The sequence below is a fragment of the Callorhinchus milii genome, unplaced genomic scaffold (genome assembly GCF_018977255.1).
Source record: "Callorhinchus milii isolate IMCB2004 unplaced genomic scaffold, IMCB_Cmil_1.0 Scaffold5, whole genome shotgun sequence".
Classification (NCBI taxonomy): Eukaryota; Metazoa; Chordata; class Chondrichthyes; order Chimaeriformes; family Callorhinchidae; genus Callorhinchus; species Callorhinchus milii.
Window position 1 is genome coordinate 37994851 of NW_024704746.1, and position 129961 is coordinate 38124811.

At 40.6% G+C, this 129961-nt stretch overlaps 1 protein-coding gene across 1 annotated transcript; it reads right to left on the minus strand.

The window, feature by feature from the left end:
- Positions 1–18155: 18155 nt before the first annotated feature.
- Positions 18156–115239, minus strand: LOC103185349 (transmembrane O-mannosyltransferase targeting cadherins 2). The gene is given in 13 exon segments (XM_042335612.1): positions 18156–19730; positions 26421–26484; positions 35000–35114; positions 36256–36337; positions 40839–40960; positions 42218–42296; positions 46029–46213; positions 47674–47759; positions 53060–53174; positions 53330–53822; positions 53825–54157; positions 81715–82285; positions 115082–115239. Coding segments are annotated over 13 exon segments (2523 nt in total). The 5' UTR covers positions 115165–115239; the 3' UTR covers positions 18156–19535.
- Between the last annotated feature and the right edge of the window lie 14722 nt (positions 115240–129961).

Sequence of the window (129961 nt, forward strand, 5' to 3'; positions counted from 1 at the left end):
CACACCAGTGCAGTGATGGGGGTAGATGTTGCATTGTCAGAGGTGCCATCCTACAGATGAGACGTTAAACCGAGGTCCCATCTGCATGTTTGGGTGGACATTAGAGATCCCATGGCACTATTCGAAAAGAGAAGGGAGTTTGTTCTGATGTCCTGGCCAATAAATCCCCTAAGTACGATTGGTCACTCATTTCATGGCTGTTTGTGAGACACTGCTGTGCCCAAGTGGCTGCCGCATTTGCCCACAAAATATAGTCAATCCACTTCATATATCCTGTGAAGTGCTTTGAGACTTCTCAACAATGTGATAAGGCACTATATCAAATGCAAGGATTATTATTTTTTTCCCCAAAGTCTGTCTTCCCCAGAATATGCTCATTATCTCCAACTAATTACTTCTTCTTTGTTATGAATCTGTTTTTCAAATTCCAGACTTTTCAAAGTATCTGTTCCTCTGCCTTTATAAAGTGGCCAAGGTTTACAATTAGAAATGAGGCCTCCTGTCTATAAGTGTGAAGGTAGGATGGTGTGTATCTGCTTTTTGACATGGTTCAAAAGTTTGGCTGCATTTGTTGGTCAGAACAACTAGGAGAAACTTATTTTTCCTCTTGAATATTATAGTGCCACAGAAACGTTATCACCCACCTGAATAGGTGGAAGAGACTTTGGCATCATGTTTCATCTGGCCATCACTTCCAGGAATGCAACATGACCCCAGCATTGCACTGGGGCGTCATCTTAGACTATATGAGTTCAAAGTCCCAATGTGGGGCTTGAACCCACAATCTTCTGAAATGGAGGCAAAAGTACTACTGACTGAGCCCAGGCTGACACTTGACTGATCTACTTGAATTTGTAGTGTTTTTATTTCACTACCGTTATCTTAGCAGCAAGGAGTATTTGGATTGATGCAGGGATGAAGCATGAATTCCTCTCTCATACTCAGTTTTGGCCACACATATTCTGAAAGAAGTGCTGGCCTCCAATTGCTCTGCATCAGACATCTTTTATTGATGGGGAGAACTGCTACCTATCACTGTATGAAGAACATAGTCAAATCTTGCTGAAACTCACCACAGATTCTAAAATGTTCAATTTAGAAAAAAAAAGTCAAATACAATAAATCATTTTAATTTGAAATACATACAGATGCCAGGTCTAGACTCATTAATAATGATAACAAGCAGGACCTTATGGGAGCAAAATCCAAACTGAAATCCAGTCAGTATTGTTGTTTAATTGTATGTTTCTGGCAGATATGTAAATCAACTCTTGGTCCAATGCACGAACAGCAAGTCTGATGAGAGCAAATTTTTTCTCAAGGTAAAAGTGTCTATTGGCACAGATTTTTATTCCAGCCAGTTGTTGCTGTGATGTGGAATTCCTGCTAAGAGTGCATATCATTGGTATCACAACATTGTTTTGTTCATCTGTGAGCTCTCCCAAAATTATGAGAAATGGATGGTATATTTTTACTGTATATTGTGTGGCATTGTTAGCGTCACCTTTCTAATAAGTTGTATTAAATATTATGTTACATGTTACATATTGGACACATCACATGAGTTAATATTGTAATCTGTGAAATTGATCTTTTAAGCAGTCTTCACATCATCCAACTGCTCTGGAGATGGAATAAACATTGGGACTGACTGGTTGGGCTGAATGGCCTGTTTCTATGCTATACGTTCTTTATAAACTTTTGTAAATCTTTGCAACTCTATTGCTTGATACATAGCTCATTGAGAATATCTCAAGATGAAATACAGATAAGCATCTTTTTCTTCACATAAACCATCGTAAAATTGTAGATTTGATGGATAAAATTGATTGTTGACCCAGGTATGTATTTCACAAAAGGAGCAGATTTTTAAGATAAATGTTTGTTACCATGAAATGGGCAAACCTACATTTATGGTATCCTCACTTGAGAACATTGAGCAGTGACTTAACTTAACCTGAAACAAACAGACTGGATACCATCAAAGAAGCATAATTCCAGTCAGTGCAGAGACAATCCCACACCAGCCAGAATTATGGTTAGTAGAATAGGCACAAAGTTCATATCTTTTCCACACATATCCTGATCTAGGATTGACCACTATTTTAAATTATACACTAATATAACATAATGTGAGATGGCAGCATGGCAATCCCTGAACATAATCTGTTTTCTTGCTGTTTTACATGACATAGGTCTGCCCACAATATGGGGATGTAAAGTCTTGCTGTTGCCAACCTCAATATCCATCACCGTTCTTCATCAATTTAATGGAACCTTTTTAAATCAACGAGTGTGCCCCAGATGTTAGCCTGACCATGATGTGGGAAATTGGCAAGACATTTCTATGTGGGCATATAATTGCTTCCTCTTCTGCCAAGAGAAAGGCAGCAATTTTCAAACACAGAAAAACTGAGATAAGTGCAACTCCACTGGAGACCAAGATTTAAATCACAGTCAAAGGTCTATGCAAATTCGCTCCTCCGATGGTTCAATTGGCAGATGTTCTACGTGGTGTAGCAATTAGCCACTTAGATCCAGATGGTCTTGTATTTAACTTTGGTTATCTTATCAGATCTGAATGATGCTGGAATTGCAGTAACTAGTCTGAGTCTTAGTAACTAGTCCTGGATTATGGAAAAAGGAAATCAGGCAATGTTCCTATTTCCAGGTTACAATCCAGTAACAACCTGCTGAAAGTGTTAGTTTGGACATTAGGCCAGGACAAAATCAGGCTCCATTGTGTTTTACTATTATATCTCAGTCTGACTCAGTCACCCCTCCTTTGGGTCAGAAGGCTGTGGGTTTAAGTCCCACGTTGGAAAAAAGATACCATCTGCTTGTTCAGGTAGACATGCAAATTGTAAAAGCATGATCATACAGAGTTCAGCACAGAAATAGCTGTCATCTAACAACAAACTGCATTAAAAATACAATCTGCCCTCCAGGACAAGATGTAACAGAAATACTATTTGTAGATGAGCTTCTTCTTGGTGGAGTTTTCTATTTCTGAGCTCCTCTGGAGGATTAAAACTAAGAAAGCATATACCCTAATAGTTCCCTTGATTTCTATGAAAAAAAGTCCCTCGTGTTACCCAAAACATGGTCCTTCTATACAATTAAATTTGAAGACACTTTCAAACACACTAAAGAATGCAGTAATCAGCATGACACATACAATAGAGAAAGGACCTATTTTAATTGCTCAAGAATTCTGATCTGGAGATTATGCCTATGATATTGACCAGATGGACAGGGTCAGACGTTCATACTACTTCATCTACATCAAACATTTTCACAGAGAAATAGTAGTCAATGGGTAGTTTTCATCGACCATTCAACATCACATTTAAAGGCAGTCAATCTGAAAGGGACTCTTGTGCACTCCCTCAGTGACAAGGTGACATTTAACCAGGTAAATTGGTGACTCCCTTACTTACCTCCTTGCAGTATTTCCTAGGATGAACGCAATGAAAGTTGATATAATAATAAAATAATAATACATAATAATATAATAATAAGCAACCTTTATTTATGGGAAACTGCAAATAACTGAAAACATTCAGCTAGACCAAACTACAATAATAAATGAACTAGATTAAAATGAAGTGTCTAAATATCTTCGAATAGATTAAAATGATGGAATACATCATAAAGGAATGAAATTGAAAATTGTTTCTGAATATATAAGAAAAGTACACTTGGTACTTAAAACAGAGTTAAATGCCAGAAATAAAATATTTACTATTAATGCAATTGTAATAACAATAATAACGTGTAGCTTTGGAATGATCAATTGGATGACCATATGGAACGAGGCAGTATTATTGATCTGGCTGACCCATCACTGAAAACCATTTAGAAATTACCGCTACAGAGTGGTTTGAATTATAATAACATAATAAAATGATTAATAATAATCCTTGCATTTGATATAGTGCCTTCTCGTTGTTGTCAAGATGTTTCAATGTGTTTCACAGGATATACTATAAAATGGATTGAATGTGTATTTTGTAGGTGAAATGTGGCAGCCAGTTTGCACACAGCAATGTCCCACTAATAGCCATGGAATGAGCGACCAATTTTATTTGGGGGATTTGTTGGCCAGGACACCGGGATAAATTACCTTCTCTTTTCGAATAGTGCCATGGGATCTTTAAGGTCCACCTGATCAGGCAGATGGGATCTTGGTTTAACATCAATCCATCGGACGCCTAGACTGTGTGATTCCAAGTCAGGATATGCGGATTGAACCCACAACCTTCTGACTCTGAGGCAAGCGTGCTACCACTGAGCCAGCCTGAGACATCTCTCTCAACTGGATAATCTTATCAAAATATTATGAGCTACCAACCTTCCAAATTCCTTTATTTTCCCTTAAATGGAAACTCATCGCTCCAAATTCAAATTTAGCACCATCTATGCTTTAAACATCAGGTGAGGGAAATTCCATGGGTATCGAATTATTCTATTAATGTAGCATTTCACAGTATACAGAATTTAGCAAATTTTTAAATGCAGCCTTAATCTTTAAGCTGGTTTTCTTTCGAGTTTTTTTAACATCCACAGAAAAATGGCTTCAATGTTAAGACTGAATTCAACAATTTGCCAATTTCTGATCACTCTGAAATGGTACATGTATAACAGCAAATCAAGACCCAGGTACAATTTCTCCATACTGTTTTCTTGTTCTAATTCATTTATGATCTTAAGAAATGCACGTTTAAAGCATATATTTTTAAGTTTCCTCAGAATAGCTAATGAGAGAATATGAGTAGCCTTTTGTCACCAGTATTTCTTTTTACATTGTCTGGTTTCCTTTTCCTTTTATTGCAGCAGAGTAACTGCATTCGCAACCCCTGCGAGCAACCCATCTATCAGTCCTCAGTACAAAAACTTGCTTCTATGAAGTCCTGACAATTAAAACGACCTCCTATGTTGACATTTATAGCTTCCTGATGCGTTCTAAGCAAACCAACGACATAAAGGAGCTAATGACCTCATCAAAATATAAAATGCCCATTCAGAGTAAGTGAAAAACATTCACTTTGAAACTTCTGGTTTGGTGTCTTGAGTTTCTCTTTCATAAAAATTCTTCCAGGTTGAAGTGAAACAACAGAATGTCCCGAGAGAGAATCCTAAAGCCTAGATCTAAGAATGTCAGAGGGTTACTTACCCCATGTTTCAGCACCTCTATAGCCATTAACACTTTAGCTTCAAAATGCAAGCAAACAAATGGCTAGCCACAGCATGTACTTGTCTTTCTTTTCTTAACTACCATTGGTCAGCAACAGGCATCAAACACAATTAATTCTCTGAAGTGGTCGATGTAAGAAATGTCTGATGCCACGCTTCAATACTTTTATAAATTGTGTGCAGTAAAAAACTTATTACTCAGTGTTACCCACATCCTGATTTCCCTCCTGGTCAATTGAATACTAGCTTTTACATTTTAGAGCACCAAAAGTCTAACCACATGTGAGATAAAATCTCAATAAGATTTAACCATTAAAGAAGTGGTTTTCTAGTAGATGCAATTGATTTTGTTTTCCCGATCTCGAATTTCACAATGTTGCTCTAAGTATTCAGAGTAAGTGAAAAAGTCGATTGGTGGACGTCTTTTCCGCGGGTAATAATCCCTTAAAAGAAAATTGGTCAAGCAATCCACGACTGTTTGTGGTACACTGCTGTGTGCAATTGGCTGCATTGTTTCACCAACAAAATATGCAGTCAATTCACTTGACAGTATATTCTGTGAAGCACTTTGAGACATCTCGAAGACGTGATAAGGCACTATATCAAATGCAAGGATTATAAGTAGCTTCTTTATGTCAGTATAAATAACACCCAGTTGCTTGGAGTTCACTTAAGATATATTCCTGGAATTATAAATGGTAAATCTGAAATGCAGGATGAAAGAAAGAGCTTGCCTCTTTATATTCTCAAGTATAGTGACCAGTTGTAGACAAACATGGCAGCTATTTTCACATCAACGAGTGACTGAACATTTTTAACTGAGGATTTTATAAAGTGTAATGACTATATATCTGCCAGGAAAGTGGCAGCCAATTTGTATACAGCAATGTTTCACAAGCAGCCATGAAGTGAATGAAATTTTTTATCTGGGCTTTGTAGATGACAATCTTACACTGTTTACTGGGAGAATTCAGATTTCATGTTGCTGGTAATAGAAAATACAAAATAGAAAATAAGTCTGGGTAACAATGGACACACGACAGTATAGCCTAACTCACACATGTAAGACATGGAGATTTCTTAAATATGCACTCTCATCATTGGGTGTGCACTCTATCTGGTAATAAATTGGTTCTTATGATCTCTGTTAATGGCTGCTACAAGATGAATGGAAATGTTGTCGACAAATTATTCGATTTCTATGCTTGTGATTACAGATTAGAGAAGGGTCTTTCTATTTTCTCTAAATTGTCTGGAGCTAGCCCAAAAAGGCTTAAATATTAATTCCAATTGAAACTTTGCTCCTAATCCCAAGGGGCTCACTTTACATCAAATGTAGAACTATGGTCAATGACTGTTTGCGTTGTCTGGCAGTGAGGAGGCTTTGAGCATGGTGATGTACTCAATCATATGGATCAGACTTGGCTGTGCTCCAGTGTATTGTAAACAGTGCTGCACGTACCATCTGACATGCCATCTGTTCTGTGGAGAAACGTTCTCATCACTCGTATAAAGGTGGCTTTAGTTAGCTGTACTATGCTGTCACCATCACATCTCCAAAGTTCATAACCCTTCAATTGTGACATAAAACAATATTGAACATATGTGAAATTTAAACATCATTCTGTTTCCTCTGTTAAGCACTACAGTCGAAGTGATGGGTGTTTGGGAATAGGGTTTGTTTGAATGGATATGATTCTGTACCATACAAAAACCTCAGTATTTTTTTTCTTGCTCCCCACACCCTCCCTCCTCCCCTGAAGTTGCTAAGTGGGGGTATGGTTCCTTAGCCATCACTTGTCCTTCATTGCTTTGCTCAAGTTGCTATTCTTCATGTAGAGCCTGGATTACAGGTGCTGGGTGCTGCATGCCTCGGTGTGATCTGGTCTCCATCCATCATCCACACATTTATTTTCCATCAAGGCAATTAAATCGTTATCATGAGACAGGGACCCTGGTTGAATATTCTCTTTCATAGCTCAGGAAAGCTCCGACTAACTGGAATGTCCAATAGCCATACTTAAAAGCAGGGATAGCTAACTTGCAGCCTGTAGGCCGTATGCAGGCCACATTACGCACATGTAGAATAGTCACCATAGGCCGCAAGTTAGCAATCCCTGCTTAAAAGCGTCCAAACCAGATTGAGAGTTCCACACGTACATTCTTATTTGTCTGGTATGCAGTGGGAACTATCTCCCTAGAGGGACGCATCCTGTTTAACTAATCCCAAAAAGTTTTCGTTCAGATGGCAAGACTAAGACTTTGGGAATTGCACACTATGCATTGGAGTACTACTGGAATTTACGAGCTAAAACCACACAACTTATCAATGAAAACACTGGCAAGCTTCCTGCTGTTTGTCAAACTAAGACCACCGCACCTGTCAAAGTTGTAGAGTTAACGCAGCTCCGTAATGGCACTAAATAATATTCCAGTTTTAAAAAGGCGTAATCCACATTCACAGCCAGTGCAGATCAATTTGTAGCATATCATGTGGCCTAACCTGTGGTTCTTTGCGTGAGTCTTTCCTAGCTTAGTGTTGGTACAGCATTCAATTTATTTTTCCTTTGGATAGGTGGGAGGGAATGGCTGAAGTTACAGGCAGTCAGTGAAGCAAGGAATGAAAAGCTATACTTCTCTTGGAAAAGGAAGAAAGAAAAGGTCAAAAATGGACTAGTAAATCAAAGTAAGATAACACCAGATCCTGGGGTAAAAATGCATTTCCAATAGTGGGGAGCCCAAAGGGGAAGACAATAATTCTTGTATTTGGTATAGAGTGTTTCATATCCGGAGGACATCTCAAAGTGTCTCATAGGATTTATTGAAGTGTAGTGACTGTGTATTTGTAGGCAAATGCAGCAGCCCAATTTTGCACACCAATATAATGTTCTACAAACAGCCATGAAGTGAATATCAATTTTATTTGGGGGATTGTTGGCTAGGACACCAAGAGGAACTCCCTTCCTTTGGATGGTGTGCCATAGGGGAAAAAAGGACTATAAAGAGCCTCATATTACTTAAGAGTTAACTAGGCAGATTTGTGATACTTTCGCTCTCTCTCCCCATCCCTCTTATTGCACATGTGTATGATGGTTCCTCTCAACCAAAACTGAACTGTGGCCCAATGTGGATTGCTGCTTTTTGAATGAATACTCTGTGCATGTTCAGCAGGGCACACATGCGTGCAAGCACACTCCATGGGGTGATAAAGTAGCAGCCACTCTGACCTTGCACTGGTGCCCACGTAGTTCAAACATAATCTGATCATAAGCAGTACTGGCTCCGATTGCCCCTTCTTCAAAGAGTTGTACTCCAGCCACAGAAAAGACTTGTGCTATTTTTACTGAAGAATTCACCGGTCTTATTGAAAGATTGTTAACAGCCTAAGCCTCACAAACCGACAACTTCCCACAATGGGCTACATTGAGGCAATTAAGGAAGATGTTCTTGCCAATTTTACAAACTGCCCCAAGTGCCTTAGGGGTTGAGACATCCATAAGGATGGGGATGAAAACTTGTATCAGGTATAACATGGGACTAGCTGAATGTTAGTTGCTGATTTATCACTTGCCTTAATCTCTCCTCTCCAATTCATGTACCACATTTAACACAAACTGTAATTTTGACTTGTATTTGCAGTTTGTCAATAACTATATTTAGCGTTGTAGCCTTATAGACAATATTTTGCCGAGTTGTTTTTTGCATTATTTGACATGTCTCCCCACACATAGATGTCTGACAGAAGTCATAAAGCACAGGCCATAAATTGAAACTGGAATGTCCACATGGGTTTTTTGAAAAACATTTGATCGTAGTTTGGGATAAGACAGTTTTGATAAGTTGATGGTCATTGTAAAAGCCATGTTATATTGCATATATGGGTTTGTAGAGTGATGCTTTATTTCCACTTGTTTATTTACCTGTCTAGACAATTTTAATAGTCCAGGCATAATACTTAATAGTAAATAGCTCTTGAGGCCTGAAAGTATTGCTCCTCCAAATGGACTCATCCTTACTTCATCCTCACCTCCACTCCACTCTGATTGGAGCCTAGCTTACTCCATCCTCTTCAATCACATCCTCTTCACCTCTGGACAAAATCCTCTTTCACCTCAGGTCCCTGATGTCCAATACCTGTCATCCCTGATCCAATTTCTCAATGCAATTCATTAATACCAAGTGACCTTCCTTAACCTGTATCTCAGACTCCACTCATTGTGGCCTTTGACATGTTTAAAGGGTATTCGGTGTTAACCTCATACAGTAACATTCACTGCATTACTAATGGTGTTCAGGAAGTTGTTCACACTTCATTTTCCATGCCTTTCTGACATGGTAATAAACAAGGGCTCCACAGAAAAGCAAAGCTATTGAATAGCATTAACCCTTTCACAACCACAACAACCACCTGAGATCAAACCAGCCTATTTCGAGACAGAATGAACTAATATCTCTAATCATGCGCCAGCATTGGCAGCTGTTTAAATGAAAGCATTGACACCAGTGTGATCGTCCATCAACAAAAATACACCAAAAGTAGATGCAGCTTAAATGGAAATTTCGCACAAATAAAATCTTAAAATAATTATTAGGCAATAATAATTAGAAAATTTTTATTATTATTAAAATGAAGGCCGCATTGAAAAAAATTCCAAATTCTGGTGCCTTTAAAATGCTACTGAAATAGAATAAATCTAGAGCAAGGCAGAATTACATGAAAAGCCATTATTGTAAGTACCCAGTAGGTAAAATAATATAAGCAAAAGGCATAGTGGTGCAAATAGCATCATGTACTCTTGACAGATTCCAATTGTTGACCTAGTTTTTGTGTTCTGCTTCCTGACTGTAAATATCCATTAAGCTAATAGCTGGTTGAGTTAAAATAGTTTAATTTGCTGGGCCTGGTCACACCTGGTGTCTATAAAGGGAACCAGGAGTGAGGCAGCCCGAGACTAGCCAGAGTTAAAGAGGAGGCGAAGAGGTTAAGATTAAAGAGACTGAAATGTCTGTCCTGAGTTTGGGGAGTTTCTTTAGAGACTCAGTGAACATTACGCTAATATGACTTGACTATTTTTCAGTAAACCGTCAAGACCATGGACCCCATCAAACACATGTTTTCACTCACATTTTAAGAGTCTTTGATTGTTTTGTATCAAAGCTGCTGCCGTGAAATCAAGAGAATTGCAGGGAGGGGGAAAAGGGGGGAAACAAAAGTTGGAGCTTTGTGTTGGTAAATGAAGAACACCCATCACACTAATCGTAGAGATTTCAGCACAGAAGGAAGCCATTTACCTATTGTGCCTACAATAGGGTAGAAAGTAGAAGCCTCTCCGTGTTTGCAATTTCTAGGCGGCAATGCTCAATTATTTCAGCAACTTCTACTGATTAAATAGCCAGTGAGTGGGAGGTACAATAGCCAGTCTCACACTTAACTTTCCCAGGATAAGATTTGGGGGGGGAGAGAAAAGTGAGAGCATTGTAAATAGAGCAGCAGGGAAGGGAGTAAGAGAAAGCAACCCTATATAGCAAGGCAGCCCAGATCTTCATGGCAAAACATTTCCTTCTGTGGAAAATGTTTATGTCAAAAGAGCCAATAAAACCAAGGGAATTAGCTGTTCTTTCAGTCTCAAAGATCTGCTGTTCTAAAACAGTGTGTTTCGATGGTGGATGTAGAAAGAAGAGTTAATAAAATAATTACCAGGGATTTAGTAATTTGTGTACAATAAACTAAACTCCAGACATTTGCCTTTTAAACTTTTTACCGTGTGCTGCCCGTTTATTTTAGCGATTTTTAAATTGTTACATAGATATTTTGAAAGCTATGGAGAGCATTCAGTACTCAAAACGTTAACGGCAAGTGCATTCCCCAAAGGAAGCCAGTTAAGATATTCTAAAGATTCAGAAATGTGGAAAAATAAACAGCGCAGAGCTCTTAAAGCATAAAATACAATACTCTGTTTGTCTTGGTAAATGCTTCTTAATTAATTTTAGCATGAAATTGCTGAAAATAAAGTTAAACATCCGATGAGAGCCGAACATGGATTTCAAAGTGAGTTTGAATTTGGGAGGGAGAGGGGGGATGGGGAAAATCCTTTTGCCATTTAGTCTGGATTGGCTGTCGTCCAAAATGAGAGGGTGATGAGTTCTCCATTGATTGCAATTTTTTCTCTCCTCTTTCACAGTAATTACATCTTGGCCGCATTAGTAATCGTAGTATGCATTCTGAGAACATTGTTTCACTTAGTATTTTATGTTATACCTACCCTACACATGATCAAGAAATAGGTAGACCCCACCTCTGCAACTCTGGAACTTGACAATGATAGATTGAAAATCTGGATCAGAAAATCCACCTGGATCTAAGCTTACTTACCAGAATTACTTACTCTTATAGAGGTGTTTAAGACTTTGATAGGATTCGATAGAGTCGATTTCATAGTCTGTTTCCATTTGTTGGTGAGCTCAAAATGCATGGGCATAAGTATAAGTATCCAGTTTTAGCTCTAAAGGGGAGCTTAGGAGGAACTTCTTCACAGAGAGCAGGGAGAGAATATAGAATCCACTATTGGAACTGTGGTTGAAGCAAAAACATCAATGGATTTAAGAGAACTGAACCTTAAGCTTTGCTCCTAATGAAACAGATTTGCATATTCAATGAAACAGAATAGTACAATTATTATTACCATATTAATAATCCTTGCAATTGATAATGCAAACCATCCCGAACATGGTCCTTATGAATCACTTGTGTGGGTGTGTCTTATTTCTGTCTCTTTTTGTGTGTCAGCTTGGCTCAGTGGTAGCACTCTCACCTCTGAGTCAGAAGGTTGTGGGTTCAAGCCCTACGTGAGGACTTGGAATCACATGGTCTAAGCTGACACTCCAATGCAGTGCTGGTTGTGTCTTGTATTGTTGGAGGTGCCCACCTTCAGATGAAACGTTAGACTGAGGTCCTGTCTGCTTGTTCAGGTGGACATTAAAGATCCAATGGCACTATTTGAAAAGAGAAGGGAGTTTCTACCAGAGTCACTATATCAAATGCAACAATTATTATTATAAAGCCCCTATCACATCTGGAAGATGTGTGAAACCACTGCACAGGAATTATAGCGCTGTATCCTACCTGCATACATTTGCATGTGAACCCATTAGCCAATTTGAATACAGTAGTGTCCCGCAAGCAGTGATTGCCAGTAAGGGTATTTTTAATTTCAATTTATGCATCTGTTGCCAAGAGGTTGCAGTGTTTAAGGAAATGACAAATTGTCCTGTAGAAATAACTGATGATTTTTCCTGATTTTTCACACGTGGGAAAATCTAAAGTTCTAGTTCACATGTTCAACCACTTGCAGAAACATACACAAGTGTTGCAGAATGGACTCGGACGCACATAATGTTCTACCATGAGCATCCACCCATAACGTACACAGGATATTCCAACGGTGACCCGATGGTGAGTTCAAGGTCTTCTTTCATTCATGTGAAACAAGCGTCAGGGATCAGTCACATCAAAGTCTTTCACACTGAAAAATGATCTCTATCACTCACTCCCAGTAGCCAAACATCCTCTAACTCCCCCCTGCCAAGAGTGTGGCAAAATAATCAAGCTGGTGTAACGATAGGAACTCTTTTGGAATGGCTTTGTGTATCGGTGTTAAAATTAGCCAGGCTAAGGTGGAAAATGCCTAGAACTGCTCCCTATGGAAGCATATGGTCAAATTTTCAAAAGATGTGCTGATATTCTGGTGGGAGAGGCCACTAGGCTTATAGTCCAAGATGACGCATGTATACATTTGCACTGAAAAGCTTTTTGCTGGACAAGGAGATGTGAGTTAGTTAATCAGTTAGTTAAAGTCGTGCATCATACACCTGCAAGTATCCAGGTGTACACACCACAGTCAAAATTACCTAGAGAACAACATTTGATTTGAAATTCTCATTTTATGACATTCTTTTGTATGAAAGGCATTTTTAAAAGAAGTGCAAGTTGTATTTGTTCTTAAAACCAATCGTTTTAATACAGTGTTACGATGGTGAATTTAACTGTGAAATTAAATTCGGGCAGGGGACTCCTGATGAGCACATGACATATACCACAGCGCTGTTTAATGTAACTGGAGAAAAAGTGGCCTCACCAACCGGGAATCGGAGTATCTTGGAGAATGGCAAAACTTGCCCACGATCACAACACAATGTGCCAGAGAGAGACTTTTATAGGTCAGCAGATTCTCTTCTTGCTGGAAATTAATCTTAACAGGTAACTTTGAAATATAGAAAGATTTTGTTCTCAACATCCATACACAGGGAGTTTCCAGAGGCATTACTTGATCACTTAATATTCTAATTAATTATTTCCTTCCCCCAAATACCTATCACCCCCACTTCAAGCCGCCGCTCTGCCATCCAAGGAACTGACCAATTTTTGCTCTGGGTGATGATTTAAGTTGTTTTTTTTAAAAAAAACCTGTTTCTGCTTGTTTGGTTATAACGAAGTAGAATTATTCAAAACATTAGAGCGTTTCTGCTGGATAGCCACGAGTCTGAAAATAAGAGGATCCCCTTGGATTAAGATACTGCTAGCATGGGACCAATTGAAAATTCTCTCTCTTTCTCTTGGAGCCTATGAACATTTCAACTGCGCCTCAGTCTGGCTCCAATGGTTTCAACCAGTTCACCAGGAACCAGTATAATTAACACCACACATATAAATCAAGTTCAAAATAGGGCTCATAATGGGCTGGACCTCATGCATATATACATATTTGTTCAAAGAGACATCGACAACTATTAGCTAACTTTTTGCCTGAGCAGAAAAATATTCCAATAACATTTGTTCTGCTAACCAAACAAACCCCAGCATTGATGGTTTAAAAAGTTTTGGAAGATAGACCAATGGAGAAATAAAGAAGTGCTGAATCCATAAATTCCAAAGTCTATACTGTTCGATCAGCATTATCCCACAGGGAGTGAAAGGCCATAAATCCACAACACCTGATGGTATCTTATGGTGACAGGACTTCCTGGCACCAGCTCTATGGCAGGAAACAGGAGAATTGCTGGTGTCCAAAGTACACTAATCAACTTACTAAATAAACATAATGTGTTCTCCAGTCGCCTTTTCCTATTTCATTGCTTATATATTTAACAGCAAGACTCTGCGACATTCAATGTAAATTACTGCAGGATAGCAGAAACTGTTAGTTAATGAAATATGCGACATGTGGTTAGAGAGCTTATGCTGTCATGTTTATTGATGAAAAAAAACAAAAATAATGCCGTTGCACTACACGGTTTGGGTTGATTTGATGCACTTCCTGTGTTGAATGGACACAGCCCACATTGCTATAATTCCAGGGTCTGGAGCTGCAAATCCTATTCAGGGGAAGTTGTCTCACTTTGATTCACTTTGTGTCGTCTGTTAAACAACTCTGGTCTGTCGTCTGCCAATGTAAAGCCAACAAATGAAACTCACAAATTAATGTTGAAAGATCACGAGCTATTCCCAAAAAGATTAATTAAGTTATTTCAAAGTTATCAGAGATCCAGCGGTACTCCAGCTCTTTAATAATAAAAACTGAATTGGCATCATCTCGCAGCACTTTATTATAAGCACTGCATTGAATTGATACCAGCAGGCAGTAGAATGGCCTATTATTTGATCTTGTCATGGAATCGCCATCTTGAACATGTTCAATGGTCCGAATTTCAAACCTGAGGAACCATGTGTTACATGTGTTATTTGTGTTAATGTAAAATGTATGCAGCGATCCCAGCACTTACTTACATAACGACACAACCATAAACAACAAAAATAGCCCAAGAAGACAGAAAAAGCAATGAGCAAGAATTTTGGACATTATCCAAACAGAAGAAAAAAACACACCAGTTTTTGCTATACTGCTCCACATGAATGAAAATAATATAAAATTCTTGATCCCACAGTCCAGGGTACAAAGCAGTAGAAGAACTTTAAAATGAACCTTCTAAAATAAACCAAGCACTGTGCTGAACCCTTTTGAAATGATCTTGACCCATTCATGTCCAGTTAATAAAATAAGGGAAGTTCAGGAGATTAATTATAATATAATAATAATTGGTGTAAAATGGTTAATCAAGCTTCAGTTCAGCTTTGCTGTTTCATCAAGTGATGATAGGTGAAACCACAATCTCCATGAATTGGGTCATAAAAGGCGTAAAAGGAAATAACCTAGAGAAAGTAGAGATGAGGAGGCATCAAGGAAGCCGTGTACTAAACAATAGTAATAATACGATAATAATCCTTGCATTTGATATAGCGCCTTATCATGTCTTTGAGACGTCTCAAAGTGCTTCACAGAATATACTGTAAAGTGAATTGACTGTATATTTTGTGGGCAAAATGTGGAAGCCCATTGTGCACAGCAGTATCCCACAAACAGTCATGGATTGAGTAACCAATTTTTAAAAAGGGATTTATACCCCCGGTAAAGCAATCCACCAATCAACTAACATCCGGGTGCCTATTTACTCCTAGGTAAACAGAGAAAACACTGGGAGTGGAAAACTCAGTGACAACACTTAAAGTGGTAGGAAATACAACTGAGAATTAATCCTTCCAGTTCTCAGTTTCTTTAGGATTTACAAATTGTGTGTTTTTTCAGTTATTGAATGGGGTTAAAAAGACATTTTATAGTAATAATATGATCTGTGTCTTATCGTATTGTCAAACCCATAAAATATACAGAGGGCTTGATCACGCGATATGGTGCAATATCGGATGCAAGGATTATTATTATTATTGTGCATCATAGGATTTACTGTAAAGGGTAATCACCGTGTATTCATAGGTGAACTATTTTGCTGCCAATTTTGCACACATCAATGTCCTACAAATGATGAAGTGAATGTTCAGTTTTATTTGGGGAATTGTTGGCAAGGATTGCTGATAGATAGCATTGCAGAAAACCCTATAAAATGGAATGGGAGTTAGACTTGTTACAATACACTCTCATTTACATTTATATAGCACCCAGAAGGCCATCCCTAAGCGTTTAAAAATTTCATGCGTCATTTTCAGGAAGTCACAGAACTTAGCAATGTGAATGTAGACATTGTGCTTTTTCAGAAATGCAGATGATGATCCCAGGTGAGAATTTTTTTTATTATTTCTGTTAGGGTCATTATGGTGCAAGGCACATGTGAAGAAATGTGCATGAACAAGGGGTTCAAAAACATTGGAGACAAGTGAAGTGGTGGAAACTGGCTTTACACCATTACTGAATCAACTGTAATGAGATATGTCATTTAATAATAATAGTAATCTTAATAATAATCTTTGCTTTGATATATGAAAATATATCAAAACTTGTCATTTTATTTGAGTCACATTAGGCTTCATTCCTTTCTCTCCCACCCTTGCTCCCATAACAAAATTATTTCCCTTCTGTAGAGGAAAGACAGATTGAACTTGTCATCTCTGTTTGTTACAAACTGGAAACAACTACATAAGAAAATGCATATAATGTTGTCGTGGAGTCCTGTAGCTCAGTGGTTAGAGCACTCGCTTTGCAAGTGAGAGACCTGAGTTCAATTCCAAGCAGGGCGAAACCTTGGGCAAGTTTCCTTACTCCACACGCCTAATAATAATCCCTCCAAAAAAACAAAACAATAATAAATTGGTCATTTTCAATCCATGACTGTTTGTGGGACATTGCTGTGCGCAATTGGCTGCCGCGTTCGCCCACAAATATACAGTCAATTCACTTTACAGTGTGTCTGTGAAGCGCTTTGGGACGTCCTCCCGACGTGAAAAGCGCTATATCAAATGCAAGGATTATTATTATTATTATTATTACAAGATAAATGCATTATATATTTAGGTCACCCAGTCGCGATGAAATCAGTTAAATTTGACCATGTTTATGCAGCAGCATGTGATCCATTAGTAGGATTTACTATGAATCCTAGATGAATTGGCAATAACAGTATCCTTAATTCATTAGGGAATTTTACACACGTTAGTTAATTAATATTACCATTGAACCACTTTGTAGTGTTGGTTTAGCAGATGGGAAGACATCTGTGGACCATCACTTATAGAAGTGAAATTCCTTTAAAAATAAAAATTGCTTTAAAAAATTTCCCAAAGTATCCACAGATGACGACTTTTGGTGTACTTTTCAGCAGATGTATATTGTATATTGTATATTATCTGGTGGATATTTTTTCTAGCATTGCTTTCCTTGCCTTAGTCTACAGTGCTGGAGTATACCTATGCTGAATATAATAGTGAGGTTAGAATTCTGGCCACATGGACAGCAGTGAGTCCACTCAACCTAACCCCACCTCCCTTGTTCCGACAAGCACTTTGGGATGTCCTCTCAATGTGAAAGTTATTATACCAAATGCAAGGATTATTATTTTATTCTTCTCATGATTTATGACTAACAAAGTGTTGAGTGACAGAGACCTGAGGCTCAGTCACTGAAATGTTTCTTTTATTAAAGCACCTTGTTTTTACAGAGCATCCTGCACCTAGATAGCTTCTCGGGAGCGCTATACAGTGGAGGGGTTGAATGCTGAGCAAGGGAGAAGGTGGGAGGGGGAGGTGACCATAGGAGCCAGAGGGAGATCAGCCATGCATTTAGCGTCAGCAAATGCATGTATTATATGTGTTCTTTTCTGCTTTCTAAAAGTATTAAGTTTGATGCTTCTGCTGACACAAAACTGGTCTTGCATGAATGCAGTTTATTACTGGCCCAGAACTTGTCTGAATGCCATCCATCCTAACAGCGAAGCCCTGCTTACAAGAGCATGCTTGCTGAAAGATGTGCTCTAATGGCTGTACAGCTTCAATTTATTCACGCCGCCTCTTCTATAAAGCGCTGAATCTTATTTCACAGCTGTAATTCCGAGACCCAGTTCTGTGCATTCTGCATCGAGGCTTTAATGAGAAAGCACCACACGTGCAGGAGCCTGTGTAATGACTGCTTTTTTTATTTTTAAAATGTATTTATTGGGGAAAGCCTGTGAATTACTATTATCACAGTCATCTTTACAAAAGGAAACAAATCTACAAATTTGGATAATTTATACAAATACAACAATTTCAAAAATAAAATTTTTAATTTAGTAAACACGCTTAGTGCTCTTTAGCACCGTCTAGAACACGCTGTATGAAATCCCTGAGCAGCAACACACATGTAATACTTATCAGCATTATTCAGAAGCCAAAAGGATTGGCCAGGCATAGGGAAAGTAGGGGAGCACCTGCTTATTCTTCCCTTATTCTACCACCTCCCCTCCCCCCACTAGCCAATGCTTAACTTTCCCTCTTCCTCTCGGACCGACCCACAAATGAATCATTGCTACAACACAATGGCAACAAAGACAGAGCATTAGTCATTTCTGCCACATTCACGCAAAGAAGAAGAAAAAATTCCCTGCTGTTTGATTTGTGCGAGTGAAGTACAAATGTGAAACAATGTCTTTATGTAGCGACTTAACCATCGCACAAAAAAAATTGATACAGAGCCGGAATGTATTCGACCACTCACTCGTGAGATCTATTGCATTGTAAACAAACCAACAACAATAAAAAGCATTAGACCAAACGTAGCTAGTAAATTCATTTTCTCCCCCTCCCCTCCTAAAAATGCTAACAAAGATCCGTTTTGTTAAACTTTCAAAAAATGGTAGTTCTGCTGTTGCTATATAAGGAGGTGCAATATTTCATTCTTATTCCTTTTCAATGGCAGAGACGTACATTTTCCTCAGTCAGAGAACATCACCGACACCTTCTAGACCATAAAAATCACACAAGATGTTTTGCACTACTACATATGATATTCCAGGACCATACAGAGCACTGTCTAGCACTAAAGGAACCCGTGTGGATGTGGGACATTCTTAACAAACAAATACTTGACCTTGAGCCTCAAACCGTAACTCAACATTGCCTTCCTATATGAGCTTCATATCCTGACAGGTACGTGGTCCCAATTCACAAAGTTGTTGCTAATTTGCTAAAACCTAGTGTTCTGCAACTTGTCTGCAATTTGTCTGCAAACAGTAATTTGCAGCAGCATAGCTCAGACGCTTGCAGTTGACGGTTAGGCCTTTCAGCAGATAAGGAAAGCTGTGGCCATGTGTGTTAGAGAGCTTTGAGGCTTAAGTGCTCGAAATTTAAAAAATAAACTTGTCTATGTGTTTGTCTTCAGCCAACAAGCATCAATTATTCATTAATCTGCTTAAGTGCTCTGATGGCCCGCTGGCTCAGCAAGCCCAAGGGAAGACTGGCTCTGTCTGAAGCTAGGCCTTTTCTGATTCCTTGTAGTTTAACACCATAAGCCCCGTCTGGCTTACGTTTTTCCGTTTCTGTTCTTTTGCACGCTCAAGCCTTGCTTCTCCATGATGTTCCACAGTTTGCGGAGGTTGGACTGGGTAATGCTGTCGTCGGGCTTGAGCTGGAGAGCTCGGAGATAATTTGCCTCAGCCTGGTGCAGCTTCCCATTCAGATGAAGGATGGCTCCCAGGTTCATCAGAGCTGCGGGATACTGTCAAGATCAAGAGTAAAGGGTGAGTGTGAAACCAGAGGCAGCCACTGAACCCTGACTGCAGGCAAGAGGCACAAATCAAACTGCTTCTCTTATAAATCAATCCCTCACACAGTCAAAGCCCCAAAGTTGTTATTCACCCAAAGCAAACATTGAATCTGATCCAGAAAAACATCTTCAAGGTTTTTTTTTAATATTGCTGATGTGTTAAAGGTCAGTATTGTTACACACAGAAATCATCTGTGAAGATGACTCATTGTTTTCCACTGAACTTTCCCAAACATAATCATTTCCGACCTTTAATTTATAACAATATTTTTGTGTGTTCTTCAGAAGGTTAATCCCAGAGGGGATGAGTCAACAACTCCATCAAATGTCTAACCTTGATTATTTTTAATAAGCACCAGTCCCCAATAAACATGCGCTCACACATTGCCAGTAATCATACCTGCGTGTTCGTCCCTCGCCCCCTCGCTCCACCATCAGTGGTCGTGCTTTCAGCCACTATGCCCCAAAGCTCTTGCCCCCTTCCTCCCCACTTTGAAATCCCACCTAAAGACCTTCCTTTTTGATCGTGCTTACGGTCACCTCCCCCTTCCTCTCCCCCTGGCTCAGGGTCAGACTCCACTACTGTCAAGCGATCCAGTATGCTACCCTGCATGCAGGGCACTATATTGTTGTTGTATACAACTGATGATGCCTCTGGCCGGACCATCTTTTTTTGTTTTGGGAGTTGGAAATACGTTTTAACTTTTTTAAAAAAGTTTTGATCTTGTTGGTGAAGGGCCTCCCGTGGCCTTTGGTGATCACTTCTCAGCTTTTCAAATGCATTATTTTTGGAGCTCTCAAATCAACTTTCACTCTTCTTCCCAATAAGACTGTCACATACAGCTTTTATGCATCCTCTGTGAGTAATGAAAAACATCAAAAAGACACATATGGGGGGGTGGGGGGAGGGTAAGAAGCAGTGAGTTTAAATGGGATTTTTGAATGAAGACTAAGTAGAGATTCTTTCAAGGGACCTGAAACTCCCAACACAACAACAAGCTGTTTCTTAAATGAGTCCAGTATCCTGGCCTGAACCACACTTCCTGGGTAACCTGTTCCAGTCATTAATTATCCTCCAGGAAACTAACTACTTCCTGATGTCTGTCCTGAAACTCATTTGTGTAAAACTGAACCTATGTCCCTCTTATTCTGATGCTCTGGTATACCTGCTGATATTGTTTTGGGTTACTTTCTCAATCCAATTTAAAATCTTATTTACCTGTATAAGGTCCACTCTGAGATGTGTTCTTTCAACTAACTTGACCAATTGTCTGTCATTTTCAGTCAATCCTCTAACACTGGAGTTCATCCATGCCTCCATGTAGGCATGGAGTTACATGCCTACAGATGTTGTCCCAATGTCGCTATATAAAGGCAAATTGTTGTTACTGATACCCAGTGACATCAGTTTGTGAAGGAGTCTCTCGTGTAGCAACTTGTCCAACATCTTTTGCAATTGTGCTGTGTGAGCACCAGTCCAAAAGTAGATTAGCATCAAAGCAGAATGTAAGGAGGCCTGTGCTTCCAGTTATTTGAAGGATTCCCTACTGCAGAGTCGGACTGCTTATCAATAAACCATCGCGTTTTAGACCCCTTGGTGCCAGAAATGACTTGTATAAGATTCCTCCTTGCATATAATCCCCAAAGCCTTTATTGTGCCACTCAATTTATTTCTTTGTAAAGCATCTCCTACCCCCCATCGCATTTGCTTTGGGATATGAACAATTTCATTATGCCTGTGTGCTTTGTGGGTCACATAATTAATGGGCACTGTGATGGTTAATGAATGTGCGATGGTGAGCTTTCCTGAACATATTGTCTTTTATTGAATACAGCTGATGAAATGTTTTCACTGCATAAATAAAGACAGTCATTAGTGCTGGAGTTCAATAATGCACCACTTCTAGACTGCTGTAAAAAATTACACCACCTACAGCTTCACTGGTCAAGTGATCAAAGGCCTTCCTTCATTTCCTGCAGTAGATGGAAGGCTTTATATCAATGAGCTAAACAGTGGGCCAAGGGAACCTTGTCTGGATTACAGACTGTCAACTTTACAAAACTTCGAATTCCCAGTGAAGTGAATTAATCATCTGTCAAACAACAATGCTCAAATGCAATAATCACAGGGCCTAATAAGCACATTCCAAATCCATGTATTGCCAAACCATTGGCAATTTAATAACAGTTTTTGTATGTGTTGAGAAACTGACAGAAGCAGGAGGGTCATAAGGGATGTGGGGGGAGATAAAGGCCTGAGTTCCATGCCAATGCTCAATAGAAGTTATTATAATCCAGTTCTGTCAAATCATACCTTGGGTTAAAATACCGAGATTTATTAAGGGGCGTCATGATTGATTTTTGGAGACAGAGATATGAGAGTGGCTGGCTGGATGAGCTGATTTTCTTTGAATTGATGCCATTGAGCAACCAAAACTATTATAAGAGTATTAAGTTGCATTCAGTGTAAATGTGGGGACTGTAAAATCCCTGCCAGCTGCTCGTTGGCAGCCACATGTTGTTCAGTTTTGGCCAACCTTGGTTCTGGGTGGTCAAATTGCTTAAATCCCTCATAGGAAGGATTTTAATCACAGGGTTTGAATTTCCCTTCATGGCACATGGCACGTTCCACTGACAATCCCAGGCCCTCTCAAAACAAGACGCGCCAAAAGCCAATATAGTTGTTGCTCTGACAGACACAGAACGCCATGTCTGGCATTGCTGCTGCTACAAACTATATATCATTGGACAAATTTGAATGCCATTATTCTGATTGCAGCCAGCAAAGCTCTGCTGGCCACAGAGATTTACAAACTATGGTCATAGGTCTTTTCTAATTACCTGGAGGTGTAACTCTAATCCAGTATCTTGAGATTGTTTGCTTGCAGGGAATGACATTAGAGGAAAACATTTTACAGTATTAAAAAACAATCTAGTTCCCACATCGTTCTAATGAGAAAGACATGAAGTTTGACAAATGCTGAAAAGCACAAGTAACCTGGCTTCCTATTAAGAATGCACACTATGCAGGTTGTGGCATTGAAGGGACTGAGGGCATGTATTTCTTAAGTACAGAGTTCGGCACAGCCACCGAAATGAAAGTAACAAGCGTTTAACTTTTGTTTAATAAGTTTCAGACAGAAAACTTCAAAGTGCTCCCTTTTAGGGGCAGACAAGCGAGCAATGCAAGCAGATGTAGAGTGCACAGCTGTTCAGAATCATGTGAGCTGTGCGAGGCCAAGTAAACGAGTGTTCGGAGAGAACCAGTTACATGAAAGGCCACAGAGGAAAGGCAATGAAGTGCTTCCTGTATCGCTTTTCTCGGTTCCAGGAAAGAGAGACGCATTAGCTGCCCAGTGATATTGAGGGCTTGTTGTCAGTGTGGTGCTGTCATTTCACTGCACCAATTACAGACCGGTAATGCCAAGCTCTGGGATTTCTGTATAATTCATTGAAAATTCATTCACCACAGTATAACTTCAGCTACTGCCCAGTGCAGCCAGTTTGTTATATTTTAAAAGGCACTCACACAAGCTGACAAACTATTATATATTTAAGAGCACAACAACAACAACTTATATTTATGTAGCATCCTTCATGTGGGGTAGCACAGGAAGTGTGGAATGAGAAAAGGCTTGTCAGCCCTTCATGCTTGCTTCTTTCAGGCACCATATTTTCACCCCAAAGCCATCCCTGCTAGGCAAGATTTGCATATGAGACAGAATGCAGAAAATCCTGGGCAAAGTTCTTTATTGAAATTTCCTTCTCCCCCCGTAAGACTCAAAATATTTCTCCATCCCTGTTCCCTCCATAACTATTTCCTAGCATGAATCCTTTGATTCTTATTATATTGTATTTAATTAATTTGCCCACAACGTATACAGTCAATTCACTTTACAGTATATTCTGTGAAGCGCTTTGAGACGTCTCGAAGACGCGATAAGGCTCTATATCAAATGCAACAAAATAATAGCACTTTGGGATGTCCTCCTGACATGAAAGGCACGCTATAAATTTAATTTTGTTGTTGTTGTAAAGGATTTCTGTCACCTCTAACTGGTATCAGCAAGAGGAGGGTGATGTGATGAGCTCCTGACCAGGAGATCTGAATCCTATCCAGTTCTGATCCTCATTTCTTTTTGATCTCCAGTAAAAGACCAATTCTAGCCAGATGATTTGGGGAGGAATGTGCGCTCGTTCCATCCCTGTGTGGGTGAGAACACCACTGACACTTGGATAATAAAACTTGGGAGATATCCAAATAAGGGGCATTTATATCAACCAAACTAGCAATGGCAGAGAGGCACTGGGCTTCTGGACCAAAACTAGAGGGTAAGGAAAAGAAAGATATCTGATTTGAGAATCATAATGATTTGACTGATTGAATAATAAATATGTTGTAATATAACCAATTTGTACAGCATTCCCTCCAAATTCTCATGACATTCTTGCTTTTTAGCAAGAGAAGGGGTTAAATGTAAAAAAAAATAGAAGATAAATTCAAGCCATCTTAATCTGTATCACTGGCCACAAAACAAGTATAAATGGAATGCAGAGCAGCAGGAGCTACCCGCTGGGTTTATTTCTAGTTAATTCACTGGAAATTGGAAACTGGAATCTTGTATTGGTTTGCGTTTGGATGTTGAATTCCCCAGTCAGCATTAAAGAGCTCGCAGAGAATTGGATCTAATCAGTCTTAGGGGCTCCATAACCAGGCTTTGTGGCACTTCTGATCATTAACAAGGAGCGATTCAGCGGCTTGCGTGTTTGTGGTGCTTGATTAATTGTTCCAAGATTTATTTTTTGTTTGTTCTCTGTAGTTATTTTCTTTTTGCAATAATAGACACTTTAATCGAAACCAGATTACAAAATTTCTATTTGTTTTTATTTTTTGTGTTGATTTTAATTCAGTCAAATGGTGACGTGTAAAGACACTTCTTTTCACGTGAAATTTTGATCTCGAAATTACATACCTCTCTATAATACAATGAATTTTGTGCAGTTTTTATGACTCACATCAGAACAGATTCTTTGTAGAGTATTCTCTTATTTTAATTCACCTCTAGTAGATTGTGCCTAATGCTGTGTTAATAATAACACTTGATTTAATACAGCACATTTCAGGTCAGTAACAGATCTATCTCATAGCAGTTCACAGGATTCCTTGCAATTGCTGTATTTTTTATTGTAGGCAAACTCGGCAGCTAATTTGCGCACAGCAGTGACCCACAAACAGCCATGAAGTAAATGATCCATTTTATTAGGGGGATCATTGGCCAGGACACTGGGAGTAACTTACTTCTCTTTCTGAATAATGAAATGCGATCGTTAACGTCCATCTGAACAGCAGGTGGGGCCTCGGTTTAATGTCTCATCTGAAGGACAGCACATCTAGCACTGAAGTGTCAGCCAAGACCGTGAGCTCAAAGCCCCAAAGTGTGGCTTGAACCCATAATGTTTTGACACAGAAGTGCGAGTGTTACCAACTGAGCTAGGTTGACACCTATCCTGAACAACAAGTTCACATTGTGCGATTAGATCGGAAGGGTTGGGTCCATAGAAATACTGCTGGAGCCCTGTTGCTGAGTAGTCGAGGTGCTATTGGAACCACCTGCTGGTTGTGGGTAAAAGCAGTGGTGTGAATCAATAATGGCTCTGCTCTACTTTCCAATGTTCAATCAAAGTACTTTCAAGGGACCATTTTAATATTAAGAACGAGTCAAGGGTCCAGCATTTTAACGATATTTAAACCCAGTGTCCCACTTCGGAAATCGGGTCATAGATTTCTTTTAACAGCCCCTGACCGATGCGATGAGGAGCGGAAAGTATAAATCAGCCTTTCAGCTACGAATTGTTCAGCTGCTGGAAGTAATCTCATTCCTAGCAGTATAAATAAGGCATAAAAGGGAGCTGAGTTTGCAAAGGTTAAATGCCTCCTGGTGTATGAAATGACTTTTATCCAGGACCAAATCATGAAGAATGAATTGACTGAATAGTACAGGACCATTCACTTCACTTAAGTGCATAACTACAAAATGCATCTTTACCAAGTTTTTTCCCTTGTCATTTCTACTACAACGTGTTAAATGAACGATAACAAAACTCTTTTGCTTTAAAGTGCATTAAATTGAAACCTTTAACCACAAATTTCACTATCACAAACACTCCATGAGTTGTTTAACTATTGATCCACCCTGTGTAAATATTGCCTCTTTGAGCTGCAGTTGCCATTAGTGCAGGACATTTTCCAAGTGCTACTTTGGGTTCCATGTCAAATGGGGAAAGAAATTCTACCTGGTTCTAGATTTCCTCTGTTAAAGTTAAATTTTTGAGCATCCAGAATAGGTGAATTGAATCTTTACTTTAAACTAATTTTCCCACAGTTCTCAAAAGAAGACACAGAAAACCGGGCTCAAAATTGAGACTGCGTTTTAAGTATTTTCTAAATTCTGGACACAAGGAAATGCTAAGAAAAGAGAATAAATCTAGGCCAGGGTATATATGCTAACTCCCCGCAGATTTGTACCCTACTGAATTTGTGGGGAACTGTGAAAAGGAAACTTTCAGTGGTGGAATATGATTGTATTTAATTGTACACTGTTGCAAAGCACTCCTGCTTTTACGGTGGTAACTGCTACTTACATTAGGTCGCAGTCCTGCTGCCAATCCATAATGTTTCTCAGCTGCTTCATTCAGGCCAGCTTGTCTGATGAACAAAAACACAAAATGCACCATTCACATGAAATGAAATCTGACTTCTGACACGCTTCTTCAAAATGGTTCATATTTCAGAGAGAGAGAGAGAGAGAGAGAAAAGAAAAGGCCGGCTCTGCCAGAGATTGGCGGCTGCGAAGAGGCAATGTGGCAAACACAGTACACAGCATAAGCAGCGGAACATATCCAGCGCTCACACTGTTACCCGCAAGCATGGGATGTTTCCCAAGGTATCAGGCAATCAATGGAGCGATTTCAATCTGTCAAATTGTACAAGTTAGAAACTGTCCATAGAGCTCGGATATGTTTTTGTGTAACAAAACACATTGATAGTGACTGCTGGACTGTATGACAGCTTTGCTAAGCAGTACGCCACTTCTGCCAGTTTTAGTGTTTGATTCGCTGCAGCAGTTCCTGTTTAAAGAGGCAATGTTTTCATGAAAAAGCATTTGGTAGACCTTTCAGTGTTTGGCAAGGGAGATGAACCAGAAGACAAAATTCCTTAGCTCAGGACCTATTGTCATTTGGTCGCTAAAACTTTTCATGATGTCATTATTATTATTATTATTATGGGGAAGGAGGCTATTTTTTTTGATCGGTCATTGAGGAAAGCGGATTCAATAGACACAGTGATGCATTTCAGTACTGTTCACATCATTTTGCGCTGTGAACTGCCGTTGTAAAGGGCTTTGAAAAGTTATCCTATGTGAAGGATGTTGATGTTTTTAATAAATGCAGAGCTTGCATAACACTTTTCAATGATGATAATAATCCTTGCATTTGATATAGCGCTTTTCACATCTTCTAGACGTCTCAAAGAGCTTCGCAGAATATACTGTAAAGTGAATTGACTGTATATTTGCAAAACGCGGCAGTCAATTGTGCACAGCAGTGTCCCACAAACAGTCGTGGATTGAAGTGACCAATTTATTATTTTTTTCTTGAAGGATTATTATCACTAAGGAAACTTGCCCAAGGTTTCGCCCTGCTGGGAATCAAACCTAGGTCTCTTACTTGCAGGGCGAGTGCTCTAAGCACTGAGCTACAGGATTCCACAATGGAGCCTCTTTAAATTTAGCATTTTTACAATACAATTTGCATTTATATAGTGCTTAGCGCAGTTGGTGTTCTGCACTATACCAGTCTTCCAAGGATCCGAAGACAAATCAGCACTGTACTTTGCATGTTGTAATTGTGGATTATGCTGTGCCAACACATTTATATACAGCAGTGAGCAATAGCCAAATATCCCATTTAAATAATGTCTCAAGTTGGACATTGCATCCAGAGCATTTGCTGTTACATATTCTTATCTGTTAATAATAATCCTTACATCTGACATAGAACCTTTCATGAAAGTGCATTGCAGAATATACTGTAAAGTGTAGTGATTGTGTCGATGAAGGTGGCAGCCATGCGCGCTCAGTAATGTCCCACCACAGTAAAGTGAACGATGAAAGATGACACTTCTGACAATCAACACATATACAGCACTGCACTGGAGTGTCAGCTGAGGCTATGTGAATTGAAAGTCCTGACATGGGGCTTGAACGCACAATCTTCTGACACAAGAGGCGTGAGTAGTACCAACAGAGGCAGGCTGATGCATGGGGACATTGTGCTATAAGCACACACTCTGGATAAAGTATTCTACCTATGGATTGTTTATACAGGAAGCCTGGCCCCTAACTTAGCATACATACCAGAAGGAGGAAGTCAGGACACATGGAGAAAAAAAATACAGCTTTACCAGCTGGCTTTCTCCATATCCCAGCATCACGTTATTGAGAACACGTAGCAGAGAATTGTGCTGTCAGTTAACCACTGTAAAAACAAGGCTGCGTTCTCTGTCAAATGAGAAGTGTTAATATTTGCAAGTTAACCTGATTCCAGAGACACGATATACTGGTAACTGCACTGTTCTGAGACACTGATGTTCTGCATACCCTGTACTTGCAGTTCCAATCCCTGCAAGGAAATCGAGTCCATTTGGAATTGCAGATGTGCTGGTTTGTTTAACTCTCATTGTTTCCTTCAATTAGCCCTTTCTCAATGAAAGAATATGTGAATTACCACAACCACTAACTGCACGCAAAAGTGGAATGACTGTACAGCACAAGTACGGCATGAGTGCATGTTGTGGAGTCATTCACAGAGAACCATAATTTTATTAGCTCAGTGAAACCTGTGACTGGATTCCTTACTTCAAAAGACACATTTATATACAGCAGAATTTCGTGGGGGAAGTGAGGGTCAAGGGTTTGGAGGATAGATGAAATTTCAATGGTTGTTAAAGGCAGCAACCTTTGCCAGTAAACAGATAATGGAGGAAATACAACATTGATTATTTTATCGGCCAGAAGAAAGTAGTCTGTTTGATATTTTAATATCCAATCATACGTTCACTGTAGATTTTCTATTTAGGGCGCAAAAGTATTTAAGAATGGGATGCAACAACAACAACAAAAACTTGCATTTATATAGTGCCCTTCATGTACGTTAACATATTGGAATGCATCCTATACAGAGTAATTGTGGGTGCAATTGGCTGCCGCATTTCGCCACAAATATATAGTCAATTCACTTTACAGTATATTCTGTGAAGCACTTTGAGACGTCTAGAAGACGTGAAAAGCCCTATATCAAATGCAAGGGTTATTATTTATTAGTATAATATTCCTTGCATTTAATATATCTCCTTATCATGTTGTTGGGACATCTCAAAGCACTTCACAGAAAATACTATAAAGTGAATTGACTGTATGTTTTGTGGGTGATTGTAGCCTCGTTCCATACATTTCTATTACTCTCTTCCCATAGAATTAGCGAACACCAATTTCACTACAATGTGGTCAATCAGCACTCTGAAAGATTCCTCATAATCAAATAAACATGCTTGTGCATGTGCTTAGTCCTGAATACAAGAGATTTAGATGACCTGGAAGATTATTTCTAAATACTTAAAAAGGTGAAAGTATTGGAAGTTTTAGTGTGATTTTTTTCGTTTGGTTGCTATGCATGGGGTTCGTAAATCTGAAGGTCATGCAATTTTCCAACAAATACATTTTTTCGAGAAGCAAAAGAGAGGCTGCAAAGAAGCCATGAAGCCTCCAGGCTTTGTTCTGCTAAAATTCAATGTTGGAAACTAGTTTTGCATCTCCCATTTCAGATCAGTTCTGCTTTCCAATTTCCCTGCCACAATTCCAATCCTACACCAACTGTACCTTTTGCAGTGTAATGGCACTGTAAGCCACACTCTATATTGCTTTTGTTAGAGCCCTAATCTACACTTGTTACAGTGTTCACATTATATTTTATTCCTAAAGTTTATTTTCAATTACTGACATTTTCAAAGTTCACAGTCACCATTTCCTTAACATTTTTTGTTCATTTCTGCAAATAATTACTTCTAGTCAATCCCCCTCATATGTTAGTGTGTTGTTCCCTCGCCAAGGAGGGCAGATGCATTTAATTTTGTGATCCCTGAGAGTGAACTAGCAATAACTAAATTTTCTATTACAAGACAGTATCAGTGGATCTTCGTGATCTTGTCTACCAGCCCTCTCTTTGTGGTGTGCTCCTCTACTTATTGAGCAGCACAAGAAATGATGATAGTCCTAAGTGCAGACAGCATGGAACCTTCTAACTATGGGTTTGGCCACTGATCCCAGAATTCAGAAGCCTTTACCTTTCATGCTAACATGACAAATCACACTGCTGACTCGAAACTCAACCACCGCCATTACTGCCATTCACATAACAGCAGGGAGAGTGGGAGGTTTTGAGCTTAAACTGCTATTGTATCAAAGGCCTGGTTCGGTGCCACATGAGATTCCAGTGACAGAGACGTGTAATTTGTATCACTCCATGTGACTCGACAGGCAAGATGGTCAATGCCTTTTAAGTGAATAGCCTATTCGACTTAATAATAATCCTTGCACTACATGACGTCGTCGAGACATCTCAAAACACTTCACAGAATATGCTGTAAAGTGGAGTCCCTAAATTTGCAAGCTCAAACAATAATAATAATCCTTGCATTTGATCTAGCGCTTTTCACAACTTCTAGACATCTCAAAGGGCAGAATAGACTCTAAAGTGAATTGACTGTATATTTGTAGGCGAATGCGGCAGCCAATTTGTACACAGCAATGTCCCACAAACAGCCGTGAACTAAATGACCAATTTTATTTAGGGGATTGTTGGCCAGGACACCAGGAGAAATTCCCTTTTTTTCGAATAGTGCCATGGGATCCTTAACATCCACTGAACAGGCAGAAAGGACCTTGCTATAATGTCTCATCCGAAGCACGGCACCTCTAACTATGCAGCACATCCCCAGCACTGCATTGGAGTGTCAGCTTAGACTATGTGAGTTCAAGTCCCAGACCCCACATCAAGCCATTTTACCATTTGTTAAATGCACAAACTCAGTGAATGTTGCTCAGATTCTTTTTGAGTACACCAAATCATTCTCATCTTCTAATCTTCGCTCTTTCCTCTCCTCTTACTCCCTCCATGAACCCCTCCAATTGGGTTTCCGTGCTGCCCACAGCACAGAAACTGCTCCGGTCAAGGTCACAAATGACATCCTGACCATGTGTGACCAGGGCTCTCTCTGCTTCCTAGTCTTCCTCGACCTCTCTGCCGCCTTTGACACCGTGGACCACTCAATCCTCCTCCACTGAGGCTCTCCTAATTGGTTCGCGCCAGTGTCTCCGCAGCTCAGGCGCAGGCAGCATCAGCCTCCACGGCTGCACACTCAACCTCACTAAACCAGTCAGAAACCTGGGTATCCTGTTTGACCTTGAACTGTCCTTTCTCCCCCACATCCGCGCCATGACCGGCACTGCCTACCACCACCTCCGCAACATTGCCAGACTCCGCCACTGCCTCACCCCTCAGGCTGCCGAAACCCTTACCGACGCATTTGTCACATCAAAGCTGGATTACGGGAACTCCCTCCTCATCGGCCTTTCCCAACTGTTCCCTTCACAAGCTGCAGATCATCCAAAGCTCTGCAGCTCGTGTACTCTCAGGCACCAGGCTCCATGAACCCATCACTCCCACCCTCGCCCGACTCCATTGGCTCCCCATCCCCCAGAGGATCGAGTTCAAGATCCTCGTCCTCACCTGTAAGGCCATCCATGGCTTTGCCCCCTCCTACCTCTCTGACCTGCTGATTCCCTACCAACCTGCCCACTCCCTCCATTCATCGGGCTCCGGTCGGCTCCATGTCTCCCGCCCTACCCACCGTACCATCGGTGGCCGGGCTTTCAGCCTCTCTGCCCCCAACTCTGGAACTCCATCCCATGGTCCCTTCGCCTCTCTTCGTCCCTTGCCTCCTTCAAGGCCGGTCTGAAAACCCTTCTGTTCGACCGTGCCTTTGGTCTCCCTCCCACCTCTCTGCCTTCCCTCACCCCTACACCACCCCTCCCCCAAGCTTGGGCCCCGATACCTGACTGTTCAGCGCTTTAGGTCGTCTTCCCGACGTGAAAGGCGCTCTATAAATGTAATTTTTTTTGTTGTTGTAATGCTTCTTATCTAGCAGAAATTCAACAATGGGTTAATACAACTCTTTCTAGACTTGCCAGAAGCGAGAGTGCTACCACTGAGCCAGGTTGACTTGAACTTGAACGAGTTCCTTAGGAATTCACAGTAAAATATTAGGGGGAGAAATTCCGCTGTGATAACCTTGATTCATTTTAAATGGTTAGATTTTGGTAGCCTATAAAATTACTGGAAGCCATGCAGGTTTTGCAGAAGCTGATCATGTGCAGTAGAATAGCCCTTTTATGAAAAGTGCTATTCATTACCAAGGAGTGACTTGTAAATGGCGGAGGTTGGAAGTAACTCGGGATTTTGGAAGTGAACTTGATTAGATTGAGCTTGTAAATATCCCTCTTAAAATGCAGAATGGCCACTTTCTCTGGTCGAATCACAAATGAACCAAATTGATTCCTTCAGTCACTTTTTTCTCTTGTCGATCCTTTGTGTGGTGGACATTTACTTAAGGTTTCAACTTAATGTTTTTTTTTCCATTGCCTGGATAGCAGTTCCCTGAAATGTGCAATACTCTACTGATTGTGAAATGCTTAAGCTCACTCAATGTTGCTCAGATAATTTTTGAGTAAAGCAAACCATTCTTATCTTCATAATGCTTCTTATCTAGTTACAGAAATCCCATGTAGTGTAATGCAATAGTCAGTCCACTGGACTCTACCAGGCTAAACAATGGCAATTTTCATACCCTAGTTGCAATTTATCTTTAGTTGGATCTGCATCTAAATGCACATGTGTGGTTGCTTAAAAATGTTTAAAACATGTCTGCACTGGTTTGTTACTGACGAGAAATGGGTAATTATTTGAATTTATTTCTGAATGCTTTGATGGGGTGAAATTTAACCTTTTTAGGGTGATTTCTGGTTGGGACAATTATAATTTCAAAGCAAAATCCAAGGTTGTCAAATGTTGTTTAATTGCTGGTGGATATATACAAATTAGTGAGGGTAGGCAAGAGGGAGTAAGTTGTGTAGAGTTATTGAGGGCATGAAAATTAAACTGAATAGTGTTGAGCTATTGACGCTATGAGAGGATGGCATGTTTTGGAGGGTATGAGTGGGTGAGAGAGAGAGAGAGAGAGAGAAAGAGTGAGGACAAGAGTTTAGAGTTATTGAGGTTATGAGAAAGAGAGAAGGGGAGTGTAGAATTATTGTTTTTTTTTATTTGTGACAATTAGATGGACTGCAGTAGTCTTTTGCAGTGCTGTAGATTGCTGTGTTCCCATGTTCCTAATTAAACTTGGCATTCAAACTGACTTTCACTGATTTACTCAAGATAATATAACTAATTAATTGGACAACTTGGTTTTAACTAAAATGTCCTTCCTGTTTCATCAAGCTCCAGACTCAGGAATCAATGCAGACATCTGGCCCCAAATTAAATAATTGACCTAATTCATTATTAGTCTAACTGCTGAGATAACCATATTTACTGAGTAATATCTGGCTCCACAATATGAGAATCGGCAACACATCATTAATGGGGGAGGGGAAATATTCGCTGCTCCACAAACCAACTTCTTGTGAAACCCAATGGCCGTTGAGAGAAACGCTTTGGTCATTTCCAAGTGAACTTCAGAAACAGCAGATTGAAAGCAGAGTGTGTGGTGTATCACTTTATTACCAAGTACTTCATGGCCCAGAAAAGCACTCACTGCAGCATCAGAGCTCATAAGATCATTTGGATCAAGTTGTTTTTTTAAAAAAAATTACAATTACTCTGAATTAAATTGGACGCACAAGGGCATAAGATTACTCTATGGCGCTGCAGAATTCTAATGTAGCTTTTTTAACAGGCTGTAAAGGTTGTCACATAGAAATCAATTTAGTGGCCCATTCGATACTTAGCTCATCCAATGTGCCAGAGGACGTTCTTAACGGCCAAACCCTGAAGCTGGGCTCATGACCCTGGACTTCTAACAGCTGATCGTGGGTCTCAACTGCAGATAGTTGAATTTCGTAATCATAAAATCCTCCAAAAGCCATTAACCCCATATAATGCAATGTAGTGTTTGGGAAGTGCTGCATTGTCAGAAGTGCCATCCTTCAGATGAGAAGTTAAACTGAGGTTCCATCTGCTTTACAGGAAATCCTGTGAAGCACTTTGACATGTGCTCCTGATGTGAAGGGCATTAAATCAAACGCAATTATTATTATTATTATTATTATCTTTCTACTCGGATGCTAAAGACCTCAATCTATAAGGCGGAAGTCCACTGTCAGGGGCCAAGCTTCCCAAACATCCCACTGGGCATGTCACGTGGGAATCTGCCTCTGACACATTTCACTGGGATAAATATCACCTGAACCATCATATTATAATAATAATTTATATATTTGGTATTGGTATTGTGCCTTTCATGGCAACAGGACATTCCAAGCGCTTCACAGCATATACTGTATTCATATACTGTACTTTGTGGATGAATGACTCCATTACTCAACTTACTTAACCTTGTCTAATTGTGCATTCAATAAGGCTGGAGGTGTCGTAGAGTCCTGTAGCTCAGTGTTTAGAGCACTCGCCTCGCAAGCAAGAGACCTGGGTTTGATTCCCGGCAGGATGAAATGTTGGGCAAGTTTCCTTATTACACAAGCCTCTGTTTACCTAGCAGTAAGGAGGTACCCAGTTGTTAGTCAAGTGGTGGATCACTTTTCTGGGGGTAATAATTCCTTCAAACAAAAAAAATAAAAAATCGGTCACTTCAATCCACAATTGTTTGTGGGACACTGTTGTGTGCAATTGTCTGCCACATTTCGCCCACAAATATACAGTCAATTCACTTTACAGTATATTCTATGAAGCTCTTTGAGACGTGTCGAAGACGTGATAAAACGTTATATAAATGCAAGGATTATTATTATTATTATGAGAGAAACCACTCCATGAAACGGCCGAGCTTAAAATGGATTTCATGATACAGTGCACTGTGATAGAGCACTGACCTCAGCATGTGGGCAGCATTGAAAACAACATCAAACTCTGTGCTCTCCAGCTGAGCGGCCTTCTCCGCCATCTGAGCAGCTTCAAGCAGCCGGGAGTCTTCCAGCAAAAACTGGCCTGTGAATAGAGACAGAAGAACAGAGTAAGTTCCACTCAGAATCTCCAATAACTTCTGCAAATTGTCAATAACTCAACACCAGTCATTAATTCCAATCCGGGGTGTTAAACCTGTGGATTGTGTATACTACGTTAGCATTACATGATATGATGCGGGTTTCTTTGTTAATTTGTATTTGTGTGTTATTTGCTAGGGCTCTCATCTCTGAGTCAGAACGTTGTGAGTTCAAGCCCCACATTGAGACTTTAAGCTCACAGTCTATGCCAACACTCTCATGCAGAGCTGCGGAGCGTGGCATTGTTGAAGGTGTCTTTCTTAGGATGAAATGTTAACTGAGGTCTCATCTGCCTATTCAGGTGGCCTGCTTGCTAGATTATGGGCTGACTAAGGTTATTGTATATTGCAATGGCAGATCTAAAGGACAAGTTGCCTGGAGCAACTAGCTTGCATTAATCTTGACATTCTCACATATTCCTTAATTTTTCAGTTCTAATGAAGAATTTCTGAACAAACGTTTTTTAGTGGCCTTAGAGGTGCTTTAATTTGTTATTTTTGCTATTAAGACATAAGTTTCCCTTTAGCTAAGAAGATCTGAGCTATGCACATTTTCATGTTCATTACCAATGAATTCATATTGTTAGATGATAGGAAGTGTGAAGCGGGGCTAGTACCATCAGTTCTACGCCACTTCCACTTCTCCTGCTGGGAACTAATGCTACATCTTCAGCAACATTGCCAAAATACCGTCAGTGACTCTTTCAAAATAAGAACTGAATAACTACAGATGGAAATAGTTTCTCAGCAACTGGGACATTGAAAACGTCATCTATTGAAAGTAAAAGGCCAAGATTGAATAATGGTGGTACATGCATAGACAGATGGTCTGGAATTGTGCAGACGAGTGATCTGCAGCCAGACATGCAGGGTCTGGGAGAAATGCTACAGAACATTCCCTCAGGAGATTAAATAAGAGGAGCGGGAATTATCCATGATAGGTAAATTATAAGTTATCCTCGAAAAGAACACTCTTGATGGGCAGTCCCTGCTCTCATATCATCTTCAGATCTGCTCTTTCTGAAAGGCAGCAAGTTGTGCAGTCTACTAAAGATGGAACGAAAATCAGGTGAAAAGTGAACTCACCATAATGCATGTAGCAGTTGCCTTTCGCAGGATCCAACTGGATGGACCGAACAAAATACTTCTCTGCCTCTTCCTTACGATCCTTCAAAATCAGCAAAAAGAGGAAATCATGAGAAACTAAACTGTACACATCTCGGTGTGTAGTGACTGGATGGCTTTCTCTCCCTCCCTATGTTCGACAAACACACACAATGGGGTCCAATATGTGAGAATTTCTAATGATATGGCTTGATAGGAAACCGGAAAGAAGTACTGTATCTCATGCCGACTTGGGGGGGGTTGCGTGATCTCCAATACCAAAGTAGATTGCATTGAAGAAGAGTTACTGTGGATCAGTATGATGTGTGGGATATACGTCTAGATACTGGATGTCCCCACTCTGGTTCCTTAAGTGCTGATTTCTAACGGGTGTCTTTTGTCCAGAAAGAAATTCCTGTAATAAGAAATTCCATTCGAAACTGTTGCATATTAGACCCTGTTGTCAGCACACAGCAATCTTGCGTTTAAAGACATTTATAAAGAATCCACGTTATCCATGTCTTAAGAGAATTTTCCCGTCATCAATGTATTTGAAATGAAATCCTGCAGGAGTGTTTCAATGTGTGTTTAAAGCTACAGTAACATTTGCCAGCTGGTGGAACACAACCTCAGGCCCTTGCCTCCCCGTGATTGACAGCTGCTCCTTGTTATTTTGTTGAATGCTTGTCGAGCCAGGTCACTTTAACCATTAAATCTGAAGCATCTCCTTGGCTCAGGGATTTTTTTATATAAAAAAATCAATGCTCACTCAGCAGTGCAACATGTTGTAGCACCAACACACTCTCACATAAAAAGTGGTTCATTCTGTGTTCTCACCTATTGTTTCCCACAAAGCAGCTCCCAGGTTCACCTAGCTTATTAACAGGAAATGTTCTCCAAAGGAAGAGAGTTAAACATGGAGGTGAACCCACCTCACTACTGTCATTTGAGGAAATCTTAGGGGAAAAAATTCTAATTCAAAGAATATATACATATATTGAAGTCAGATAAAACTTGGAGTTGTTTCTTAACTCATTCCTTGGGCTAATAAACACAAGGTTTGGGTTAATAAACAAATTATACCCCTATCATATTTCATAACATTCTTAAAGAGACATTGGTCATGGTATCTGAACTAAAATCGTAAAGCTCCAAGGAGACGGCCCTGTCTTTGGTCCCGTCCCCAATCTATTGGCTGATATTAATATAGAGCTATCAATATCAGATAGAGCAAGAGACAGATGGGAAAGGCATGTGCAATATTTCCTATGAAAGGATTGCAATGTCTGTAAATCTCTATAGTACTTTTAAGAAAGCCATGAATTTTGAGATCATTCATTATTACAAGGTATATGGTTTGTTACATGGGTATTTATGCAATATATCTCGATATTTGTTGAATGTTGCACTTAAGTGAGCTCCACTGTATCATGTTGATTTACCATACACGCAGTATTGTTTATTTTACAAAGCAAGAACTATAAATAGAGTAAACTATACATTAGACATAAAATCATAAATCAGGACTGGACGGCATACCACCTACTGGAAAGAATAAGCACATTCTGCTTACTTGCTAGAGTAAAAGTATTGGTCGTGCAAAGGAGAAGCTAAAATGAAAGAACAAAGCAACTCTATATCAGTAACTTGTGTTCCATTCATCGTTTTGGAAAAATTAAGGCGAAAGGCCAATGATCTTAGTGCTATACCATCAAGGCTGCAACAAGTAGAAACAAAGATGAATGAAGAAGTGGTTATGAGACTAAATTCCAGGGTCTTCCTTAATGTTTAATAGCTTCTACAACCCAAATCACAGTGCACTAACACTTCAGTGTAGGACTTTAACAACAGTGGTCATTAAGTTATCCAGAGATGTCAATTTCAGGTTAAATTTTGGCTTAGACCTTATAGATCCTGGCCAACAAATTCCCAAATACAGTTGGTCACTCACTCCAATGGCTATTTGTGGGACATTGCTGTGCGCAACTGGCTGCTGCGTTGCGTCCACAAAATACAGTTATTCCACTTTACCGTATATCCTGTGAAGCACTTTGAGACATCACAACAATGTGATAAGGCGCTATATCAAATGCAAGGATTATTATTATTCAATAGGAATTAAAACAAGGTTTCACTCATGTACAACAACGTTTGGTGCTATATTAGTAGAGTTCAAACTGAAGTGCTTACTTAGATAATTGAACATCTTAACATCAATCAAAGCATGTATCTTTATGTTATTATTATATATCAGAGTATTAAAAGAACATGTGGTTTGTGAAGTATGCATGGTTTATACAGGAAACCGTGATTGAAGTTCAGTGTGACACAGTGCCAAACCAGAATAATAAACTGTGCAATGAGGTCATATTTCTGATTTGCCAGTTAAGTTCCAAAGTTGTTATTACTCACAGATACAGTGCAAGTTTATTAATACTCTGTTAACTGCAGTTCCAACAAATACATAGGATTTCCTTTTAAATATGTACTACTGTAGTTCAGTGATATGAGTGCCAATTTGTTCCTGATGAGATTATTTTCAAGTTACAATCCCACTTGTTTAAACAGGCTTACATCGAACGGTCACAAAGCTTTTTGTGGCTCCCGATTGATAGCTATATGTTGCAGCAGACTGTGACCAGAGCCTGCCTGCCACATATAGAACATGTGTTGCAGCTCTTCCCAAGGCCTTGTGGAAATCAAGCACAACTACCCGATATGTAACAGGGATATGGTCACTTGTTTCGCCCATACTGTCTGTCTCATTGGAAAAAGATTGAATGCTTCTGGAAAGTCAATGGAAATGCTCTGAATAAGTCTAACCTGAGAAACAGGAAGTCCATGCATGAGAAACACCAGCCATTTTTGTTAGAAAACTGCAGATGATTCTATTTAACCAGTAAAGCAAAGGCTTATCAATCCAATTCACCAGTACATTGAAGGAAGCTATCTAGCACGTCATTTCTATATACGCAGGCTCCATAACACAAGTACCAGACCAGTGGTGGGTGAATGTTTCCAGGTAAATAGTGATATCCCACACTCACTGTGGCTATCTTATGGAGCATTTTATTCATCAAACCTTTAATTTAAGTGGCAGGGTATGTTGTTTCCAGTGCTTGGGGAGTCCATAACCAGGGCACACAAATATATAAGATAGTGACTAGGGAATCAAAAAGAGAGGAACTACTTCATGCACCGGATAGTGAGATTGTGGAACTCACTGCTGAAGTGGGTAGCTGAATCAAATAGTATAGATGCATTCATGAGGAAGCTAGATATTAACATGAGGGAGAGGAGAATTGAAGGGTACAGGAGGGGGTAAAGGGTGTGGACTCATGTGGAGTATAAACACCAGCATGGACTGTTTCCATGCCAAACATTCTTTGTAAATCTCTTTTGTAAACAGCAACTCACACATCAATAGTTACTTCCTTCTAAATGCCATGGGAGACTTTATTCCCAAAATTTGAGGGACATTTTAGGTTGCTGAGTCTGAAAGAATTAAGAGGGTAATCCTCCACCGTCCTGTGAGAAACAACCAATTACAAGTCCTGAAAAAAAATCTGACTATTTTACACCCAGCCAGACCTGAGATTTATTTGTATATTTGGTTGCCAGTGATATATGTCAAGTACAAGTTTATCATTACTCCTGACGTGAAATGGGCTATATAAATGCAATATGCTGTTGTTGTTTGATATTGCTAATTTGCTTCCTTCCCATCACACATGAGATCCACACAGTGAAGTATATCAATCGGCGCACTATCAGGAGAGGGGAAACAAAACAATAAAATACACTGTTTGTACAACACACATATAGCTGCTGCACTGGTGCCAGTATAAATATTGCATTAAATTTGAACTCTTAATACTGATGAACACAAAGCGTATCTTACATCGAACACCGATTTAAGTGGTCTGTCAGTGTCGGAATTCATGTTGTGTCAGTAACCCAGTTCCCAAGTCAGTGACATCCACTAAAACTGACCTATCCATAGCATTTCCTTGCAGAGTCACACTCTGGCACCCTACATAGTGCTAACAGCACACACCATGACATTACACCTATTGGGCAGCAAGGCAACGAGAATACATTTCAGTCTCCCTTTGTGTGGTTTCCAGTCTGGAAGTGATCGACCTTCTCACATATGAAATTTCTAAATATGATTTATTTAGAAAACTACATTTATTGAAAAGTATTGGGGGTGGGTGGGAGCTTTGCTGCATCTTCAGTAGAAAAGTATTGAACATTGGCAAAATTTGCAAATGCTGAACGAGTCTTAGCTTAAACACAGTTAATAACATTACAAACCGAGATCTGAAGACTCATGGGGTGAAATTCCTCTTGCTGCTAAGTGTAGCGCATTTTACGATGTGTGCTTATGTGAGAAAGCCCTATTATAGGCAGACATCATCAAAGTCACTAACCTTAACAGCAAGAGAAATTTATCACCTTCAGTTTCAAGTACTTTTTTCCTGGATGGTCAAACTCACAAGGGATGTGCTATAAAGTCCTGGGTTGCATGAAGACCACAATAAGTGCAACTGAGGTCAACTCACAGTGAGTGCCAAAAGCTTTCCATATGTCAGATGGGCAGGGATGTGGTCAGGCTTCGAGCGGAGGGACTCCAGGTAGCAGTGCTCAGCCTCTGCCAATTTGTTTAGTCGCATGTAGGCTTCACCTGTGGCCAGAGAGAGAAAGAGAGAGGGGGAGGGTAGGGTGAAAGGTCAGCAAGACACACATCTGCAATGATACTTTCTCATGATGTGAGCTTACCGAAGAAAATCTCTTGAACATGTTCGGCTCCTGTGGTTAGTTCTAATACGACAGGTTAATAAGTGGTTAGATTCCACAGAGCCTAGGAGCCCAGCGTACAGTACTTTGATGTCTAGTTTCTGAGCAATGAACTCCTGAAACAGAACCTTACTCCCTGAAAATAGGAATGAAGTGAGTGTCAGTGAGCTGACTACTCAGAAGAGCTTTATAACCAAACTGTAATGTATTACAACAGGTGGGAGGAAAATATCAACAGGAACTGAACCCTTCTAACAAAGGAACCATGAAGAACCATGCAGTCCTGACTCTGCTTGTGGAAGAACTACAACTGGGCAGTGTGGCAGGGAGTGGGAAGGGGGTACTTCATTGATGCCTGCTACTAAAATACACATTACAATTTGTAGTCATAATTTGCAATCACAGGTTTTTTTCAGGCAGACAGTTGCCTGAAGAATACTTACCAACCTTATTGGAATATTTTATGATCTGTCTATAAGTAGTGGCCATCCGCTCTAAGACGATTAACAAAACACTGCTGCTCTTGACATCTTTCCTTTCACGACCCACTTTAAATACACTAAACAGCTCGAGATAAATCATGGTTTGCCGTAGATCCTCCCCAAACCCACACGCACCCCCCCCCCCCCCCCACCCCCAAGGCAGAGGTTTCACAGTCGTGTAGCAAATAGTAATCTAACTGAGCTCTATTTCGTATCAATGAACTCCCAATGAGCTTTGACTCAGCTGTAACAAAGCTATCCTGTGGACTGTTGCTCAAACCATCTGTACTGTCCAGTGTCACATGCCAGAGAAATTAACAAGCACTTTTTTAATGTGGTATTTTTGACTAATGCAACTGGAATTGTTTCTCATGCTTAACAAGCAGCATATGTTGTGTTCCATATGACTATTTTTAATGTTACCTTATTTATGTAGTGGCATTTGGTTTTGATTGCGAAAAACAGCAGTTTAAGGCTTACTTGAGGCTTTCGGCTGGAGCCAGTTCTGCAAGGCGGGGTATCAGTGCACAAGTATAGTTAATTCAGAATCGCTATATGGTATTTGATTAGACTGAAGACATTATTAAAGACCTATGGCATAGAGCCTTTGCTTATGAAAGACAGATACACATGTTTAAAACTCTGTGTGATAGTATACTCACCCATCATGTTGTATAAGCTTTGTGGTGCAAACTGCTTTGGCATCTTCTGTATTGCCTCCTTATAAGCAACTAGTGCGTCCTGCAGTGAAAGAGAAGAGGAACAACGCAAGTTCTAACATTCAAAGGCTGCTAGTTTTATTTTGGTGTGAGTATGAATATTTTTCATTTCCCCCTCCCTCTGCCTGATTCTCGCTCTCAAACTTCCAACACCTGCTACTTTCAACTTCAGTGGGGAATTACCTGACTTCCACTCGCTGCCCCCCTGTGAGACATGGTGGAGATCAGGCAATGCAGCAGTGTGAGAGTTCACAAGCAGGGACCCATCACTCCATAGTGCCACCCACTGGTGATCCAACACACGGTACCAATTCTGCCACTCAACACTGAAAAATTGTTTTGAATTCGAGTGTCTTACAATCAAGATGCATAAGAGAACAGTGCAACACTCTCACCACCCTCAACCTTCGCCTCCTCCAACCCCCCCCCCCACCCCCCACACACACATATACACACACCAGCTAACAACTTAACACGTCATGCAAAGAATAAGGTCATGCAAATTCCTTTTTTAAAACAAAACTTTCATGTTAACTTGAGTGGAATTAAAAACCTTCAACATCTCAAAACTCTCATGTTTATTTTGAATCTTGTATTTGTTGTTGTATGGATCTTGTTGGAATACTCCTACATTTGCCTCGCTGCAATGGCAAAACTATGCTTTCAAATTATTTCTTGCTTGAGTAAACTCCAAAAGAGACTAGCAAAACACCACTGAACAGATCCTGTCAGCACATCCTCTATCTGTCTGGATCTCTGCCCCTTCACCATCCGTTATTCTCCACTGGAATTATTTATCGAGTGAAAGGGAATGTAACACATTCAATGCTATCCCTAGAACCACGTATTGATCAGTGGTTTAAACATATTTATAAATGATAATTCAGACAAGCCTGAAAGCTTGTTTACGATAGTCCTTCCCAAAGAAGGGAGCCTGACACCAACCAACACAGCACAGGAAAGAGGGTTCTGCTTGATCTTTAACCCTTCAAATTCTTAGTTCTGTGGTGCTCCTGCCATCTTTTGTTTAAGATTTATGAGACCAGATTCCCGAAGTTCTTCATGGCATTGCTTCAAGACCATTGTCTTAAAGCTTAAGAATGTGCAGAATTTTGCAAACATTTCAAAATTGGAAAAACTCCATAAGGAATGATGGACCTCTGGTGCTAAGTACTTTTCAAGACGGAGAGAAAACCTATTGTGTCCTAGAATTTGAAAGATCCCATTCCCAGTACGGCTATAGTTCTGGGAGAGGGGGAGTGTGTTCATTTATTTGCAGAGTTTAACAGCTGAGTTAACCCATGCTCAATCATGCTGCTTATCATGCTTTTAGTTGAAACTGCACTGAGTATTCGTGAAGCAATCTGATTATGTTCGTGACATGTCACAAGAAATCCCAGGCCAATTTGTATGGTGTTTTGTCACTATTAGAAATAGTTTACATTATTTAAAAAAGGGCTGATTGCTTATGGGACTATTTACTAACTTGGTTCTGTTGAGCAAACTAAAAATCATGTCATTATTAAAATAATTCCACATTTTATTTCTGAATTTCATGAATAATTGTCCGTGCTTTCTTCTTTCATCCAGTTTGCGCCTCGATCATAATAATAATCTTTGCATTTGGAATAGCACCTTATCAAGCCGGAAGGACGTCTTAAAGTGCTTCACAGGATTTACTGTTAAATTGAGTGACTGCGTATTTGTAGGCAACCATGGCAGCACAATTGCACACAGCAATGTCCCACAAACAGCCATGAAGTGAACAAGCAATTTTTATTTGGGGGATTGTTGGCTAGGACACAAGGAGAACATGGGAACAGGCGCAGGCCATTCAGCCCTTCGAGCCTGTTCCGCCACTTAATTAGATCATGGCTGATCTGTTCCTCAGCTAATCCTTTCAATTCAAATTTCCTACTTTCTCCCCATATCCCTTAATACCCTGACCTACCAAAAATCTATCAATCTCACTCTTGAAGGTGTGGACGGATCCAGTCCATTCTCTTATCGAACAGCGCCATTTAATGTCCGAGGGCATCTCCAACAAATCAATACTCCATTGGAGTGTCAGCTTAGACTATATGAATTCCAAGTCCCGACTTGAACCCATAACCTTCTAACTCAGAGGTGAGAGTGCTACCACTGAGCCAGGCTGAGACATAATTTACCATGGTTGAAAATGTTCAGCTTGTCTCCGTTTACATCCTCACCCCCACTCACTCTCAGTACCATTAATCTTGCTTCAAAGACAAAACATTTTCACAAATTCTGTTGTGAAACCTGAAACATTTTTTTTAAACTTCCAGAATCAAATGCATTCAGTCAAAATTGTTTCTATGTTGGCAGCCCTTCAGTAGTTCTATTGCTGGGACTGTGACCCAAAAAAAAAAGGATGGTAAGATTATCATTTTAGGTCAACCTGTATCATCTTCCACAGAATCAATGGGACAGGAGGGGGAGCTCACTAAGTCACTTCAAGAATTTTGTGGATCCGCTGCCTCTGATCAATCAGCAGATCCCCTCCTGACCTTGTTCCCTGGACAGCCCCACTATCCAGTGCCAGTATTCATAGCTTCACTTTTTATAATCTTTATCTTTACTCAGACTCACAACCATGAAGTGTAAAAATAATGATGATCCTTGCATTTGATATAGCGCCTTATCACCTCCTTCAAAACTTGTCAAAGTGCTTCACAGAATACACAGTAAAGTGAATTGACTATGTTTTGTGGGCAAAACGCGGCAGCCAGTTGCAGACAGCAGCATCCCACGAACAGTCGTGGATTGAGTGACCAATTTTTTTTAAGGAATTATTGCCCCCATAAAAGAGATCCGCCAATCGACAAACAACCGGATTCCTACTTACTGCTAGGTAAACAGAGGCTGTGGATTAAGGAAACTTGCCCAACATTTTGCCTGGCCGGGAATCGAATCGCTCTCGTTTGCGAGGCGAGTGCTCCAACCACGGAGCTACAGGACTCCACTTCATTTCCCAAAGGTAAAACTACACCAGGATGGATTTATTCATATTTTGGTGCACGATAGTTATTGAAAATAGAACTTAGCACCAGGGACCCATGAGTCCTTAGTGGAGACTTCCCTGTTTAAAATATTCCCATTTTAAATTTTGAAGAAACTTCTCAATCTCACTCTACCAGTTGAAATTGTTCTTCCTGAAATGACAGTCCAAGTGCAAGTGACTTTATTCCAGCAGGGTCTACCCCACAAAATAATCCAGCATGTGAGAATGGCCAGAGACTCAGCCACTCTGCCATTTACACTCAGCACATCCATTGTGACTGCTTGCTAATTGCTTATGTAACGCTACACCTCCTTCTGTTTAGAGCTTGAGACCTAAGTACCCATATAAAGCAGGCCTTGTTTTCTGGAACAACCAGTCAACGTTCTCTCAGTGCCTCCAGGCCTATGTCTTGCTAATAAACTATTAGCATTCATACCCATATTAAACCCACATCTAAAAAAAATGGCATTTGTTTTTCTCCCCCAGTGAAAGTGACATGCGTTCTAACTGAATTTTACTTGAATCCATTGGAGATTCGAGTGTATCAGATCATGGAAGAACTGGAGTTGTGACGATTATTTTCAAACTGTGAATATAACTCCGGCAGGAACAGAGAATAAACCCCTCAGGGCACAGAAGGTAACAGTGAAACATGCCGATGAGCAGCTTGCCTGACTTCTGACGTACTCCTTGTCGCAGTTGATTTCAATTTTCTATTCTGCTCCTACCTACCTCATGTTGTCCTTGTTCATGCAGGAGTTTGCCCAAGTTGTATAAGCAGCTTGTTACAGAACTCCTGTGAGTATGAGGGTCTTTTAGGTTTTCATCGGAGATGTCAGCGCATATGACAAAGGTTTTCTTGGCTTCTTCCAACCTGCCCTGGTTCATTAGGATAATCCCAGTGTTCAAGTAGGCAGCTGTGGGGGAAAAGAGCGAATAAGCAGCTGTCAGAAATGCTAATTAAACACGAGGGATTCACCAGCTACGTGTGCGAGGAGTGTAGCTGACGTTTTGGCTCTGAACCACTGGGTTGGAATGTCTACTGCTGAATATTGGCAGAGGGGCGTTGTGAATTATTCTTACAGTAGCATATGTAAAACGCAAAACAACGTGGTTCTGTGGTTGAAACATTAGTAGTTTGAAGTTAAAGACTGAAATTAAATAGCACTGAAACATAATAGGTTTAAGGTATGGCACACTTGTAAGCAGTTGCAAACATGCTGCACAATAACCATATCTGAGACAAGTAAATTACCCTCTCTTTCTGCCACAATGCCATTTGGTAAATTAANTTTTTCTCCCTTTTACTTTTCTCTCCTCTCCTGAGGGTAACTGATTATTTTCTCCCTTCTACTGGAGTAAGCTCTTCGAGACACCACCCTACATGAAGGGAGCTAATATGAATGCAGGTTGTTGTGCTTTTGCTGTCTATGGTACCCTCAGGTATCTCTATACAGAGACCAATATTTTTGTGCATGGACACGAGGTGCAATAGTGAATGTTAGCAGGTTGATCGATGATCTTAGTGGGCACTGATCCTGAGTTAAATGCACTGGCGCCTTCCAGCAGGGGTCTCTGGATAGCAAAGAAAACCCTGGCTAATTTTTCCCCTCCCTCAACCTGGGTTACCAGGCCAATTGTAGTACCTCATCTCAACTCCTACCTTGGCTGAGATTAGCCCTAACTCAGCACAAGGCTTCTACCCAATAGTCCCATCAGTAAAGCTCTCTGTTTCTTTATTGGTTAGCTCCCTCACTCCTACACTAGAAACTTGCCTATCTGCTCCCTGGACTGACCCCTTCTTTTCGTATTTTCTATCCGGAAAAAGCCCGGTCCGCCTAGACCAGGATCCCACCCCACAAGAAACAGCTGAGCCAAACTGCGCGGCCCCAGTGCTTTGATATGGTGGTGCACACCATCACCATTCACCAGCTGCAATTGAAACCTGACAACAAGCGCTGTCATACAGGCAGCTTCCTGAATAACCTCTTGTTATTCTGAACAAAGGTACTTGTACCAGCACCGAGGACTGCAAACGGGAACATACGGCAGAATTTTCCAAGCAGTATATTTTACAGATTAAACACAAATATAACACAAATCAGAACAGGTTTCAGCAAAAAGATATTCTCAGTTTCTTGAGTAGAAACTGGGGTGAAGTCAGTACTATTACTGCAAACGCACATAGCCATAAATTTCTTTGGTGACACTTTAATTGGTTAATTGTAATGTCTGTTGGGCAACTTACATTTGGTTTGTGTTAAATAAATATCCCCAAAACCTCGATAGCATAGGCAACAAGAAAAATACAACTCATTAGCTGTTTGGAAGCACAAAGGTTTGCTGATGTTTTCAGCAGAGTTCAGTGATTACTCACATGCCAGGGTAGGCCTGCAACCAATTGCCAATTTATAGTAGTGCAGGGCCTCTGAGAACCGCTCATTTTCCTGAAGAAGCAGACCTCTGAAACAAAAGTGTGAAATCTTTATTGGAAACCAAGTCATTACTAATAATCTTTACAGTTGATATGGCACCTTTCACGTCAAATATACCGTAAAGTGTAACGACGGTGTATTTCATACACAAATAATAATAATAATAATCCTTGCATTTGATATAGCGCTTTTCACGTCGGGAGGACGTCCCAAAGCCCTTCACAGAATATACTGTAAAGTGAATTGACTGTATATTTGTGGGCGAACGCGGCAGCCAATTGCATACAGCAATGTCCCACAAACAGTCGTAGATTGAAAATGACCAATTTATTATTGTTTTTGGTTTTTGGAGGGATTATTATTAGGCGTGTGGAGTAAGGAAACTTGCCCAAGGTTTCGCCTCTGCCTGGAATTGAACTCAGGTCTCTCGCTTGCAAAGCGAGTGCTCTAACCACTGAGCTACAGGACTCCTGTATGCAGGAAGTCAGTTTATACACAGCAATGTTCCACAAACAGAATGACCAAGGTTTAGCATCTCATGTAAAAGATGGCACTGCCAACCATGAAGGACATCCCCAGAATTGCACAAGAATGCTCAACTATTTGAGTTCCAAGTCCCAACTTGGGGCATGAACCCACAACCTTCTGACTCAGAGGCGAGAATGCTAACACTGAGCATTCTCAGTGACATGATGTCAGGCTGTGACATATCACTGAGGTAAGAGACAACAAAAAGAAAGAACTTGCATTTTTGTAGCACTTAATGATGTTGAAATGCCTCAATGCACTTCAGAAAAATTACTGTACTGTTGAGTGTAGCGACTGTTTTGAAGGCAAACAAGTTATTTTGCTTAGTGAAAAGTCTCATAAAAAAGCAGAGAGTTGAATGTCCAATCTATCTGGAGGATTGTTGGCTAAGGCACATACAGAAAACTCCCTTCTCTATTCAAATATTGAAGTCCAGCAGGTTCCTCAGTTTAACTTCTCATTCAAAGAATATCACTCTGACAATCCAGTGCTTTCCCCAGTTTTGCATTATAGAATCAGCCTAGGATTGAAAAGACCAACTTATAACCTAGAGTACAACTCACAAAGCCAAACTGTCACTGAAATAATAATAATAATCCTTGCATTTGATATAGTGTCTTATCCCGTCATTGAGACATCTCGAAGCACTTCACAGAATACAACATCAACAAAATTACATTTGTAAGGTGCCTTTCACGTCGGGAGGACGTCCCAAGGCTATACTGTATAGTGAATCAAAAGTGTATATTTTGTGGACGAAACTAAAGGCACTTGAGGAAAGCATGTTCATGTTTTTATGTACAGTGCTCAAGTGCAGGATCCGGGATAATTACTGGTTACAAACCCTATGAAGTGCAACATTCATAGATGATCTATTTTCAGCTTTGGAACTTCACATCTGCCAAAACCTTCACAATGTGATGCTTTATCAGAGTTAAAGCAGCATCTCCAAAAATACTTGTGCTGTGTGCCTCATGCAACTTCCCTGTGTGCTACTTTACTCATTGTCTCACACCTCCAGGACATTTGGTTTTGCATTGTCTTTGTTATCAGTGCTCAATCGTTTATTGTTTCAATGACCTGGCTGGTCCAATATTATTCCTTCCCCCATTCTGTTTTAACTCTCACAATAATTTGTTTTCTCCTGTTGTAAGGTCAAATATTGTTTCACCCACAAAGTATATAATATAAAATTTATACAGCACCTTTTAAATTTAAAAATAAAATGTGTCAAAGCCCTTTAACAAAAATAGAAATGATTAGAATTGAATGTTATTAATGCAAATGCAGCTGCTTCTCTGTGGAGGAATGTCCCACAGAAAATAACAATAATTACAAAATAATAATAATCCTTATGTTTGACCTGGCATCTAATAATTCTTTAAAAAGATAATAAATTGGTCACTTCAATCCACGACTGTTTGTGGGACACTGCTGTGCGCAATTGGCTGATGCGTTTCGCCCACAAAATTTATAGTCAATTCACTTTACAGTATATTCTGTGAAGCGTTTTGAGACGTCCCGAAGACACGATAAGGTGTTATATCAAATGCAAGAATGATTATTATTATTGTAATGTCTCAAAGCACTTCACAGTAAATACTGTTCAGTACAGGAACTGTGTACTTGTAGGCGAACACGGCAGCAAATTTGCACACACCAATGTCCCACAAGCAGTCAGGAGATGAATGACCAATATAACTGCAGGAAGGTTGGCCAGAAATATCGGGAGAAACTCCCTGGTCATTTTTTTAAACACCAATCCAAAAGTTTCCTATCGATTTTTGGTGCAACTTACTGGTCCTGCTGCAAGAGCTTTAGTTGGTTGAGATTTATTGATCACCTGATTTAAAAAGGTTAAGTCAGGTTGTTAGTTTAAAAAATATAGTTCAAGTGATTACTGCAGTAAGACTAACAAACAGTCTTCCTTGATGTACTATCTGAAAGCCATTACCCCAGACAGTAATGCATCAAGTTCGTGCAGACTGCCGCAGTGACTTGCTGGTGAACCGATTCTACAATTATTCTGTTGATTTAATACCATCAATTAATTGGCATGGCTCTCATGGGCTTTGCTCGGAAATTGAATTAATAGCAGATTCACGCTGCATAGAGATCTATACTATAAGAGGCTAAGTGTGGTAATATTGATATATGACGTTGTGTGCTGAGATTCCAAGCTTATCGCCTTGCCAGTCATTTGGTAATAAAGCTCAGGGATGTGCTCATGTGAGTGTGTGCAGTATTCAGCCCTGCACTCTGCATCTTTCATAGCTCTGCTTTATATTTTCCCACAGAACTTTCATGAGTTTTTCTGCATCTAACCACAAGCAAAGTTGCAAACACCTCGAGCACTTGACAACATTGCTAGGATTCTGCATTTGATATAGTGCCTTGTCATGTTATGAAAGTGACTGTACTTTACAGGTGAACATGACAATCAAGTTGCACTCTGTAATGTCCTACAAACAGCCATGAAGTGAATGGGCAATGGGGGATTATTAGCCATAATACAGGGAAAAAACTGGACGTTAAACAGAGACAGGACCTCTGTTTAATGTCTCATCTAAAAGATGGCGTCTCTGACATTGAGACGCTGCCCCAGCACTGCACTGGAGACGAGGGGGCTCTGAGGTCAAAGTTCTGATCTGGGGCTTGAACTCACAACCATGTGACTCAGAGGCAAGAGTACTATCCCTTTGTTTTTTGTTCTCTGTCCCCATCTGTTTAATCAGCCGGTGAATTTGAGGAGCCATGTAATTTAATCCCTTGATATTCCAGCTCGTTTAAGAACAAGTATGTTTAAATTTAAGCAAAAGTTACGGTTTTCTTCTGTATTCAATCATTTTTTTTAAAATCAAAGTTAAGACTCCCCGAAAATAATTGTGACCGAGATTCCTTCTGCTCGGGAATTGCAATGCAGTGAACGTTTGAATAGCATTTTCTGCATTTTGCTGTACTGTTGATCTAATCAATGGAAACTGTAGAAAATGTCAGAACATCTCAAAGCGCTTTGCTTAAGAGTTTTTTGCAAAGAGTACTGACTACGTGTTTGTAGATGCATGTGGAAGTCAATTTATGCACAGCAATGTTCCACAAGCAGCTGTGAAGTGAATGACCATTTTTAACTGAGAGATTATTGGTCACAATGTCAGGAGAACTCCCGTCTTTTTGAATAGTGCCCAGAGATCTTTAACATCCACCTGAACAGGCAGACAAGACTTTGGTTTAATGTCTCATTTGAAGGACAATAACTCGGTCTCACTCTTCCAACAATGCATTAAACTACCATGTCCAATACTCATTTTAGTGCTTTGTGGACAATCTTCTGATGATGGGTCAGTCTAGACTATGGATGCCTCAATGCACCTTGTTTAGGGGAACAGAATTGTTCTTCTGCCATCAATTGGCTGGTATAATGTAACATGAAAAGGAGGTCGAGAGAAACCAGGTTTATATTTCTGATCCTCCATTTGGAACACTTTAGTTCCACAAGATATTCTGTCCAACACACTGGCCCACAATTGATAGAATAAACACAATGAAGCTTTGAGGCTCAGAACACACAGGCTTCTGCTCAGAACTTACAGGCATCTGCTTGGGAAGCCGAGAGGTTGCTTATGGTACTGATTTAGAACCATGATCTTTTTTCTTTGAGCAGATTTAAGGTCTGGACCTTGTGTCTCTTTACTATGAACTACAACCTTCCTGCAGCTAATACATCATTACAAAAGTCAGGATGTGAGTATTTGTTACGCAGGAAGAGGTGAAAGGGGAAATGAAGTTTGGCTTGAAACGTCCAGACATGCTGTAGTTTCCGATAGAATGTAAGAAGTTGAACTATTCTATGTATTTTTAGCATATACAATACAATTTATGTTTATATAGCACCTTTCTCAGTGTGAGCGTATAGTGTCTCAAAGTGGCTCACACAAATGACTGGGCACCTACGCCAGGAAACAGGGTGGTGGGAGGGGGCGAGAGGACCTTGGAGAAGGTGTAGAGGGAAGGGGGTAAAAATAACTGAAAGCGCAATCAAAGACGCAAGTGTTAAGGTGGACTTTAAAAGCAGAGGGGAAAGGGCGATGTGAAGGGACTACAAAACGGAATTCTAGACAGAATGGTGGAAAGCTCGCTCACTGATGGTGCAGCAGATCGGGCGGGGAATCAGGTCAGTGTTTACAGTGTTTGAATCAAAAAAAATGTGCAGAGAGGAGGAGAAGAAGGAGGAAGATTGTTCGACTCTGGTTGATACCCATGAGTGACCACAAGCGAACTGAGCCCTTGCAGTCTCTGTTGAACTCTCGTGAACAGGAGCCCACAACAAAACAGCCGGTGACATTTAGTGAGTGAAGAATGGAGGTGCCCTGCTGTTGGTATAATGTGCTGCTACTGCTGCTGCTGCATGACTACTCTGCTGAACCTGAAACAATGCCTACCTAACCCAGGAGGGCGGGTTGAATGCATAATAGGAGCTGCCACTCAGGAAAAGATGAAAGAACCTGCTGAATATTTATTCCATATTGACATTTGGGGGATTTTAATCGAGGAAGAAAAGGGAAGGTATTGATGGTCAATGTGGGTAAACTTTTTCTTTCCCTCCACTAAGGGATGTTATAAAAGAAGTTGTGCTGTCTGAGTGGGACAGGGAACAGGATTCATTAAAACACTGCTACAGCTATTCATTGTAGCAGCAAACAATATCTGTGTCACACAAATAGATCAATAGAGCCATTCATTGCACGTTTTATAATTGACCTGGTTAGGAATAAGGCCAGCAGTTGAGTCATGCATACTTACAAATTATAAAGCATATCAGCCATGTTGCTACGATAGTACAAGGCGTTTCTATAGGCCTTTTCAGCTTCCAAAACCTTGCCTTGGCTTTTCAGAACATTCCCGAGGTTACCCCACGCTGCCAGGAAGAGAAAGCAGTTGTTCAATTTGGTGCTAGAATCCAATTAAACATGACACATCATCTTAACATCAAGCTCCTTTTTATTTTTTTCTCCTCCTCATCTCCTCCTCCAACCCCCTGCCCCCGCTTTCAATGAGATTAAAATGATTTACCTTTAGCCGGATTCACTTTTATCCCTGACCTATACAACATTTCCTCGTCATGCCAGTCTCTGTTCCTCACTATGGTTCTCAGTCCATATAAGACAACTAAAGCAGCAGCTGCAGATAAAACCAGGTTCTTAAAGGCTTTTTTCTTCATTCGGACAGAGAGGGCCCTTAAACTCACTGTTACCAGCAAACAGAAGCCCATGCTTGGAATGTACAGGATACGCTCTGCTATCACAAAACCCACGTAGAAAAAGAGGTTGGTGGCGGGCAGGAATGGCACTATTAACAGCGTTAATGAGAAAATGGCAGTGTTCTCTGTTAAAGGAAGTGGTGGTCCCTGAATTGATTCATTCATTATAAGGTTGTCTGTTCTCGGTCTAAAATAAAACCCGTGTTCAGAGTTCCCATACTCCAGAGCTGAGTGGCAGCTGTGCCCATTTGTATTCTGTTTGTCGTTGAGCGCTGCTTTCCCATTGCAAGCTTGGTCTTTTGGAGCACCTTCAGGCTCGTAGAGATGAGAAGCAGGAGTCCCACAATGAACAATAAAGTGTGAAGGTTCCTCCAGTCACCGACACTGCTGATTAGTGGCACGGCATCCATGGACCAATCGAAGCTCAGAGTGTCTGGGCACAGCAGCAACCAGACATTCAGTGCTGGCAAATAGTGAAAGGTGAAGGTGCGCGTCAGCAGGCTGTCTGCGTCCGCTGCTGGGTTGTCAGATTTCGAGAAGCTTGGTGGCTTGTTGCCCATCCAGTATAAGCGGAGCCCCAGTAAGGTGGCACCCCAGGCTGCCAACAACCCCACCCTTAGCAAAAGCGAAGTAACCTGCCTCTGAAAAACACAGAAAACAGAAGAATTAGGGGGGAAAGCAATGAATTAATGAATGGGTCTCAAGCAATAATGGCTTTTTATATTTAGTACAAACTTCCCAAGTAGCATGAAAATATCAAAAGGACACTTGAAATGGGAAAAACGACTGAATTTTGTAGACTAGAATCCTATATAGGCAACAGCTAATAACCACAAATTATACACTGAAAACAGTCTATGAAAAAAATAGGAAGAACTAGGCAACATATACATTCCTAACTCCTGTTATGAATGAAATGTTCAATTATGGGAACAGGCTTCAAAGCCCAAGGTGAACAGCAGAACCTCCACATTGAATAAAAGTTTAATGTAGTTAAAAGGAAAACTTCTTGCGTTAAATTTTTCAATGCATAGGCAAGAGAAATTGGAAAGTTACAGCTATAAAACGATGCTTTATGGTAACACTCACTGCAGTGCACAGGCCACTCTGAACTACCTATGTTGGTAAAGCGGGGCAGGGGGGTGGGCACTACAATATGTAATCCTGAGACCTCTGTCTGATCTTTGCCTCTCATAGCTTAAATATTTAATTGCTATGGGTATCTAATGTCCTGCACTATATTGTGGGGCATACATTTTACCTGAGTTTTGATATACTCTACTTTCCTAGCATTTCAGAGTTTTCAGAATGTGGGAAATTCTTAAATGCTGCCTTAATTTTCAAGCCAGTTTTCTGTATGTTCTTTTAAGCATTACTGGAAATCAGGTTAAGTTATTCAACAATTTGCCAAATTCTGGACGCTCTGAATTACTACAAAAATAAAGTCAATTGAGACCCAGGTGAAATTTCAACCCCCATAAGACTTGGTAGAATTGAAAACAATTGTTTATATTTTATTGTAAAAGTCTCCTTAGGCTGATAGTGCAACGTTGCTTCCACACATCCAGAATATTGTTTTTCCTTTTTAATCCGGGTTGAAATCCCTCACCAGAAAATTGCAACAATTGCCTTTCTGATCAGGAGACCAAGTCTCCAGGTGAATGCTACCCCGTGGTGCAGCCTGTGTGGTGAAGCAAAGTGGCACGGATCCTACATCTGGATATGCAGTAGTTCTGTCCACACAATTTACTGACTGGTTGTTTTCAGTTCCAGCAAATTGTTATTCTTAAGAGAATTTAATTTAACCTTGTGACCAAAAACAAATTACAGCTGGCCAAAGATGCTGTGTAAATCCTACTGGGATCATTTTCTTACTGTACCAAACCTCGCTTCGCTGCATCTTAACTTTCTTGGAAGGATATTTTATAGACCTCAGTAAATTATACGTAGGTAATGTAACTCCATTAATTTATTTTATTACTTGGAATTATGCACTTGCAATTGAGTGTCTAAAATACCGTGCTCACTTACACTTAATGTTGCTTCAGCCCCATTGCAAGACCTAAAATTGCCCCCATTGCGCAGCCTTTATAAACCTAACAATTGCTGCCCTCTTTCAAAATCTTTGCTGGTTAATAAAAAAATGTCATTTTGTCTTCCTGTTGTGAATGAATTCAGGAAGTAACTTGTTGGTAACTTTCTCACTTAACACTTTCTGAAAGTGCAGTTGCTGCCTCTCATCCATTATTGCAGGTGAAAAGCATCAATTGTTGCACAAAGGACGTGTGCAAACTTCAGATGGGGGGGGAAGTCACTGATCTGAATGTGGATCAGCTGAGCAGGCTGTGCCCAAACCAAGCTTTGGCCAATTTTATCTTAGGTAAATTGAATTCCTTTGCAAACGGTGCATTTCAGGCAACATAAATCTGGAGCTGAGCCAAGTTTATGCTTTTCCACTGATTTCTGACAGGATGCAAATTATTCCTTCATTGGACCACACTTGACAATCTTCGTGTGCACAGGTTGAATTGGACCAAATAAAAAACTTTTCATTTAAAGATTATGTGCATTTTTTTCAGTGTTTTTATTCCCTTTTTTTCCTTTATCCATTTTTTCTACTGCCCTCATTCCTTCCAATGGGCTCAGGTGTTCTCCAGTTGCTCAACAAAGTGGCCGTATTTATAAGCCTAGCCAGGGAGTGTTGAGTGCTAGTTGACTGGTTTGGAAGGAGGGGAGGCACATGAATTGCAGTCATCAACCATCAGATTTGTGCATATCTCTACCAGGTGTCACTTGGTAGCTCAATCTCAATCTGCAGTGGGAACCCTGGATTTCCTCCTTGACTGACCTGAGATACTAGAGCCGATTGAAGCATCCCTGGTGCTTTCCAGCTGCGATAAGCTGTCTCACCACAGACTGGGACCTTTCTGATCTGCATGGCTTATATAATCATAATAATAATCCTTGCTTTGACTAGTTTCTTACTGGATAAACTCACTTGAGTTAGGAGGACAAAGCTTATTTTGAAATATTTAATTGTTCCAAACAAAAAATGCAAATAAAGTTGCCAAATTTCTATCAAAGTAGAATCCTTATCAGCCAGGTGTCTTGACACACGTGGAAACCCATCACCGAGTTTAAGTGTAACCAGAACCAAATTGAGTTACATGCATCCCACCTATACATTGAAATTACTGAGATGTTTATTGGAATGGAATGTGCACATTCTGCTTACCTAATTCTGGAAAGTATTAGATGCAGGTTAGCAAGAGCCAAGGATTGGGGACCCCAGAGTGTGCATTGGGGTACTGCTAGACTCTAACTAACTAAATTGCACAGCTTGCCTCTGAGATCATTGACTGGCAAGCTTTCCTGCTGCTTGTCCAGCTTGGACTACCCTACCCATTAAGGCTTTGGCTTGCATGTTAACGAAGATGAGTGGGCAGAGTCCCTGCGCCCAGTGACTGGTCTACCCTTCATCTGCAGTGTCCTGGAGTACTATGGACCCGCCTGACTCAGGAACTGGACTATCATGACTGCCACAGAGAGCTGGCTGGATTCTGACAATCCGTTGCCAAATACGTCACCACTCAGCTGATGTACAGGAAGGTTCAGCTCCAAAGAGATCCACTTAACCTCCATCTCCCAAGGAAGATAGTTACTAGTTAGTCATTTGACATCCGACAAGCGCGGGTTTGAGCCCTCACTAGGTGGACGTTAGGTGCCAGCCAGGAACTCCCTACGAGCTTCCTGGTAGGCAACACATGCTGTCAGCATGAGAGCATTATTACTATCTTCCTGTCAGCAGTACTGACACACATCATTGGTCATATTAAAAATTATTTATTGAAACATCTTCGGGCAATATTTTCCCCCAATATGCACAGAGGGCAAATCGGGCTGTGCTTGAATTTCACCATGAAGTGTAATTCGCCTATTATAAAATACAGATTTTCTTGGAAACGTAAATTTGCCTTCCTGTCCATGCCCTGAGGTGATGAACTCTGAGGAATGCACTCACCTTGCATGTAACTGTTGGCCCACATTTCCATCTCCAATACATGGTTAGGTCCGTAAAAAGAAAATGAAATGTTTTGTCAGAGAGAGCGTAAACAAATGCTGCGGAGTTCTGGGATTCAGAGGTGGATTTCCTTTATCAATAAAGTGCTTAAAGAATACAGAAAATTTGGGACTCCTGAAATTGGCCCCCTTTCCTCAAGGGAGACAGAGGAAGGTTAGGGTAGATTGGTCTGTAAATCAATACAATCTCCCAGGGCAATAGGGCAGCAGTGAAAGGCCAGAAGCATTTTGCTGATATCGGCACTCAGCTGGTGCACAGGAAAGTGGTAGCCTAGAAAAGGCCCAGGAGAAATTTTACAGAGTGGGAACATGGCTGGCTCAACCCAGTTGAACAAAGGACCTCAGCACTATTCACTTACTTACGTCTATGTTCACTCACTACCTCTAACTTGATGGACACCTGAACAGTAATTGATATAATGAAACTTTGCAAAGATGTGTATGTACAGTAACAAACTGTTGCTCCTGTTTACTGCTTTTTCACAGGATGTTGCTGATCAAAAACTCCCCGAGAGCCATTGCTTTCGACATGAATCATAATAATTGAATGTTATGGATTACTTAGAAATGAATACTTTAGACAAGCACATAAAAAGCATTCTGTGAACTGTGTGATTACTAAAGTTACTTGTCCTGACGAAACAGATCAAGAAAAATCATAAGTAAAAACATACACCACACACACACAAATAATATACACGTGTACACTTTTAGCTGCTCTCTGCGAGTTGAACTATGTTTATGGTTCTTCTGAACCAGGTCTATTGCAGTTGGATCAAAGATCGAACCTCCTCATTGTAGTTTCTCATTATAGGAGAAGTGCTTTCACCAGAATACCCACAGAATGCAAAATGGGCTCATCCTTAGGTGTGCTCCCTACTGGGCAGGCATCCAAGAGCAAACGAGATGCAACATATTGATGTACGGTGAAGCCACATCCATAGAATCCCTTTCCCAGAGGATCAGGCAAGCTGTGAATTTCCCTAAATTGTAGCATCTGCAGTGTTTTGATCTGCACAGCTCAAAGCAATCTCTCCTGAGAGAGCAGCGCGGCTGGTCCAGAATAGGTGCAACAGATGAAATATGTGATGTAACCCAATCTGTCCACCATTCCTCAGGTGAGAAGATGCTGAGTTACTTTACTCCTCGATGCCCTGACAGATCAACCACAAATGCTCAGCACACCCATGATCACACCTACAGCTGTAATACTTCATAAGCTTTGATGTAACTTTACAGTACTGGCAATGACAGCAGTTCCGTGGGGAACAGTGAGGAACACATGCAGTTTTAAGTGCGACTCTCTTCTGTTCATACAGAATTTACTTCTGAAGATAAATACTTAACATAAACATTTCCCAGCCTTTGGCAAAACGTTAGAGATTTTCTCCATAACTCCGGTTCCTGAACCACTCCTGACGGCAGACCACCAAACCAGCTCATCGGCAAGAACGGAGAACCGTCAATGGGAGCATGGATTCTTTTGGTCCTGTTAACCTTGCCAGCCAAAGCCCTAACAGATAGGATGGTTTCCAGCTGGACTAGCAGTGGAAAAAAATGCCAGATCGTGTTCTCAATGTGATTTTATCTGGTTAAACTCCAACACCACCCTGCATACATTTGGAGTCCCTAAACCTAAGCTCTTGCCAACCTGTCCCTAATACTCTCTGGAATTAGGATATTAGAGTAGAGTACAGTGAGTTCCTCCAAGTTAAGTGTAGGTGGCACACACATATGTAACTCTCAAACAGGTTTGGATACTCTTAAGCACGGTGATGGTTTTCTACATCTATCAACTCTGGGAAGATCTTAAAGAAAGTCAACAATGCCAAAATACAAGGGTTTGTCTAAAACAATTTTCCAACTAAAATACATTGTAAAGAGAGAATCCCAGGGAAGTTAAGTGATGGCTGTGCTTTGGAACATTAATATAATACAGTATTTCACCTCTGGGGCTTGGGTTTTAATTCAGACCAGACAGAGGGAATCAATCTCCCGTCTCTGTTGATAACAGTTCTGTGTTTGCACTGTTTCGTTCCAGTTCCTAGTGGACTTAAAACACACAGCACAAAATTGTCCTTAGATTGTCATTCACACTCAGTGGAGCTGATGTGGGAAATAGCAATGTCACACTGGTAGTTCCTCTTCTGAGTTTGGTGTTAAAGTCCATTGACCGGGCACAGTAAGAGTAGCTTTACTCTGCATTTGCCCCATGCTATAGGTGACCTGGCAGCTCATGAGGTGAACTTTGATGGCCTGAACTAGAAAGACAATACACTGCCCGGTGCTCCTGCTCTTTTATCTCTGCTACACCAAAATCCACAAATTAAAAGAAAACAATGGTGCAGGGCAAGGTACAGGCAGGATGAAAATATCACCCGGACAATGCATAGTGGTTTGGTACTGCAGTAAACTGAAATCTACATTGCATGCTTATCTTAGTGGGCTTGTGACTGTTCTTATTGCAGTGTCATGTAAGGATATAACATTTCAAATTTTCACTTCTGCGCCTATTGGCCCCATAAATGCTGAGCTACCATTCTGGTGTAGACTGCACTTTTAACAGATGCTTCAGTGCTCTAAAACAATTTAAATGTAACATGCAGATTATACAGCAAGCACCTGATCAATGATCAATTCCAATAGGTTTCCAATACGGTTCAAAGAGTAGATATCAAAAATGAAGGGGATGGGAGTAGACTTTGCTTCCAAATGGTGTGTTGTAGTATTTTACAACAAGAAGAAACAGTAACAAAATCAACAAAAATAAATACATCTGGGTGAAAAACTTTCCCTGGAGCTCCGAACTTCCTCAAACCATTTAAGAAATGGACATAAAGCCTGTTTAGCAAACTTTCTTAAGTATCGCTGAGAGAAAGAAAATCATGTGAGAGCCCAGCATTCCTGCTTGTGAGGACTGCAATTTTGTTATCATTAACTAAAACTTAGCACCCAAAGAGGTGCTCTGATCAGTGGCAAGTCTTCCTGCTCCTGATGCACGGTAATGACCTAATTTAAGCTTATAAATGCATAAAATCTGTTCCTCCAGTTTGGTTGTGCTTAATGCTTGGAGGCAATTGAACAGTAAAATAGTAAAAAAGTTTATTTGGGAGTAAATAAAAAGATAATAAAAAAAACACGAAGGCAAATGAAAGCTATGCTGACTTCGGGCAAGAATCACAAGCTCTGTCCGATAAAATCTCTCCATTTGCAGCAAACATTTGTACAATATTTTAATCTGTGTTTCCTTAGTTGGAAGCTAACATGTATACTGAGGCATCATTTATCATAATGGCTGTGTGTACAGTCAAATTCCTTCCAACCATTTCAAAACTATTTTGTAATGTGAACTCGATGAGCTCTAACTTTCTTTTGCAGGTTAATATATAAGTAGTGCTGATCTGTTAAGTGATAATATTCCTTGTGACTTATCAACTCAAAATGTCTCAAGGCACTTCACACAGCTTTACGTAAAGTGTAGTGACTTTGTCCTTGTAGGCAAACCTGCTTTTTATTTGAAGGCAATTTGAAATCAAAAATGTCACTGGGGTGAAAGTAGAAGCTCAAGGTCCCGATGTGGAGCTTGAACCCACAACCTTCTAACTCAGAGACGAGAATGACATGACTACGAACATATGTACCTAATTGTTTGTTCAGAGTGAAGCAACTGCAACAATGTCAGTCAAGAAAATGGCTGGAACAAATGGGTTTGCTTGGTACCCAATGCTGTAGATAGAACCCGATGTAATAATTGCTGTCATCATCACACCATCATCCCTATTACTGATGTTACAAGTCATCTTGCATGCTCTAATGCAAGGCTCCATGGAGTTATGTGGATATCATTGTAAACTTTAATGGTTAATAGTTGTCTATTCAATATGGTTTCAAGCTGAAGCTAGCATTTGGCACCAAAGTGTAGTACATGATTGCGAGTGAATGGCCACACAACATACAACAAGTTAAATGGGGCTGATCACAAGCTCAACAATGAACAATTAAACATCCCGCAAAAGGCAGATCACAATTTCTTTGCAATTTTAGTAATGTGGATCACAAAGGACTTCACAGTTGTTTTGGAGTTTTGCTGGCGTTAAATGGAAATGGTAAAGACGTTAATGGCTACATCTACCCAATACCCAAAGATGATATCACCAAGCTAATGGCCACATGTCACTAAACAACAAAGAACAGTATTTCTCAATTGCAGATTTAGAACAAATTGATGTATTAAGCTCCTGCTCTCTTCTTTGCCAGTGGGTACAGTAAAATATTGCCTTGACATTAACAGATCATGTGTATACATGCCACTACACATTATACTGATTAATGCACTGAGCTCTTTCTTAGCATTAACAGAATCCTCTCTGACATTCTGAAATTTGAAAGCAATGGTGCACTATTGGTAAAAGAATACGCACTCTGTGAAATTAGAGAAACACTTGACTTCCAAAGATTTTAGACTGTACCCTGTAAATTTTAGAAATGTCAGTTACACATAATTGGCATGATTAGCAGCACTCTCACTTTTGGGTCGAACGATTGTGGGTTGAAAGCATCATGTCATAAGGAATGGAGCTGTATTGGTAATTAGTGCAAAATGGATAGAGCTGTAGCTTACAGACCAGGAGTCCCGGTCCATGCTGAGTTTTCTGGTCTCCAGCCAGGCCTGCACGGAGAGGCTAAATAGGTCCCAATGGTTTCCAGGGTTAGGGAGGAGAAAAGCAGCCAGGAATTCCTGCTTCGGATCCCTTTATAGTACTACTGGTAGCAGTGCATGTGTGCCAGCTGAGTGAGGAGAAGTCAGGTTCAGCTGTGACTCCCTCTACAATTGAGGGGCTTCCTGCACTTAAGTCTCACATATGAACAATGGCCACTTTGGTATCCCAAAAAGAGGAGATCAGATCAGGAGCAGAAAGGCATATTCCATTGGGGAGAATTTCAGAAAAATAATTGGACACACTACATTTTTTTAAAAAAGGTTTATGTCAGGACTTGAGCTCATAGTCCAAGCTGACATTCCAGCGAAAATTGGAATTGCACTTATTGTCAGAAATGCTGTCCGTCAGATGAAATGTAATAGCGAGGTTTCTCTTGCTTGTTCAGGTAGTTATTAAAGATCCCGTGATACTATTCAGAGAGCAAAAGACGTCCTCACAGTGTTCTATCAAACAACCTTTCAGATGAGTTGATCTTTCCTCTCATGGCTGTCTGGGGACCTTTATAGTATAAATGATTGCCATAAGCCTACAAAAGTAATTACTTCACTTGATAGTAATTACTTGTGAAACACTTTTATAATAATAATTATTGGTATAGTGCCAATCAGTCTGGAGGATGTCTCAAAACAATTCACAGGATATACCATAAGGTGTAGTGACTATGTGTTTTGTGGGTGAATGTGCATTTTGTGCGGCAGCCAATTTGTGTACAGCAATGTCCTACGAACAGCCATGAAGTGAATGACCAATTCACTTTTAGATGTTTTGAAGTAATAAGGTGCTACAATAATGCACGTTCTTTAACAGGAGTGTGTTAGGCATGAGTTTAAAATATATTGTTTCAGAAATCATAAATTTAGTCTGTATTGCTCTCTAGATGGTATATTGTAGTAAAAATAATTAACAGGCATAGTACTTGAAGGCAGTACATCTACCAGGCTTCATATTATGTCTGATTTATATTTATTTAATAATAATGGATGGAATGTAATGTATTTTATATGTATGTATTCAAATTATAACTGTTTAGATGTCCTTTGTGCAATGAAAAAGTTGTATAATATTTTAACATGACTGCTCACATCATTTGCGGACGTTTTAAATTTGCAGAGCTATGGGTCTATTGAAAAGAACTACGTTCAAACAACTCCTAATTTCCAAGTGCTGTACTATGAAACGCAGCTCGACAAATACTTTCTGGCTCAGACCTCTGATGGATTTGCTTCAACTGTAATACTTCAACATATTTCCCTTTGTTTGGCCCTGTAGTTAAATCCTCTTCATTGGGATGTCTTTGAGGAATTCTTCACTGGTTCCTCCTTAATGTACTTAACATTCTCAATTGGCCTGTCTCCCCACCCCCCTAATGATTTTTCACGCCTTTTTGAATTTCGGCAGCAATGCTGAATGCTAACACCCACCATTCCGCCTGTCTAAGCACATCTGCACTTTCACTAACTTGAGCAAACAGAGGAACTTTGGGGCCCTGTTGTTTACCCACAATGACGGTTTTCATTTCACGCTTCCCACCACATGATCAGCAATCAAATTCAATAGTACAACGGAGTAAGCTACTTACTGGTGCAGTGGCACTTACTCCGATTAACAGTCAAAACTACAGCACGTTTATGAAGGATCCCTCACTCAGCAAATCCTAGACACTGAAACCTAGCTAATCTTAAGAGCAAATCATTAGTGGCTAAAAGTCTAAACAGTTCAATTACCGAATCTCCAAGGATCTGGCTGAAAACCAAACCTGACCCAACCTCCCCTCCTCGCTTTGTTGTTAATATACAAAAAGCTTCTAAATGCCAACATTAACTCTAATCCTGTTTCAGTGCAAAATAGGAGGTTTACTGCTTCCCAGTAGGCAACACATTTCAGTCAAATCACTATAACATGAAACAATTTAGCCTTTTATTCGCGGCACATGTGACAGTTCTTCTGAGCTGAATTTGACCTGCAAAACTCACACTTTCAATGTATGGTAAATTCCTTCAGAAATTCAGAGTAAATCTATTAGAAAACAAAACCGAGTCTGAGGGTATAATATTTGATCAGTTGCGTAAAGCTAGTCAGGATAATTGAACTTTTCACTTTCAATGGCATGGTACAATGGAGAGACCTTGGCTTCCTTCCAAACAGCATCTCTTGAAGTATGTCTCCTTGGAACTCAAAGGAAGAAAAGAGTATCCAAGAACAATTAGCATGCATGTAATTAACTTTACAAAAATGTGGGGTATCTATGTGGATGTTTGTGTGTGTCTGTGTGTGCAAGCGTTTCAGTCACTTCTCACACGTTCACCCTATCCTGCATGAGGGGCGCAATATAAAAGCGAGCTGCTGTTGTTCATAAGAAAGATTTGGATGAAGAAGACTCTTTGGTTAATTTGATCTCATGCTTTCAGAATATCCACTCTTGCGTTCTCCCTTTTCTGGTAACTCACTGCTGTGTTGCCCTACTCTCCTCACTTCTCTGGGGTTATTTTACGTCTATTACTAAATGGAGTGATTTTTTCTTCGCCAAGTCCATTGTTGAATGATATGAAGAATCATATACCCCATGCTTTTAGTTGTGTACTCCATCGCTCCACTGATGGCCCAGTGGCTAAAGGCAAAACAGACAAGAACAACACAGGTTTGATGTACTTCAGTAATGATGGCAGGGGCCCCCCCTCACTGCTTCGGAGCCCCATGTAATTACATGGATGGCATATGCCTAACATCACCAGTGACTACAATTGACTTTAGTGCCCTTATAATATTGACGTGAGGAAAGCCAACAGCATTCATGGTTTGTGATAGTAAATAATAATCCTTACATTTGATATAACACCTTATCACATAGTTAAAGTGTCTACAAGCATTTCACAGGATTTTTACTGTAAAGTGCAGTGACTGTATTTGTAGGCAAATGGGGCAGCCAAGCTTTACTGTGATACCTTTCTAAGGGTTGCTACACCGTCAGAAAAAGTCAGAACCTTTAGAAGAGGAGCACATAAAGCCCTTCATATTCTATTTAATGTTGGAGGTACTGTCAAATAAATCTGGTTCTTCATCAAAACAAAACACAATTAAAATAAAGTTTACAAATATTTTATTTTGAATTCAACTTAAAATTATTTTTTATTAATTTTTTTTGAAAAATGAACTTAATTTTTCATTCCTTCTATCGGGTTATGGGAAAAAATACATTTTGATTCTAGCAAAATAAAATATTCAATAGCCGTCATGTTCCTTCTTGCTCCATGAATGTTTTCCCAATCAGATTCAAATGCATTCAGGCATTTTTTCTCTCTCGGAGCAGAAAATAGACAAACAACAAAAAAAAAGCTCCAGACACTTTCTTGACTTCCGACACAAATGGCACTCTGTCTGTTGGCTGACCGATGTGGCAATTCTTCTGCTTCGATTGGCTGTCCCCAATTAGTGGTGTTGCTGAGAGCTGACAAAACTCATCATATGCTCGACTGGCAGATTTGACTATTGACCTCATTTCTACCTAAAAACCATGACTGCCACATTGTGACTGGAATAGCGGAACCACTTTCACCAGGCAACTAGAATTGGTTGGGTCGGTTATTTTGTCTCGATTAAAATGCTGGTTGTAAGCTGAAAGAGGAGGGGTTTTGAGGGGTAATGATGGGTTGGTGGATATGCCTCCCTCAAATCAGGCTGTTTGTTTAATCCATGAATTTCCTCTGTTGGGGATCCTCTGTGAAGCCCGGCATTCACACATCCTGTGAAACACTGGAGATTGTAGAGTCAGGAGATTGCCTTTGAGGCGTCCACTCAGAATCATTTGGGTCAGTAAGCCAGCTCACGTTCATGCTCTGTTTAATGAGTGATTGTAGGCGTTTTTAAAATTCTCACTCTGCTGAGCATTTGCTGAACCAGATCTGTTCTGCTCACTCCCTGGATGCACAAAGCCAGCAGTAATGAAGTTAACATGACCATTTTTACATGTACTTGGGACACGCAAACACACACACGCACACACAGGCAACAGACTGCCAAACATAATAGTTACGTTGCACTGAAAACTGTGGCTACCCATGAGAAATTTACCAGAGTGACTTAAACAGATCTATGAAAGATAAGAGGCTTGAAGGGGTATGGGAATCAGGCAACGGCAGTAGGATTGCATGAATATGTCAGTCTAAGAGCCGGTGCAGACTCAATGGGCAGAATGACCTTCTACTCCATAAATTTCTATGACTCTATATCAGGTAGTCATTTCAATGAGAAGTTCAGATGATAGGAAGAGGTGGTGATCTAATAACTGGCAAATTATAACTGCAATGAACTGTAACCAGACGTGGAATGATCCAGAGCTGAGTTATTGTATGACTCACTTCCACTTATCAATAAGATTTGTGGTTTGCAACTCAGAATTGTCATATGCGAGTCCTTTGGGAGCAAAGCTAAGGCAATGTTTGGTCCCTGAGATCAGACAGAAAATGACTCCTGTTGATCCATTCATATTAAGAATTGGTCCCGTGGAGTTACAGAGGCAGCTTTACCTTTCTTTCATTTCTGCTTCAGGTTTCTTCAATGACCAGGGAATCATAGTCGTGTGGCTCATGGATAGCGGCAATATCTCTGGGCGTAACGCAGATTATACCACACTACGATGCACTACGATGCTGGTCTGAGTACAAGCGCAATGCTCGTTAGGACGTCCCAACTCCTCCCTACACTAGCTTCAGACCATCCAGAACGCTGCAGGCAATGTCCTTTCCTGTACCTGGTCTTTTGAGCTTATCCTCCCCTGCTCACTTGGCTCCACTAGCTCTCCATCCCCCAGCGGATTGAATCCTAGATCCTTGTCATTACTTCAAATCCCTCCATGACCTCATCACACTCGACCTCTATGACCTCTCCCAACGCTACCAACCCAGCCATTCTATCCTCTCGGCTAATATGAGTCTGTTTGTGTCGCCTGGCCTGAGGGGTGAGCTTTCAGTCATTCAGCTCCCACTCTCTGTAAATCCGTTTCAGAGTACCTTTGCCTTGCCTCTTCTCTCCGACCTCAAAACCTAAGTATCTTTTCCACCATGCTTTGCTTTTGGCCAACTTTCTTCCCCCTCCCCCCTTTATATATGAAAGCCTCTGTATAAAGTAAATTGCTGTTGCTGTTCATCGAGCGCTAAAATTGCCTTTACGTGTAATGACGCAGTTCAGACACAGTACATCTGACTTATACACATGTCGCGCACACAATGTTACGAGCGTTTGAAATTACACTGACCTTAACAACTTCCAGAACAGTCCTGGATTTTCTTGCGCAGTTGTTGCACATCCCATTTGAAGCAGTTTGAGGTGCAGCATCTTAAACCTGCTGCACACAGATTGGAATCGGGCCCAAGAGTCATTTCTTTTCAATATAATTATACCACATGGTGTAAGTGTGAGCCAGTATCAACAAATAATCAGCATCAAGCCAGCCATAAACATTGCTGAGGTCATTGTCTTAATTTAGATTTTAAACAATACTTGACCGCGCTCTGCCATACATCAACAGTTTCTGGGATTGTGTATAAAATCAGTATGCGCCCTCATCACTTAGACAAACAAATTCTGTTACATAAGTGCGGGTGGGATGACATACAGTGAGTGCACAATTACAGCACGCCGGAAACAAGCCATTTCTGGCGTTCGATCTTCTTAATTAAAGATCTCAATCACGCAATGTAAAAGTGATAAAGTCAGAAATCTCCGAGTTCTCTGGCAACAAACAGCTTCTGTGCAGTGGTAAACGTAAGGACCTGTAGTCTTAAGTGTATATTGAGCACACGGGAGCCATTTCATACCTCATAAATGTGGGAATTTGTAAGATTATTGTTGAACTAGAATATTAGTTTAGACCAGAGGACATTACTGAATACTAAGTTCTAAAAGATCCGAAGACCATGCTTGACAGTATTCACTGGTCTAAGTCAAAAATGGAGTTAGGTTAAAGCTGTGTGGTGATATTGTTAGAATATTTATCACTTGTTACCACATAGGGGACCCCAGTTATGTTCTAATCACCTTGTTTTTGGGCTATCTGCACCAACATGACACAGAATCTGTGTTAAGAGCATGTGTTATTGATTTGCCCTGCAAAACCCATAGGAAACAAAGTGCTCAATACTTCAGTTGAATCTGAAGAGGCTAAATCACTACTATAAACTGTTCTGAATACGTCATAATTCTGAAAGATAATCTGCAGAAATCCAGGTTAAAAGGTTTTCAAAACGTATCTAATTTAACCTACTGGGGGGATTTAATGTACGTCTTAGGCATGCCTTACAAATCTTAAATAACCGTAAGAAAACATTTGCTCTAGAATTTTATTTAATGGGAATAAATAGATTTCTGTTTCTCACCAATTGTACTCGTGTATAATCGCTACACAGTCTGCCAACATAATTGCCATTGACGTGTTTTAACAACTGATTAGTCTTTAATTTACTTAAATTTCTATTTCCAATGCAATTCTTTCATTTGGAAATACGGACCTCAGAGCAGCTGTCTGTCATACCCAGCACATGACATCAGGGGAAACTCTCTTCTCTTTATCAATAGTGTTTTAAAGGTGTGCCAACCTTCAAAGATTTGTACCCTTTTCTCATTTGCTTATGAAAGCACAACTCCAGAACATAAATATTTGTCCGCAAAATACAGTTACAACAGTGTACATAATATCCTGTAAAGCGCTTTGAGACATCCCCCTCTGGTGTGGTGCTATATCAAATTTAAGGATTATTTATTTTATTACTTGTCAGCGAAATGTAAGTCCATGATACATTTGATATTTAGTGCAATAGATTTACACGGTAGGGCACGTCAGTGACTCTCATCCCCTTCCATATTAATGGTGTGCTGATAGGCCCGTGACATTAGACTTCCATCCACAGCCCATAGGCTTCGACAGCTGGTTACAAGAGATTGAAAGTGTGGAAGGAATGCAGGTCATGAGCACCTTAAGGCCACAAGTGAAAGACTCCACGCATAGTCTTGGGCACAAACTCCTATTTGGTACGACCGTATTTCAAAGGTATTCTGCACAAATCTGGCCACTCAAAAATTAATAAGCATTCAAATATTGTCTGTTGGGCACTACATCACTAAAAGTCAGAGATTAATATCTGTCACCAGAAAACATAAATAACATGGTTACAACACCAACAACAACAAATTACATTTGTGTAGCGCCTTTCATGTCAGGAGAACATAGGATGCAGAACAATGAAAACCTGAAATATTTAAAATATTTTATTATTGCAGTAGAATCTGGGGAAACACTTACCTGATTCAAGCATAATTCGGATCAAAGCCCAGAATTCCAGTGTCTCATTACCATTCAGTGCAATTATATAAAAAAATCCCGTCCTAAGCATAATCCTGCTCCAAGCATAACATATCTTGGCAAATGAAGCATATATTTATCAGGATTCAACTGAATTAATGTATTTTAGGCTAAAACAAAGCAGAAATGTATTGGTTTCAGCCAAGAGCTACAACGTTTCTTTTAAGAAATTAGTTCATAGCACGACAGGCGTAAAAAGTGCTCGCGTGCAAGTCTTTGTGATCACAAGTTGCAACTTTGGTTACATTTGTGGAGTCCTGTAGCTCAGTGGTTAGAGCACTCGCTTTGCAAGTGAGAGATCTGAGTTCAATTCCAGGCAGGGCGAAACCTTGGGCAAGTTTCCTTACTCCACACGCCTAATAATAATCCCTCCAAAAAACCCAAAACAATAATTAAATTGGTCATTTTCAATCTACGACTGTTTGTGGGACATTGCTGTGCGCAATTGGCTGCCGCGTTCTCCCACAAATATACAGTCAATTCACTTTACAGTGTGTTCTGTGAAGCGCTTTGGGACGTCCTCCTGACGTGAAAAGCGCTATATCAAATGCAAGGATTATTATTATTATTATTATTTATTTTGTACACAGTGTGGCATCTTTCAAATATCAAATCACAGGAGAGTTCATTGAAAATTTCTTTCGTAAATTTGAAACAACAATTTGTCTCCAACGGCTTTCACTCAAAATCCTGCAATAAACAGGCACTTACCTGTAACATGCTCACATAACCTCCAAAGGTTTGCCAACTTTTAAAACATTCAAAACACTGCTTAATTGCAAACCTCCAGCCTGTGCTAGTTCAAACATGCTGTTTATTGAATTGACTGCTTCATTTCACATGTGACCCTCACATTTGAAGAGACTGAACGCCTTATTTCATTTGCTTCATGCTGTTTTTCACCTGTCTTTTTTCCTCCTGTTGTTATATATAATATATATGATTTATATTTAAAGGAATTAAGAAATTGATCATTCAGGCCCAATATGCCAGGCTTCCAGTCCAGATGGAGTGATAAGTGTAATATTGAGCCTTGGAAACGAGGTCAATCCACAGATGACTGGGAAAATGCAACCATAGGTCTCTCAGGCCAACCTCATTCAAAATGGGAGCCCTGATGAGGTAATAATAATAATCCTTGCATTTGATATAGCGCCTTATCAGGTCTCCGAGACGTCTCAAAGCGCTTCACAGATTACACTGCAAAGTGAATCGACTATATTTTGTGGGTGAAAGGCGGCAGTCAATTGTACCCAGCACAAAGTATCCCACAAGCAGAACAATGAAGGGTTTCAAAGAGGAGCTGGAAATGTCCCTATCTATCAACTAAAATGTCTCAGTGCCATTAGTTTTAGAGATAGACATATTGCAGGAATCATATAACAAATTGAATAGGTAGACTAGCTGGATTGATGAATGCACTCATGGCTGAAACTGTTACTGTGTTATTAAGTAACTTCAACCTATAAATTGTGAGCTGGAGTTCCCTAATATGGCTGAACACTGCATTGCATATTCCCATGCGCTGGAAAAAAGTTCTGCACAGGTAATTTCGCAGTGTTACCTCACATAACCAGAGTTATACAAGAGATGTATGGTTGAAGATAGCTTTTGGCCATTTTGAACTCATCCTCTCAAAAGGACACATATTACTACATATACGCCCAAGTCATACCATATCACCAAACAGTGCCAAAATCCCAAACAGTGACACCAGCTTGTGTATCAGCCTGATTCCGTTAGTAGCACTTTTGCCTCTGAGTCAGAAGGTTGTACATTCAAGACCTACATTGGGACTCTGAACTCAATTTGTCTTGGCTGATACTTCACTGCAGTGCTGGGGGTGAGCTCACTGTCGAAGATGCTGTCCTTCGGGTGAGACATTAAACCAAGGTCCTATCTGTCTGTTCAGGTGGATGTTTAAGTTCCCATGACCTATTCTAAATGAAAAGGGAGTTTCTCCTGATGTCTTGGCGAACAATCGCTCAAATAAAATTGTCCATGCACTTCATGACTCTTTGTGAGACATTGCTGTGCACAAAGTGGCTGGCGTGTATGCTTATGAAACATACAGTCACAATATATTTTTATAATATATCCTGTGACGTGCTTTGAGATGTCTTCTGATGTGAAAGGTGCAGTATCCAATATAAGGATTATTTATTATTTCCCCTCTCAAAAAGACACATATTACTGCACTTACCATCAGTTACAAACGAAAATAGCTGCTGACTTTATTTATAACCTTTTTGCAAACAAGACCACAATTATGAAGAAAAACACTGCCTATGGTTCAGAGATGGCAGCTTTCTGCGAATCATCTTATTTCCCTCAGGCAGAGATTGTGAGTTTGAGCCTGCCCACACCACAGCTTCTGACAAGGAATGTCAGCGTTAAGAGAGTTCCTGCTTCTAACCTCTTTAGTGGTAAAATATTGACAAATCAACCAGTACATTCACTGGTAAGTGAATTTATCTCCTCCAAGCTTTAGTATTTAGAATACATTCACTTCTCCTGATTCCTGATACTAGTAAAAAAGATTGAGCTTCTGATCAAAGACTTAATTGCTCTTTCTCACTGTATTGATCAGCTACTAGGACAGCACTGAGCTGCCTCTTTTAACTCTTGCTAAGGCCCCATATCCATTATGGGTACCTTTAGTTTTATTCAATCTGCACCCTTGAGCACTGTTATTTTAGATGCAGTGTTTTTCATTTTGTTCATTTGACAGCTTGTTCTCTATTGGGATCAAGGTATCATTGTGGATAACGGGATTAAGGGATATAGGGATAAGGCGGATAGGTGGAGTTAGAATAGTTCAGCCATGATCTTATTAAATGGCGGGCCAGGCTCGAGGGGCCGAATGGCCTACTCCTGCTCCTAATTTTTATGTTCTTATGTTCTTATCATTCTCAAACCAGAAGTGATGGTACTAATCACAACTTCTTGTTTGCATCTGAAATTGCAAAACAATTGTAATCCCAACCCTCAGTAAATGATGTTATATGGTAGGTGTTTGCTTTCTATCAGAAGGCTTGTGAGCAAATCCTATCATTTCAGTCTGAAACTGGAAGCCGGAGTGAGTGCAATCACTTCCCTTTTGTGAAAGTTCTATTTCAACCCAATATTTAATGTACTAATGCATGAATGATGGTTTCTGAATCTTCTGATGCAGTTGACATGCTGTAAGGTACGGGCTCATCTGTTTGTTGGCTGGTGCCTCTAGCCAACTGGAAACTGCACAGCACACTCCACCCAGGGGAATTTATGCACTTCAAATGGATTTGGAAGATCTACCTGGGAATTGCACTATTGTAGGGAAATGTGAGCAGCATCTCATCAAACAGAATATTCACGTCACTGGAATGGAAAAGTAATTAGCACCTTTATTGGCACAAAATGCAGAGTTTAAGAGTGTAATGAAGCCAATGCCAACTGGTCTGGCACCAGGAACTGTAAGTGACAGTAAAGATTGGAGAGTGCCAGCAGTTGCCACGCACTCAAACTTTTGCAACAGGACCATCTCCAAACCTGCATTCTTACACATAATGATGTCTATTTCCAGACACTCTCAGGAAGTCTTTTTTTTGTCTGTATAGCATAATTTGTACTCTCAGATATTTGTTGTGAAGGAACTGGAAGGACCAGTTTGCCTGCCAAGTCTGTCCCAATCTGCCAAAGCCTTGATGATTCCATACCACCAGTCAGACAGCAATAGGTCTACATTGCAATGCATGGTTCAAGGGCAATCCTTTGTGTTCATTCATTTTGAAAGAAGAACTCTGATATAAGACAAGCAATGGGAATTTGCCTGAGGATGTACAAGACCATTTTTTAAAAACTGTCTGCAAATGTATTTATAAACTTGGTCAATATCTGGAGGCAACACGTCTTGTAGCTATTTGAATCACAAGGAGAAAATTCTCTTTTTTTTAATGTTAGCTCACAAACATCCTTCCCACTATGGTTGGTGAAGTTACCAACCAGGCAGAGAAAGACAGTCAACCTGTTATCGGAATTGACAGTAATTTATTCGAATGCATATTCAGCTTGAGTTTTTAAGAAGCTGAAAACCCTGTGAGGTTTGATGGTCGGTTGGGTGTAACTACTCGGGTGTAACTATTTTTCAAGCTTTGTGACAAAATCTTGCACAGATGTTACTTTCGACCTCGAAGGCATTTTCTTATAAATGCACCCACCCTCGTGATGCTAGTTTTAATCTTTTTTTCATCTGAAAGAGGTAGGGAAAAAAATGGATTGAATGATACGCAATGCCTGCTCTTCAACTAACCTTTAATGTTTAGAAGCGCAAGTAATGAGCAAAGCTGTCCAGGTTCCCAGCATCGCCAAGCTGTCATGTCCTTCATCCATTGACAATGTATTAGTATTAAAAATGTACATAGCTTTAGTTGGAAATACACTTTAACATACATCAATCATATACTATTTAATTATATGCCTGTTACAAGAGTATTATCGCTAAACAGTACTGCACAAGTGTGCATTAACCTATATTGAACTAAATTAGTGACGCAAGAGATTCAGATGAAGAAGGACCTTCAATTGTTGTTGTAGTTATAACAACAACCTGCTTTGATGTAATGACCTTCATGCAGGATAGAGTCTCGGAGCACTGGATAATAATAATAATCCTTGCATTTGATATGGCATCAAGATATCTCAAAGCCCTTCACAGGATTCATAATGAAGTGGAGCGACTATGCTTTTGTAGGCAACTGGGTAACAATTTGCATAGCAATGTCCCACAAACAGTCATGAAATGAACACCTTTTTTATACGGCCAGGACATACGAGGAAACTCCCTTCTCATTTTGAATACTGCCACAGGATCTTTAACATCCACCAGAATAGACACATGAGAGCTCAGTATCTCTGACAAAGCAGCTCTTCCCAGTACTCTAAAGGAATGTCAGCCTAGACTGTGAGTTCAAAGGTTACAACATGGTGCTTGAACCTACAACCTTCTGACTCAAGAGGCGAGAATGCTCCCAACTGAGCCAGGCTTGCACATTCTCTGCCATCTCATGTGCACAACATACTGTAAAGCCACTAGTCTGCTGTTTTGCGTGAACATCCCTTTTCTTATTCTCCTACGACTGCAGTGTCTTGATGTGGTCTTGGAATTCTCGCAGTCAGTGCAATGCCAACAAAAATGCTACAAGTTATACAACACTTGGATGAACTGTATATTTGTTGCACAGTGTATCCGAAGTTACAAGGCTATTTGCTCTCATTTACACATGGACTAAAAACTTCCTCCTCCATGAAGCTTAGCTAATATTTATTTTTGCATTCATCCTGAAATGCATTTGCATCCAAGTTGTGTGGAAATGTTGGCGAATGGTAAGTGCGCATCATTCAGATCAGCTGCTACTTTTTTATACTTAACTTTAACAACAATAACTTCAAGATGTTATTCGGAGTTCCATAAATGTATAAATCAGCAGCACTTCAGCTGAACATACAGATGAGCTAGAGAAATAAATAATTTTCCTGTCTTCAGAAGCGGGGATTGTAAAGTTTGGAGAACTGAACTAAAAATACCATAGTTTTTGAGTTCATTTTGCACTCCTGGGAAGGGAGAGAATTAAGATATACATTCTCATTAGCAATTGGTAAAGGTGCGTTGCTCTCCAATGTCGCACCGGGAGGCGAGGAGTCATTTCCAAACAGAGCCAGAACCAACGCAAATCATAATAATCCTGGCATTTGATATAGAGCCTTATCACATCATTGAGATTTTACTACAATGACTGTGTTTTTTGTAGACAAATGCAGCAGCTAATTTGCACAAGGGAGCATTGTCCCACAAACAGCCATGAAGTGAATGACCAATGTCTTTGGGGGGGGTCGGGAATTGTTGGCCAGCACACCAGGAGAAATTCCCTTCTCTTTTTGAATAGTGCCATGAGATCTTGAATGTCCACCTGAACAGCCAGCCAGGACCTCACTTATTGGCTCACCTGAAGGAAGACACCTCCAACAATGCAATGTACACCCAAAATTACATTGGAGTGTCAGCCTAGACTGTGGGTTCAACTACAGTTATTACAATCACACACTTGTGTTTATATTAGGACTCCTCCTGACATGAAAGGCGCTTTACAAATGTAATGCTGTTGTTGTTGTTGTTGTTGTACATAGTGCCCTTTATGTATAGTGTCATGTATTACCATCTCACAGTGCTTTACAGAGAGTTTTAACATTCAAAAAATGCTGTAGTTTTCCCGAAGTTAAAACTGTGGCCCATACTCTCTCTCAATTATTCAAAAGCTGGAGAAAAATAGATTGTTCTTCAAGCGACCAACAACATTAGCTGCCAGCGCTAGCCTGTCTGTAAAGATTTCCAATTATGCAGGTATTAACACAGAAGGCAATACCTTAGCTGTTAAGTGTTTCTGCTGTGCTGTCAAAACAGAAAGGTCCCAGTACACAACTATTGCCCGCAAGACAGTTTTTAAATTGTTACTAAATTATCTGCCAGCAGTCAGCATTCCACAGTGTGAATTTAAGGCACTCCTGCAGGTATGCATGTGATATAAAAATAATCATCTGGGGATCCTTCCCTCCTGAAGGGCATTCATCAAGGTAATCTGTAATAGCCACTACCTCTATACATTTTAAGATTCCAAAACTATTAAGGCAAAAAGGTTAATGATGTATCACAGTCAAATGTTTATGAATATGAAGGTAACTGCAGAATGTGTTTTCACACAGTAGCGTGACTTGCCAAGTTACGGTGTTTCACTGGCTAAAACATCCTTTCTTTTTATTGAGAACGTACCGTTCCTTCTACCTACTATTGTATTTATTCGATCAGCTGTCTTTCTTTTGATCACGGATGTGGGTCAGAGGCATCTTCCACCGCAGTTCCCAGTTTGTGCACTCATTCTCAATTACACACGTCAGGCTTCGACCAACACAGTGGATGTAACAGATCTGTGCAAAGCAAACATTGCTTACACACATGCTATACGCAGCTGCACAAAACAGACTCGAACTACGTGTCTGATCCAGCAGATTAACAACAATGACTGGCTCCACCATTGCTACATAACTCATTTGGTTGAAAAGTCTATCGAAGTTGGGTTAAAAGGGGAAAGAATTTGTATCCACCCACCCGCCTTACAAGCTGAAATAGCAACCAAGCAAATGACAGAAATTGTGGCACTGAACAGATTACACAGTTAAACGTGCTTTGGTCACCCTGTATGATAACAGTGGAACCAAGAGGTTGGTGTTACAGTGTCTGACTGCACAAAAATTAAAACACAGAGTTCTGGAATAATTATTTTTTTGGTCAGCCAGGTGTCTGACACATGGAAACTCATCAACTTGCTTAAGAGTATCAAAACAAGACTGAGAATTACAAATATATATGACACTTGTACACAGAAATTCCCATGTCTGGAACGAATTGCATAATCTCTTTCCAGAGGAACACAACCTACTTACCTAATTCCTAGGCACAGATTGGCAAGAGCCAATGCTTGGGGACCTCAGAATATGTGTTGGGGTGCCACTGGAGTTTAACCAGCTAAAAGTGCATAGCTTGCCATTGCAAACACTGTCTGGCAAGCTTCCCACTGGTTTTCCAAAGACCACCCTATCCATTAGTGCTTTGGATTGCAGGGTTAACAGCAGCTGAACGCAACAAAGCACTGCAAATTCCTGCTGATGAGCCAAACTGGCTGATCTGTCATCAACAGTGTAAACATCAAAAACACTGTGCTCATCAGCTGTATTGTAAAGTGTTATTTTAAAATGACTATTGCCAACAATTCTCAAATGCAATATTGAACGTACATTACTGAATACTGCATTTGGTTTCAGCTGAGCTCCTCCTCGAACAATATTTAGAGTTCAGGATACAGTGCTTCTTCCCCAATGGGTCCATCCTGTTTCCAGGTCAAGTGGAGACAGAGATTTGAGAGCACTCAGATCACATACCACCCATCCTGTGAGAAGCAAGGCCTGATTGCAGGTGGACAAGAGGAGATAGCTGCACTCGGCTTTGGCTCATCTGAATTCCCAGTACACCAGTTGCTCTACACTGATGTCAGGAATGCAACTCAGGTTTGGTTAATTTATTGCTGAGTTGTTTATGCATGAGGCGGAATGCTAGCGGCACAATTTCAATAATACTTCCTGCGAAGTCAAATTAGGGAATGCAGCTCATTTGAAGGAAAACTGCAGGTTCCAAATAGCTACCACGCAAAACACTCAAAGCCATTGATCATTGTGAAAAGATCATTAGTACGTTTTCCCATCGCACCATAATATACTACTTACTGCTGGCTGAAATTACTTACAAACCTAGGAGTTATTACCTTTATGCTTTTAAGTTTGCTCTCTCTGTCACCAGATTGTAGGATAATTGCTAACAAACAGAAAGCCCCTCTGCCATTTAATCACTTGATCATGGAGCCTGCTCATTCTGGCTATGCTCCGGTGTTGATATTGCGAGTTCCCCTGTTTAGTTCAGTGTACCTAGAATATGACATGATCAGCTGGTGGCAAAAGGCTGTTGGCAGCTTCTCAAACCAATATACCGAGGATAGCTCACAGCAAATGAAGAATGTGGACCTTGAAATGTTTCTTCCTGTTTAGATTAAGCAATAAAAATGAACTACAGTAGTGTTAGGAGTTCGAAATTAAAGGAATGTTTGGTAAGTTAAATCTCAGTCAGCTGTATCTTTACTTTCTCCATAAAACTGTTTTGATAGTGCAGTGCTTCTCATGAAGATAAACAGACTGAACTGGGGCTTACCACATGTTAGAGGCAGGTGAGGACTGAATTCAACCAGCATGGGCAACAAAGGCAGAAAGAAGCCAGTTAAGCAACAAAAATCCTGTCAGATAAAGCCACACCACTGATGTTCTTGCAGGTTAACCAGTTGATCTGTTTGAAGATGATTTCTTCTTCTGAATAGTGTAGAAAATAAAATTGACTGATAACTAAAAGAGCGGTAACCCTGTCTGCATGTAGCTGAGAAGCAGGTGCTGGTGCAAAGTCACACAGTGAGTGAAATGTATTTCCAGCTTATCACTTGCTGACAACAGCTATTACCAAAGAAGTGGAGCGTGCAAAAGCCATCTGGTTATTGTGTCTTTTCTTGTTCTCCTAACAAAAGCACTACAAATTCAGATCGTAAATTAAAGATCCTTTTTCACTCCATTCAAAAAGGATATTTAGTTGCTCTAGTTGCTGAAATTTTTGATCAAGGATTTGTTGGAGCTGTTCAGTGCTTCAGAAACTGGGAAGAATCATTGTTAAGAATAACACATCAGCAATTTAGTCAGTTCTGTCTTGAGAATTATGGCTTTTTTTAAATGAGTTATTTTTGGCCTTAGGAATTAAACTAATGCTATTGAAAATGATTGCTCCTGCCCCAACAATAAAAAATATGACTATTATAACTCTGAGTTTCGTACACTGAGGCTTGGCATTACCTTTGATTTTTCGTCAAAAATGTCTTTGCTTGTTCTGTGTCAAACGCTTTAGGTAAAATCTGAAGTTATTGCTATAATATAGCATTCTTGGGTTCACCTTTTGGGCTACTTTAGGCTTTGGGTAAGGTAAGGCAAGTTCATTTGGAGGGAACCACGATATTCTAATGGATATATCACACTTCCTGAAGTGTCCATCCATAAATTGGGTTTTGTCCAACAAGAAAGTTGTTGCTGATGCTTTTTTTTTAAACTCTTCCGAAGCACATCCTTTCCCATCCTATTCTCCCCCTGGTTCGCAGAGGTATGTTCCTGCTACATGTTTACAGAAAGGTTGGCATGGTCATTTGGGCCCCTTTGGCGGCAAGATTTCCTGTCTCCATGTAAATGTTGTGGGAAAACAAGCCGGACGAAAACCATATTAACAAGGATGCCTAAATTAGGCCTTCATTGGCTTCGCTGACAGATAGACACGTGCAGCTGGTTTGATTAATGGCTCCTTCCTTCAGCCCTGGCCTACTCCATATGCACACCAGACCTCAGTATTTAATTACACACAAGCTGCACTGGATAACTGCAAATCAATAAGGAGATACTATTACATTTTGTACATTTAATTTTATCTATACAGATCTAACAAACCAATGTTTGTCGATATTCTGAAAAAACATATTGTTTTCTAATATGTGTGTGTGTGTTTTTTAATAATTGCCTCTACCATGCACAAATACTCAAAACAAAAGTTTCCAATACTGTAGCGTGACCATATTCTGGATACATCTGAGGGGAATGTAGTTTCTCGAGCATTGCAAATATTCTAAAGGGTAAACATGTACTGGATAGTCACACACTCTTTGCTTCATGCTTTCAAACTATGGTCAGAGTCACTTTGAGTGCACCATTCACTTCCTCCAACTATGGATTCTGCTCACTGCCCTCTGATCAATTCATGTTGAATACAGTTATGCTTTAAGCCAAATCTACTTGTCGTTTTATTACACTCTAAGTTGCTCAGCTCACTGATCACAAAGTAGTTTCACTTCTCTGCAACTAAACTCGGAGGACAATATCTATTGTGTATCTGTTATCTTAATTAACCGAATGTAACAGCGTTCAAACTTCATTCCAATACCCTGCCACCTAAAAGGAAAACACTTTCATTAGCTGGTTTAGTAATGTCAAGCTTTTCAAGCCAAATAATTTGATCATTGCAGGACTTTATGTTGGTTAGGGTGTAACATAACAGGGAGTTTAGTGGTAAGAATTGAAAGGACTACGAACGTTGCACTTTAAACCCTCGCTTGATAACATGCCACTTGTTATGGCATGTTATAAACATGCCAGTTTATGGGACTTTCTGTTGTCGGTTTGACTGTTTGATTGAACATTGGCTCAAACCCCAGAGAATTACAAATTCTTTTATTAAGGACCCATTAAAGTGTATGGTTGTAAATTAAAATACCTGGATTGATCCGTTGCATAAACTATTTGTGCCTGACAAAAAGAATGGCTTGGAAATATCAAATAACCTGAACAACTTCTTTTAAAAATATACAATGATTTGCATTGTTGAGCAAGTATGCATACACCAGCTACAATATCATCGCATGAAAAATATGTTCTAAAAATGTGATGTGAATTTTGAGGGCTATTTTCCAGGTCAGTTCTCATGTCATGCTGACACTTGGTTACATAATCCCAGGCTCAGCATTTATTAATGCAGCTGCTCGCTCATACCCAAAGGATACCTTTTTGTCATTGCTCACGCACGTAACAATAATCCTTTCATTTAATATATCACATCACTGAGACGTCTCAAAGCCCTTCACAGAGTTTCACTGTAAAATATAGTGATTGTGTATTTGTAGGGAATTGCGACTTTAACATCCAAATGAACAGACCAAAAGTTCAATTATATCCAAATTAGTGCCACAAAAAACTAACTCCTGCTTCACACTGGCATCAATTCACAGTAAAAACAATAATAATAACCCTTGCATTTGATATAGCGCCTTATCACATCATCGAGATGTCTCAAAGACCTTCATAGGATACAGTGTAAGGTGGTTGACTGTATATTTTGTGGGCAGAATGTGGCAGCAAGTTTCATTGAGGGAATTGTTGGTGAGGACACCAGGACAAACTCTCTTCACTTTTCTACTAGTGTCATGGGATCTTTAACGTTCACTGGAACAGGCAGATGGGACATCGGTTTAACATCTCAGTCAAAAAATGGCACCTCTGACAATGCAATGCACACCCAGCACTAGACTGGAGTGCCAGTTTAGACTGTGAGTTCAAGTCCTGACATGGGGCTAGAACTCACAACCTTCTGACTCAGAGCGGAGAGTGCTACCTCTGAGCCAGGCTGCCACACAACGAAATACATCAGCTCAGATTTTCCACTTTGGTCATTCAATCCAACTTCTGAACTGAAATACAACTCTGGCATGAGACGTTACAGTGTATAATAGTCACCAGCATTCATATACAGCAGCACTAAAGTAGTCTGGCTGTATTTAATGTGCATTCTGTATACCAGCATTACTCTGTTAAGTCAACCATTGCTTACCTTGTAAATCATTGAGATGAGCTGATAGACTTTGAGCCTTCGATTGATGAAAACATCGTAGACAGCAGAAACAGCCAGGACAGTCACTCCCTGCTCTTTCCAGAGCATGCTAAATGCAGCACAAGTGAAGCTTCCCAATAACCAGGCCCAGCTACGCAGAGATCGACCCCTGGACCCACAATGTTTGATGTAGCACATTAAAGAGAGGAGGAAAAAGAGCCCTGCCCCAACATCTGCTCTTCCTACGATCCCCGCCACTGCTTCTGTGTGGATCGGGTGAGCTGCAAACAGCAGGCCTGCAATAAACGTCCAATATCCTTCACCAAACAGTATCCGAGAGAAGTTTGTGAAGAGGCCAGTGACTGCGCTGTGCAATAACACATTGACAAGATGATAACTCCAGGGATCCAAGCCTCCAAAGGCAGAGTTAAGGCGGAAGGAAAGAGTACACAGCGGGCGGAAGGACTTGTGGCTGCCACTGTGTGTAAGAAGGGTTCCCCAAAAGTCATTGTAAAAGATATTTGTCCAAGGTGTCTCTGGCAGTAGATCTTGGTTAGCTTTAATAGCTCGGCTGTAAGGAAACAGACAGAAATGTTACTGTACAAAAAAACAATTAAATAGATTTTGTATTGAATTGGGACACAAATTTTAATAGTAAGTCTTTTCAACCTCCACATTGTTTTAAAAGGGCTGGCGTGCAACAACAGTCGCAGACATGGGGGAGCAAGACCATGTATCCTCTGTGTAATGGGAAGCCAGTGGAGTTGAGCGAGGATGGGGGTAATAGGGTCACGGAGCCTGGTGCGGGAGAGGACACGGGCTGCAGAGTTCTGGATGATCTTCAGCCTATGGAGGGAGGAGTTGAGGAGGCCGACAAGCAAGGATTTTGCATAGTCGCGCCTCGATGTAATGAAAGCATGTATCAGGGTATTGTCAGCCTGTGGTTTGAGACAGTGGCAGAGCTGGGCAATGTTGCGGAGGTGGGGGAAGGCAGAGTGGGTCATGGCACAGATGTGGGGTAGAAAGGATAGTTGAGGGTCAAACAAGACGCCAAGGTTCCGGACTGGCTTAGTAAGGTAGAGTGTGCATCCATGGATGGTGATGCTGTCAGTGCCTGAGGTGTGGAGGCGCTGACGGGAGCCAATCAGGAGAGCCTCGGTCTTGTTGACATTCAACTGAAGAAATTTTGCTCTCATCCAGGACTTGATGTCTGACAGACAATCTTTCAAGGCAGGAGCGGTGCTGGAGTCAAGGGTGGAGGCAGAGAGGAACAGTTGGGTATCATCCACATACAAGTGGAAGTTGACCCCATGTCTGTGGATGATGTCACCAAGAGGGAGCATATAGATATTGAAGAGGAGAGGACCAAGAACAGAGCCATGAGGAATGCCACACAAGATGGTGTGGGTGCTAGAGGAGAAACCGTTTGTGGAGATGAAGTGGCGGCGGTGTGAGAGGTATGATCTGAACCAGTCAAGGACAAAGCCATGAAGGTTGATGTGAGAGGAGAGGTAGTGGATGAGGATAGAGTGGTCGACAGTGTCAAAGACAGCAGAAAGGTCAAGGAGGACGAGGAGGCATAGGGAGCCCCTGGTCGCAGATGGACAGAATGTCATTTGTCACTTTGACCAGGGCGGTTTCTGTGCTGTGGGCGACACGGAAACCCGATTGGAAGGGTTCGTGAAGGGAGTGGCAGGAGAGGAAAGAGCGAAGCTGGGAAGCAGCAACTCATACCAGGACCTTGGAGAGGAAAGGGAGCTTGGAGATGGGGCGGTAGTTTAAGAGTAGAGATGCATCCAGGGAGGGTTTTTTAAGGTTAGGAGTGATGATGGCCATTTTTAATGGGGTAGGAACAGTACCAGTGGACAGGAAGAGGTTTATGATGTCTGTGAGTAGAGGAGTAAGGAGGTGGAGCTGGGAGGTAAGGAGAGGGGTAGGGATGGGGTCGAGGGAGCAGGTCGTCGGTTTCATGCCAGTTATAGTGGTCGTGAGAGAGGAGTGGGAGACAGGTTCGAAGGTGTGGAGGAAGGGATGGGTAGGGGCCGGGGTGGGAGGGGTGATGGGTGGTGTGTAGTAGACGGAAGGGCAGAAGCATTTTAACGATCACTGTATGCAAGCAGTAAGCTGGCTTCCTACTACTTACTGTTCATCCGGCTTAAATGAAATACCTGGCTCTTGGTATTATACAGTACTGTGTACAGTAATATACAATTTGGTATACAGTGGTGTATGACATTGTGAGAGAGAGAGTTCCTGAATCTGAATCTGTAGTGCAATAAATCAAGGATCAGGTTATGTATTACCTATTTTAAATAAAGCTTTAGACCTGTGATTGTTTCCTATAAAGCCAACGGTAAACCAAACAGATTTTTTTCCTTTCTGATGAAGGCAAAGAATGTGGACTACATAAGGTCAAATGAAATGAACACCATGCTTAGTTTTGCAGGAATCCCAACAATTTTGTCCTCAAGAGGGAAGCATTTAATTTTCATTTTAAAAAACGATGACAGACCCTAATTGAGGTGTATGCCTTGTCAAATAGACGTTGGCTAACCCGTTTTTTGCTGGATCAAGTTCATCCCTCTTTTTCATCAACTAATTCTGGAGTATAGCCTGGGGCGCAGTAGCTCACCCGAATGGCCAATCGGTAAATATGGGGGTGGGGGGGGTGGTGGGCGGGTGTGGAGAGAGAGAGTGGGAGAGTGGTAGGGGTTGGGGGAGGAGGAGAGAGGGGGGGATGAGTGGGGATAGATATACAAGTCTGACCTGGTCCACTGCCTGAATGTTTTAAATGTTCAATTTAATACGTGTTTCAATTCTGCAGAGGAAGGAAGCGACATCTTGAACAATGCATCTAGGTGTAGCTACTATCTAATCAGTCTTTGAAGCTGGGATGTCCTTTGAACAATTATCATGGTTTTCTGTGTAACTGAAAGAGGAAGGGCAGGTTCTCTTTTTCTACTGGGGTCACACTGGGTTAGAAGGGATTAATTGTGATTATTAAGGCAGTGAAAAAAGAGAGGAACTCAGGACAGCACCCAGAGAATGAGGAATTACTCAGTTTAGTTTTCAAGGGCTAGAAGTTAACTGTATGACAGAAGCTGAAATAAATGGGCAAAATTGTTGGAAAAAAAGCCATCAGTTCAAAGACTGATACCTCGGGTTAGAGAGTTGCTGTGTATTGGCATTCCAGGACTGTAACTAAGCAAGTACCATATACCACAGACATTTACAGCATAGAAGCTACATTCACCCCATTGTGTCTGTGCTGGCTCTTTGATAAAGCAATTCATTCAGTGCCATTTACCTGCTTTTTACCCATATCCCCTGCAATTTATTCCTCTTCAGATATGTCTTGAGATATCTATCTAATTCCTTTTTGAAAGCTAATTTTTTTTTGGTTAGCTGGGTGTCTGGCACATGAGGAAACTCATCACCATGCTTAAGAGTATCCAAACCAAAGCAGATACAGATCTTGCCTCTACCAACCCACTCGCCAGGGTATTCCATATCCCAACAAACCTCTGTGTAAAAAAAGATCCTAAGCTCCCCATTTTCTCCTTTGCTAACCACTTAAATTGATGCCCTCTTGGCACTGACATTGTGCTTCAGAAACTATTGAAGTCACCCAATAAGACCTATAAAATCTGTAAGTGATCCTGCCTACAGTTCACCCAAATTCCTGCAAGTAAAGCATTTTTGAGCTTTTGAATCATCCTCTGTTACTGAGTGTACCACCTTCTTCTGCAATCTTGAAACACATCTTAATTTGAACATTTAAATCAATCAGGCAATGCCTGATGGCTGATTGTTTTTATTGGAATATTGCTCAGCCCAGGGAGGTACTCTGGATATACTCTGGAAAATTATGTTAGCTGTGTAAAACAATATTAACTTGGATTCTACCTCTGAATTAGTACACTTGGATATAATATGTACCATGTGTAAACCATGCTCAAACAAAAGCGAATTATATGCCATATGTAAATACATGTGCACAGAGAGCATTGAGGATGACCTCAACTTAATTATGGCAGCAATTCACCTTTTAAAGTGGTGTCTACAATTGTAAAATAAATCATTGTATTTTGTGCCATGTTTCACATCAGTGCACAGAAAAGGTCAAATCCCCTTAAACAGCATTGTTCTCTGTGGCTCCGCACAGAACAGCAAAATTATTATTATTTTTTCAAAAGTGGAATACATTATTTTAAAAAAGGTAATAAGGATTTATTTTTTACAATGAGCATACTCTTGGAACACTTGGTAGCTAAATGAGTAGAAATTAAATTTGTGACACTTGCTGGAAAACTACGTGCGTTAAAATAATATTTTGGGTTTTCCTGGAGCTGGCAGACTTAGTTCAGGGAATAAATGCTTGAGTAATGGACATTCAACGAATATGTTTCTGTTCATTTCTCAGGACGTCTAGGTCCTGATTTCCTATCAAAATTTCAACAGTTACTATTGCACATGCACTGCCTATAGTATGCCTACACATCCTTATTGCAAGAGACCCTCCCAACCCTGTGCGGATGGACTACTAATGTGATACAGCATTTTTTAGAAGTGTGCGAGAAGAAAGTAGGCAACTGCTTAGATCTCAGGCGCGGTGGAGTTCTGAGAAGATGGATAGGGAATGCCAACACTACCCTGCCCTGCAGCACTTCTGGAACACACAATGGGTGAGTGAGAGGATCAGTAAAACTCAAGCACTCACAAAGGATTCTGTCCAGCACTGTTCTTGCTTGCTAATTAGAGCAGAAGGTAGGAGAATAACATTGCTGAGGAGAGTTGAATGCCTTGCACTGTATTGCACAAAGCTACTTAACTCTGATATATAGGCATTGTTCACTACAATTTTTTTTGTTCCTTTTGTGTTAAGCATTCATATATGCCCCAAGTTACAGGGCATTATAGCAATATCTCTCACAGCAAAATCTAACAGTCTTTCTATAAGAAAATGTGCATAGGTTTCTGCACCTTGAACGAGTGAAGCACAATATCAGCTGTCTTGTCATAATGTGCTTTCATGGCATGACAGTACAATGTGTCAGAATGAAATTTATTGTTTGTCATTTTCTCTTGCTGCTGAATACAGATTTGTTCAACAGTAGAATGTGAAGAGCATTGAACAAACCACAGTCAGAATATACGAACACCAACGTGATTTAATACTCCGAATTTTTTTAAAACTAAATTCAGTCACACTCTCTGAACCTCTTTAAGTGGATTTCCACTCCTCACACTCACACCCAACACACCTAAAATCTCTGGTATTATTGTCAATTCCAGTAATATTGAGATCGGCTGTCCTGAAGGTGATGACTCTTTAGTGGGAGTATGTTTCAAAATTCATGGAAGCTCAAGTTTTCCCTCTTCAGATCACAGGGCGACTTAGGACAATTGCATAACAATGGGTCGTGGGAATGCAGAGTCCCTCCACTATCCTAGATGCAGGAACAATTGGGATGTTTAAAAGGGAGCTTGCTAGATACTTAAGAAGTAAGATTGTTAAGGGCTGGATAAAAAAGATGGGGAAATGGGGCATTAAAAGTTCCGCCACAATCTGTTCAAATGACAGAAGAGGTTTGATGCGCTGATGCCTATTTGTGTTTCCATAGATTGCAATGTAATTATTCACCGAGCTATTTTGTAACTATTTTTTGACACTACATGCCAAGTTTATCCGGCTACACTGTTAATAAGTATTTATCTACCATGTTACTCTGCTTTGATATCTAATGTTCAAAGCCCACAGTGATATCCTCTTAAGATTTAAAGGGTCTACATTACACAGGTTTGATCTCTAATGATCACAATATGCTACCACACTTTGAGATCTAACGTTCACAGCATCTCCAACCGAGTTCTTATTCTTCAAAAGCTACTTTACAGTCTTTTAGTTTGCTCCAGTGTCATGCATTGCAGTCCAACAGAGAGCAATAGGTGAACTGCTCTGAAGAATCTAGCTTTACTGTTCTTGAGCCAATTAACAGGAGTATGGAAGGGTCCTTTGTTTAAACTTACACGCTGACTTCTGTCCTTCAATGTACATGACCTCCGCTCACCACTTCTCTCACAATATGAATAATGTTAATATTGTTTGCCTATCCAAGTGGATATTACAGATACCATGGTACTACTTGAAAAAATAAGGGAGTTTCACCTAGTGTCCTAGCCGTTTACTTCACAGCTGCTTGCTGGACACTGCTGGACACAAAATTTTGATATTTGTTTTGAATATTTGAATATTCAATATTGAATATTTGAATATTTGAAATCTCATATTTTGTCAAAATTTATTTTGGCGCAAAAATAAATATTTCCTTAAATAAAATAATTGTACTTTCATCATTCCGACAAATAATAATAATAATCCTTGCACTTGATAAACCTCATCAAAATATCCCAAAGAACTTCACAAAACTTACTGTAAAGTGTGGTGACTATGTATTTTGAAGGCGAACATGGCTGCCAGAATTGCACAAGGCAATGTCGCATAAACAGCCAAAGTGATTGATGATTTTTTATCTGTTGGCAAGGACATCGGAAGAAACTCTCTTCTCTTTTCGAATAATGTCACGCATTCCTTAACATCCACCTGAACAGGCAGTCAGGACGGCCTTTTAACATCTCATGTGCACCTCTGACAATGCAGCACTCCATCAGCAAATCATTGGGAGTGTCAGCAAAAATAACTAAGGTTAAAGCAACTCAATTCCCATACTATTGGGATTACTGTATTAATTTAGAATATAGCCCATTACTAACAGTACATTCACAATCTTATCTGTAACGTCGGAAACCAGAAATAAAGGCATCACTGTTCCTGCTTGTGTCATTTAGAGAAATCAAATCAATTCTGTTGAGGAGCATTAAAGTAAGCAACTCTGTTGAGTATTCAGAGCAGCTAATTGATGAAAGATTGAGCGACACAATGGAATAGAATACTATCTTTTCACCTCTGATTTGAAATCCTGGCTAGACAAAGAAAATAATAATGGTAGCATTGATTATAGTGCCTTATCGCATCATCAAACAATCTCAAATTGCTTTACAGGATTTATTGTAATAGTAAATGTAGTGACTTTGGTTTTGTCCGTGAGTGTCCTCTATATGTTTTTTATATATAAAGTTTTTTTTACATCCTTAAATTAAAATTCTGTGTATTTTCTCAGCATCTATTTGTGATAAAAGAGAAAATTATGGGTAGGGAGGAGAAATTCAATGTTAAAAATACTTGGGTAAATTTGGTAAAAATCTTTCTGAGTCTCTCTCTCTCTGAACCACTTCTCTCAGTCTCTGAATCTCTATTTTTCTATCTCTTAACTCTACATCATATGAAAGTATTACAGTCTTACCTTCTCGCTCCTTTAAAAGATCCATTTATGTGCAAAGTTACTGTAGATGCCTACATTGTTCCATTTGTAACCGCAAACAACTGAATTCACAATTCAGCGCCCAAGTGTATTGACAGCTTAAACACTGAAAGTAAATTGATGAATTCAGTGGTTGTAAATCAAATCAGGGAGAAAATTGATTTTTTTTAAAACCATTTAAACCATTTAAATCTCACCAAAAAAGTGGGTGTTTTTCAGTGAAAATTCGTACAAAAAACAGGTGAAACTGCAAGTACAAACATTCGGCCAAATGAGCATTTTAATGCGTTTGTGGCGCGATGCATAAATATGGCTCAATGTAAGATCCCGCTGGGATTGCTTTTCTATCCATTAGTATCAATTTGTCCATTTTCTTCAAGCAAAATACTGTATCTCCAATGACTTAGTCACTGAAGCATGCGCTTGAACTTTACTTTGCGGAATGTAAACAGAAGTATATCACAATGCCAACAATACGTCACTGTTGTGCTGCAGTATGCAATATCATACTAAAACTATTCTGGCAAGATAGCGGGTACATGTCTTTTTTAATAGAAACCATAATTCACGTTTTGTTCAGCAGCTGGATCCCGCCCAGTTATTTTCCATTAAATATTTAGAAATCTTCATGGAGGAAGAGGAAAGATCTCTATTTCCATTGGGCCTAAGATACAATACAATACAAAATTACATTTTAAAGCACCGTTCACATCAGGAGGACTTCCCAAGGCACTGAAGACTCAGGGATTAGGGCCCGAGCGGGGGGAGGGTTGGGATCAGGGAGAGTGGAGGGCAGAGACAGTAAGAGGATGGCTGAAGGCACGGTCGAAGAAGAGGGAGGCAAGGGAGGGAGCAAGGCAAAGGAAATGTGGGATGGAGTTCCAGAGGGTGGGGGCAGAGAGACTAAAGGCTCAACCGCCAAGTAAAGGAGTGAGGAGGTGAAGCTGGGAGGTAAGCAGATGGGTTGATTAGGGGTTGATTTTAGTCACTATGGTTATGGCCCAAAATTCAACCTAGTCTTAGCCAGTGAATTTATTTTTCTCTCACTGGCGCGACTCTTCCCTCCCACTTTGAGACATCCTCCCAAAGTTTGCCCCCACTGCTGGAGCTTTCAATAGGCGCTCTATAAATGTAAATTATTGTGGTTTAATTTTAAGATTGAACACAATTGTGGAAATGTATTAAACATTCAGCCTTATTTTCCATAACAGTTTTCTTTCTGCAGTTCTTAAAGAGTACCGGCTTCCAAATCTAAGATTAAAATCCAGCTTTTTCTATAATTCTGTGCAATCCTAAACTTTGGAACAGAAGTGGACTTGCAAGTTGAGACTAGGTGGATTTTGTGCCTGTAGTGGCGAGAGGAATTTCATCTACAATAAATGGTCATCCTCTGGATCAATAACGAATCACATAAGAAATATGTCTTAAAGTGCTTTACTGAGACGGAGTTGGAAGGAGGGTGAAAGTGACGGCCAAAAGAGATATGTCAAAGAGATTCGTCTTCAGGCAGATTTTGAAATGCGGAGAGTCAGAAGGGATTTCAGAAGAGAGTTGTGGCTAAGTGCCTGAAGATTCGCTTGTCGATCTTGCACACCGATAGTAATTGTTCAATGAGCTGCTATTTGTGCACTTACAGTGATAATGCAGGCTTCAATTGAAAGGTGAGAAATTACAACACACTTGGGTTGGAAATGAGTAATACATTCCATCCATTTTCAATGCTATTACATAAAAAAGGCTTTGTAAGGTTCTCCAAGTGTGGGCTGTGCTCCCCTGAGGTACACTAATTTTGATCTTGATGCCCTGAGCATAATCCCCAACAAGAGCTGCAAGACCATGCTCTAGAACATTGCCATCGTTTCCCACGCCTCTGCTTGCCCTCAGTGTTAAAATGATTGTAAAGTTCCAGCACATCATCTCACAGCCATTTTATAAGAGGACATTTCACAGAAGCGGAACAAATAATGCTGACCATTAGATTTGATCGTCACATGGAGTAACTTACAACTCATACTTCACCAAGACCAAAGAGTATTCTAAATATATGAGAGGCTAGGGAACCCTGTTCTGGTATATTTGAAACAGCAGTCCGGTTCCATTAAGTGCTTAAGTATTAAAGCTTCTTGTTCCATTGGTTTTATTTAAGCATCTTACAGTCTGATTTATAAAGGAGGAACTGTGCATTGTGTTGCAACTGTCGTGCATCTCGCTGAGACTGATTTCTCCAGCAAAGTGGAGGAAATGTTTCATTTATCAGTGCTGCCATGTACCTCTTTGATGAGGACAAAAAATATATAAGGTCCTCTGCCATGTTTCTAAATTACACTTTAAACTTCTCACACAATTTTGAATCACAGACTTTGTACTCCATATAGGCCATGTGAAACATTCACAAATGCCTTTTATTTAAAGCTATTTTTAAAGCAAACTCATGCTCAATAATCCAGTATATTTTATGATGAAGTATTTCCTATTGTCTAATGCTGTGGTTCTACTACAGGCACTCATTCAATGCCTTGCCTTTCCTAGAATAATCCAGAGCTGGCAGACTAAACTGCTAAACTGTAAACTGCTAGCTCCAAACTGATCTGGGTCTGGGATCAGTCCAGGTAAGAGAATACTGTGCATGTGCAATAGAGTGCATGCAGGCCTCCTCTAAATAGCACCAAATGCTTGCTAACTTTCAAAGTTTACTAGAGATAGAAAGATGGCTGGATCTTTAATAACATTAAAATCTTAAGTGAGGATCTAATAAGACCACCCAGGAACGTGAAAGGCTTCAATGCAGTCTTCTTTATGTCCAAATCTTTCTGAAGTTTGGCAGCTAACGCTTATGATTCTCCATAATGAGGGAAGGAAAAGGAGCAATTTATGTTCTGATGGTGATTAACCTGAAGAAGTACAGTATATTATGCAGGATAGACATCACGTTTGCAACTATTGAGAAATTGCATTTGACTGATTGTCTTATAAAATGGATCATAAATTTTCATTTTGCAAAGACCATGAAAAACTGATCTGTGTAGTTTAGCTTCGAATATCTGTCAACCTAAGATTTTCCTTCATAAGTTAATAGCAATGAACTGAGTTATGTTTTCAGTGTCTACTCATAATCATAAAGCTGGCCAAAGCAATGTACTGGTGCCCTAGTAGTTCTCTGTCAAATTCTCAAATCCCACTTTTGCTCAGGCTTTCAGAGCTCATAGTCAATAAGTGCACTGAAGATTTTCATTGAAGTTGGTTGTATTTTGGGTTGTGGAATTCAGTTTAATGTCCATGTTTTATACAGTGAGGCATCCTGTTTGTTTCCAGTGTTGTTTCCAACAGATCATTCCTCATGTTTGGCCACTGGGGCTTATGGTAGCATTTGCCAGATACTTGTATTATTGCTTAACAAGCTGAAGACCAGGGAGGATTGCTTTACACAGGGTGAAACACAGCTATAATAATAATAATAATACTTGCATTTGATATAGTGCCTTATCACGTCTTAAAGCACTTCACAGAATATACTGTAAAGTGAAATGACTATGTTTTGTGGACAAAATGCAGCAGCCAATTGCGCACAGCAGTGTCCCACAAACAGTCGTGAATTGAGTGACCAAATTATTATTTTTTTAAAGGATTATTAATCCCGGAAAAGCGATCGGCCAATCAACTAACAACCAGGTTCCTATTTACTGCTGGGTAAAGAGAGGTGTGTAGATTAAAGAAACTTGCTTACGCCTTGCCTGGGAATTGAACCCAGGTCCCATCACTTACGAGGCGAGTGCTTTAACCACTGAGTTACAGAAAGACACTAGGCTTGATATTCTAAAGAGGGTGAGATAAAATGAGCCTGAGGGCTTTCTTCAACCAAAAACTCTCCTTATGATCTTGTGAAGACACTGTCGGTTATAAAAAGTCTGACATAATAATAATAATAATCCTTGCATTTGGTGTAGCGCTTTTCACATGTGAAAGCACTTCACAGAATAGACTGTAAAATGAATTGACTGTATATTTGTGGGCGAAACGCAGCAGCCAATTGCGCACAGCAGTGTTCCACAAACAGTCGTGGATTGAAGTGACCAATTTATTATCTTTTTTTTCTTGAGGGATTATTATTAGGTGTGTGGAGTAAGGAAACTTGCCCAAGGTTTCACCCTGCCGGGAATCGATTTTAATCGAAATTACATCTGATTTTAAAAATAACTTCCCCCCCTCCTTCAATTATGTGTACTGTACTTCAGATGCATGTTTTTTCTGCTGCAGCAAGCAATGCGATTCATTTACAAGAACTAACTCAGCCACAAGGCATTCAAAAGTGGACAATTTTCACTTCCAGCAGAGCTTGATGCCAGACAGTATGTTTGCCATGCTCAGTGCTCAATGAAAACACAACCTGAATCAAAGCAACTCATTATCAGAACGTTTGCAAAGGGTTCTGTTACCTTACCAAAATTTCCTTTCCTCGTACCACAATTATCCAGGCTTTGGATTTAATTCAACATCTCTTTCCTGCTGAGACCTGGACTTGTTTTGAACAATTTTGGTTAACAGGCCGCTGATGAAAGGACACTGAGATCAAGTCTTTAAGTCTGCACAGACGTGCACACATCTGCTTGAGCAGGGTGTGACAGACCAGCATCACAACAGATAAAATAAACTCATTTTCAACCAGCTGGCCTGCTTCCTAAACAAAGGATAGGAAGCAAATCTGCTCAATCATGAGGAAACACTACAGGTCGAATTGCTACACAACATTTCTTGTAGGTTGGAGGGGGGAGGGGCGGTTAAAGGGGACGGTCACCCCCTAACACACACACACACTGCAGAAATACACAGCACAAAAGATGCCGAGTATTTGTCTGCTTAAGAGATATTCAAAAGGAGGCACCGATTGATTGACCCGGGCTGTATTGGAGGGCAAGCTGTAGAGGCTGTGCGGTGTGCGGTCTCTCCTGTTCTACACATCAGCAGACAACCGGCAGCAGTGATTGCAGCAAGCCCATGTGTGGTCAATTCATGACTGTTTGTGGGACACTGCTGTGCACAATTGGCTGCCGCGTTTCGCGCACAAAATACACTGTCAATTCACATTACAATACATTCTGTGAAGTGCTTCGAGACGTTTCAACGATGTGATAAAGTGCTATATCAAATGCAAGGATTATTATTATTATTAATTCATACCCTGTAACAAGCTTCACACAGTGCTGACTACTCGTTGCCAGCATCCACCACTATGTGACTTCAGCCGACATATGGACAGATTTAGGCAGCACTTTTTCTGGGCCATCCTCCCCAAAAGATTATTACTTAAGCATATGTTGCTTTGATTCTTTTGTTTTTTTAATAAAATCAAACTAAATAAAATTCTGCAGCAAAGCTTGCCTTAACATTACGGAGCTCCCGTCAAATGACATATTGTTAGTGGGGGAAAAACCACAGCAGTAAATGTAACATCCCTGAAACATTAAATGAATCACAATTCAAATACACAAACAGTTGTTTATACGGTGGTCGCCTACAAAAAACAGTCATTACACCTAACAATGAATCCTATGAAGTGTTTTAAGACATCGCCCTTAAGTGCAAAGCAGGATATCGAATGTAAGGCTTATTATTGAGGCTTTTTAAAAAATCTTTCTTTTTCTGGGATGGGTGTTAAGACCATTGATTGTGTTTTGACCAGTTGTCACTCAGAATCCGCAGCAGTAGTGAGGTGCGAATACTGGGTACTTAATTAGCATTAGACTGACCCAGCACAATAACGTGAGAGGATAAGGGGCCAACGAGCTGAAGATGAGGTCAACACATAGGCCCGCACAATGTAGCTGTGTTAATTCAAGGCATCTCTGTGATATGCTGGAAAAGAGCTCTGAACTAAGGCTTTAATGTATTCCATCTCATACGCATTTTGCTAGCCCTGGTCTGTCTGTCAATGTTAATTCATCAGAATTGCTGCAGCGACTAGTCTTAATTAATTGAAACAGAAACTGCATTTTAACAAGAACATGTCTGTATTGCCGCGGTTAAACCTGGGGGATATTCTGAATATATTGGTGCAGAAAACACCTAATCCTGTGCTTATCAGTTAGCACAATGTCTTTACTGGCCTGAGTCTTCAGAAATGGGATATGAGAAGGAAGGTTTATTTGCAAAGCAACTTCAGAGCTCAAAGAGGTAATGCTCCCCAAACCTGGGCAGACCTTTCCTGTGGATTACAGGTTTTTTTTCTACATTTACTGCCCATATTAGATTGCTGATGCATCAGAACAGGAATGAATTTGAGCTTCCCTACTTTTATTTATACGTTTTTATTCATATCGGAATCCAGATTTTTTTCTAGATCTAATATTTTGCTGCAATACCTCTAATTTACTGCCTGTTCCTAAGGTGCTTCTTTCTTTCTTTCTTTCTTTCTTTCTTTCTTTCTTTCTTTCTTTCTTTCTTTCTTTCTTTCTTTCTTTCTTTCTTTCTTTCTTTCTTTCTTCTTTCTTCTTTCTTTCTTTCTTTCTTGCTTTCTTTCTTGCTTTCTTTCTTTCTTTCTTTCTTTCTTCTTGCTTGCTTGCTTGCTTGCTTGCTTGTTAGGCCTCAGCTAGAGTACTGTGTTCCATTCTGAGCACCACACTTTAGGAAGGATGTCAAGACATTGGAGAGGATGTAAAGGAGATTTATCAGGATGGTACCAGGAATGACGGACTTCAGTTATCAGGAGAGGCTAGAGAAGCTAGGATTATTCTACTTGGAGCAGAAAAGGTTAAGAGGAGACTTAATGGAATTTTTCAAATTATTAGAGGGGATTCGATAGGGTGATCAAGAAGAAACTATTTCCGCTGGCGGGTGGGTGGTAACTCGAGGACACGGATTTAAAATAGTTATTAAAAGAAACAGAGGAGAGGTGAGGAGAAACGTTTTCACACAGCAAGTGGTTCGGATCTGGAATGCATTGCCTGAAAGGGTGGTGGAAACTGATTTGATAACAACTTTTAAGAGAGAAGTAGATAATTATTTGCGGAGAGCGCGGGGGAGTGGGATTGATTTGGATAGCTCTTTTCAAAGAACCAGCACAGGCACGATGTGCCGAATTGGGCTTCTTCTGTGCTGTATAATTCCATGATTCTTCCCAGCCTGTTTACTTCTTGCTGTTTTTCTTTCCTGCATCTCATGCTGTTCACCTTATAGAATTCCGCTGTTTGTGTCCTTTCTCTTTCTCTCTGCTGCTTCCTTCTTGTTTTGGTCTCAGCTTTCTTCTGCTCTGACTCTTTCTCTCCTTGCGTTCTTTGCTCTCTCTCTCCTGCTGTTTATGCCCATCCATGACTGTTTGCGGGACACTGCTTTACGCAATTGGCTGCCATGTTTCGCCCTAATTTCTTCCTGAATCCTGTACTTACGTTTAAGCTTCTATGCAAGCAGGAATCTCCTTCAAAACAACAACAAATTACATTTGTGTATCGCCTCTCACATCAGGAGGATGTTCCACGGAGCTGGACAGTCAAGGATTTGCACCCAAGCTGGGGGTTGGGATAAGGAGGTATGGAGGCCAAGGAAGCAAGGGAGGGGATGAGGTGAAGGGACTGTGAGATGGAGTTCCAAAGAGTGGGGGCAGAGAGGCTAAAGGCCCGACTGCTGTTGGTGGGGCAGGCAGGTCGGGGGACATGGGGGCCAGAGCCCGCTGAGTGGAACACATTTCTTTCACTAATCCTACGAGAACTGGGCAAAAGCATAATAATTCAATTCCTATCAAAACACAAGTGGCTGCAATGTGGAAAATTATGTTGATATTAGCGAAAGGATGGAAATAGATTAGTAGTGATGCCACTATCCTATCTCCCCACCCCCAACATTCAAGACCTATTGACTGAAACCCTTTTCATCTGAAGCTTTGAGGATCACCGTGTAGTGCTGTGTTATCTACAGAAGCCTCCAGTATGACACCTATGAATTGCATAGATGATCCATTCACAGAGAAAGTAAGAACAGTGTGTCTCCCTTCAGTCAGGTGTGAATTGCTCAAAGGAAAACAGGGTGGGGGCAGAGAGGCTAAAGGCCCGACTGACGATGGTAGGGTGGGCAGGTCGGGGGACATGGGTATCCCAGAGTCCGCTGAGTGGAACACATTTCTTTCACTAATCTTACTAGAAAAATAGTCAATCTCAAACCAGGTCAGCGAGGATCAGCAAGAGCAGGGACTGATCCTAACTTTTCATTTGAGATGCCCCAAGAATACCTGATGTGAGAGAATGGATATGGCAGACTGGCACACAAGGAAATGAAACCGATCTCTCACTCGTATTTACACTGAGGGTTTCCCTTCATTGATAAAAATAACTCCTAGAGAGGAAGGCTCGAGATCATAAAAAGCACCTTGGGTTCCTGTTCGTACTTAAAGGTGCGTGTTTTGACTCCTCATTACATTCCTGACCAAGAGTCCAGCCATGTTCCCAGGCTAGTGCCACAAACTGCCTGTTCTGCAGGAGGGTGTGATGCTGTGACCACAGCATCCCGTGGTGCTCACATTCTATCACTCTCCCTGTAGAAAATCCCTCCACTTCTCTCAGCAGCTCATCCCCTCCCCCCAAAATCCTGTCTGAGAGCAATAAATACCTCCTCTTTACCCTCTCTACATCACTCATAAATATCATCTCTCCGACGTTGAACTGCAGTGATTGGAATTGTATTGTCTTCTTCTGTTACATGAATAACATTATTGTTTGCCCTCAAAACACACACATACACATCACAGTATATCCTGCGCTTTGAGATGTCTTCCTGATTTGAAAGCCTCTATAACAAATGAAAGGATCATCGTTATTATCAGATATCAAATACTTTCATTATTGACATGTTTTCACTCATTCGATGGCACTGCCTTTAACAGCAAATAGTGAATGCTCAGTTCAGTGCTGCAGTGATTGAATAGACTTGTTTAGAATATGCCTTTACAGCTGCAAAAAATTACAAAAAATAGTTCAAGCTAAAATAATATTACCATGTTTTACTTCTGAAGTAATCTTGCAGAACAGCAGTGCGTACTTGCCATGAAGGGCTTGTGAACACGGAGCCTCTCAGGTGTTATGCACAATGCTGAATTTCCAAATGACTGGTAGCTGCAGGGATTTGGTGATCTCATGTTATGGTTGGGACTATAAATTGACACCAAAGGCTGTCAGTGTAACACGATTTGTGCCTTTCAGTCACTTAGCAAACCTCTCTGATGCTTTGCCCATGGACATTAATGTTTTCTGATCATTGCGCCTGTAGATGTTAAGGCCCTCTGATCAGTGTGTCTATAGTTGGTAATGCCCATCACCTGCCAAGCCAGCACCACAAGTCACAGAAAAGCCTAGCAGTATTGCTAGATCAGTTGTGTAACGAGATGAGTAACAAGATCACAAAAGAGGTTCAGATGAAGAACGCCCTTTGGCCCATTTGGTCTCATCCTTCCAGAAAATCCACTCTACAACCTTCACATCACAATATCAAGCCATTTCTTAAATGAGACCGGCATTTTGGCCTCTACCAAGCTTCCTGCTAGTCTGTTTCAGCTGTTAATTACCCTCCGTGTAAAGGATTACAACAAAACTTCTTGTCCTTCTTGCACCTTTCACACAGGAACATGTCTCAAAATGCTTCTCAGGAACTGAGTGGAAGTTCAAGGAAGGCTACTTCATGGAGTCTGTCCTGAAATGGTGCTTCTCAACTCCAAAGCTGTGTCCTTTTGTCTTGCTGTCTTGATGTAGCTGAATGTACTTTTCATTTCACAGAGCCTCCAGTTAAACTGGACTTTAAAAATCCAATGGTACTACTTGAAAAGGCTTTCTCCTGGTGTCCTGCCCAATAATCCCCCAAATAAAATTAGTCATTCGCTTCATGGCTGTTTGTGGGACAGCCTCAGTATTTTGTCAATAGCAGCAGAATGTTAACTCATTCAAATCATGAGGCTACTAAATGGTTAACACAGATAGAATCACTGGAGACCCGGAAGTTCATGATGTAATCAGTAACCTAGGAACAGCAGCAGTCAACCAAAGTGTAAATTCATTACATCTGTGAGCTGAGCACATATCCGTGAAATCATTGCCTTGAATAAAAATAAATAATTTAAATAAATAAAGTCAATGAAAGTGTAATTTGTGGAGAGGTTAAGTGCCTTGATTTTCAGGTTATTTTTTATGTATCTAATACCTAGTCATTAATGACTGAAAGAAAGTAAATACAGTACAGTCACAGAAGGCTGCATCAAATTCAGGGTTTACAGTTTAAGAGTGTAAGAGGACGTTTCCTGGCTGGGAAACTGTTATCTCCAATCTATAGAGGACATGACACCAGATGCAATGGTCTGATGGAACACTTACATAGCTGGAGTACAGAGAAATGTTTTGCGTCCTCTGATTATAGCCCAGGCACACAAAATATAGATTCAACTCGTTTTACAGTATATTCCATGATACGCTTTGAGATGTCTCGAAGACGTGATAAGGTGCTACATCAAATGCAAGGAATATTATCATTATTATTTACTAATCCTATCTTACGTTCTAGCGGCACAGTCAACACATGGAATTCACAGACGTCTACACGCTGTGTGAAGAAATAACTACCTCTTAACAGTATTAATTAATATGATTTTCATTAGCTCAGTACCACAACCAACTATTACACTGTCTGATGCTTAATGCTCTTCCCCCATTCATCGTTAATGGGATAGAATTCCATCCTATATCGCTCTGCCACAGGCTTAGTGCTGTTACACCCAATTTTATAAATCAATAATATTAATCTTTACATTTGACAAAGTGCCTTCACATCAGGAGGACGTCTCAAAGTGTTTCACGATTTACTGTATAGTGTAGTGACTGTGTATTTTGTAGGCAAACCTTTTAATGTCATTATCAGGATGTTATACAGCACAATTATACTGTGACCATCCCCTAATGATGTCTTTATTTACCCTTTTGTAAAATATCTATAATTATTTTGCAAACATTAGCTCTTTGCATCTGAACAGGCACAAAGGTGCTGTTCTTCAGGCAGAGAGAAAGAGAGAAAGCTAGATATGCAATATTGAATCGGTTATACATCGGGCAGTAACCTATTCTGATAATCTGGGAATGAGGGAATATTTAGAAAATAACCTCATTGTTGAAATCCAATTGTGGTGCACAGCAGAAACTAAGCTCAATTCTGCTCCGCACTGAAAAATCAGTGGAATTTGTTTTCAACCTGCATGTTTTGTTGCAACACACTGTCTGCCCATGTTCAGAGAAACTCTTTAAGCACAATTGCGTCACTAGTGTGGGTATCATGCTTTTTCAAGAACCTAAAGGCAATTCACTTCACCTGCTCAGGACTGAATCTGTAGTGTATTGACTGTGGTTCACCATTATAACACATGTACTGCGCCACAAGATGGAAAATAGTACAGTTTCCTCATTCTATTCCTCTTTGATCTACCCTTGAAGAAACGTCTTACGGAATCCTCAATACTAAAAAAAATGCTACCGGTTGTTTGATTTGCAAATAAATGATTTCCAGATTGGTTGAGTGATCCTTCAAGGTTTGGTTTCATCAAAAGATCACAAGATTGGTTTGGATGAAGAAGGCCCTTCGGCCCATGTGATCTCACCCCTCCAGAACATTCTATTTACCATCCTCCCATTACATTTAAATTAGTCTTTCCTGGCAATCTATTCCAGTTGTTAATTACATTCCAGGCTTCATGCTGTGAAGCATTAGGCAAGTTGAAAGTAGTTGAGAGAAAAAACAATCAAGTCAGACTATTCAAAACATAGTCTGAGGTGTTTCATGGACAACAGACAATGCATTAACCAATGGGTGAGCCAATGTCCACAAACACCCAAGAATGTTTGAATAGTAAAGAAATTTGTTTCAGAGAGGCCTGAATTTGTGATGCTTCATAACATGTTAATTGTTTTAATACAAGTTGCGGATTATGAAACGTTACAAATTTAGGCCCTGTGTTTAATCTTTTTATCACAAGAATACAAGATGGGTGGAGACCAAAGCTGGAGGGGATGGGGAGATGACCAAAGGCGTGATCAAAGAGGAAGGTTTTGAGATGGACCTTGAAGGAGGCTAGGGAAGGGGCAAGGGATTCAGAGAAGGAGTTCCAGAGTGTGAGTTATATATTGATGGACCTGCCTGTGTAACTGGACATCCTGCTCTTTTGTAAAACCTTAATGTTTTATAAGAACCTTTCATGCACTTGATTTCACACTTTCCATTTAACTGCATATTAATATTTGTTACATAGCCCCAAGCACCTGAGGGATTGTTATAAAAATTCCTTTCCATCACTGACTGAGTTCGGGATTTGTTAATGGATGACACCATTTATATTATTGTAATGTGTAATGGCTGTGGATCTCGAAGGAATTGTGTAGCAGTTTTTTCTGAGTAATAAGTGGGCCCCACCAGAGTATAATTGTGCCTTTCTGTTCGAGTGGTTCAAAAACATAATGAGGTATTAAACTGAGCTGTTCAGAGACACAATTAGCAGCTCAGCAAAGTGCAAAGAGCATAATTAAATTATTATTATGCTGATTATACTTCACAAAGGTACACTAAAAAGTACCTTTGTTGCTATACACTTGACAGAACGGAGGCCTAGCATTTCACCTAGCCTTAACATGTCAGACCATTTGGTTTTAAAATGTAAGACTGTGTGGAAAGTTCTTTAACTCTGTCTTAATTTGAAACCTGGCTTTTTTAGGAATTGTGGAAAAACGGTTTCCAAATTCAGACAATTCTTTGCAATCTTAAATTTAAAGACAGAATGGTCTGACAGGCTAAGATCAGGTGGAATTTCATGCCTTAAGTCCGTACAAGAAATGATTGGTCAAAGTTTGAGTTTTTTTACAAAAAACTTATGAATAGTATACACTTCCCATTTTAAATTCTGATATGCAATGAATCCCTTATTAAAACTGCAATGTGAGCTTCGCTGAAAGCTCAGCAAGGTTATCCTGCAAATAGCTGAGGCTCAGAGAATACTCTCAGCCCCTGATTAAATCTCTAACTTGCGCTGAGATCACTGATCTCAGGTGGATCAACAATTATTTGCCTCGCTGTTTTGGGATAAAGAGAGGAACACCAGCTATGATTCCTGCTCCAGCAAACCTGCTGAAAAGTGAGGACAGGATCAAACTCGTTTGCGATGCCACCTGCCAACACTCCCTGTCAACACACAAACATGGATTATGGCCAATTGGGTGAAGTTCAACTGAGTCTGCCTACTCAGGTGAATGATACAGATAACCCATGACACTATTTGAAAGGAAAAGGGAGTTTCCCCTGATGTGTCAGTCAACAATAGAAAAAACATTCATTCACTTTATGGCCGTTTGTGGAACATTGTTGTGTGGCAATTAGCTGCTGCCTTCACCTACAATTACACGGTCACAACATCTTATGGAAAAATTGTATATGGACCTCGGAAGCAACTGCGCCTTGGGACGTCCTCCCAACGTGAAAGGCGTTATACAAATGTAATTTTGTTGTTGTGATTCAATAGATGGCTGACATTTCCCATTCTTATATGATCAATGAACTACCAATGTGAAAGTTATTCCAGAATAAAAATCAGTAAATTAATGGCTGTCAACCTTATTCAGCCGCAACTGCAAATGATAAAGGTAAATTCCATCCTTAATTTACCAGCAGTTATCCATCCCCCAGTTGTGTAACTATACCAATACTGAGATCTAAGATGTTAGCTTGGTTCAGTTGGTAGCCCTCTCACCTCCGATCACAAGGTTGTGGATTCAAGCCCCACAACGGGATTTGAACTCATGGTCCAACCTGATATTTCAGTACAGTACAGGAAAGGAACACTACATTGGCGGAGGTACTGTCTTTTTTTTGAGCCATTAAATGTTCAAATGCACTCCTTGCCAGTCTCACCAGCTCCACTATTCAGAAAATCCAGCTCATTCAGAACTCTGCTGCTATATGGTTCCTGCATTGGACTACAAAAAATGGTGTGACATTCTTTGAGATGTTTCAACATTTATGTGATGAAAAATATTATTCTTTTCTTTCTTAAATGAAAAGATGGCACCAGAATAAGCTCACAGAGAGAGCTGTCACTGTGTGCACAAGTATTTCAGGTTTCTGAAATCACAGCTCAGAGACATTCATTGGCTAAATAAAAATGGTCAGTTATTCTGGCAGTAGCCTTTTGAACGAAGGCCATCAGGTAAAGACCAATCTGACTGTTCTGTCAAACCGTAGCTTCCCTAAAACACAGATGACAGTTTTGAGAACATGATGGCCTTTATAGGATCAGACAATCTCATTATGTGGGGTACAGAATTTTTCATTGCTCTGTGAAATCAGCAAGATTGGACTAGAAACAAATGAGCAGATTGGTTTTGACAGTGTTATTTAAAATGACATGAAAATATTCATAAAACACACACGCAAGTGCCATTTATTGCATTCACGCGAAAGGCTGCCCGTAATTAACAACTCCTTTGCGTGCCCAGAAATGGAATAAATGAAACCATTCACCACTGAGGCAATCTTTGGAACTGTAGTGGTATGATTTCCCTCCAGCACATCAATGCCCAGCTGAAACTACCCAAAATTCTCATTGCGTGAGACTGGGCTTTAGATCATTATTTTCATATCAAACCCTATGTAAAAAGAAGAGAGATCACTGATATAACCTCTTCTCTACAGCCTCAGAGAACTTCTAAAAATCCAAAACTTAACACACTACGGCTGGATCTAAACATATAAGACATTTATGAGGCCACAGTCTTGACACAATATCTCGATTGCGGTCTTAGTGCTATGATGGACACTATTCATGCAGGCACTTGCAACTGTCAACTTTGTGTGTATATCAACTGCATCAATGTCTGTCACCTCATAGCCAGTCCCAGCAGAGCCTGGTTTCAGTCTGGTTAATGCTCTAAAGACATATCTATTGCAAAACAGCTGTTTGACTGAGGACCAATCAATCTAACACAAGCCTATAAGATTTTGGAAAATTCCATGTTTTTCCCATAATAGATGAGCAGTATATACAACCTTGTGCGCTGACTAGAAATATTACTGAAATTATATAATGTAGTTAGCCAAGTGTAGTCCAGGCAAGTTGTTCTGTTCTCAATTAGAAAGTTCTCAATGTCCACCACTGTTCCTTCCCTAATGTAGTGGTCCATTCTGGCACAGTTTAGAACACAGTATTACATTAACTCATTTCCATTAAGCAATCTGTTAGCAGCATCCACAGAGGGACTGGCCATCAGCAGATGGGATTAGGACAAGATTGATGCCTGAGGGTATTTTCTCCTGAATCAAATGAAGAATAATTATGGGAAAGAATTGGTTGCCATGGATTGCACACATCTGTAGCATTCCATTGCCCCCATCATCAAAATGTACCCACAATATCCATCTTCAAGACTCTTGCATGGAAGCACTTTCTTAAATAGCAGAGGCTGCAGACATTCCATTTACAGATCAAAGGAACTCTTTTGTGTTTTGTTCTATTTATGATCTGTGGGATGCAGTAAATTAGAAATAGTGCTAACTGATTACATATTTTATCACTGTGCTCTATTTTTGCTGTCTTGTACTTAGTAGTGGCATTCTTGCTCTAGGGCTCCACATTAAATTATCAACTCATCTCACTGGTTTAAATAATGAAAGAATTTTTTTAAAAACGTATCTGGGTGGCACAGTCTTAAAGCATACAAATACACTGTATTTCACTGTACAATAACGCTTTGTGTGTTACAGCGCACTAATGTTCTGTGTGTTACAGCATACTAACACTCTGAGTTGGTTTAGAAAATCATTATACTATGAAAAAAAGAAAATATTTACATCCCAAACAATGGTGTCTGCTATCAGTGTCCTATGTTGTGCCCTCTCCTTTGTGTGCACATCACACATGATTGTGTTTTCACAGGGCAAAGAAGGAGGAAGAGGAGTAGAGATCAGTGTTCTTGTTCCCTCATATCTCCACTCTCTCCAGGAATTGCAGCTGGCCCCCAAAACCTACTTTTAGGAGAAGAGGGAGGAGGAGGAGGAAGGAGGAGGAGGATGAAAGCCAGCCATTGTTCTCCTTGATCATCCTCTCCCCTCATGAGCCCTGCTCTTCGTCCTAGCAGTTAGCCCTTTTCCACTGTTTTCAGTTCTTCTAGCTGTGGAGACATGTCCCCTGCATTGGCTGCAGTTATGTCCTTATAAATTTCCTCTGAGAATAAAGCTTGCATTCGGGACTCTTGGGAGGATGAGGAGGAAGGAGAATATAGCGTAGCGGTTGAAGTCCTATAGTGCATTGGTTAGAGCACTAGCCTCGCAAGTTCGATTCCCGGGCAGGGCAAAACCTTAGGCAAGTTTCCTTACTCCACACACCTTTGTTTACCTAGCAGTAAGTAGGAACCCAGTTGTTAGTCGATTGGCGGATCGCTTTCCGGGGGTAATAATCCCTCAAAAGAAAACATGATCACTCAATCCACCACTGTTTGTGGGACACTGCTGTACGCTATTGACTGCCACGTTTCAGCCAGAAAATATACAGGCACTACACTTTACAACATATTCTGTGAAGCGCTTTGAGACGTCTCGAAGACGTGATCAGGCTCTATGTCAAGTGAAAGGATTATTATTTTTATAACAATGATCAATATTGTCAGTGGCCCCAAAAAGAGTCCCACTAAACCCTATCATGCCTGAGGCCAGGAACAGTTGGGCCACATTTCTCAGCCTCCTTCTTCTGCCTTGTTAGACGTTGGACTCCATCCTGATGCTGCCATTTCCTATTGAATGTTTATATAACGGCTAACATGACTGTTATAACCTCATGGTACTTGTTGAACTGGGATCACAGCCTGATTCTAAAAAGGATTCTGTTTGACCATGATCCCACCATCAGATTCTTTCAGAAAAATAACACAATTTTCATGAGTGAACGTTTTGGCACAACAAAATCTACAACATCAGAATACGGTCCAGACCCCATTTGGCTACTGGACTATTGACACCATTGTGTGTTAGAGACATTGACACATTGTGTGTTACATTCTTGCTTTTGGATTGTCTGCCAAGGATCTAATTATGAGGTGATACAGGATATAGAGTCATCTTTTGAAAATAAGGATACAAAGGAGACTAGGAAGTGGAGGAGATTTATTTTTAGTATAAAGGCGATTTGGCGTGTGGAACAGACGATTCTCACAGATGCTGAAACAAGAAACTGTGAAGGGTTTCTTTCGAAAATGAACTGGACAAGTTTGTGCCAACTAAAAAGGATTCAGGTTTATTAAATTTGGATATAGATACCTAAAGGGAATCCTATGGCAAATTGGACGGGTAGATTGTTTGTTCCTGCCTGAACCTGTTACTATGTTTACGTGAGGCCTCAGACCACTTTAATAGGCTTACTGCTGCACAAAGTATATTAAAGGATTTAATACTTAATTCTATAAAAATATGATAGTTCATGCAGTACCACCATCATCGAAAACAAACATTTTCATTTTGTAGACAAATGTATAGGTCATGCCGCTAAACACACAAGAAGTTATTTACTCAGAGAAAAACAGGTAAAAAGTTATTTTCAATCGATTCCCTCCCCCACAAAAATATTAGAATTATAGATTTAATCAAATTGCACCATGTATTCAAATTGTGGTTGTTGTGTCCCTTATTTCATTGTAATTGTACAGATGTTAATTTAATTTTCTTTGTTGTCATTTCATTATTCTTCTGGTATTTCTAACTTTCTTCCAACAATGGAAACAAAATCTCCATTGGAGAAACTATTCACATTGGTAACTATATGGTGCAGTGTCTTCTCTCTCTCTTTCTGCTGTCTGCAAGGGTATTAGTGAAATGGGTTTGTGAATTCTCAATCTAGTTACAGTACTTGTAGCTATGAATTTGCACCATAAAATATTTTACTCTAATAATGAATTAATAAACATAAATAAATAATCCCTGTATTTGATATAGTGCCTTTCAATTTAGGACGTCTCAAAGCACTGAACAGAATTTACTGTAAAGTGTAGTGACTGAGATTGTCTACTGATTTTGTACAAAAGAAGCTCAGCACTGCCAACACTGACATCCCTCGCCTTGATAAGCACACAAATGAATAAATCCACAGCTCAGTGAGTCAAAAAGATTCTTCCAATGTAACTCAGTGCCTGACCAAAAGGATTACTGTCATCCTATCAACCTTTTTCGCAATAACTTAGAGTGCAACCTCTAGCATTTCTTTTTGCTGAAGGGTTTGTCACATATGACCAAGCCCTGAGAAGAAATACTATTTTCTCCACATGCAGGATTAGGGAAGTAATCAATATTGTGGAAGGGTTGCAGAGTCTTAATGACCAATCATGTGCTCTATCCCCTGAGCTCCTGATTGCCAGTTCATCCCGGAGCACGATCATAGTGCCTTATATCTCATCCACTTCACCTGCCTGTTTTAAAAAACAGTAGCGAGGGGCTCTATTTTTGGAATCCGGAATTCGATCGTCCGCATGGAAAGTTCAGCTAAAACCATTTGAACTGTGAAAAAAGAACTGAGAATAAACAGAGACTTCCCCGTTGTCCTCAAATTCCGAGTGGAATAGTAAAGCCAAAGAGATAAGCCCTCTGTTGCTGTATGAGTCAAGTATGTGTTGAAATATCATCATGCTTATAAATGGAACAAGTTATTTGATTCAAATTGTTATTCAACTCTTTTATCTTTCAGACCAAACACAAATTTGTAGTGAAGAGAGTTAACATATACATTGTATTGTGGATAGTCATTGCTTTGTAACCATTCTATATACTTGACTTTTATTTTTGATATGGCTAACTCAAGATCTCTTTCTAGACTGAGCATGTAAGTAAACCTCAGATCTTCAAACAGCTTGGCAGAAAAGAGTCTTACAGTTCATTTCATTTTGAATCAATCCATTTTCCACCATATTTTGCTCGACGACGTCACTGTGAAAAACCTAACATATTTACAGCCTTTATGATTTTTAGTCTGACACTGGGGAGGAAAATATATTTCGTGCCTGCCTGTAATTTCCTGAACAAATTGTATTTTCAATTAAATCTTTTAAAACATCGTTTGGGGAAATTCTGTATTTTTAGTTATAAATATCAGCTGAAGACAATACAAGCCACTTTCAAGGGTTCTTAACTTCAATTTCAAGCTAAATCAGAAATCGTCTATATGGGAGTTGTGAACCTTTCCCCAGCGTATTTTGCATTGGAATGATGTTGCTGTCAAGAGTCTGTGATATACTGAACTGAGTTAGGCATGAAAGTCATTGCAAAGGCACATCAGAAAATATCAACTCTGTATATGTTACAGCTTATAAAGTATTAAAAATTGCTAACCTAACAAGATTTTGTTTCCCTCCTCCATTCACTTTGGCAATTTTAAATGAAAATAAACCTTCAGTGGCTTTGATGTTTCTCTCCATTAAGTGGGAGAGGGGGATGTTGTAATCATTGTTGCATGGCTTCACCGGTGTCAGGAAAGCTGTCTAAGTAACAATGTGACAAAAGGAAGGCACCAGATAACGATATTTACATTATAACTACAAATTTAGAAAATGTAGCACAACAGTTGATAGAAACAGTGATAAAATTCCTATTTAGCTTCAGAGAAGTTTCTGAAACATTTGTGCTAAACACCATGCTTGATGGCAAACTGTTTAATCCAAAGGATATTGCAGTAAAATGTCTTAAAGAAATCTTCTTTTATTCTGGAAAAACTTGCATGAACAATTTCATTCGTGCAAACTAACTACTGTACCTGAGGCTCAAACAGGAAGAGTTTGCTGCATATTTGACATGATAAAGCCCCAGAGATCATCCTTGAAAGAAAATGTATATCAAATAAATACTGTGCTCCATGCAAGAAGTTGACATTTTATTGTAATGAAACAACTTTGATTTTTTATCATTAGAGCATACTATTAAAAAAAGTCCTTTCTGCCATTGACTTACAATTGCAATGACTCCAAAATAACATTAAAGAGAATATTGCTTTAAATACACTTGCAAATTATTGGCTTTTTGGGGGTCTGCAGAGTAGAAATGTCCTCACGGTGGAGTAGCTTGCCAATGGTGGCTCATTAGTATAGCTCAAAATCCTTCTTTACAGCTATATATTCAGTTCAGTCCCAAACAATGGAAGTTAATTTATTCCAATATTGGACTGGGCATAAACATCTCTACTATAATGCTTATTCAAATGTGATACTGATTGCTTCCCTGGTGGTTCAGTTGGTAAATTCACTGTCTCATGAATGTAAATGAGCTATGTTGGGATTGGGAAGATCCCAGATTTTATCTCTAGTTGGTGCTGAGTTATATAATGATGATAATAATAATAATAATAATAATAATAATAATGACTATTCACAAATGGCTTAACAAAATATCTGCTGAACAAAATATCAACTTCCTACAAAATGTATGTAATTTTAGGAAGCTCAAACATACTAAGGAAAGTAACATCCGTTCATATGTAATGTGACAGTGTTATTGGTCTGGCTGACCCATCACTGAAAACCATTTAGAAATGACGTCTACAGAATTATTTAAACTGTAATAACATCATCTAATAATAACAATCCTTGCATTTGATATCATGCATTTCTTGCTGGAACCATCCTATCCACTAGGGCTTTGGCTTGCAGGATTAACAGGAGCTGAGTGGGAAGTGTCCTTGCCCCCCAGTGAATGGTCACCCTTCTAAGTCCTGCTAATGAGTTGACTCTCTTGTCATCAGCAATGCCCTGGAGTACTGCAGATTCGCCCGTTTCAAAAACTGGACTACCAAGACCGCCACAGAGGGTTAGCTCGATTCTGACATTTTGTTGCCAAACATGTCTCTTTGGAGCCTGTTGAGCTCTGAGGTGACTCCATTTTACCTTAGGGGACTATATTTTAAGATTCATCAGATGAAGAAGGATAAACATTGGTGAGGAAATGAAAACAGATTTATCTACTTATTTAAAAAAAATTAAATTAATTCAATTTAAACTCCTATTCCAATCCCTGATCTGAATTGCTGACCATCTTCCTTACAAAAATGTAGCAGAAAGGCAATGTGATGCCATCTGACATGTATTCTGGTCCCAGATCTCACTGTAAACGCTACAACAACTGGACTGATCTGACTCACTTCAGATCAGAAGTTGTGAAATTAACTGCTGCCAGGTCTAAAACAAGTTATAGTTGCAGATTTACAAGGTCTTTCCAAAATATCACAAATAAGCTGTCTCAAAAAATAATCTGTCTCAACCAAATGTTCTGAATGCCTCAGGATGGGAAAATATAAAATACAGTATGCATAAGAATAATTTTTAAAAAATCAGTTCAAAGTAAAATTATTATTATATATCTCAAAGTAATTGTTGGCAGCTTATTTCTGTTTACCTACAAAACAATAGTCACTTCACGTACTGTCCATGGTAGTATTTTACTGAAAGATTTTTGACATTGTAAGTGCCATAAAAAGTGTAAGTTCTTCTTTGAGAATAAATGACATTACTTTTGCTTATATTCAGAAGTTGAATTGGGAAACTTTTTAGGTGAGGGTAGTCTTAACTTCTGGAGTTTCTGAGCTGGAAAAATCTTGGGAGAATCTGGATTCAGGAAGCTGGGATAGTGATTGAAATGTTGGCTTTGAAGAAGACTGCAGTATTTTTTTGAGAGTCCTACGTGATCAGGATCTCGGCACAAAAGAGATTACAGGTCTATTGTTTATGAATGAGAGCAGTTGGTTCTCAGGCTCTCGGTAACTTTCAGTTAAAACACTGATCACAGCATTATGCAAATGTGCTTGTGCAATGTTGGTACGACAACGTTCTGGGAAGTACTGGACTGTTCTCAAATCAAAAGATTGGACACACGGTCAATTGTTGTGCAGGACTTGCCCACTTAATCCAACAGGTTCAGGAGACAACAGTTCTTCTCATAACAGTCAAGGCTGCGAATAACCATCAAGAAATTACAAGCCTGTAATAAATCAAAAAAGCTTCAGGTGTGAGAATAAATTATATTCTGAACCTTGAGCTTTGAACTACCGTCCTAAATTCACAGCCATTATAAAATTACTTGTTTTGATGTTGCATTCAGTGCAATCGACTTTAAGATCCTCTCCACCTGACTTTCAAATCCCTTCAAGATCTTGCCTTACCCTATATTTCTGCAATTTCCCACATCCCCATTCTTTTACAGAGCTTCTGTCCCACCATCGATGGCTGAGTTGTCAGCCTCTATGACTCTGCTCTCTTGGACGCTACCAAAATCCCTTTCCATCCACGCTCTCTGACTTCCTTCAAAAACCTTCTAAAAACCTCTCTCTTTTACCATGCCTTTTAGCAACATCCTTAACTCCCCCTTCCTGTCTTGCTTGGTGATGTGCACCGCTAAGGTGAAATGCTTCGAGACATTAACCTACATGAAAGCTGATACATAAATGCAAGTTGTTACAGCTGTTTCCATATTCCTTTATAGGTGTCTTAAAAGTACAATATTGCCATTGTCTGCACTTATTCTCAACATGATATGCACAATCAAACGGCTACTCTTTTCATGGTGAGTTTTGTAAAGATAATCACACACAAATCTTCAACACACAATTATATTTTCACATCAATATTGGAGGATAAAGTTATTGCAGGAACTCATCTAGAGTATGGATTTAAACTGTGTGGTCGATTTCAATAAATGGAAAGGCAAATGTTTTCTAAAAACCTTTAGTCTAAACTAAATTACGTAGACTTTTCCAAAACATGAGGGAAAACATAGAAAGTTAACATCACAATAATACCAGTGAAAACTAGTTTCTTCTCACCTATTATGTGTAGTCCACTGTTGTAATTAGCATATTGTGTAACATTAAGTTGTATACCCAACACCCAGGTGCAAGGATTGTAATACCAAGACCATATAATACATTTTGTTCACTATTGCTCATTCCCATTGCAATTCTGGGAGAAATGCCAATGAAGAGACAGAATAGCAACTGGGATTGCCAGGCTGTTCATCACAAGGTCCTGGCAATACAAAAGAAAGATCGATTCTAACCATGGAAGATGGAGTAGAGTAATTTATTCACCTTTCAATACCTTTTAAAAGTCATAATCGATGAAGTCTTAATTTTACTCAGTTATGTAGGCAAGGATCTGCAATACAGACGACACTATACTTTTTGAGTCACCTAGAAAGGAATGCAGCCCCCCCCCCCCCTCATACTGCTTATTGATATCAACAGCAGCAGAAACTAAGGGAACTAACCAATATATACCAACACCAGCCACAGAAGTAACAAAGCATTAGCCAAGAACCCTTGTGGGGTGTTTTCAATTTCTTTCTGACTTATTTTAATGAAACATGGTTCTCTATTTCATCAGACCACCAATACTGAACGATATGAGAACCTAGAAACGATCTAGTGAAGGGCTCTCTTAATGGTGTTATTAAAAAAAATGCACGTTATTTATTGTTACATCTGATGACCCCTTTGCTGGATATAAACTTGCCTTGCATACGTGTTCTTAATCGGACTACAAATTAGACTTGCTAAGTCTAACTTCAGTAACGCATAACAATGTGTTTTATGTATACAATTTAAGAAAAAATAGCATAGCTCACATCAGTTAAAAACAGTGCACTATTAACTTGAATGGATCTGCATTCCCTCAAGTGATTTGCCTCTCTCTCCCATACAAATCTTACCACCGGCAATGATGGTAGAATTGATATTTAAGATACATTTTTACCTAAGATGTCAACTGCTTCACCCCGCCCTCCCCCCCCCCCCTCCTCTTCTCAGGGGGCTCGCTGATTCTGTTATTTTATACACAAACACTGTCTCTCCTACGTATATTGGGAGTCCTGTCGCTCAGAAGTTAGACCACTCGCCTCACAATCAAGAGACCTGGGTTCGATTCCCGCCAAGACAAAACACTGAACAAGTTTCCTTGCTCCACACGGCTGATAATAATCCTTCAAGAAACAAAAAGAATAATAAGGTGGAGCCTTCAATCCATGACTGTTTGTGGGACACTGCTGTGCTCGATTGTCTGCCGCGTTTCGCCCACAAATATGCAGTCAATTCATTTTACAGTATATTGTACAGCACTTTGAGACGTCTTGAAGACGCGAAAAGCGCCGTCTCAAAAGGCAAGGATTATTATTGTATGACCGCAGCAAACTCTCCCCTTCGATGAGATGCTGCAGCCTCATCTCCTCGCTCTGACTTTCGACAACTAATAAAACGAGCGTCACTCTATCTCTCTGACCTTTTTTCACGCCAAAACAACCCGAGCCGCGATACAGATAATGGTCAGTGTCCGACCGACCGACTGAATTGGACCATCGCTTTCAATGATGCTCTCGAGTCTTGTGGCATCTCCTCACCCCCAAATCCCTGGGAATGTCTGAGAGAGACAGAGAGAGAGAGAAAAAAAAAACCAACCGAGACAGTGAAGTTGTCCTCACATATTCTCAATGTGCATCCACTGGATGGAAATCGGATTAAGTCATCGGAAACCTGCACTAAAACTCAACAGATCCACAATAGCTGAGCACTTTTAATCAATCCCCAACAATCCCGGACTTCAACACACTGCCCCCAACACCAGTCAAACACCAACTAAACTTAGCATTTCACACAGACTTCAGCAGTTTCTCAGACAACAGCGCTGACACCTTTTATTATTTCTCCAGAAATTGCTTAAACGAGGAATGACCTTCCACTTAATATTAGTGAAACAACACCCCCCACACCCCCACCCCCCACACGCACACACATACACCCCCCCCCACCCCCACACATACCCGACACACACCCCCCCACCCCACCCCCCCACACACACACATACACCCCCCCCCACCCCCACACATACCCCACACACACACCCCCACCCCACCCCCCTCCCCACACACACACATACACCCCCCCCACCCCCACACATACCCCACACACACACCCCCACCCCACCCCCACACACACACACACACATACACCCCCCCCCACCCCCACACATACCCCCCCCCACACACACCCACACACCCCACCCCCCCACACACACACCCCCAGGCATTGGGCGCAACAGAACTGCGGTGAACAGACGATCAATCGCCTTTTTTTAAAAAATATATAAATGATGGGGTTTCCCTGTAACTTGTGTTTTTTTTAAAAAATAAAGAAATCTCCTGAAAGATGCGGTGGTTTGACACACACAGTGCTGCCAGGGTCTGTGTGGGGGTGGGGGTGTGTGTGTGACTGCAGTCGGGGGGGTGGTAGTGGTGGGTGGGGAGGGGGTGGTGGGTGGGTGGGGAGGGGTGGTGGGTGGGTGGGGAGGGGGTGGTGGGTGGGGGGGGTGGTGGTAGTGGTGGGTGGTGGGTGGGGAGGGGGTGGTGGGTGGGGGGGGTGGTGGGTGGGGGGGGGGTGGTGGTGGTGATGGTGGGGAGGGGGTGGTGGGTGGGGGGGTGGTGGTAGTGGTGGGTGGGAGGGGGTGGTGGGTGGGGAGGGGGTGGTGGGTGGGGGGGGTGGTGGGTGGGGGGGTGGTGGTAGTGGTGGGTGGGGAGGGGGTGGTGGGTGGGTGGGTGGTGGGTGGGGGATCGCTGCCCCCAGTGACAGGGATCCCAGGTAGATTCTCTCTCCCGGCTGGGAGGACCAGGATTCATTCGCAGATCCATTCAATCCGCTGTCCCCGGCAGTCCCTGCGATGGGGGGGGGATCGGAGTTTTAAATCTCCAGCAGCATTTAAAAAAGAAATGGAACACGAAACAGGAATCATTCCCACTTCCCCGAGAAGGAGCAACCCCCCCCCCCCCCCCTACCCCCTACCCCCCACCCCTCACCCCAACACACACACACCTAAATCTAATGCATTCGGTTCAAGGTGTTGCTGGGGGGACACGGTTTGTGTACCCTGTGCCCGGGGCAGCAGCTGACAGCCGTCAGGAAGTGCAGAGGAAGCGATACCTACCTGTCATCGTAGCAGAAATCAGCGCTCAGTGTGTTCAGATACAGAGCAATAGCAACCGCGCCGCTCACACACTCAGCGATCATGTCTCCTACAGTATCGTCCCGATCCCTCTCTCCCCCTCGCTGGGATGAATCTGCATCTCGATCAGTTGTTTCTTTTTTTTTTTCCGGGGAGGGGGGGGGGGGGGGAGGGGGAGGGGAGGGGTTTGGAGGGGGGTTGGAGGGTGGAGGGTGAGGTGTGGTGGTGGTTGGGGAGGAGAGGGAAGGGGGGGGGTGGGGGGGGGGGGTTAAAAAAAAAAGAAAAAAGGGATTTTGTTTCCCTTTCTATCTCTCTCTTTCTTTTCTTCTCTTCTTTGCACTCGTCTTCTCTTCCCACCTCTCTCTCTCTCTCTTTTTTTTGGAGGGGGGGTGGGGGGGGGGTGGTGGTGGTGGGGGAGTTTCTGGTAGCCCCGGCGAGCAGGATGCACGGCAGTGAGGCAGGAGAAGGCAGGAGAGGCAGTGAAGCGATCGGTCAGGGATGCGGCTTCCGACGTGCGAATCGATTCGGCTACATTTGGGAATTCGCTCTCTCTCTCTCTCTCTCTCTTCCTCTTCCTCTCTCTCTCTCTCTCTCTCTCTGTCTGTGCGTCTTCACCACCCCCTCAAGTGTTTTCTCCCTTCCCTTTCAACCCTGCAAACAGTGAGTGAGTGAGTGAGTGAGTGATGAGAGTGAGTGAGTGCACTCAGCACTGCCCTATTGCTGATGTTGTAACTGCGCTGCGCTGTTACAGGGGGACCCCGGCAGGGAGCAGCAACGCATGCGCGCTCAGCCCCCTCCTCCTCTCCCCCCCCCCCCACCCCCAGATAGTCAGTAACAGCATCTGTATCAAACCCCTGCTCCCGGGGGGGTGGTGGGGGGGGGGAGACTGTCACTGTCCTGTCACTGTCTGCACCGGGGCTACTCGCTGCATCCAGCACCACAGCTGATGCTCTCGCCCCAGGACAAGGGGCTCCCGGGGGTCCCAGAGGACACTTATCCGTCCACTGACTTTTACTTTCCATGTGATTGCTTCTTATTTTGTTTTGCACGGGGGGCATAAAAAAGTGACCCCCACACCCCCCACCCCCCCACCCCCAGAGAAGTCACAGCCATTCGATTTGGTCACATCGACATTGCCATCCCTGTGCTGTGTTAAAGCCCCACTAAAAGGCTAACGCGTGAATTCCAGATCAACTGATGCGCTTTTTAACCCCAAAAAAGATTCGCAAGCGAGTCTGTCCCCCCCCCCCCACCCCTTGCCTCTGCCCTGCAGGTTGTGTTGCCTTTCAAAGACAGATTCTTTGCGCTCTCTCTCACTCCCCCCCACCCCCCCCCCCCCCCCACCCCCTCCTCCCCATCTTTCTCTTCTCTTTCCTGAATAAATTTGCGAAGAGAAAAAAATATTGCAATGTTCAAAGTGCCTTCATCACGTCTAAACATCTCAACGCGCTTTAGTGGCGATTCTGATTACTGTCGTGCACTGCACCGACTGATTTTGTGGGGCAGAGAATGAAAGGCAAACATTTGAATTTGCACAAAAGTTTACAAGTATTCTTGCAACGTACGGTGTAGTCCATCGCACACCCCATTGCCTGTCAGAGGCGGGGGCGCATTGAGCACTCTGTGATGTTTATTTTTAAACGTATGGCTTTGACTGGCCATTAATTATCCGAAACATATTGAAATATTAGGTTTCACTCAGTGAAGGTATTTAAAGAAGAAAATCAAGACATAAATTCCATACCGCAGACAGGAATAATAGCCCATCGGATAAAAAAAGCGCAGATCGCTTAAAATGTACCCACATAAAGGTTGACACCTACAGTACTGAGCAGAGCACACACTGCAGTCGTGGGTTATACAGTAAAATATTGGATCTTTTTCAGTCTTAAACTTGCAGTAGGACTTTTTAAGATTTAGTGGCCGAAATTTTGCATCCTTTCGTTCCCATGCTAAGATTTGCTCAGGGGTCACACACTGGTATGTGCAGATTTATAGATCCCACCGTCTGATAACAGCCAGTTCATTGAAAGCAAAATAAATAACGATTCAACATTTGCAAGAAATCCAAGTATCTTTTTTTTTAAATGAGTTTCAATTTGATAGTAGCATTGTATGGATTGGTTTGTGGCAAGATCATTCTCTGCTGTTTTATTGCCGTTTGTTGAAACAAATTGAACATCTTCTTAATTAATGTATTTTGACATCAGACATGATTGCTACGGAATACTACGGATATTTAAAAGGCCACAAGATAGAAATCTGAAGTTAAAAAAAATGTGAAACGAAAGGTGTAAAACAGGAGGTTAACCAGCGCCTGAAATATTTAGGTTTGTGTTTTTGTGTGCAACGCTTCATCAGAATTGGAACAATTTGACTGAAACAAAGCTGTCGAGGATGGCAAACAAATAACACCCAAGATGAGGAAAAGATGAAAAAGAATATAAACATTACAAAACGATTGACTATCTACAGCATCCAAAGAACAACCATGGTGTCATTAACAAGTGGTTTGTGATTCAGAGATCACTTAAGACCTGAATCAGATCAACAATGATAAGGCCACCCTAATTTTTACATTTAGACTGAGCAGAACTTTAGGGATTTTTCTCACTGAATTCAACTGTTTTCCAAATAATTGAAGTGGAAGAGGAAACCACACTGAATATCATGTGACTTTGCTCTGGGCACTTCTTCCTGATTCCCAGGTAGCAGGGATTGGGCCAAAGGTTGATCCCAAAGATTCCGCACATGAACAAAATGAAAATCTGCTTTAAGAGTTTCCAGCCACCTGAGGACTGATATTCAGCTCAGCGATCTTTGTAGTATACAGTAGCGATGTTGGTCTCAACTGGGATTTCTTCTTTATAACCGTATATTTTTAAAGTATATCACCCCATTTTTCATCAAGGGCAGGCCTGAGGTGGCAAGTGTGCAGTCACTGGAACCCTCAAGTGTAAACGAAATGTGAAATAAATGTTAAGAGCACATATGGATATGTGAGGCAGGTACAGTGAAAGTGTCCATCAAGTTATTATCAAATAATAATTTACAAAATGCACATTATCGCATTACTGAAATGTGTCAAAGCACTTCACGAATTTATTGTAAAGTGCAGTGACTGCATATTTGTAGCCAAGGGTGTCAGCCAAATTGTGTGCAGCAGTGCCTCACGAACAGCCGTGAAGTGGATGACTAATTTCATCTGAGAAATTGTTGGCAAAAACACCAGACAGTGAGCTCAAAGTTTTGACTTGGGTCTCAAACCCACAGCCTTCAGGCTCAGAGACAAGAGAACTAATGACTGAGCCAGTGCTGTTTATAAATGAACAGACATGGGGATGCAGTGGAAAAATAGGACAGATTCAATGTCTTGCTGTTAAAGCAGGTGAACAGTTAGGTAGACAGAGATACTGCTACTAATGGAAATTAAAATCTAAACTTGAACGCTAAAGAAAAGTCTCAGAATAAAAATACAGAGCAGATCAATCAGAAGCTGAAAGGGGAAAAAAAAAACGCACATTGCAAACATTTTAAATTGGTGTGCGCCCTTCACCGGATACTGGTCTTAAATTGGTAGAATTATAGAATGGAAGAATCTTACAGCACAGAATCAGGCCATTCGGCCCATAATGCCTGAGCTCTTTGGAAGAGTTATCCAATTAGTCTCATCCTGCACTCTTTCCCCATAACCTTCCAATTTGTTTGCCTTTTCAAATATCCAATTCCCTTTCCAAGTCAATATACTGAATCTGCTTCCACCGCACGTTTGGCCCTGGCTGCTGCAGAGGTGTAGTGTAGACAAAAATAAGAGTGGGGAGGGGGCGTGAAGTGACCTGCGACAGGTAGGTCAGTGCATTGATTATAGTCAACGTGTCCAGTTGTGCATTTGGTTCACTGCTGTGCAGACTGCATCTTGAGCCCGATATAGCTTGGAGTACTCATTAGTGAGAAGTGAGTAACGTGCATCCAGTCATTTAGGTAATAAGTCGATAGTGAGATGGGCAGAAGAGGTTTGCAATAGCGAATTGAAACTAATTCGAAATATCGCGGATCGCACGCGGCAGGAATGTCTGAAACAACACTAATACTGTCAGGAACAAATTGGGACTTGGCACAAGTTCAGATCGGGAGTTTGTTTGTTCTGTGTTTGCTGCCATTCACGTTTTTTTTTGCTACAGAGCCTCGGCTTTCTCATTTTGCAGTGAGAGAGTCTCCTCGGTAGTTTGGGCTCTAATGTTACACGAATGCCTGGGGCGGGCGATCCACAGTTTTAAGTGAATAACTCGCCCTGTTAAATATGATTTCTATTGTAACGTGCAACAGAAAACGTGCACAAACCATTATACTGAGCACTGCCGAGGAAACCAGGCTTTTGAGTCTCTGCTGACTGTCAGCTCCTATATGGGATATGATGGGATCTATTTTCTCTTTGTTCCCGATGAGTTCATTTCAAGAGTCTCTGGCAATAAGGATTGGCTCCGGAATTAAACACCAAAGCACGTGTGTGTTGAAACACTATCCATTGCATGTTTTTACAACATTTCCTTTTCCTGATCTCTTGTCCCCAAAATAAAGGACTTAACCGCTGGATAGTTAGTTCACTGTTGCTTTGGTGCTAACTGCCACCCGAAATATACAGCTGTACATTAAAGCCCCGGGGGAAAAAAATGACCAACTACAGGAAATAACTTTATTTGAGTTTGTTGCAATTGAACATCCTATTTCTCGAGGTATTTATAGCGATCTGCGCCCAGCATTTTACCTTCTGTCCCCAGTTTGGTCACGGCGGCTAAATGTGTCTTAAAGTTCCCCCGAGCAAGTGATGGAGCTCGATGTTGGAACCTCTTTATTATTTGCGTTTGATTATTTGACTTGATTTGGCTCGAAGTGTTTGCAGAAGGACAGTAGGACGCGTTGCCCTCTAGCGGTTTTGCTTCTCTTGCACTTTGTTCAACTTGAAAACCTGCAGAGAAAAGATAGCAGCCGAGGCGATTTGGGCTTTGACTGTAGTTCAGAAGAAAAAAATGAACTGAGAAAAGTTCTGGAGTTCTGCAATTTCCGCTAATTCCACTGTACAACTTACAGCATTAGAAATTCCATAAATTATTTTTCAGCTGTCAAACGACAGAAAGTATGGATATGTTTATTGTTTCATTTAAGCCTTGAAGAGTTGCATACTTTATTGCGGTCTTTCTAAGTGGCAAGAAAGGTTAATTTCTACACATTTTTCGGTTGGATCCTTGCTGCTGCTTTCTCAGATTTTGTATTTCGTTTAGCCTTTCATCAAATTTCTCCTTTATTTTCAACCATTTGATGGTTGGGAGTTAACAATTCTAACTGGGAGTATTTGAAAGGTGAAAGAAAGTGGAATATATATTAAACCCATGCACTGTACCTACTTTGATAGGAATTTGAAACCATATTTTACTCATTCGACACTCTAGAAGAATCTGCCGATCCAATACTACTACAAGAACTAATAACAATCCTTACATTTCAGATAGTAGCTTATTACATTGTTGAGATGTCTCAGAGCGCTTCATAGGATTTTACTGCAAAGTGTAGTGACCAAATTTGTAGACAAACATAATTATTTACACACCATGTCTATATTTGATTCTTGCGTTATTAATTTCTCTCCTTTTCCATGCGTGTGCACCAACTCTGAACCAAGAGGTCCAAATAACCTGCTTCCCAGCCCTCTGCTAACTCTTACTGGACACCAGACTGTGGGGGATTGGTTCAAATGCTCCAATGCACCATGTGGTTGCAGGGCTTGGGTTCCTGTCAGCAGTTTCTGACAGCTGGTTTCCAATTTTAGCTATTGAGGAAGGGTGGAAAGCAGAGTTAGCCTAGTCACACCTGGTAACCAGTAGATTAAGAGCAACATTTGATGACAGAAACCCGGGGAAATGAGTGTTCATTACTTATAGCTGAGGAATAACCTTTGCCTTAAGAGAAGATGCATAAACCAATCAACAAACATGTTTTTTAAGAGTATCCTGAATATTATATGCACAAATATACACTCGCAGCATTTATTATCCATTTTACAAACCTGTGAACCATTTACTAACCACAGTCGTATGAGCTTGTGAACCAAATTAAAGGAGTCAAGTAACCTGGAAAACATGGGAGTAGGGTTGTTATTTCATAATTAAGATGTAAAATAAATTCCTTAAAGTTAACTAGCAATCAAACTCAATAATTTTAAAATAGAAAATATGAATCATGCACATACACAACAACAACTTGCACTTATATAGTGCCGTCTATGCAGGGTAGCGTCTCAGAGCGCTTATACATAATAGTGACAGCTGTGTTCTCTTTCTCTAATAAATGTTTGTGGTTGTCCGGGATGTTATCCAGCCAAAGATTTTAGATGTTAGTGTATATAGCATCATATCTGGAAAAGTACAATATCACAAATATCAACATCTGGTGCTTTGGTCCTCTCGATGTCTGACACACGTGGAAACCCATTACCATGAATAAGAGTATCCAAACCTGAGAGTTCCATATGGGTGTTTTGGCACTTATAAATGTAAATGTCCCTGTATCTGGAATGGAATACGCATTCTCTCCCTGAAGAGATTCTGGAGTCCTGTAGCTCAGTGATTAGAGCACTCGCTTTGCAAGTGAGAGACCTGAGTTCAATTCCAGGCAGAGGGCGAAACCTTGGGCAAGTTTCCTTACTCCACACAGAGCCAAATAATAATCCCTCCAAAACCCAAAACAATAATAAATTGGTCATTTTCAATCTACGACTGTTTGTGGGACATTGCTGTGTGCAATTGGCTGCCGCGTTCGCCCACAAATATACAGTCAATTCACTTAACAGTGTGTTCTGTGAAGCGCTTTGGGACGTCTCCCAAAGTGAAAAGCGCTATATCAAATGCAAGGATTGTTATTATTATTATTGAAAGCACTATCTGGCAACTTTTCCAATGCTTGTCCAACTAGGACCACCCTGCTCTTTGGTGCTTTGGCTTGCAGGGTTAAATAACCTAGGAGTAGGTGGCCAAAATCTACCACCGTCTATTAGTGGTGTTTTCTGGAGCAAAGCTCATTATGACCATGGTTAAAAGAGGTTCCTCATTCACATATAAATCAAATAAACAGGCTGTGAATTTCCTCTTTACATTCATTTGCAAGTGTTTCCTATTCTTTATCAAACATTTGTTTATTTAGGGAATGTTTCAGTAACTTGAACAGTGAGCGCTTTCTTTTCTTGAGGCAGAAAAGTGCTTTCCCAACACAGTGGAGGTCTAAGCTGAGAATGACCGACTCCTTGGGATGTTAAATATGCGTTTGTCAGCCACCATTAAAGATTGCAACCATTTATTCCCTGCTGAAACGGTCTTCAAGATAGTCATTGATAATTTATTTTCCGTGACAGCCACTCGAAAAGTAAACATGTAACCTTTTTTTTAAAAAAAGGTCACGATTAGCACTTATTGACATAAGGGGCAATCAAAGCGTTTGCTTTGAATCATGTCTCTCGTTTTAGCTACCTCCCTGAAGAAAGTCTTTTGGAAGCTTAAATCCTGCACATTTAACTTCCACCCACGAATTCGCACATGGCTTGAAACACAAAGAAAACAGCTGATCTTATTGCAGCAAAACACAATCATTTGTCACATTCCATCAGGCCCCAGTGCTCTCCCCATGCAGCTGTTCACTTCTGTGAAGCTCACACCGTCGTCCCCAAGACACCTCCACTATTCTCTCCAAGGCAGCTGCCGTTTGATATCCTGAGAACCCTTCCGACACCATTGCTCTCTCTGAGATGACCCTTCTTAACCTTTTCTGAGACAGACTCCATTTCTTTCCTGAAGCTGTTACCAACCCCCTGATGTCCCAGTGCAGAGCTGAAGTGTGCTTCATTGTCAAAGATACCACTGTTGAAAAGGACAAAGGAGTTTCTCCTGTCTCCTGGTTAAGAGTCCAACAGATTAATTCAATTGATGCCTGATTGTGGGACCTTGGAGTCGCATAGTACTGTGGTAAGCACTCTTGCCTCGCAAGGGAGAGGACCTGGCTTTGATTCCCGAGCGGGGTAAAATCCGGGGCAAGTTTCCTTGCTCCACACGTCTCTGTTTACCTAGCAGTAAGTAGAAATCCAGTTATTAGTCAATTGGCAGATCGCTTTTCGAGGGTAGTAATCCCCCCCCCCACAAAAAAAATGTGGTCACTCAATCCAAGACTGCCTGTGGGAAGCTGCTGGTCCCAAATAGCTGCCACATTTCGCCCACAAAATACGGTCAGTCCACTTTACAATATATTCTGTGAAGCGCTTTGAGACGTCTCAATGACGGGATAAGGTGCTATATCAAATGCAAGGATTATTATTATATTATTATATGTGGAATGGATGCTACATTGGTCACTACACTAAAGTGTTTTGAATGTCTCAATATAAGGCGCTATAAAAATTAATATTCTTTCTTTTTTACTGCAACTTTCCACCTCCAAGCCTGTGCCATCCATTCCTAAGCACTTTACGCTTTTGCTAAAAAACAATCATCCTCAAAACTGCATCATCCAAAGTTCAACCTTCCTCACGTACTCTGTGTCAGATAGCGACATACTTTAAGCCCGAAGATAATAAATATGTTTTAGCGACCGGGGCCTTTTCTCCTCGAAGGCTATGATTGATGTGCCTTTTTCCCAAAACTAAAGCACTCTCAAGGCCTCTATATGAAGAAATTAAAATCCATTATAAATCCCTCACAAAGCACTGCTAGTTCTATAATAACAATATTGCATCTGGCTAAACAGCATGGTGAGAAATGATGGTTGACATAAAGTATCTCATTCTTCACCGCTTGAAAGAATGATATAGATAAGGGAATACAGTATCTCCAAATGACTTCATCTCCCTTTGTTCTTGCATTCAGTCCAGCTTGTTTTTCAGTTCAATTTATTTACTCTTTTCGACTTTGCAGNTTTTTTTTGAAAAATTATTGCTCGTGTTATGATTTCAAATGAAAACAAGCAGTGGTGGTGCTTTTCCCTGAAGCTCCTCAGACATATTGTTTTAACTTAATAGAGGACAAAAAGTAACTCCCCAATACTTATACTGTGAGTAACTGAGCTGTACAGACTGGGAATGTTGCAGGGTCGATGCTTGGTGTTTGCTGAGCTAGGACACTAGTTGGGACACTACAATTGGCATCATCATACTGAGTTAGGGAAGGGAAAAATCAAGGTTAGCTTTCCTGTAAGAAGTTCATGTGCGTGGACATCAGGACAGGATGGGTTCCACTGTGGTTAAATAACTTGCCACACTACTGAGCATTATTGAGGCATGAATACAGGCAAAGTTTCAGAAAGTGACTAGAGGTTGTAGACAGTAGAGCAAAAAAAGGATCTGAGAGTCTTGAGGAAAGGGGAGAAAACTGATGAGGAATAAAAAAAGTCCTTACATTTAATATAGCACTTTTCGCATTGGGGGACATCTCAAGCTGCTACACAAGATATACTGTAAAGTGTACTGATTGTGTATTTTATCGGCAAATACGGCAGGCTATTTACACACAGCAAGGACAACAACTCTATATAGCACCCATGTCTGAGGATGACATGCCTGAGATGGAAGGATAAGACAAAGAGCAGGGACAAGATTTGAGTTTTGGGGTACATCTCAGGTGACCGGTCGGGGGTGGAAAGAAAAACTGAGATTAAGTGATGGAAGTTGATTAATTGGGACTCAAACCAGGAGAGTACAGTTCCACTGAGGTGGTGAGAGAGGAGAGGCAGTGGAGGAGGACTGGATCAAATGCAGTAAAGAAGTCCAGGAAAACAAGGAGGCAGAGGCAGCCCTGGTTACAAAGAGAGAGAAGACGTCAATAGGAGCAATACAGCAAGAACAAAAATATCAGCTTTTCCAAACTGCCTGACCAATATTTCACAATCTCTTAAATTTGGTGTTGGATCTTTGGCCCATGGTAAACTTGAATGAATCTTGTTTTTGAGAGTTGATGGGAGAATTTTCCATCAATGTAGATGTTTGGACTATGAGTCTCTTGGCTTAATTATAGGTCACAGAGAAAAATGTACTGGCTATGTACAATCTGAATCTTACGAGCTGATTTGTGAAGTGATCTGCATTGGTTTGTCTCCACAATGAGAGTGTTATATCAACAATGTCATTGAGACGGGCATTGACTAGATATCGGGTGTGCTCCTAAAGATAATTTATTACATGAGATGCATTGAAGTGCTGTTGGTGCTTCTCTTAATTGTTGGCTTAAGGGCAACATTGGTTGAGGCCTGAAAGCGGGTTATCCTTCCATTACCTCAACCAAAAAATACATAATACATTTAAAAAAAGCATTGAAAATTAGCCAAAAACAAAACAAAAGAGGTATTCTGCTCTGTCAGCTAAGTGTAGCAAATTTATCAATTTGCTGTTATAATGGGAAAATCCCATATGTAGCATATCTCTCTCCAGCTTCTCCCAGCTTTACACGAAATGTGACCCAGCAGTGGGATTTTGCAATGTGAACAAACAGATCTTTACAGTAAAAGCTCAGTGCAGCTTTGAGAGTTCAAATCCTCTGTGCCAGTGTTTAGCAAAAGCGTATTTAAAGCTGCTGGGCTAATTCAGTCCACCTACGCTCTGTCAGCAGAACAGGGCACTGTGCTTCTGATGTTGGTAAGCTGTATAACAAGAATATGATATTTGTTTATACAGGCCTTGGGAAGAGCCCGTTCACGTGGAATGCTCAAGACACTGGAAGTTCTTAGACTGTATTAATGTTGTCTTGTTGCTTTAGTCTGCATAGACATTTTAGGAATCACTGATTTATGAAATGGTGACAGAGACATCTACCATGAGAAAGTGAACAATTCATCCTGCTTTATAGGTAAAAACAGCTGTACCTAATTAGGTGCTACTGGTACCTCCCAAGGACTTTCCATCAATAAACCTTCAGAATTTAGTCTTCAGATCATTGCACTCTCATTTCACCAACAGGCTATTAGCTGATGTCTCCTTCACCCTTGAAAGTCTGTATATTGTGTTTAAAGATCCCACGGCAGTCGACCAATGCTTCAGTGTACAAATTCTTCCATGTACTTGCACCCTAGCTGCATGTTAAAATAGCCTCTTTTGGTTAAAGTTTAAAACAAAGTTAAGATAATGGTGAATTTAATGAAATAACTATATTCATGGTTCCTCTAGCATTTTCACCATTGACCTTCAGAAGACTGCCTCACTTCTTTTTTTCACATCAATAAAAAGCAAATATAAAGCAAATATAAATACTACTATTTTTTGTGTGAGCCCTGGTAGTAATGACTAATAATCCCTTTCTGCTGTCCACCACTGTGTAACTGAGGCTCCCTTCTAGCAGCTGCAATAATCAATCTATATGCATGCAGTCCACTGGTGTTAAATTAGTATAAACACAATTTAGTGTTTGAGTTTCAGAAATGTAGTATTCTGCTAACAGGTAAAATATTCTTTCATGATAATTCTCAAAGCTTTATCTCTGAGTTTCCCTGATTTTCTGAACTGTGGATGAAACAGCTAAGTAGATTCAGAAAGGGAAGTTATAAGATATCAGAGCTGTAATAATGAGCATCTTACTTATCCTGCCACCAGTTTAGTAACCCAGGTTAGATAAGAGGTTCACTGTAGACTGAAATGGCTTACATATTTACTTACTGCTGCAAGAGAAATCTTTACTTTTGTACACATATAAATGTACTTTAGAATTCTCTGTGGGAACTTGTTCATAGCAATTTGGGAACAGCATTATGAACAACAGATTCAATGTGAAATGGTGCAAATTTCACCCTATCCGGATATGCGAATTTGCAAGTGCAAAGTATACTAAATGTGCAGTCTTACTTAATTTTTAACTTCTATTTTATTTTACTGAATGGAAAGAAATTATCTTGTTAAATCCGCAGGATCATTGAAAAATAAACCATATTAATTTGAGACAAAAGACAGTATATCTCTTTTAATTGCTTAATTCTCAACTGTACAATCTGCTAAATTTTTATGAAACTTTAAACTACCAATTTGTTTCTCATTATTGCTTATATAAACCCAACCTGCTTAACTGAATGCAGTTGTTTACACAAACCTTTTATTTGCATGAGATCTTGTTCGAAAGATCAATGCCCACTAAGCTAATTGGTACAACATGTTATCATTAAGTTCCCAGATTGGGTTCCGTCTATCCAGTTCTTTGCTGTGGTGCACCCAGTACTATATGCTACTTTAACCACCACCGACATCTAGAAACATGATAACAAGCTGGATTTTTAAATAAACAAGCCCATTCTTTCATTAACTGATACTTTCTTGCTTACTTTCTGATCATAATTACAGTGCAAATATACAGATGATAATCATTCTAGGAAGGACAAGGAAGTGGGTAGGAGAAGTTATTCACGTCGCAGGGATGTTTAAATCACTTAACCACTGCAATGCACAAAAAATGCTGGGCCCTTCTTTGTGCAATTACACAGGAGTTGTTGTATGTGAATATTCGCAGCACACTGTAAACTTTGCAAGTAAAAAATATGCAGTCACTAGACTTTACAGTAAATCATGTGAAGAACTTTGAGATGCTTTCCCAAAGTGAAAGGTGCTTTCTCAAATAAAGGATTATCATTATTAAATAAGTCTTAGTTTTCTTCAGTAGAATCATCTTAAATTACAATATTGCTTTCCTATAAAGCCCAATGTCAATCCCAAAAAGTGAATGAAAGAAAATAGATGCAAGCCAGAGGAAACGCCTTCTGCATAAAGGTGAACCCGAGGTAGTCAATACATACATGTTTCTTCATATTTCCTCCATTCGGCATTCACTACCTCATTCGGGCACATATCAAAATGTGATTTACCTCACAATAACAAAGTCATTTTCCATATACAAGTTGAAACTACATGCCATTTTATGTTGAGCTTCAAGAAACAATGTGTGTGACATGTAATGTGTATAAGTTTTATCTCCTCGCCAGTTTTACATACATTGCACCACAGAGAGGAAAATAAGTTGTAACTAATACCTGCACAAGCAACCACTAAACACTTACATTTGCAAATGGGTTTGCAGAAAATAACAACAACAACAAGATTCCATTTATAAAGCGCCTTTCACGTCAGGAGGACGTCCCAAGGCGCTGCACAGTTGGGTCATGACCCGAGCAGGGGGGAAATGGTCAGGGTGAGGGGAGGGAAGGGAGGGAGCGAGGAGGGGGAAATGGTCAGGGTGAGGGAAGGGAGGGAGCAAGGAGGGGGAAATGGTCAGGGTGAGGGGAGGGAAGGGAGGGAGCGAGGAGGGGGAAGAGAGTCGAGAGGGGAGCTGAAGGCACGGTCAAAGAGAAAGGTTTTGAGACCGGCCTTGAAGGAGGAAAGGGAGGAAGCAAGGCGAAGGCACTGGGGGATGGAGTTCCAGAGCCTGGGGGCTGAGAGGCTGAAGGCCCGACCACCGATGGTAGGGCGGTTGGGGCGGGGGACGTGGAGCAGACCAGAGCCAGAGGAACGGAGGGTACGGGCAGGTAGGTAGGGGGATAGTAGGTTGGAGAGGTAAGAGGGAGCAAGGCCGTGAATGGCCTTGTAGGTGAGGATGAGGATCTTGAAATCAATCCTCTGGGGGATGGGGAGCCAGTGGAGGCGAGCGAGGGTGGGAGTGATGTGGTCCCGAAGCCTGGTGCGGGACAGTACACGAGCTGCAGAGTTCTGAATGACCTGCAGCTTGTGGAGGGAGGTGGCGGGAAGGCCGGCGAGGAGAGAGTTCCCATAGTCCAGCCTTGAGGTGACAAAGGCGTGGACCAGGGTTTCAGCAGCGTGAGGGGTGAGGTAGTGCCGTAGTCTGGCGATGTTCCGAAGGTGATGGAAGGCGGTGCCAGTTGTAGTGCGGATGTGAGGGAGAAAGGACAGCTCAGGGTCGAACAAAACGCCGAGGTTCCTGACTGGCTTTGAGAGGTGGAGAGTGCAGCCTTGGATGCTGATGGTGTCAGCGCCTGAGGTGCGGAGGCGCTGACGTGAGCCAATCAGGAGGGCCTCGGTTTTTCGCACGTTGAGCTGAAGAAAGTTGTCTCTCGTCCAGGACTCGATGTCGGACAGGCAGGCTGTCAGGACATCGGTGGTCGTGGAGTTGAGAGTAGAGGAGGAAAGGTAGAGTTGGGTGTCATCCGCATACATGTGGAAGTTAACTCCATGTCTGCGGATGATGTCACCGAGGGGGAGCATATAGAGGGTGAAGAGGAGGGGACCGAGGACAGAGCCCTGAGGGACACCACATGAGACAGTACGGGGGGTGGAGGAGAAGCCATTCGTTGAGACAAAGTGAAATTGAGTGTGATTCAATAGTGAAACAACCATGAAGATCTCTTTGACTCTACATTAAAGGGGAAGGAAACTCAAGAAGGAGCACTTTGTTTTCAGTGTTTTTTCCAGACATTGAGGAAATATATACCTGTGTATAGTATGCATAATAACTTGAAGCAAGGAATTCTCACTTTCCTATATTTCCTGGACTTCACTTCTTCCATTCCTGGGCTGTCACAGTGTATTGTTATGGGAAGCAGAATGTTTTTATTGAGTTGTACTAGGTGCCAGCTTTAGATAGACTTGGACACTACTCCAGAGACACCCAACCCAGGGAAAATATAACACAGGTGGTTATTCAGTAATATCTGCTTGTAGTATTCTATTCCAGAGGTGAGCCTATTTAGGAAGTATTCCCTCTAGTAGATGTTTCTTCCCTTTTAAATGAAAGTTAACCTAGAACAGAAAATAATTTTACTCGAAGTCCGTTTTAGTTTGACTCAGTTTTGTCTCTGAGTCAGAAGTTTATGGATTCAAGTCCCATGTCGGGACTACAGGATCAT